Raw genomic sequence first — 144,179 nt, 5'->3', positions numbered from 1 at the left:
TCCAAGGAAATAGGCCTTTCATGAAAGGCAAATGCATCTTTCAATCCCTCTGAAAGACCATGGCAAAATTGACTTCGGAGTGCAGCATCATTCCAACCAGTATCAGCTGCCCATCTCCGAAATTCTGAGCAGTATATCTCTGCGGATTGTTTACCCTGGCATAATAGACGTAGTCTAGACTCAGCCAGAGCAATACGATCCGGATCATCATATATCTGACCCAGGGCTAAAAAGAATTCATCCACTGAACGGAGGGGCCGTGCCCCCTCCGGCAGCGAAAAGGCCCAGGACTGAGCGTTACCCCTGAGCAGCGATATAATGATCCCCACCCTCCGTTCCTCATCACCAGAGGAATGGGGAAGAAGGCGAAAATGGAGTTTGCAAGCCTCTCTAAAATGCACAAAATTCTCACTACCCCTGGAAAACGTATCCGGGAGTGAGATCTTAGGCTCAGAACAAACTCCATGAACGCCAGCTGAACCGGTCACTTGAAGCTGAGAAAAAGTCCTGCGGAGATCAGCTACCTCCAATGAAAGACCCTGAAGGCGTTCAGCCAAAAGTGAAACCGGATCCATGCTTGAGACGGTTTTGGCGGCTTATAATGTCACGGACGGTGTACAGGAAACAAGACAAAGCAACATGCATATATGACTCACTGGATCCAAAGCTAAGGAACCAAGGGGAGACCCCTGCACAAGACCTAGCACTTTCCCTGGCTGCTCAGCCTATGCTAAGATCCCAGAGGTGGATAGTTGCATAGCCACGTACCTCGACTATATAACCCCTGAACACCCTACAATAGTGAGGGGACACGGCCACCGGCTCCCTACACCAGACACGGAGGGAGTCAGGGTCACCTGGGATCCAGCAAACAGAAAATAACAGATAAATGTACAGCACTTAACTTTGTAGCAGACAGGAAACCAGGATGAGCATGCACACACACTCCAGGAAGAAGTATAAGCCGCCCAGTAATGCATTATGGGGCGGAATTTAAAGGGATGCAATTAATCCAACTACATGACAGCTGAGAGAGGCTAACGAGATGAGGAACTGAATACCACAACAAAGAGAACTCAAGGAGGAGGTTCTGAAAGGCTTCTGTCAGAGCTTCTCAGCTGTCTGGTTGTGACAGTAACAATAGAAAAGGGGCTGGCCAGTCAACCGACCACTTACTTCATGTAACAAGTATACAGGAAGTGATGATACAGGAAGATGAGATAGTTCAGGTACATGTCAAAGGACAGGGGATTGCATCAACATGGCCGAACAGTGCAATGCACATACCCCATCCTTGTATAAGGAAGGATGAGTCATGTCCATTGTCTGATCAGTCAGGTGGCCGCCCATCCCCCATCACTGTCAGCATGGACCCCATTCAATACTGCTCAAAGTGACCAGTATCTAGTGAAGATCATTCTACTGGTTCTTATAGGTTTGAGATTATCTGCGAGACATTGCTACGGCTATTGTCAGTATACGGTACGAGTATACCGACAAGGCAGATATGCATGTCTTAAAGGGAGTCTGTCACCACATTTGACCATATTAGACAGATCCTATAGCGTTATATGTGCCACCCAGCAGTTAAAAACGGTACCTTTGTTGCATATAACCGAGTCTTCTTTCTGCCAAAAATGAACTTTGAAGATTGTGTAAACGAGCCCTCTCAAGTGCCCAGGGCGGTGTCTCAATCTTCCGAGCCCAAGACCGGACCTCCCTAACGGCTCATAACCCTGCCCTCCTTGTGCCTGTGCCCGCCCGTTTACTCCCCTCCCCTCGCCTTTTCCATTGCGGCTGCGCGGACAAATTCGTAGCCGGCGCATGCGCAGTAGGTATTGCGATGCCCTGCCAGGACCGGGCATCGCATTGCGCATGCGCCAGCTACGAGACTCGTAGCTGGCGCATGCGCAATGCGATGCCCGGTCCTGGCAGGGCATCGCAATACCTACTGCGCATGCGCCGGCTACGAATTTGTCCGCGCAGCCGCAATGGAAAAGGCGAGGGGAGGGGAGTAAACGGGCGGGCACAGGCACAAGGAGGGCAGGGTTATGAGCCGTTAGGGAGGTCCGGTCTTGGGCTCGGAAGATTGAGACACCGCCCTGGGCACTTGAGAGGGCTCGTTTACACAATCTTCAAAGTTCATTTTTGGCAGAAAGAAGACTCGGTTATATGCAACAAAGGTACCGTTTTTAACTGCTGGGTGGCACATATAACGCTATAGGATCTGTCTAATATGGTCAAATGTGGTGACAGACTCCCTTTAAAAGCAGATATGTATCCAGAAAGGGATAGCGAAGCCGCAGCAGAGGTATAATATGTATCTCTCGTTATGCAGACTTCACTTCTCTAATGTGTATAGACATTTGAAGGGAAGAAGCCCAGTGCATTGCACTTAGTGCTCACAAACCGGCAAACGCCCCCCTATACACTGAGAACACGTCTCCAAGCCCATGAGAAGGTTTTCATACTGACGGTTTTACCACTGGTCCCGATTCAACCCAAGTACCCTCTGCTAGAGCGTTCTTCGGTTAAATCCGACACAGGGAGATAGATGACAATCTATAAAAACACACACACATCCTAAGATAAAATGTCCGCATAATAAAATTTCCACAACAGTTGTCTCTCGGACAGACACCATTTTGTAAGTGACAAGCAAGTCTCCATTATATTCCATAACACATGTTTACTTTACATGGAAGAAGGGAATAAGCTGCTCCCAGACATGCCAAACATTTGTTTGCCCAAACACCTGTCACTAAGGGCTCATGCACACGACTGCTTGCCGGCCATGCCTGTGCTGCAGACGGCACCATGTGTCCGCCATCTGCGGATGGGGACCTATTCACTTTTTTGCAGTGTAGAGGCACGGACAGAAAACCTACGGAAGCACTCCACAGTGTTTCCGTGGGCTTCTGATCCGTGCCTCCATCCTGCATCGCACCGTATCTTCACTTGGCTGGTGCCCATATATTGTGGACCCACTATTTGCGGGCCACAATATGGGCAGGTTTGTGTGCATGAGCCCAAGGATGTGTTTATGCAGAGGTGCCCATAGACTAACAGCCAAACGTATGCCAAAACTGTACTGTTGGCATACACTTGGTAGGTATGCATTTGTATACCTTTTTATACTTCCGTTTAAATCCTTCAAAAAATTAAAAACTATGCCCGCTATCTCTATATTCACAGTCATACATGGAAAGCTGTCAATCACTGAGTAGGACTGCCAATCAGACTCCTAAGCAGATCAGACACCAGGTTCAATGTGACATGTCACCTTTAAAGGGAATCTGTCACCAGTTTTATGCTGCCCTACGTCCTAACAGCTCCAGCGCATGCTAATGAGTCCTAATATTCATCAGCGGCAGAAGAGAACCAGGAGCTCAAGAATACGAGGACTCAACGGCATACACTGGGGCTGTCCAATACAAGGTTTTAGCAAAACAGCTGGGCGTTTTGCTAAGAAAATCTGTCACTAGTTTAGGCTGCCCCTGGTTAGGACACCATAAAACTGCTGACAGATTCCCTTTAAGGCTACTTTCACACTGGCGTTTCTGGGTCCGCTTGTGAGATCCGTTTCAAGGCTCTCACAAGCGGCCCAAAATGGATCAGTTTAGCCCCAATGCATTCTGAATAGATAAGGATCCGTTCAGAATGCATCAGTTTGCCTCTGTTCAGCCTGCATTCCACTCTGGAGGCGGACACCAAAACGCTGCAAGCAGTGTTTCGGTGTCCGCCTGACGATGCGGAGCCAAACGGATCCGTCCTGACTTACAATGTAAGTCAATGGGGACAGATCCGTTTTCACTGAGACAATATGGTGCAATTGAAAACGGATCCGCCTCCCAATAACTTTCAGTGTAAGTCAAAACGTATCCGTTTGCATTATCATGAAACAAATAAATATATATATTCTTTTTTTTTGTTAATGGTAATGCAAATGGATCAGTTTTGAACGGATACAAGCGTTTGCATTATACAGTAGGTGCAGATCCGTCTGTGCAGATACCAGACGGATCCGCACCTAACACAGGTGTGAAAGTAGCCTAAGACATCCTTTGGAACGTTCATAAAGAATCTGACAGAAAATCCTGTGAATGAAATGGGATGGTAGAGCCCCACAGAAGTCTATGGGTACTGTACTGCAACTCTATACAATATAATGCACATGTCTATAAATTATTGTTTTTATATGTTGGAATTACAAGAATTGTTATTGCTCACATCAATTTGAACTAAGACTAATGAAACCTCTATTACAAATATATTACGGGGTAGCCATCCACAGCTAGTATTATAAACAGGTCACCTCCATATGGAGGAGAGCGAATTACCATAAATCTAATAGTATAGAGCCTGATTTTACTGCCTGATACAATGAGATATAGGGAGATGACAAGCTCTTTCAATAAAGAATGTGCCTATTTTCCTGGGTATTTGGAAGACAACGGATTATGATTGCATTCCTCGAATATCAGGGTTAGGCTAAGTTCACATACAGTGCATTTGGAAATTTTTCACATTTTTTCACATTTTCCCCCATCAGTCTGCACTGAATCAGTCCATCTGAATGAGAAAGTGAAAACAGAATTTTAGAAATGTTAGCAAATTTATTAAAAAGGAAAAAACAAAATTTTGCCTGTACATAAGTGTTCAGACCCTTGAAATTTAGCTCTGGGGGCATCCCATTTCTCTTGATCATCTTTGAGATGTTTCTACACTTTCATTGCAGTCCACCAGGTGGTAAATTCAGTTGATTGGACATGATTTGGAAAGACATAAGGTTTTCGCAGCTGACCGCATATCAGAGCCCAAACCAAGCCATAAGGCGGAAAGAAATGCCTGTAGAGCCCAGAGACAGGATTGTGTGGAGGCACAGATCTGGAGAAGGGTACAAAAAAGAATTCTGCTGCACTAAAAGTTCCCAAGAGCACAGTAACCTCCATAATGCTTTAACGGAAGAAGTTTGGAACAACCAGGACTCTTCCTAGAGCTGGCCGCCCCACCAAACTAAGTAATCAGGGGAAAAGGGCCTTAGTACCAGGCAGGGGCGTTGCTAGGTTAAAACATTCGGGGCCTGGGCCCGTGATGTTTTGTCCCAGGCCCAGAATGTCCTGCCTGCCAGCTAGATGCAACTATATTGCCCTCCTCAGGACGGCAATACAGTTGAGTCTAATGCACTGGAAAAGCTGAAGGACCTGTGTTGACATCACAGGTCATGTGACCAGTAAAACAGGCAGTGGTTGAGAAGGACTTGCGATGATGTCACCATCATGTGACCAGTGCAGGAAAGGACGGCAGTGAAGAGGAGAAGTCCTGGGAGAATAAGCTGTGGTGATGTCTGCTACATGAGGAGAGGTAAGTGAAGGGAGAGGCAGAGCAATGCTGGGAGTTGTGGTTATTTAACTGGGACTGTATGTTAGGGCTGAAGGGAGGGATGTTATTTACATGGAACTGTGTGTTGGAGGTGGCTGGGGAGGGTGTCGGGTGTAATAATTCAATAAAAAATTATTAATTATGGGCATAAAAATAATTAACCATAAAAAAATTTTTTTTATTAAATTTGTCATAAATTCTTAAAATCATGTCCTGGTGAATTGTAGACAACCTAATTGATACAATTCACATCTGAGTCCGACTATTTCCTCAGATAAATAAGTTCTTTTGACGTGAGATGACATTAATAATAAACATGTAGTTCTGTATTATACAATAATACACAGGTATTATAAAAATATGCAGATGTATTGGTTACAACATTATAAACATATATAAGTAAATAAACACAATAATACATGCAAATGAATATATATAGCATTGATATAAAGCATTACAAGCTTAACAATACATGTGAGTGGAAATAACTTGTCACATTATAACCAAGCTATTATTAGGTTAGGATATCAAAGTAGGAACATAAGTTATATATATTACTTCTGTTCAGAGAAAACCTCATGATATCAGGACGGGCATGTCTAATCCTAGACATCAATATGGAATGCTAAATACATTCTGCCCCCTTCTAATCAACTACACATCACATGACTTCAAGATAGGAAAATCCATTCAAGGATATAACTTAGAAGAGATAACTGTATCCTTTCGCCCCATCCTGGACTATTTTCACACATATAACTTTGGTAAGACCATTAAGACAAATAACAGGGATCTAGGATCTTTGCTAGATCATATCTTAAATGGGAAGGATTTGAAAAAAGTCTTTCCTGTGGGAATCCATCACTTAGCTTGGCGAAGAATGTTCTATCAATATATATATATAAAAGCAATAATTTAATGCTTTGTTAAATTATGAGTCTAGATTCTTCTGCAGGTAGAATGAAGCCTCACAATATCCTAAGACTACGTCTCAATATGGAGATGATTAATTAATTTAATTATTTATTTATTCGCCAATCTAGATGGTATAATTTCACCCACACTATCAAATTAGTCTTAATAAAATGAAATATCATTTTCTGTGTCTCTTACCAAGTCCTAGTAGAAATCTCACTTCTGCTCCTAGGAAAGCTGGGTGGTCCATTATAGCACATCTCACCATGGCTTTCATCTTGATAGACCCCTCTAGAGAGCTTTACTTGTCTCCTTCTCCTCCTTATCTGTTTGTGGTTTATGATCACAAACTTATCAGTTAGACACACCTTCCTAGTTTGGAAGTTTCCAATCATTGTCGGATGGACGTGACCATTGATAAAAATGTGACATCATAACCTTACCCAGAATGCACTTTTGCTACTGTTGTAATGTCACCTACTCATACAGCTATTTGCATCATAGTATAAAGGGTTAACTTATGTAAGTCTGAATAAAACATATTCTATACATTTTGACCTTAAAAGCTTTAATCCAAAGCTATAGGGATTAATTCTGACACTTGTAGCAATTAGAGACAGACCTCTAGGCGTCTCTCTGAATGTTTCTCACACTGATTTATGCATTCTAAATAACTTCAATGGCCTTGTTTTCTCACAGAGATATCAGTACCTCCTGTCATACCAAAAAGGGGAATAATTGTTACAAAACACACATCTTCACAGACACTCTTTTAGAGACAGAGATTCTCCTAATGATAAATATATATAATATACTGGATACATGTTGTCTTCATAACATATAACAGTATAATATAATATATATTATATGTTCTACTGATTGTCTTATGCTAAGGACAAAGGCTCATTAAATGAATACATACATATTATATATTTTGCTTCATTAATAAATACCTAATTGTATAGGTAATTATCACCAGCTGCATAGAGCTTATCTCTATCTCCTGTCATAAATTTAAAAGTAGACAGGGAGGATTCTTCTCAGACTGGTACATTCATGAGAAGAATAACACTAAAGATTAGAAACCTTTGTATGACCTTACTTTGGCCTACTCAAGACATACAAAATTGTAACTATAGTCGAGCATGGCTCTTAAAGGAAATGAACATCCATCTTGACTAAAATAATTGGATATCAATGCATTTACCTATGAAAAGGCACAACAAGGGGGTCATGTTATTTACGCTTACAAGGTAGCAGGCCTTTACCCAGGCCCAAACTCCCAGGTCCCAACACATAGACTGACAGAGCTTCACTGTCAGAGAGGAGTAAATTCCTACCACCTGACATTGCTGACTGTGTTTTATATCCCAAACCAAGACCCGGCCGGAACATGGGGAGACGCCACCCACCCTGCATTTTGGCTGCTCCCAGTAAGAGCCGGCCCGGATTGGCTTTACAGCCATACTAAATAGCAAAACCATGTCAGCCAGCACTAGCTGCCGCTGACTCATGAAATGACTGGCTCTTACTTCACCGAGGCAAGGAATCTCGGTGACACATACCTTCCGTCAATAACGGACCCTTGTGCCTTTCTACAGACCCTAGCTACGCCCCTGGTAACAGGTGACCAAGAACCCAATGGTCACTCTGCCTAAGCTCCAAAGATCCTGTGTGCAGTAGGGAGAAACTTCCAAAAGGTTCACCTTTCAACAAGACAATGACCCTAAGGACATAGCCAAGAGAACACATGAGTGGCTTAGGGACAACTCTGTGAATGTCCTTGAGTGGCCCAGCCAGAGCCCTGACTTAGGGCTTGTTCACACGACCGTGCTGTTTTTTGCGGTACGCAAAAAACCAGGGCTGTGGAGTGGGTAGATAAATGCTCCGACTCCTCAGTTTTTTGTACTTCCGACTCCGACTCCCCGACTCCGACTCCTCTGTATTTAATATGCGAATGTATTTAATACATTCCTTGAAGGAAAGAAAGAAGTTCTTCTAAGCTCTTCTAGCACAGAGAGGTAGTTGGGCAGAAGCTGCTGCCTTCTCCTTTGTGTGCTGATCTTCTGCTGAAGACAGGGCAGTGGGAGGATCCAAGAAGGGACATTTATTTTAAAACATGATTTCCCTAGAAGAATCCCATAGTCATGTTTAAAGTTTAAGATAACATTCTGAGTTTACACGTTTTATAGCCTTAGCTGAATGACAGCAGTTTTTCCAATGGTTTACAGCAGGGATGTCAAACTCGTGGCCCTCCAGCTGTTGCAAAACTACAACTCCCATCATGCCTGGGCATACTACAGCTATCAGGGAATGATAGGAGTTGTAGTTTTGCAACATCTGGAGGGCCATGAGTTTGACATCCATGGTTTACAGCTTCAGTCTTGAACTATTGACCCTCCATTCCCTTCACTTATACAAGTGTCTCTAGTCCTGCAAAACACATATTTACTTAATCCCTTATCAGTGAGAGGCTAGGTAAACCATGGGCATTGTGTTCCCTGTAACATCAGAACACAACACAAAGCAAAGTATATGTATTGCCACTCCTAATTGTGCATTGCGTGCCATATAGTGAAGCATATGAAAAGCATGCTTCTTCACATCAATGAACGCGTTTGTTTTGCGGTTACGTGAGGCACTGCATGCATTGGCCTTTATTCTTACAGTAGAGAAGTCATTAATTATAACTGTTTATGAATTCGGACATTTAAACTTGCTTTTTTATTTTTTTATTCCAATTTAAATTTAGTAGGAGTCGGAGTCGGAGTCGGTTCATTTTTTGCCGACTCCGACTCCAGGTACCCAAAATTGACTCCGACTCCTCGACTCCGACTCCACAGCCCTGCAAAAAACGGATGCCGTCCGTGTGCCTTCCGCAATTTGCGGAACGGAACAGGAGGCCCATTATAGAAATGCCTATCCTTGTCCGCAAAACGGACAAGAATAGGACAGGACCTATAATTTTTGTGGGGCCACGGGACAGAGCAACAGATGCGGACAGCACACAGAGTGCTGTCCGCATCTTTTGGGGACCCATTGAAATGAATGGTTAGTGTATATGGAATCAAAATACGGTTCGTATACAGAACGCAAAAAACGCTCGTGTGCATGAGCACTCAAACAAAATCGAACATGTCTGGAGACACCTGAAAATGGCTGTCCACTGATGGTCCCCTTCTAAACCAGGATCTGCAGAGTAGAATTGCAGAAGATCCCCAATTCCAGGTGTAATCGTTGTGGCACCATACCCAAGAAGACTGGAGGCTGTAATCGCTGCCAAAGGTGTTTCAACTAACTCCTGAGTAAAGGGTCTGAATACTTATGTCAATGCAAGATTTTAGTTTTTCTATTTCAATAAATTAGCAACAATTTTAAACATTCTGTCATTATGGGGTAATGGGTTCAGAATGACGGGGAAACATAATTTTTTTAGCACAAGGCCGCAACATAACAAAATGTAAAAAAAGTGAAAGGATCTGAAGACTTTCTGAATGCACTGTGTATTAATTAATTTTCTGCTGCAAATGTGATCCAAGCCTTTAACATTTGCAATAAATTATATTATTTTGCAAAGATGTGATGCACTTGGCCAGGTTCAGAAATGCAGTAACTACAGATTTAGAGAACTGGGCCATATTCTATGCACCATTTAATAATACATTGCTGTGGTAGACAACGATTCTGGAGATGAGGCTAGACAATTTAAAGGGTTTTTGTCACCAGATTTAACCCTATTAAGCTAGCTGATATTAGCGATGTGCTAATGTCAGCTAAACCTAACTAGCCTATTCCTACTTTTATCTATGCCCCTGTTACGCCAGAAATCTAACTTTTGTAATATGATAATTAGCCTTTAGGAGCAGGGGGGACGTTGTTCCTGCTCCTAGAGGCTCCGTTCTCCCACCTTTCAAGTTTTGATTGACAGGGCCAGGCAGCGCTCGCATCTGTCTGCCAGCCCTGTGCTCTGGTGAAATCTCGCGCAGTTCAGCTTTTGGCGAAGGCGCGGTGAGGAAAAATGCTCGCAGGCTGCCAACTTCCTCACCGCGCCTTCGCCGAATGCTGAATAGTGACACCGGGGCTCGCAACAGGGTTCAGTTGTGCTCAGTCTCGATAAGATCAAACGAATATGAGGTATGAAGATGAAAGACGGCACTCACCAGTAAAAGTCCAATTCTTACTTTATTGTTCCACATAGACACAAAGATACGGGCAGACGATAGGGGTGCAGGACGACACACAGGCACCATGAGGCGGCGGCCATTTCGCGTAGATCACGCTTTCTCGGCCTCCTAATGTAGTGACGTCAATAAGTCACTTTTATACATTAACGCTGCCGAGACAGACTTGCACACAAGCAGCGCTACCGGCAATACATAAGATACATAAAAACACAAACCTAACAATAAGGTGCCACAACAATGCCTATAAAAAGACACTTAAGTCATTACGGTCATTCAGACCTAATGGGGCCGATAGCATTAGCTTTTATAATCCAACTAGCTTCTTTACATAATAATTGAATATGTCTATCGCCCCCTGTTTGTAAAAAGGGGACTGTTTCCAGACCTGAGAATGTTAAGACCCTGGGGTCGCCTCCATGTGTCTCTCTGACATGTTTAATTAGCCGTGGACATCCTTTACCAGATGTCACTGAATTAAAAAGATCTCTTATTCTTTCAAATAATGGTCTAATAGTTTTACAAATATAGAAGTGACCACAGGGACACATTATCAGGTACACCAGAAACCTGCTTCGACATGTAATAAGATGATTGACCCTATGTTGCAAACTTCCTAAACATACTATCCTATACTGAGGATTGTATCTACAGAATGAGCAATTTCCACATTTGCGGTTGCCCCTAGGTACATATTCCTTCAACCATGTGTCTGGCCTTTTTTCTGAATATCTGCTTCTAACCAACCTATCCTTCAAGGTATGGCTATGCCTAAATGCAACTATAGGTTTGCTCTGTGTCAAGCATTTCAAGGATTCATCATCACTCAATATGTCCCAATTGTGATATATAGTTCTACGGATGGCATCCGCCATAGTGCTATATGTAAATGAAAACATAAATCTGTGAGCTGTCCCATTTCCTTTATCCCTTTTAGGATTCTTTTTACCAAGCAACAAGTCATCCTGAGTGAATTGTGAAGCTCATAACATTGCTTTATGAAGATTCCTCAAGGGGTAACCTTTTTTTAACAAATGTTTTGTCAGGTCAATGGCCTGGGATTTGAAATCCTCCTCCCGGCCATTGATTCTCCTGAGTCTTATATATTGACCATACGGTACAGCTATTTTGATATTTTGGGGGTGAAAACTGTCATAATGTAGTAACAAATTGGTCTCCATGGGTTTTCTGTACCCCTTGGTGACCAATTGATTACCTTCCACTGTTACCAGAACATCAAGGAACTCCAACTTCAGCCCCCCGAATTTATAAGTAAACCTTATTCTCATTTCATTGTAAACATTAAGATAGCCAACAAACTCACTGAACTGGGGCTCTGTGCCTGACCAAATGATGAATATGTAATCTATATAACGTAAAAATAGTAGTATGTTGCGCAGATATGGGGTTCCCAGGGAATAAATATATTTATCTTTAAATTTTGCCAAGAAAATATTAGCAAAGGTACATGCTATCAGGGTCCCCATTGCCATACCATGCTTTTGCTTATACCACTGCTCCCCAAATCTAAACACATTGTTTCCAAACACAAATTGGGTGTTGGCCAGTTGGCCCTTTGGGTGTTGGCCAACTGGGAAATTTCCCTGTATGTTCTATGGCCAGTCCATTCCTGGGTGGAAAGGTCTCTATTCCCTGAATGTGGATCAGGAGTAGGTGAAGGATGCAGCTGGTAATGTTGGATGGTGGTAGCTCCCAGGCTTGGTGATGTACAGTACAGAGCAAAAGTTTGGACACCTTCTCATTCAAAGAGTTTTCTTTATTTTCATGACTATGAAAATTGTAGATTCACACTCAAGGCATCAAAACTATGAATTAACACATGTGGAATTATATACATAACAAAAAAGTGTGAAACAACTGAAAATATGTCATATTCTAGGTTCTTCAAAGTAGCCACCTTTTGCTTTGATTACTGCTTTGCACACTCTTGGCATTCTCTTGATGAGCTTCAAGAGGTAGTCACCTGAAATGGTTTTCACTTCATAGGTGTGCCCTGTCAGGTTTAATAAGTGGGATTTCTTGCCTTATAAATGGGGTTGGGACCATCAGTTGCGTTGTGGAGAAGTCAGGTGGATACACAGCTGATAGTCCTACTGAATAGACTGTTAGAATTTGTATTATGGCAAGAAAAAAGCAGCTAAGTAAAGAAAAACGAGTGGCCATCATTACTTTAAGAAATGAAGGTCAGTCAGTCCTGAAAAATTGGGAAAACTTTGAAAGTGTCCCCAAGTGCAGTCACAAAAACCATCAAGCGCTACAAAGAAACTGGCTCACATGCGGACCGCCCCAGGAAAGGAAGACCAAGAGTCACCTCTGCTGCGGAGGATAAGTTCATCCGAGTCACCAGCCTCAGAAATCGCAGGTTAACAGCAGCTCAGATTAGAGACCAGGTCAATGCCACACAGAGTTCTAGCAGCAGACACATCTCTAGAACAACTGTTAAGAGGAGACTGTGTGAATCAGGCCTTCATGGTAGAATATCTGCTAGGAAACCACTGCTAAGGACAGGCAACAAGCAGAAGAGACTTGTTTGGGCTAAAGAACACAAGGAATGGACATTAGACCAGTGGAAATCTGTGCTTTGGTCTGATGAGTCCAAATTTGAGATCTTTGGTTCCAACCACCGTGTCTTTGTGCGATGCAGAAAAGGTGAACGGGTGGACTCTACATGCCTGGTTCCCACCGTGAAGCATGGAGGAGGAGGTGTGATGGTGTGGGGGTGCTTTGCTGGTGACACTGTTGGGAATTTATTCAAAATTGAAGGCATACTGAACCAGCATGGCTACCACAGCATCTTACAGCAGTATGCTATTCCATCCGGTTTGCGTTTAGTTGGACCATCATTTATTTTTCAACAGGACAATGACCCCAAACACACCTCCAGGCTGTGTAAGGGCTATTTGACCATGAACGAGAGTGATGGGGTGCTGCGCCAGATGACCTGCCCTCCACAGTCACCGGACCTGAACCCAATTGAGATGGTTTAGGGTGAGCTGGACCGCAGAGTGAAGGCAAAAGGGCCAACAAGTGCTAAGCATCTCTGGGAACTCCTTCAAGACTGTTGGAAGACCATTTCAGGTGACTACCTCTTGAAGCTCATCAAGAGAATGCCAAGAGTGTGCAAAGCAGTAATCAAAGCAAAAGGTGGCTACTTTGAAAAACCTAGAATATAAAGAACCTAGAATATGACATATTTTCAGTTGTTTCACACTTTTTTGTTATGTATATAATTCCACATGTGTTAAGTCATAGTTTTGATGCCTTCAGTGTGAATCTACAATTTTCATATTCATGAAAATCAACTCTTTGAATGAGAAGGTGTGTCCAAACTTTTGGTCTGTAAATGCGGTCAGTATAGCCATGCCGGATACTCCTTGTCCCACTACTTATCTGTCTTATGCCCTGTGGTTTTGCGTTACCTCAGGGCCATAGTTGTTGGTGAGTGGAGTGTGTGAGGTGTCAGGCCCTACCCCTGCCTGCTGCGGAGAAAAGGCCCGGTTTTCAGGAGTAGCGTTCCTGCGCTGCCCATGTGATTGTAAGGAGCATTACACCAGGCCAGGCCAGTACACCAGGAGACGTGGAGGGGGCCGTAGGAGGGCAACAACCCAGCAGCAGTACCGCTACCACCTCCTTTGTGCAAAGAGGTACAGGAAGGCCAGTGCCAAAGCCCTGCAAAATGACCTCCAGCAGGCCACTAATATCCATGTGTTTGTTCAAACAGTCAGAAACAGATTCCATGAGGGTGGTCTGAGGGCCCGATGTCCACAAATCGATGTTGTGCTTACTGCCCAACGACGTGCAGGGCGATTGGCATTTGCCGGAGAAGACCAAGATTGGCAAATTTGACATTGGCGCTGTCAAAACGGCTTTTAATTAAAGCCTTTAAGATACACTCTGGTGCTCCGAATCAAAGTACCCCCCAGGGGCAGGGCTCCAGATGGCGACCAAAATGGTCGCCAATGCGACTAAGAATTTACAAATGGCGACAAGACTTTTTAGTCTTGTCGCCATTTGCGACTAGACCCTCCGCGGCAGCTCTGCAGTAGAACAGCGGCGGGCACAGGAGCTGATAGTTCTCTGCCCCGCCGCCGCCGATGTTCTCCTCAGTCTCAGTCAGTGAGTCACAGCACACAGACAACAGCAGAGACGCTGGCAGCAGGGAGGGGAGGGGCTGGGAGGAGCGTAATCTGATCCTAGAGTGGAAGCTGCTTCTGCCAGCCCCTCCCCTCCCTGGCCACCAACCAATCAGAGCTGAGGCAACTGGCAAGCACTTGCAGCTCTGAGTCACTGACAAGTACAGGGAGAAAGAATCGAATGAGTCACAGGTGAAAAGAACTAAAGATCCGACTTGTGACTCATTCGATTCTTTCTTAGACTCCCTGTACAGTGTGCCCCCCCCCCAACACCCCAGTAAAAAGAAACATTGGTGGCATAGTGTGCCCCCCCCAACACCCCAGTATAAGAAACATTGGTGGCACAGTGTGCCCCCCCAACACCCCAGTATAAGAAACATTGGTGGCACAGTGTGCCCCCCCAACACCCCAGTATAAGAAACATTGGTGGCAGTGTGCCCCCCCCAACACCCCAGTATAAGAAACATTGGTGGCACAGTGTGCCCCCCAACACCCCAGTATAAGAAACATTGGTGGCACAGTGTGCCCGCCCAACACCCCAGTATAAGAAACATTGGTGGCACAGTGTGCCCCCCAACACCCCAGTATAAGAAACATTGGTGGCTCAGTGGGAAGTGCCAATGAGGGTTAAAAAATAACTTTAAAAAATTAACTCACCTCCTCCAGTTGATCGCGTAGCTGTCGGTCTCCTGTTCTGTCTTCAGGACCTGTGGTGACGTCACTGAGCTCATCACATGGTCCATTACCATGGTGATGAATCATGTGATGTATCATGCGATGAGCACAGTGATGTCACCACAGGTCCTTTGACAGGTCCTGAAGAAAGAACAGGAGATGATCAATTGGAGGAGGTGAGTTAATTTTTATTTTTTAACCCTCATTGGCACTCCCCACTGCGCCACCAATGTTCATTATATTGAGGGGGGGGCACACTGCGCCACCAATGTTTATTATACTGGGGTGTTGGGGGGGGGGGGTGCACACTGCGCCACCAATGTTTATTATACTGGGGTGTTGGGGGGGGGTGCACACTGCGCCACCAATGTTTATTATATTGAGGGGGGGCACACTGCGCAACCAATGTTCATTATACTGGGGTGTTGGGGGGATAATGTTTATTATATTGAGGGGGGCACACTGCGCAACCAATGTTTATTATACTGGGGTGTTGGGGGGATAATGTTTATTATATTGAGGGGGGCACACTGCGCCACCAATGTTTACTATACTAGGGTGTTGGGGGGGTGCGCACTGCGCCACCAATGTTTATTATATTGAGGGGGGCACACTGCGCCACCAATGTTTACTATACTAGGGTGTTGGGGGGGGTGCGCACTGCGCCACCAATGTTTATTATATTGAGGGGGGCACACTGCGCCACCAATGTTTACTATACTAGGGTGTTGGGGGGGTGCACACTGCGCCACCAATGTTTATTATACTGGGGTGTTGGGGGGGGGGGGTGCACACTGCGCCACCAATGTTTATTATATTGAGGGGGGGCACACTGCGCAACCAATGTTTATTATACTGGGGTGTTGGGGGGATAATGTTTATTATATTGAGGGAGGCACACTGCGCAACCAATGTTTATTATACTGGGGTGTTGGGGGGATAATGTTTATTATATTGAGGGGGGCACACTGCGCCACCAATGTTTACTATACTAGGGTGTTGGGGGGGTGCGCACTGCGCCACCAATGTTTATTATATTGAGGGGGGCACACTGCGCCACCAATGTTTATTATATTGACCTTCTACTCTGCATTCTGTATTAAAGAATGCTATTATTTTCCCTTAGAACCATGTTATAAGGGAAAATAATACAGTGAATAGACTTTCATCCTAGCAACCATGAGTGAAAATCGCACCGCATCCGTACTTGCTTGCGTATGCTTGCGATTTTCACGCAGCCCCATTCACTTCTATGGGGCCTGCGTTGCGTGAAAAACGCACAACATAGAGCATGCTGCGATTTTCACGCAACGCACAAGTGATGTGTGACAATCTCCCCTCATGTGCACAGCCCCATAGAAGTGAATGGGTCCGGATTTAGTGCGGGTGCATTCCGGTATTTTGAATGCCAGATCCGGCACTAATACATTCCTATGGGAAAAAATGCTGGATCCGGCATTCAGGCAAATCTTCAGTTTTTTTTCGTCTGAGATAAAACCGTAGCATGCTGCGGTTTTATCTTTTGCCTGATCAGTCAAAATGACTGAACTGAAGGCATCCTGATGCATCCTGAACGGATTGCTCTCTATTCAGAATGCATGGGGATATGACTGATCAGTTCTTTTCCGGTATAGAGCCCCTGTGACGGAACTCTATGCCGGAAAAGAAAAACACTAGTGTGAAAGTACCCTAAAATATTAAGTTTAAATCCCCCCTTTCCCAATTTTACATATAAAATATATAAACAATAAATAAATAAACATATTACATAGCGCTGTCCAAACTATTAAATTATTAAAAAAATGTCTCCTATGCGGTGAGCATTCGCCATTTTTTTGTCACCTTGTCACCCCAAAAAATAGGATAGGACTGTTCTATTATGAGCCGAATGTTTCATAAAATGCGAAATGCACGCGGCTTTTTTTGCGCAGTATTGAGTATCGCAATACTTTTTTATGGTGACGAAAGCGAATCAAAATTTGGCATCAAAACAACCCTATGCCGATCTGATCGGCGTAGCGTTGTCACGATACCAAAATTTTGATTCGGTTTCGATTTGGCGACTAAAAATTTGATTTGGCTCCTAAATTTTTCAGTTCAGGAGCCAATGGCTACTAGGTATTTTTTTTAGTCTGGAGCACTGCCCCAGGGGTTAATATCCACGCGTGGCTGAGAGACTAGACGCTGACACATAGATGGTCAATGCAATCTCTAATTTATTACAGAAAGTAAGCGGTATATACATCTTCAGAAAAGGGCAGTACTTTCTGAGGCCCAGACATTATTTCATTGGCTTAAAAGGAAGAAGAGATAAGAGAGAGGAGATAACACTCTAGCATCTGCGCACTGTGTACTACTTTGGAATGTGAACTAATGTAAACATCTGGTTATCATCGCCATGTTGTAATGGCGTCTATCCTAACAATAATACTGCACACGTCATATATGACACTTCAAAGAGGTGTTCTTCTGTAGGCAGTGAGTAATATGTGTGTATCATATTCATCCACCCAAGGGATTGGATTTGGCATCCTTTCACACTGCCCACAGCACAGTTCTCTGCCCCCACTCTTCTCCTCACAGCATTGCATAGACAGAGCTCGACTAACAGCAGAAAGGGGAGGGGGGAGGCTCCTGAAATACAAACTTCTTCTTAACAACTTAAGATTAACCAGTTACAGTCCTAGAGATACCAAAAATATAGAATAAAATTCACACATCTCTAACAGACCCCCCTTGAATTCTCTCCCTAAACCTAAACATCTGTCCCAATGCTCCGCCTCCTCTTCACCAGCTTCCACGACAAGCCATTCCTAGTGAACAGCCTCCCATGACACTGGATTTGAGCACGGGGAAGTCAGATGATCTTTCCCTAATTTGCGTTGACATCATATGGGGGAGACTGGAGGTCATCAGTGCTTCTGATTTGTCTGGATCGAAGTTTTCATACAATTTTTCCATATTCTTTTGATTCATGATCAACAGTCACACAAGGGAAAACCAGTCTCAACACTTCCTTGAAATCAATCCAATTATGCTTTTCTTTGAGCTTCACTGTGCTTGTGGTGAACAACACTCGGAATGGACCATCAAACCAGGGTTTTAGGACTTTTCTAACGTGTCTTTTACTACCACCCAATCTCCAGACACAAGTGGGTGGGTTCCTGGTACTTTATCAAAACCTGGAAGTGAAGCAAAAACTCGAAAATGTACAGTCATGTGAAAAAATTAGGACACCCTTTGAAAGCATGTGGTTTTTTGTAACATTTTTAATAAAAGGTTATTTCATCTCCGTTTCAACAATACAGAGAGATTAAAGTAATCCGACTAACCAAAGAAAACTGAAGAAAAGTCTTTTCAAGATCTTCTGTAAATGTCATTCTACAAAAATGCCTATTCTAACTGAGGAAAAAGATAGGACACCCTTGCCCCTAATAGCGAGTGTTACCTCCTTTGGCTGAAATAACTGCAGTGAGACGGTTCTTGTAGCCATCTACCAGTCTTCGACATCGGTCTGAGGAAATTTTACCCCACTCCTCAATGCAGAACTTTTTCAGCTGTGAGATGTTTGAGGGGTTTTTTGCACGTACAGCCCTTTTCAAGTCACCCCACAGCATCTCAATGGGATTCAAATCTGGACTTTGACTTGGCCATTCCAGGACTCTCCATTTCTTCTTTTTCAGCCAATCTTTGGTTGATTTACTAGTATGTTTTGGGTCATTGTCATGTTGCATGGTCCAGTTCCGCTTCAGCTTTAATTTTCTAACTGATGGTCTCACATGTTCTTCAAGCACCTTCTGATACACAGTAGAATTCATCGTGGATTCTATGATGGTGAGCTGACCAGGTCCTGCTGCAGCAAAGCAGCCCCAAACCATGACACTTCCACCTCCATGCTTCACAGTTGGTATGAGGTTCTTTTCTTGGAATGCTGTGTTTGGTTTACGCCAAACATGTCCTCTGCTGTTGTGTCCAAATAATTCAATTTTGGACTCATCTGTCCAAAGAACATTATTCCAGAAGTCCTGGTCTTTGTCAACTTTATCTCTGGCAAATGTCAGTCTGGCCTCGATGTTTCTCTTGGAAAGCAAAGGTTTCCTCCTTGCACACCTCCCATGCAAGTTAAACTTGTACAGTCTCTTTCTGATTGTAGAGGCATGTACTTCTACATCAACAGTAGCCAGAGCCTGCTGTAGTTCTCGAGATGACACTTTAGGGTTTTTGGAGACCTCTTTTAGCATCTTGCGGTCTGCTCTTGGGGTGAACTTGCTGGGGCGACCAGTCCTGGGCATGTTGGCAGTTGTTTTGAAAGCCCTCCACTTGTAGACTATCTTCCGGACAGTGGAATGGCTGATTTCAAAATCTTTTGAGATCTTTTTAAATCCCTTCCCAGACTCATAGGCTGCTACAATCTTTTTTCTGAAGTCCTCTGACAGCTCTTTTGCTCTCACCATGGTGCTCACTCTCACTTCAACAGTCAGGAGCACACCAAACTAAATGTCTGAGGTTTAAATAGGGCAAGCCTCATTCAACATGCAGAGTAACGATCTACTAATTATGTGCACCTGGTGTGATATACCTGTGTGAGATCTGAGCCAATTTAAGAGGGAATACATGTGAGGGTGTCCTATCTTTTTCCTCAGTTAGAATAGGCATTTTTGTAGAATGACATTTACAGAAGATCTTGAAAAGACTTTTCTTCAGTTTTCTTTGTTTAGTTGGATTACTTTAATCTCTCTGTATTGTTGAAACGGAGATGAAATAACCTTTTTATTAAAAATGTTACAAAAAACCACATGCTTTCAAAGGGTGTCCTAATTTTTTAACATGACTGTACTTTAGTCAAATGCTTGTACAAAACTGATCACATAAACTGTCAGACAACCATGTTGCATCTGGAGCTGCTGTGGGAAATAAAATCCTATCCTAGGGGCTGACCCAAAAAAGGACCTTATAGGGACAAAGGCCTGTCTCACGGTTTGGCGTATACCTTACTAAAAGAGGGCTACCAGCATGCACTATATTAAGGCTTTTTGAATCTTTAACTTTAGTGTCCCGTTCAGTTCCTTTTCCCTACTCTACTGCTACTTTGTGGATGGTACGAAGCCTGTAAGGCCTGTCCTACATCCAAAACCTTCATCATCTCCTGCATCACTTCACCTGTGAAGTGAACACCTGTGTCACTTTCAATGATCTAAGGTACCCCATACCTGCACACAACTTTGGCCATAATCTTCTTTACTTCTTTGGGTACAGTTTTGGCCATCCTGAAAACAAGTCATCACATATCAATACATACTCATAGATGCCCACCTTGGGTAGTTGAAGGTAGTCTGCAAACGTTGAAACAGATACAAAAAGCAAGACGCGTTTCTTGGGTACCTTAACCACCGTGCCCACGTTGTTCTGGGCACAAATCATTTATCCTTGAGTATATATGACTGTTACAGTGCTGAACCCTGGGGCGTACCATATGCTACGTACTAAATCACACATAGCAGTTTTTGTCTGGTGCATCACTCCATGGGTTGCCTGTGCCATCGTGGAGTAGAGGGACCTGGGAAGGCAAAGTTTCCCTTGGAACTGTTTTAGGCCCTTCTTATTTGTAGTCCCCCCTTTTCCATCCACCAGTCCCTTTCCTCCTTCCCCATCTGGTTCTGTAAGGTCTTAAGAACTTTTGGGAGAAAAGAGGAGTTATTTCAGGGACCTGAACTGTGGCCACTTAAGGCAGGGGTCTGCTTAGGTAATTTGGCAGGACTCACAGAATGAACAAAACCCTGTTCACGGGACTATAGTAGAATTAGGTCAATTAGTAAACGGGTATCACAGAATTACCATTAATTCTAAAACTTCACTTTTAATATTCATGATTAAAATTTTAGACCCTTTTTATGCAACAATAAATGATAAATAAAAAATAAAGCAAACAAAACTATATGTCACTTGTCTCCTAAGTGGCAGGATGCCAAGTGAATGATCTATAGGGGCAATAACCCTAGTGTTTCCCCTATTGCTTTGGCCCTACCTAGAAACGGAATAGCCGCCCCGATAGGGGCGATCCCGTATCTCGTACCTCCTATAATACCCTGGACGGCCCTGATACGGGTGGCAGATGGTGCTATTCCTATTTGAAGACCGTTACTAATCTACAGGTAAGCCAAAAATAAAAAATTGTTATTTAATACACAGAACACCCCATCCCCCGTGTAGTGGAGGTAAGAATTTAGGAAAAAAGACAGTGTACAATTATGACATGATTATGTATAACGTCCCTACACGTTTCGCCCTGTTAATATTGGGCTCCTCAGGGGACAAAAACCAAAAAACATACGGAGTGTCCAACACCATAGATCAAAGTAAGCAGATTGACAGAGTAGAAAAGCTTAAAGCATTGGTCACTAATTCTAGACAGATGTTAAGATATAACGTGTGGAACTCCAGCTATAAGAAGAGGCATTAAATATGCCAGAAGACACAGCTGAAATGGTGGCGATATTCATCCAGTCACATTGTTAGTGCCATTCAATCACTGTAATATAACATGCCCTCCCAGTCTTTGAATATGTTAATGCATTATTCAAAGTACGGATACTGATAAATTGCAATAATATTTTGGCAACAATAACAGCCTCTGTAAGTATAAATAGGGCTGAATATTTGCAATAGCTAGTGTACGATAATACAGAAGAACTTGCGTGTCCAGATAAAGGTAAGTGCCAGTGCTATTGAGTGGACCGCTCTGGTGGGTGGTGATATCGCTTCATAGAGGGCTGGAGATGCTGATGTGCAGGGGTCCCGGCGTGACCGCTGTCCGGATGAAGACACGGCCGTAATTTGGCAGCCATTTTTGCCGCCTGATCTGCCGTGGCTTTCCCCTTTGCCTCCTCTGCATCTGTTTACAGTGGCCTTTCGTTGCTATCATCACCCCTCATGTTAGTGACAAGAGGGCTTCCATCAGAGACCTCACTGCTTCGCCATTTTCGATGGGTTTACCTAAAGTGATCAAGGAGTCTCTGGCTTTCCATATGGCCCATAGTCATGGGCTATCCCAAAAGCCCACCTGAAATCAGTGTAAATGTTGGCTGTTTTCCCATCTGCATATCTGCAAGCCAGCTTCAGAGTCTTTTAGCTCCACTTCTTGAGCAGACATGTGTGGTAGTTCACGTTTAATCACCACTGCCCAACCTGTGTAGTACCTGCCATCCTGGCCATACCTCGATCCATCCACAAAGAGCACATGATCTAGATTACCTAATGGCTAATTTACCAAATCCCACTACCTCTTGTGACATCATCTGCAAACAGTCAGGAGCCTCTTCCTTCGAATCTGGAAAAAAAGTTTAAAGTGCGGTGCCCTAACTCTTCCCGTCCCCCTTGGTCCAGAGGCAACAGGGTGGCTGGGTCCAAAGTATTACCCCTTTGGAGAGCAACATTGTCAGGCAACAAAATGGAACACTGCATTCTCAAATAACGAGCAACAAAACAATCATTTGGATTGTACGTTCATGAGGATAGATGTAATATCACCATCACTTTGTGGTTCAGAACTATCTTAGAGCTTTCATCAAGCATAGCTAGTACAACTACTACTCTGATGCAGAAAGGGGCACCTGTGGCCACGGGATCAAGTCTGGCTGAATAATATGCTACGGGGCGTTATTGCTGGCCATGCAGTTGGGTGAGGACAGCTGAGTCATGCCACTCACTTTATAACAATACAATTTAAATGTAATAATCTGATTGGCCCAGTGTGGGGGAATACAAAATTGCCAGCTCTAGGCATAAAAAGCATCTACCACATCTGTGAGGCGGTAGGGACTAAAGGACAAATCAATCACAGTGGAGTGAGTAGAGGTAATGGGAACCTAAGCCAACAAGGTGTGTTTATGTGTATTGGGCACGATGTGGGTGTTAAAAACTGTGGCTCCATTAACGGCATGTAGGTCATGTACCATCCAATGGTGAGTGGGTTTGCTTTTCTCAGCTTCTGGGAGTACTGATACAAACATGGACCAGGGAATTTTATCACTAATGGCCAACAAACAAAGTTCCTGGTCATTAGGGGAACCTGTAAGCTTCACAGTGCGGACGGTGTGAGATACCAGCATGTACTTTTGCAAGCAAATCTGTACCCAGGAGGCAACAAGAGGCGTTACCACCAGTGGCGTAGCTAGAAATGACTGGGCCCCACAGCAAATTTTTGAATGGGGTCCCCCTCCCCCAGTAATTTTTTTGCAAACCCCTTCCTTTCATGCTGCCCCCATTCCTGTGGCTAGTAAAGACCAGGCCCGGCAGCTGTTCCGTTTCCTACACTGTCTATACTGTCACTGTATATAATTTCATTGTGTAATACTGTTGAGGGGCCCCTGACAAAATCTTTTAGTCCTCCTCCTCCTGGATGGGCCCCCTTCTGGGTCAGGGCCCCAAAGCAGCCGCTTCCCCTATAGTTACGCCCCTGGTTACCACTGACCAGCAAACGGGCAAGCGCATCTTGGTTAGGGGCAAATCTAATATGGATGGTTTCTGTTGAAAGGGGAGTGTACTACTTTCCCATCCACTTCTACCCAAAGACTGGTGTCCTTGGAGAGAAAATCAGGGGAGGCCATGTTTGCTGTGCACAACTGTCTTGGCTGCTCCAGTATCAATAAAAAACGGGACTACTTCTTTATCACCCAGAGTGAGGGATATCATTGGGCCAGACTGAATCTGCTAAAAATGTTGAAAAGTAAAGCCGATACTGGATTTCCTGTTTCCTAATCTTGATCTAACTCATTTCCCCCCCTCACCTGTCTTTGTGTTCTCCTTATGACAAAAAACATGGGTGTCTGTGGGGACGGACAGTGATCCGGGCATGGTCAACATAGAATACAATCCTCTCGTGTGGTGTGGACGAGGAGTACCACACACAGTACAACACTCTCTCTTCTGGGATCTGGGTCCCACCTCCTAGGACTATTATAGGGTGAAAGACTTACTTTTTCCTCACTTCAATTAGGCGTTTGACATCAGGGCTGAAGCAATGCCAAAGGAACACTACATATGGTTGGCACCACTGAACCAGCAATGCTGCTTGATGTTACTCTGCATTTTGGCTTACAGAAGTATCCACCTTTTCCTATCGCGGAATTATTAGACTGGAAAACAGGACTTCTTATCTTCTATGGGAGTGTCTTATAACTAGGGGATGGGCACAAGGGCTGTCGTTGTCTGTAACGTCCACCCCTATCCTCCTCCCTCCGCTCTGAGTCATCTAAGTCCACCCCTTTCAGTCGGACGCTGTGGTCCTCCTTCTGTCCGTTAGTAGTGTCCCAGCTGTCCGTGAGAACAGGGCTCTGATGTGAAGCACAACACTTAACATGTAACACGTAACTTCAAACATTTAAACAAACAGATCTGACAATACAGACATGAACACACAAAGGGCCCATAAGAAACTTTTCATTGACTTCAATTTAAAAAAATGTACAGCTCAATCAACACTGTTAAAACACAATAAAAAACAAAAATCTTCCAAGGAAAATAAAATAAAATTCTCAAAGCGCATATTATTTAAAAACAAATATCGTACTCCACACACTTTCACATTTTCATGTACTCCTTTTCACAATCAGCTCATAACCACGGCCTTATACATAAAATATGAATTGCATACACAGCTCTGCTAAAAAAAAACATCCATCAGTTTTCACACATATTCGCCTCAACTACAACTCAAAGCCACACCCATTCACATTCCACTGAATCATTTGTCTTCCAACCCAGCCACATAGTTTTCTTTGTTTCATCCCAAAACTTGCAGCACAGACAAACACAGCTTTCCTGGAAACAGATAGCCACACCACACCCAGAATTGCTGATGGTCTATGTTGCTGTTGTGCTGTGTTTTCCAATGTCTTCTGGTCTTCACTCTGTGATTAATCAAATCTTAGAACAAGACAAGATACATGGTAAAATCATACAGTAATTTTGTTAAAAGCTGGATTCCCACATTACACTGCTTGGGAAAGAAGAAAGAAAATTATTAAACAATTCTTCGTCTTGTATGTTATTACACATATAACATCACTTACTCTGCATGATTCCCTCACCCCTTTTCTCTTCGCCTGCTTCACTTATCTTAGGAATGTTTCTCTGTTAAGGCAGGGAAAGTAAATCAGTCCATCACAGGACGTTCAACCGTCTTAAATATTCCTCAAACTTTTACAGATACTGCACCAGACAATACCGTGTTTTCTCACACTCTGGAAAGTAGAACTACCGTACTTCAGAGATATCTTTCTAACACCTTCATGTTCTGTGGCTCACACTAGGTACAATACTTATCCATTAACTGACCATCTTTTACTGCTCTAATCTCTAATGTTAGGGCTATGGATCTTCCCTATTCAAACACACACATATATTATTAGGGTAACAAAACTTAACCAGTACATTTCTGAACATTTAACACAAGCGCCTTTCTGATTGCAGACACTGGGGCACTTTCTTTCTTGCTAGTGCCATCAATTAACTTCCTGACACTGCTCTGTTTTCTCACTCATTAGAACCCCCCCCCCCCCTCCAACATCACAGGAGTTCTGATGTCCACAGTCTGTAAGCCCTAACTTCACAGATTCTTACAGATTTTTTTCCCTGTTGCCAGCCAGGCGACCTGCTGTCCGGGGCCACACTTTCTCTGTAACATTCTTTTTCACATTTTAACTTTCAATTCTCCATTAATATCACATCCTATAATCTCCCTCTTCCCTCGCTACTAGCTAGGGGCTGTATTTTCTCCTTCTTCATAATACTGGGACTGGCCCCTTTCAAAAACATTATTTCAAACTGACACACACAAAACAGAGGAGTAAAGAGGCACCTTTAACCCTTTCCTCCACAGACAAAGGATTCACCATCCCCACTGGTTGGCTCAATCTCCCCGCACGTCTTCCCCCTGGGGGGGGGGGGGGGGGGGAGTGTCAGGCGTCTCCGCACGCGTCTCCCTGGGGTCAGGTGGAGAATATCTCCGCAGTCTTCCCTTTTTGAGGGTCAGGCGCCTCCTTGCGTCTTCCTGTCCAGGTCAGCTGGAGTTTACTTAGTCCCACACCTCGGCGCTACAGCGCCCCCCTTCCAAACCAGGAGGTTACTGTCCCCTCCCTTTGTCTGTGGTCTTACTGTCCATCTTCAATTCACTCCTCGGACCATACTGACACACATAAACACCAGAGTGATCTATCAATTCAGATTATGGTTCTATGGACCCCATGCTTTCAGCATATTAGCCGACTACTATACTTACATGGGTACCACCTCACAGCAGACTAAGCCAACATGAAGTGACGAACTAAATGGCAGAAAGGCGGGTAAGCGGCTTTTAATTAAAGCCTTTAAGATACACTCTGGTGCTCCGAATCAAAGTACCCCCCAGGGGTTAATATCCACGCGTGGCTGAGAGACTAGACGCTGACACATAGATGGTCAATGCAATCTCTAATTTATTACAGAAAGTAAGCGATATATACATCTTCAGTACTTTCTGAGGCCTAGGCATTATTTCATTGGCTCCAAAGGAAGAAGAGATAAGAGAGAGGAGATAACACTCTAGCATCTGCGCACTGTGTACTACTTTGGAATGTGAACTAATGTAAACATCTGGTTATCGTCGCCATGTTGTAATGGCGTCTATTCTAACAATAATACTGCACATGTCATATATGACACTTCAAAGAGGTGTTCTTCTATAGGCAGTGAGTAATATGTGTGTATCATATTCATCCACCCAAGGGATTGGATTTGGCATCCTTTCACACTGCCCACAGCACAGTTCTCTGCCCCCCTCGCTCTTCTCACAGCATTGCATAGGCAGAGCTCGACTAACAGCAGAAAGGGGAGGGGGGGAGGCTCCTGAAATACAAACTTCTTCTTAACAACTTAAGATTAACCAGTTACAGTCCTAGAGATACAAAAAGTATAGAATAAAATTCACACATCTCTAACAGCGCCCTGTGCTCTTCATGGATGAGAGCAGGTTCACACTGAGCACATGTGACACACGAGTCTGGAGACGCCATGGAGAACCTTCTGCTGCATGCAACATCCTCCAGCATGACCGGTTTGGCAGTGGGTCAGTAATGGTGTGGGGAGGCATTTTTTTGGAGGGCCGCACAGCCCTCCATATGCTAGCCAGAGGTACCCTGACTGCCATTAGAAACTGGGATGAGATCCTCAGACCTAGTGTGAGACTATATGCAGGTGCAGTGTGTCCTGGGTTCCTTCTGATGCTTGACAATGCTAGGCCTCATGTGGCTGAAGTGTGTCAGCAGTTCCTGCATGATGAAGGCATTGATGCTATGGACTTGCCTGCCTGTTGCCCAGACCTGAATCCAATCGAGCACATCTGGGGCATCATGTCTCGTTCCATCCACCAACGCCACATTGCATGACAGACTGTCCAGGAGTTAACTGATGCTTTAATCCAGGTCTGGGAGGAGAACATCTGCTGCCTCATCAGGAGCATGCCCAGGCGTTGTAGGGAGGTCATACAGGCACGTGGAGGCCACACACAATACTGAGCCTCATTTCCTTGTCTTGAGGCATTTCCACTAAAGTTGGATCAGCCTTAAATTTGATTTTCTTCTTTGATTTTGAGTATCATTCCAAATCCAGACCTCCATAAGATATACATTTTTTATGTTTTATTGTTCTCAACGCATTCCACTATGTAATGAATAAAGATTTGCAACTGGAATATTTTACTCATTGAGATCTAGGATGTGGTATTTTTGTGTTCCCTTTATTTTTAGCAGTATATATCCATCTCCACCTACAGTCATGTGAAAAAATTAGGACACCCTTTGAAAGCATGTGGTTGTTTGTAACATTTTTAATAAAAGGTTATTTCATCTCCGTTTCAACAATACAGAGAGATTAAAGTAATCCAACTAAACAAAGAAAACTGAAGAAAAGTCTTTTCAAGATCTTCTGTAAATGTCATTCTACAAAAATGCCTATTCTAACTGAGGAAAAAGATAGGACACCCTCACATGTATTCCCTCTTAAATTGGCTCAGATCTCACACAGGTATATCACACCAGGTGCACATAATTAGTAGATCGTTACTCTGCATGTTGAATGAGGCTTGCCCTATTTAAACCTCAGACATTTAGTTTGGTGTGCTCCTGACTGTTGAAGTGAGAGTGAGCACCATGGTGAGAGCAAAAGAGCTGTCAGAGGACTTCAGAAAAAAGATTGTAGCAGCCTATGAGTCTGGGAAGGGATTTAAAAAGATCTCAAAAGATTTTGAAATCAGCCATTCCACTGTCCGGAAGATAGTCTACAAGTGGAGGGCTTTCAAAACAACTGCCAACATGCCCAGGACTGGTCGCCCCAGCAAGTTCACCCCAAGAGCAGACCGCAAGATGCTAAAAGAGGTCTCCAAAAACCCTAAAGTGTCATCTCGAGAACTACAGCAGGCTCTGGCTACTGTTGATGTAGAAGTACATGCCTCTACAATCAGAAAGAGACTGTACAAGTTTAACTTGCATGGGAGGTGTGCAAGGAGGAAACCTTTGCTTTCCAAGAGAAACATCGAGGCCAGACTGACATTTGCCAGAGATAAAGTTGACAAAGACCAGGACTTCTGGAATAATGTTCTTTGGACAGATGAGTCCAAAATTGAATTATTTGGACACAACAGCAGAGGACATGTTTGGCGTAAACCAAACACAGCATTCCAAGAAAAGAACCTCATACCAACTGTGAAGCATGGAGGTGGAAGTGTCATGGTTTGGGGCTGCTTTGCTGCAGCAGGACCTGGTCAGCTCACCATCATAGAATCCACGATGAATTCTACTGTGTATCAGAAGGTGCTTGAAGAACATGTGAGACCATCAGTTAGAAAATTAAAGCTGAAGCGGAACTGGACCATGCAACATGACAATGACCCAAAACATACTAGTAAATCAACCAAAGATTGGCTGAAAAAGAAGAAATGGAGAGTCCTGGAATGGCCAAGTCAAAGTCCAGATTTGAATCCCATTGAGATGCTGTGGGGTGACTTGAAAAGGGCTGTACGTGCAAGAAACCCCTCAAACATCTCACAGCTGAAAAAGTTCTGCATTGAGGAGTGGGGTAAAATTTCCTCAGACCGATGTCGAAGACTGGTAGATGGCTACAAGAACCGTCTCACTGCAGTTATTTCAGCCAAAGGAGGTAACACTCGCTATTAGGGGCAAGGGTGTCCTATCTTTTTCCTCAGTTAGAATAGGCATTTTTGTAGAATGACATTTACAGAAGATCTTGAAAAGACTTTTCTTCAGTTTTCTTTGTTTAGTCGGATTACTTTAATCTCTCTGTATTGTTGAAACGGAGATGAAATAACCTTTTATTAAAAATGTTACAAAAAACCACATGCTTTCAAAGGGTGTCCTAATTTTTTCACATGACTGTATATATATATGTGTATTCTCTAACCCATCCTATACCAGTGAATGTGTAATATCAGGGATGCCCAACCTGCAGCCCTCCAGCTGTTGCAATTGCAAAACTACAACTCCCAGCATGCCTGGAAAGCCTACAGCTATCGGTCTACAGCAGGGCATTGTGGGAGTTGTAGTTTTACAACAGCCTGAGGGCCGCAGGTTGGGCATCCCTGTGTAATATTATATCCCATATATCTCCACCTCCTATATATATGTATTCTCTAACCCGCCAACTGTCCACATCTGCCCTAGTTCTAATGTACAGATCTATAGTGGTGTATGTGTAATATTATATCCCCTATATATATATGTATTCTCTACTCCCCCATACCAGTGTATGTGCAATATTATATCCAGTATATATCCACCTCCTATATATAATATATATGTATTCTCTAACCCCCCAACCGTCCACGTCTGCCCTAGTTCTAATGTACAGATATATAGCGGTGTATGTGTAATATTATATCCCATATACCGTACATACACAGTTGGATACATTGACAAATAAAAAATTATAATTAAGAAAATACAAGATTTTTGTATAACTTACCAGTAAAATCTCTTTCTCGCTCTTCCTTGGTGGACACAAGAGACCTTAGTATAGCTCAGCTACTTAGGAGGCATGACACTAAGTGAAAACTGTTAAGCCCCTCCTCCAGCAGCTATACCCTCAGCCTGGAGAGGGAGACTGCCAGTTGGGTGTCCAAGTAGTGAGAAAAGGCAATGACCAGCAAAGTGGAACCAACAAGTCAACTACCCAACAGGAGCAACCAAACCGTAACCTGTAAAACAAACAACGATGGGTGGGTGCTGTGTCCCCCAAGGAAGAGTGAGAAAGAGATTTCACTGGTAAGTTATACAAAAATCTTGTTTTCTTGCCCATTTCCTTGGGGGACACAGGAGACCTTGGGACGTCCGAGAGCAGTCCAAGAGGGGAGGGATCACAGCCCAAGGTGAAGCCACCGTAGGCATCAAGAAACCGCCGCCTGCAAGATCAGCGTGTGCACCCTGTAGAACTTGGTAAAGGTATGCAAGGAAGACCAAGTGGCTGCCTTGCACAATTGTTCAGCCAAAGCCCGATGTCTCTGGGCCCAAGAGGCACCGACAGCTCTGGTGAAATGAGTGGTGACACTGAAAGGCGGGACCCTGCCCTTGGCGCGGTAAGCCTCAGCAATAGCCAATTTGATGAAGCGGGCGATAGCCACCTTGGAGGCTGCCAAACCCTTGCGCAGACCCTCCGGAACCACTAAAAGAGAGAGTCCATGCACCGAAAGGAGCCGGTGATCTCCAAGTAAATCTTCAAGGCCCTAACAACGTCCAAGCGGTGTAGTTCCCGTTCCCGGGGGTGGGAAGGGGAGGGGCACAGAGAGGGAAGGACGATGTCCTCATTGAGATGAAAGGCGGAGACCACCTTCGGAAGGAAGGAAGGGACGGAGAACAGCCTTATCTTGGTGAAAGACCTTAACGGCTCGAAGGGGGAAGCTTGGAGCGCCGAGAGCACAATATTCAGGTCCCAGGGTGGAATCGTGGAATGGTACGGAGGAACCGAGTGAGGCACTCCTTGGATGAAGGTCTTGACAGGCCCAAGAGGGGCCAGGGGACGCTGGAAGAGGATGGACAGCGCCAACACCTGACCCTTCAAAGAACTTAGGTCTAGGCCGGACTGGAGGAAGGACAGAACCGTGGGGAGAGAGAAGCGGAGAGGGGGAATGCCCAGATTCTCACAGAATCCCAGATAAGACCTCCAAGTCCGATAATAGATCCAGGACGAGGCAAGCTTCTGGGCGCGGATCATGGTGCGAACCACATCCGCGGAAAATCCCTGAGCCTCCGCCCAGAGGAGAATGCGGGAAACCTCTCGCATTGCCGCAGCGATGCGAGTGCCCCCCTAGTGGTTTATGTATGCCACAGGCGTGGCATTGTCCGATCGTACACGGACAGGATGGCCTTTTAGCAGGGGAGTCCAGTGTCGGAGCAACAGGAGAATAGCCCTCAATTCCAGGATGTTGATCGGAAGTTTGGACTCCGATCGAGACCAAGTACCCTAGACGGACCGGGGAGGAAACACCCCCCCAACCCTGCAGACTGGCGTCGGTGGTAACCACCAGCCAGTTCATTGGAAGGAAGGATTTCCCCTGGAGAGGGGTCCGCAACTCTGAGAGTTAGTTGGAAGGGTCGATCCAGACTCTCCAGTGACTTGTCCCAGGCAGAGAGGATCGCCCTTTAAAGGATGCGGGAATGGAACTGTGCAAATGGAATAGCCTCGAAGAAGGCAACCATTTGCCCCAATACCCGCATGCTGGATGGAAGGAGGGATAGCGGTGAAGAAGAAGACTGCGAACCGACCGGTGGAGGGCCAGACGCTTGTCCATTGGAAGACGGACCTCCGCCGCCTCCGTATCCAGGAGCATCCCCAGGAAGATCAACCGTCTGGAGGGGGTCAGGGAAGACTTGGGAAGGTTGACAAGCCAACCGAACCGCGCCAGGACGTCGTCCAAGTAAGGCAGCAGAAAGACACCCCTGGAGCAGAGAAAGGCCAGGACAGGGGCTAGGACCTTGGTGAACACCCGAGGAGCCGTCACGAGATCGAAGGGAAGGGCGACAAACTGATAGTGATCGTTTTCCACTGCGAAGCGAAGGAAATGATGGGGACACCGAGCGACCGGAATGTGGAAGTAGGCATCCTGAATGTCGATTGACGACATAAAATCCCCCTTCTCCAGGGAAGCCAGCGCGGATCGAAGGGACTCCATCCGGAATCGCCGAAGGAGGAGGAAACGGTTTAGCCGTTTGAGGGCTAAGATCGGCCGCACCCAGCCCTCTTTTTTGGGGACCATGAAGAGGTTCGAGTAGAACCCTTTGAATCTGTCCGCCTGAGGCATGGGAGCAATGACTCCCTTGTCCAGAAGGGTGTGAATGGCTACGGAGTAGGCGGCCGCACACTCAGGGTCCCGCGGAAGATGGGACCGAAAGAAACGATCCGGAGGGAGGGAGGCAATCTCGATTTTGTATCCGGAGGATACAATTTCAAGCACCCAGGCATCGGAGACATGAGCCCGCCAGATGTCCCTGAAAAGGAGGAGGCGGCCCCCCACCCAGGTGGGTGGGGGCACACCTTCAGGCGGAGGACTGCTTGGCCATGGAGGGGCGGGCAGCCTGTGACCTGCGCCAGGTGGGCTGTGCCCGAAAAAAGGGCTTCTTGCACCTATCTTGGGAGGGGCCAGAGGAGGGACCGGCTGCGGATCGAGGCCCGGAGGACATGCGGGAGGACCAAAAACGAGATGAACCAGAGCGGCCTCATGAGGCGCCCTTGGTTCTGGACTGGGGAAGATGGGTGCTCTTTCCACCCGTGGCTTCTGAAATAATCTCGTCTAAACGGGTCCCAAATAAACGGGAGCCTGTGAATGGCAGCCCAGTAAGAGAACGCTTGGAGGCGGCGTCCGCCGCCCAAACCTTCAGCCAAAGCTCCCTCCTGACGGAAATGGCTATGGCAGACGAGCGGGCTATGAGGGCACCCGCATCGAGAGAAGCCTCGCAGATGAATTTTCCTGCCTGAACCATCAGTTGAGCTAAGGATCGGAGGTCCTGAATGGGGACGTCCGACCCCAATTCCTGTTCAAGCTGCGAGCCCCATTCGGAGACCACTTTCCCCGCCCAGGCGGAGGCAAAGACTAGTCTGAGGGCTGACCCCGAGGCAGCAAAGATGGCTTTGGAGAGGGACTCCATTCGATGGTCCTCGGTGGACTGAAGTGAGGAGCCGTCTGCTACAGGAATGGCCGTGCTCTTAGACAGGCGGGCCACGGGAGGGTCAACCTTAGGCGGGGATGCCCACGTGGCAACACAATCAGCTGGAAATAGGTAACATATATCCAGCTTTTTGAGAGAGGTAAAGCGGGCGTCAGGGTGAGCCCAAGCCTTAGAGACCACCGAAGAGAAGTCGGCGTGGAGAGGAAAAACTTTGAACGCCTGTTTGAAGCGGAGAAACGACACGCCGGGCCTGGTTAGTGCTGGGAGGGTAATCGTGTATCTTAAAGGTATCACGAATGTTAGCGATGAGGTGACCCACTGAGGAGGCTAGTTTGGACGGCAGTGCCGAGTCCATGTCCCAATCCGAACCAGCCAGTTCTCCCTCAGAGGGCCCGACTAAGTCTGCACGCGTGGCGGAGAGAGAGATGCATCTGAGGAGGATGCGCACTCTGCCCTAGAGCGCTTCTGAGAGTGCCGGGCCCGGGGGAACCAGTGGGGGCGGCAGAAGCGGTAGACCCGGAGGGTGCGACAGGGGGTGGTGGCAGCCTGAGGGGTAGGCAGTTTGTCTACAAGGCGGCCTACTATGTGGGTGAGACTTTCCACGGCCTGGGACAGGGAGCTAGCCCAGTCAGGCGGACCAGAGGGAACGGGGGGCGGCACGGCGGTTGGCGGACCCTGCATTGGGGCCTGGCATGCAGAGCAATGCGGATCAGATTGCCCACGTGGAAAGGGTTCTCTACAGGCGGTACAGGCATGGTACCAGGGCTTAGGGGCCCCTGTGGGATCTGACATGTTGGTGATGACGGGGTAAATATATACCAGGAAAAGAGGGCCTATACCCAGGCTAGGGCCACTGGCGCTAGAAGGGGGTTAACAGTCCTACCAGGAGAGCCTCAGGAAGCGAGGAGCAGCAGCAGGTGTGCAGCTCTGGACGACTGGAGGCCCCCAGAAGTGAAGGAGGCAGCAGTGGTGGCCAGCAGGTTCCTTGTGCTCAGAGTTAGAGCTGCGGTGGGTAGCAGAGCGGCAGGAAGAGTGCGAAGCGCGGGAAGATAGGCCCCGTCCCCCCGCTGACGCTGCTGGAAAGTGCAGCGCGCGCCCCAGCCAAGTTAACACCTGAGGTGCCGCGCTGGCGACCCCCGCCTATGGAAGCACCGGACCTGGTGCTCGCGCCGATGATAGGGGAAGCCAGTCCCGGCGGAGGGAAGGGGCGCTCGACCACCGCCCATTTCGAGCGCCCAGGCGTGACAGAAGTGACTGCGGGGAGCCTGTAAGGACCGCAGACGCGGTCCTGGATGCCAGCCGGGAGGAGTAAAAGCGCTGTGGCCACCCACAGCGCCGGTGTCAAATCCCAGAGTTAAGTGCCCGGAGCACAAGAAGTGGGGGTACACATTAGCTGGGAGGACTGAGGAATAAAAAGGAGAGGGAACCCCGCAGGCCCCTAGAATTAAACACTCAGTGTTCGCAGACCCCAAATAGCAGTGAGGGGGGGGGGGGGTAGACATGGAGCAGCCACCTCTCACCGTCTTGCTGTCTTCACCCTCGGTCCATTCCAGTAGGGTAACCCCTTCAGATACTGGCACTATAGTGGCAGGACGCTGGAAGAGGGACTTGGAGTGCGGGCAACCCTTACGCTGGCGGGATGCAGGGGAGCTAGGCTGCCCTGGTCCACCTTGCCTTTTGTGGGGGAGGCAGCAGTGCGGGTGACCGGCTCTGGCGCAACTCGACCCCGGGAGAAACAGAGAGGTCCAGGCGTCTCTGTTGTCCCTGAAGAAAGGGAAATCAAAATTAAATCAAAATAAAAAATAAAAGTAAAAAAAAACACTAAGCAAAAAACTGGCAGTCTCTCTCTCCAGGCTGAGGGTATAGCTGCTGGAGGAGGGGCTTAACAGTTTTCACTTAGTGTCAAGCCTCCTAGGGAGCTGAGCTATACCAAGGTCTCCTGTGTCCCCCAAGGAAATGGGCTTTAAATTAAAAATAATTTTGATTATTATTTTTGCGAAGTTACCCAACCCTGTAAATAACCCATTCCCCGAAGTTAACCACCCCCCGTGGGTGGACTGGTAGGACCGGCGGAATTTTAATGAGCCCAAGTAATAAACTTAATGAAACACTTAAACCTCCCCTATAAAGGAGGGAATCACCTCCAGCCCATTGTGTTTTTTTCTGTCCTCCGGACAGGTGGACTAAGCGGTGATTCCCCCCTTTTTTGCTTTAGGGGGGATCTTTTTTTCAGTTTGTCAGACGGCTGTTCCTCCGTTTTATTATGTATCTGGGTCGGCAGCTTACCTGCTGCCGGCACAGCGCTGCATTGGTCGGCGTCCTCGCGGCCGCTGGGCTCCGCCATTTTTCGGAAGTGACGTTGGAGCCTCTGACGTCACTTCCGGAGTTTTCCTCAGGCGCGATTTCACGTTCTGTTGGGATTGTTTTCAATATATTGAGCGATTTCTTCCTCCTGTAGGAGGATTTATGGTGTTTCTTCTAGGGGGGGTGAAATTTTTATTTCTAATCTGAGTTTCTCCTCTGGGGGTGGGGTCTCGATTCTGGGCCCACCCCCTCCCCTATTTAAGGAAGCATTGTGCGCCAGGTCGTTCTCTGGCTGCACATGCTTTTTAAGCTAGCTCCCAGAGTCCTATAAGCTGGTGTTCCTCCACTTATAGGTGCCTTATTTCTGGTCCTCATTTTCACCTGCCTTTATTTTATCTTTCTCCTGACACATTTGTTGGTTGTTTACAAATGTTTTACTTGTCCTTTTTTTCCGCAGGGATGTCTTCTCCACGGGATTCGGATGGCAGAAAGGCGGGTTCCAAGCAGAAACATTTATCGTGCTATGATTGTAGCACGCTTTTGGAGGATAGCTGTCCCTATTCTAGGTGTGACGGCTGCTGTCCGAGGGTCCAGCCTTCCACTGAACAGGATGCAGGATATGTATCAGTGGGTGAAGACCTATGTTGATGGATCCATCAAAGGGGTTATAGCCCTGCTGGATGAGAGGTTTCCTACTCAGACTCTGATGGAGTCTTCGGCTCCAGTAGAGAGACCTTCGGTGGTCTCCTTGGGTTCCTCCTCTGATGAGGAGGAGCTTACTTCATGCTTCTTTCCTCCTGATAAGACGCAAAAGTTACTTAAGTCCATCTGGTCAGGGGACCATGATGTTGACCCAGGGGAGCCCTCTGATCCCGCTAGTCGGGCACTTCGTGTCTTTAAAGCGGATGAGACCCTCCTCTCTGTCATGCGCACAGAGTGGAAGAAACCCGAAAAAGGTCTGGTTCTAACCAAAAGATTCAGAACCATGTTTCCGATGGCTAAACCCTTGGTGGAATCGTGGGTTTCCATTCCCAAGGTGGACATGACTATTGCCAAACTGTCCAAGCGCACTCTGGTTTCTGCGAACGATGGGTCGAGTCTGCAGGATCCACTTGACAGGAGAGCAGAGTGCACTCTAAGGAGAGGTTATACAGCAGCTGCAGCTTCCGCGTCTACGGCCATCGCTGCTACAGTAGTCTCTACCTTCCTCCGGTCTCGGTTAAACCAAATCCAGATGGATGTGGATCAGGTGTCCCAGGACGATATTCTGGCGGCTTTCAAGACTGTCAACTTGGTGATGGATTTCTTGTCTGATACAGCGCAACAACAGCTGAAGTTGGCGGCCAAAACCATGGCCCTGGCGTCAGCGACCCGCAGGCCTTTGTGACTTAAGCCTTGGGTCGCTGACAATTCCTTTAAATATAATTTATGTAGCCTTCCCTTTGAGCCCAACCGTTTGTTCGGCTCGGAGTTGGATAAGATTATGGAAGGCCTGTCAGATAAAAAGGGGAAGAGTCTTCCCCAACAGTCCTTTCGGGGGCGGGACAGACAAAACCGCGGTGGTAGGTCTGACCAGCAGTCAAGATCGCAGAGGGACTGGGGAGCGCAGCGAAGAGGTTCGAGGCGCTCTGGTGAAGGAGCCAAGGATAAAAAATCCACCTCCTGACTATGGGCCTCCTTGAGGCTCCTGGATGACTCCCGTTACTCCTGCCGTCCTGCCAGACGACTTCCCCACTCCTCTGCCTCATCTTCCCATCGGAGGTCGTGTCTCCCACTTCAAGGACATTTGGATCCGAGAGGTTTCGGATCCCTGGGTCCTGAATGTCATCTCAGAGGGGTACTTAATCAATCTTCTTTCTCTTCCTCCGGACAGGTTCATCAGAACCAAATTTTTACAGGCCGCAAGGCAGTCGGTTCTGGAGGCTTACATTCAGGATTACATCCACAAGGGGGCTCTGGAGGAAGTTCCGGCAGGGGAACCAGTGTTTCTGGTTCCCAAGGCGTCAGGGGATCTTCGGATGATTATCGATTTGAGATTCTTCAATCGATACGTAAGGAAAATTTGATTTTTTGTTCTCACCATAAAATCCTTTTCTCGTAGTAGGCATTGGGGGACACAGCACCATGGGTATATGTCCAACTACCACTAGAAGGCGACACTAGACATAAAAAAGTGTTGGCTCCTCCCCGTTGGGCTATACCCTCTCCACAGGCACTAGACAGATCAGTTTGTACCAAAAGCAGTAGGAGAGAGAAGAAAGGCAAGGAATCAACAACTCCCGTACCGGGAAAGATCAAGAGACCAGCCCGGAGAAGCGGAAGTAAAAAACATAGGGTGGGATCTGTGTCCCCCAATGCCTACTACGAGAAAAGGATTTTACAGTGAGTACAAAAAATCCAATTTTCTCGTGCATGGCATTGGGGGACACAGCACCATGGGACGTCCCAAAGCAGTCCCCGAGGGTGGGAAAAGAACAGACAGGAGAAAAGCACAGAATAGGTAGGAAGCCTCATACAAGGGAGAAACCCAAGGAAACCACAGTGAAGACCACCAGCACCCCAGGACAAAGGCCTGGGAAAACGACACAAATGCAAGAAGAAGGCAAAGGGGAACCCCCCGCTCAGCTGAAGGCTGGAGAGAAAGTAGGACAGCACCGTGTATTGAAGCTACCTAACATTCTAATTGTCTCAGGCGAAAGCACAAACACCCTGAGGCCAACTGCTGACAGGCCAGGAGAGCAAGAGAACATGGAATCATTGAAGGCCAAACGAGTGAGGGAAGCCATAGCAAGGCTCACTGTGAAGGGAGCAGGTCTCCCCTCACCGCCAAGCAGGAGAAGACATTAAGCGCCCTATTGAAAGGAAAAAATCCCAAAGGCGCTAAGGGAAACCGCCAACCCTTGGAAGGGGAGGGGGTTGTAAGTAAAAACCAGGAAAAGAGAAAAGATAAGACCTGCATCCCCAACCAGGAGACGAGGAACGAGCCTCTGAAAACAAAATATCGCTGAGAAGCGCAAGACCGGAGAACCTCTGGCCAAACGAAGCATCAGGGAAAAAAGGGGACCAGATGCAGGCCCAGGAAACCTCAGCAATGGCACACTGGAGTAAGGGAAGCCATAGCAAGGCTCACATGAAGGGAGCAGGTCTCCCCCACCGCGAAGCAGGTGATGAAGTTAAGCGTCCCATTGAAAGGAGAAAACGCCAAAGGCGCTAAGGGAAATCCGCCAACCTTGGAAAGGGAGGGGGTTGTACGTAAAGGCCAGGAAACAAGAAAAGCTAAGATAAGACCTGCATCCCAAAACCAGGAGACGAAGAACGAGCCTCTGAAAACAAAATATCGCTGAGAAGCGCAAGACCGGAGAAACTCCGGCCAAATGAAGTATCAGGGAGATGCAGGCCCAGGGAAATCTCAGCAGGGACATGGGAGGAGAAGGAGAGTACTCCCAACAGTCTAAGGAGGAAGGTTCCAAAAACAGGAGGAAGCACCTCCCGAAGGAGACCATAAGGTGGAAATGCAACCCGTAGCACTAAACCACTCAACACCAGGTACTTGACGTGGGAGGATGGGAAGATAGACACGAATCCCAAGAGGTCCACAGGGCTATTGGAACCCACAAGGGAAACAATCAACCCAGGCCCCTCCCAAACAACGATTATCATACAGAATCTGTGTGGTCAAATAAACAGGGACAAGGAATCCAGAAAGGAGTACCCGCTATGGGCTCACAAGGAACCAGGAACTGATCCACCAGAGGACAACAAAAAACAGAATATCCATAGGGGAAGGAATTGGCCATGGACAACTAGCCATTCTAAGAAAAGTGGCTAGCAATCTGCATACATTGTCCCGGGGAGGGCAAGTACAGCGGCTTGGGTTGTACCACTAAAACAACAGACACCCTGCATAAGGAATGGAGAAGTCGCTATAAAAGAAACGGGTGTGACTACACGAAATGTAGAAACCAGCTGCGACTGACATATAGAAGACTCCCAGGGGGAGAAAGTACCAGACAGGCGCAGACAATAGCAAGGTCCAAGGGAACTGCCCTCTGTTAGATAGTACAACTAAGCCAAGAACATTAGAACGCCCGGACCCAGAAGGAACTACCTGTCCGATGCCAGAGCAATCAGCAGAAAATTCCCCTACCAGACAGGTGTGTGGCGCTCAGTGGTTCTGTCCCTGACTCATCAGGGAGGACATCCAGCGAGGATAATATCACTGACCCCAGAAGGATTCCATGTGGCGGAGGACATCCAGTGATGGCCGAAAACTGCTGCAGCGTCCGGAGCTCACCAAGCAACGTACCCCAACAAGGAGAAGATCCAGTGAAGATCTCTGTACTCCACCAGGAATGGTCCCGCCCTGTAATAAAAAACAATGCGGGTACTCCCTTATAATATGGGGAACGCGGAGTGCAGCAGACACCAGTATTTTATAGGGATGGCAATAGCAACCCTAGCAAAAAAAGCCAACAGAACCACCTGGCCATGGTGTATGGAGCGCGATTGTATGTGGACCACCCACCAGAACAGCCATATACTGGGTAAACCAGAAGTAGCACTAGACCAACAAGGTGGAGGTGAGGGTTGGGCTGGCCCTCCCCTGCCAGATATGGTTACCATGTACATGCTGAACCAGGACGGCCGTTGTGGACAGTGCCTTGAGAAAGTACAAGGAGCACGACAGTAACGGAGTGGGAGATGTATGGAAGAACCAAAAAGGGAAGAAACCAACATTCACAGCACAGATTAGAGCCCGGGGAAGGAAACACCAGGTAATACAGAAACTGTATGGGCCACAGATTGCACCATAGGGCCCAGTACATAGGTACTAATAATACACGCCTAAAACCGAGGTAAAGTGGCTGCATGTTGCACTCTAAGGAGAGTGGAAACAAAACCACAGCATCCGAGAATGCGACCGCATTTGGAGGAAGCAGGTCCTCAACCTGTAAAGCAGAAATACGGCTGTGTAGTGCAGAGATATGACCAGACAGGTGCAATGGGTACAGCATCTGGAGATGGTAGAGGTACTAGATTTAAGATTAAAGCAATGTGGCCGCATGGAGCACCCTAGGACCAGAGAAGTGCAACGGCTGGCACGTTAGCAATGGTACCTATATTCCGCTCAGGAAGGGAAAAATAGGGCCGCACGGTACCACAAAAAACGACAGGTGCACACCACAATTAAGTGCAATGGCAACTGAAGGAGGCCCTCTATTTCACCAGAAAAGAGGGAAACCGGGCCGCATAGTACACCATAGAGCCAGACAGGTGTAATGACTGCAGCATCAGAACTCTACCTAAGAAGGGAGTAAGATGGCTGTTTGGTGATGAGGTGGGTGCAGTGGCCACGGCAACACAAGGTGGCCTCAATATCTTGTCCGGTAAGGGAGAAATAGTGCCGCAAGGTACACCATAAGGCCAGACAGCAACGGAAACAGCCTCTGGAGATAGTGAAGGTACTTTACCTATTAAGGGAGCAAGGTGGCAGCCTGGTGCCCACTAGAACCAAACAGAGGCAATTTCGACAGCAATTGAGAGTGGCCTCTATATCTTGCCAGAAAGGGAGAAATAATACCGCACGGAACACAAAAGAGCCCGCCAGGGATATTGGAGACAGCATCAGGAGATGGTGTAGGTACTCTACCCATGAAGGGAGCAAGGTGGCTGGAAACAGACAGGTGCAATTGCTATGGCAATTGAAGGCGGCCTGTATATCTCGCCCAGTAGGGGGAGATAGTGCCGTATGGAACGCCATAGAGTCAGTAATGGCTACAGCATCTGGAGTAGATGTAGGAGTTCTACCTATGAAAGTAACAAGGCAGCTGGAAACAGACAGATGTAATCGCCACGGCGATAGAAGCCGGCCTGTATTCTCTGGTACAGGCACTACAAAAGAACCTTTAGGAGGCCGAGAAGGGTTACCAACCCTACAAGAGGCGTTTGCCTGAATTATCAGCTTGCCTAGAACATAGCCCCTGGATAGGGGAACCAGGAAGGTCTGTCGTGTACAGCCTACAGGGGCGTACGTACCAGAGATACCGCGTAGGTGTTCCAGTTGCTAAGCACGGTGACGGCTGCCTTACCTGTGCGGTAATTACCTGTGCAGGCAGGAGAGCGCCATCTGAGAGTCCACTAGAGGGGCACCAAACCTGTGTAGGGTAGGTACCACCATGCACGTTTGACTTGACCACACAGAGGGATTCTGCATTGTGGAAGATCGCCTGATGCTCTGTTCCGAGGGAATCGGTGCAGAGGTGTCCCCAGAGGCAACTGACAGAGAAGGCTTCGTCACCAGCCTCAGGCCTGTCCTGGGGCGACCCGAGGATGCCGAGGAGGGGTGGAAGCTAGCTGAGACCACCCGAGGTTGGTCCGTGGGCTACTCCTTGCGTGACCCTATATCAGAGCGTGAGCGTGGCCAATCTGCAGGGAGGACCCTGGGGGGGGGGGGGGGAGAGGAGACCGCAATTTGTAGGTAGCGCTCCAGCGACTCCGCCAGGGATTGGGCGAGTCAGGCAAGATTCCCATTCAGGGGGGACCTACACAAAAGGGTGGGAGGGGGGGGGGGACAAGGCGACCACATGGAAACCTCCGTAGACAATGGACGCACGAGGAATACGTGGCGATCCGATAGGGAAGCTGGGAGAGGAGGCCCTCATAGGGCAGCAGGGCTGTCCTATCTGTCCCCGGATGCCACGTTCCCAAGAGGTGCTGCAGCAGCTATAGATCAGGCGGCAGGGCTGCAGGAGAATGCAGAAATTGAGAGGGGAGGGGGGGAAAGGAGCCTGCAGAGCAATTCAGCCAGAGGCTGCCTACCAGACCCCAGGAGCAGTGCAGCGCGCCCGAGCAGGAGATGGCGACCCGGAGAGAGCAGAAGCCGACAGCCGGAGGAAGAACCGCCCCTCTAAAACAGAGCAGGGAACCTGGAGCTGGATTGGCAGGCAGGAGAGGCCCCTTCCAGGCTCCCCCCACGGAGGGGAGGAGACGAAGCAAGCCCGGGAAGGTCCGAAGGTGGGTGTGGAGTTGCAGCCTAGTAGGCCCGAAAAGCCGGGGCCTAAATTAGTGGTGCGCGGCGGAGGACGAACGCCCGCGATCGCAGAAGTGCTCCAGAGCTGCCTCGACGAACGGGGCCAGGTGGGGGAGAGAGGTGTCCCCAGAACTGAAGAAGTGACCCCCGGAGAGGGAAAAACAAAAGGCCAGGGGGCTTCTGGGTCCAGGATACAGCTGAGAGATGTAGGTATCCGGGAAGGAAGAAGAGGGGGGAATGCGCCCAGGCCCGGGGAGGAGGGTGGGAGACCCTAATCTAACATACTCACCCTCAGACGTCTTCAGGCGCAGCAGTGACCACCCCCTCGGCGGACTCAACACGGGAACTGTGGGACTGCCAGAATTCCACTGCGGAAGCAGATTTGGGGACTGGGTGGCTGCCAGGTACCTGAGTACGCGCCCACAGGGGGGCAACTAAAGTGGAACACGATGGAGCCACCCCTGCCGCAGTCCGGAACCTGCAGAGAAGAAAAAATGATTGAAGAAAAAATAAAATAAAAAGGTAGCAGGATGACCTGCACAAAAAGCAGGTCAGGTCTGCCTCCTACGGACACTAGAACAAGACTGATCTGTCTAGTGCCTGTGGAGAGGGTATAGCCCAACGGGGAGGAGTCAACACTTTTTTATGTCTAGTGTCGCCTTCTAGTGGTAGTTGGACATATACCCATGGTGCTGTGTCCCCCAATGCCATGCACGAGAAAGTAAGGTTCCGTATGGAGACCATCAGGTTAGTGGTTCACGTTCTCAATCCTGGAGATGTGATGGCAACCCTGGACCTCAAGGATGTGTATTTGCACATCCCGATTCATCCTGCTTCCAGGAAATATCTCAGGATCGCGGTCCACCATCAGTTCGTTGCCCGTCCCTTCAGCATTTCTTCTGCCCCTCACACTTTTACCAAGGTGGTAGTTTTTGTGGTGGCGGCTCTCAGACTCCAAAGACTGACCATCAATCCTTTTCTGGACGATTGGCTTTTAAAAGCGTCTTCCCTTGTGGTCCTGACCCACCATCTTCATGTAGCAATTTCCTTTCTGTTCCGCCTAGGGTGGATCATCAACTGGCAGAAGTCGAACGTGAGCCCGTCGACTTCAGTAAGATATTTATGCTTCATAATCGACTCCATTGGGATGTCTCTCCGGTTGACTCCAGAAAGAAGATCCCGAATACAGAACACGGCAGAATTCCTATCTGTGCCTTGGCGAGTCCCAATTCGGACTCTCATGAAGATGTTGGGGCTCATGTCAGCGTTTGCGCAAGCAGTCCTTTGGGCTTTATGGCACCTCTGGCCGTTGCAATCGGAGGTCCTCTCCAAATGGAATGGCAGCCCCACCAGGCTGAACTCCCTGTCTTGGTGAACTCTGCATTCCCTCAGATGGTGGAGCCATCTTTTAGAAGGGAAGTCTATGACCCAGCCAACCTGGGTCATATTGACAACAGATGCGTCCCAAGTAGGTTGGAGCGCTCATCTAGACGATTCTCCGTTCACGGATCCTGGTTTCCTCGGGAGCGTCCCCTCTCATTCAATCTCCGCGAGATTCAAGCTATCCGGCTAGCCCTCCTTCACTTCGCCCATCAGATCCGGGGCAAAGCAGTGAAAGTCCAGTCAGACAATATGACTGTGGTACTGTACATCAACAAGCAGGGAGGCGCAAGATCACTTCCCCTCTTATCAGAGATCGGGGTGATTCTGGATTGGGCAGAGTTGAACCTTTCCCACTTATCTGCGATCCACAGTCGAGACTCCCTCAATATGATAGCGGATCGGTTGAGCCGCGATCTTTCAACAGTGGAGTGGTCTTTACATCCGGAGATATTTAAGCAGATAGTCCTCAAGTGGGGGATGCCAGAGGTGGATCTTATGGCAACAAGGTTCAACGCCAAGGTGGAGAGGTATTGCTCCCTTTACAGGGAGGATAACCCCCTGGCGATAGATGCTCTGTCAATATCCTGGAGGTTCAGGCTGGCTTACATCTTCCCTCCGTTTTCCATGATTCCGAGGGTTGTGATGAAAATCCGTCAGGATCAGGCCTCAGTGATAGCCATCATACAGTTTTGGCCGAAGAGATACTGGTTTACCCAGCTCACGCAAATGAGTCGAGAGCAATTTTGGAAGCTCCCCCCTCAGCAGACCCTGGTGTCATGGGACACTCACCTCTGCTCAGATCTGCACAGGCTCAACCTGACAGCCTGGAGGTTGATCAGTCCCTTCCCAGAATAGAAGGGCTTTCAGAGTTGGTCCTGAGAACGCTGTCTCATTAAAAAGCAGACTCTACTAAGAGAGCCTACTCACGGATTTTGAGGATATTCTCTTCTTGGTGTTCCTTAAAGGATGTGGCATCTGCAGATCCGCCCCTCCCCATCATTCTTCAGTTTCTGCAAGATGGCCTTGACAAAGGCCTTGCTCCATCTACCTTGAGGGTTCAAGTTTCAGCCATTTCAGCTTGCCTCAACAAGTCTTTTTCTCAGGACCCGCTCATCAAACGGTTCCTTAAAGGAGCTGAAAGATTAAAACCTACAATACTGAAGCCCATTCCTCAGTGGGATTTATCAGCAGAAGCCCATTCCTCAGTGGGATTTATCAGCAGTTCTCAAGGGGTTAGCTTCTCCCCTTTCGAGCCTTTGGAGGAGGTAGATTTCAAGTTTGTCACATGGAAACTTGTGTTTCTTCTTGCAGTGACTTCGGCCAAGAGGGTCTCTGAGCTTCAAGCTCTCTCAGCACACGAGCACTATACCATTTTTTTGCAAGACCGGGTCCTTTTAAGATTTCTCCCGTACTTTAGGCCTAAGGTTACTTCAGTCCAGAATATCAACCAGGTGATATCCCTCCCGGTTCTTTCTAGACCTTCTACCTCCTCTGAGAAACCTGCTATACATCCTTTGGAAATCTCGAGATGCCTCCGGATCTATGTGGATAGATCAAAGGAGTTCAGGAAAGATGAAAATCTTCTAATCCTGTTTGCCGGTAAGTTTAAAGGCCGTTAAGGCATTTAAACCATCCATCAGTCGATGGATTGAGGCTATTAGGGAATCCTTTGTTCCCCAATCTCTAGATCCTCCGGGGGTTTGTAAAAGCCCATTCTACGAGGGCTGTAGTTACTTCTTTTGCCGAGAGGAGTCTTCTTCCGCTCGACATGATTAGCAAATCTGTCTCCTGGAGCTCTGAATCAACATTCATCTCCCATTGTAGACTAGATGCCAGATTAGCTGAGTACTAGGCCTTTGGGCAGACTATACTTTGTTCTGCCAGGCATGATGGCCCTCCCTGGGGGTTCTTCTTGCTATCTTCCCATCTGTGCTGCTGGTAGGACGTAAGGGAATCGTTCATTTCTAACGATAATTTGTTTTCCCTTAGTCCTAACAGCAGCACACAAATTGCCCACCCTAGTAAGGCTAGTTTTTTTCTTGCTATAACACAATGGGCTGGAGGTGATTCCCTCCTTTATAGGGGAGGTTTAAGTTTTTGATTATTACTTGGGCTCATTAAAATTCCGCCGTTCCTACCAGTCCACGGGGGGTGGTTAACCCCATCTGTGCTGCTGTTAGGACTAAGGGAAAACAAATTATCGTTAGAAATTAACGATTCCTCACCTCATAAGTCCCCGACCTCACCTCATAAATCCCTGTCCCCACCAGCCTTTATTGACTGCAGCAATGGCATCTACACCTGAGACCGCCGCAGTCAATCACTGGCCATAGGGTATTTATAAGGGCAAATCAAAATAATTTGCCCAAGATGAGCGCTGACAGCATATTGATCCCCCCAGCTACACGGAGCAACCATAACTGGCATCATCCCTGTTTACACGGAGCGATGTACTGCCGACAATCGCTGTTACAGGGTCAGACTGGCCCCCAGAGGATCCCCGGTGGCCCAGGCTCTAATACCATAATGTGCCCCAAAAATCAAGGAGAAAAACACCTATTTGGCTGTCTTTGGAGCCTGGCACTTGCCTCTTGGGTCTATTTCTTTGATTCAAAACCTATTAAACTTCATTGATGGTAAACGGGTTGGTTCTTGACAATAATTTTCTCTGGTGCGTCCCATAAACCCCAATCTGACACTAGCTGTTCATGGATGTTTAAGGGACAGGGCCGATTTGTCACGATCTGGTAGGAACGACAATCGGCCGATGTAATAAAAAAAATTAACATAGAAGCCTAATTTGTTGTTTACATGGAGAAAAGCCGCCTCTCCGTGTGTCGGCGCAGGCGCCTCAGCCCTCTCCTCCTCACATGATGGCGCCGCGCTCTGCCCCCTCTCACTTCCTGTTCCTGGGATAGTAGCGGCCGCTCCCCCCACCCCCCAGAGGAGGAGGGATCTCCATGCTCTCCCGGATCGGTGTGACAGCGTCAGGCGCCGGTCGGCCGGTGTCGGTGGCCCGGGTTCCCGGGTAGGCACCATGCCCATCTTCTCCGCGGTGCTCCTGGCGTTCCTGCTGCTGGTGGTCTGCGCCCTGCTGCTAGGACGGTGGGTACCCCGGGGGCAGACTGGGGACAGACGCACTCTGGGGCTGCCGGGCGGAGCTGTCAGACGTGGCGCTGAGGTGTCACCGGGGCTGTCAGACCGCACACTGCCGACTACTGCCTGCAGCCTCCTGGGTGGTACTGACATGCCCGGTGTGTACCCTGCTCCCCACACCTGTGCCCCCGCACGTATCATCAGTACCCCCCATACCTGTGCCCCCATACATATCATCAGTGCCCCCGTACGTATCAGTACCCCCCATACCTGTGATCAGTACCCCCCCCATACCTGTGCCCCCATACATATCAGTACCCCCCCATACCTGTGCCCCCATACGTATCAGTAACCCCCATACCTGTGATCAGTACCCCCCCATACCTGTGCCCCCGTACGTATCATCAGTACCCCCCATACCTGTGCCCCCATACATATGATCAGTACCCCCCATACCTGTGCCCCCGTACGTATCATCAGTACCCCCCATACCTGTGCCCCCATACGTATCAGTAACCCCCATACCTGTGCCCTTATACCTGTGATCAGTACCCCCCCATACCTGTGCCCCCGTATGTATCATCAGTACCCCCCATACCTGTTCCCCCATATGTATCATCAGTACCCCCATACCTGTTCCCCCATATGTATCATCAGTACCCCCATACCTGTTCCCCCATATCTATCATCAGTACCCCCCATACCTGTTCCCCCATATGTATCATCAGTACCCCCATACCTGTGTCCTTATACCTGTGATCAGTACCCCCATACCTGTGCCCCCATATGTATCATCAGTACCCCCATACCTGTGTCCTTATACCTGTGATCAGTACCCCCCATACCTGTGCCCCCATACGTATCATCAGTACCCCCCATACCTGTGTCCTTATAACTGTCATCAGTACCCCCATACCGGTCATCAGTACCCCACATACCTGTCATCAGTACCCCCATACGTATCATCAGTACTCCCCATACCTGTGCCCCCATATGTATCATCAGTACCCCCCATACCTGTGCCCCATATGTATCATCAGTACCCCCATACCTGTGCCCCTATACGTATCATCAGTACCCCCATACCTGTGCCCCATATGTATCATCAGTACCCCCCATACCTGTGCCCCCATATGTATCATCAGTACCCCCCATACCTGTGCCCCTATACGTATCATCAGTACCCCCCATACCTGTGCCCCTATACGTATCATCAGTACCCCCATACCTGTGCCCCCATATGTATCATCAGTACCCCCATACCTGTGCCCCCATATGTATCATCAGTACCCCCATACCTGTGCCCCATATGTATCATCAGTACCCCCCATACCTGTGCCCCATATGTATCATCAGTACCCCCCATACCTGTGCCCCATATGTATCATCAGTACCCCCCATACCTGTGCCCCATATGTATCATCAGTACCCCCTATACCTGTGCCCCTATACGTATCATCAGTACCCCCATACCTGTGCCCCCATATGTATCATCAGTACCCCCATACCTGTGCCCCCATATGTATCATCAGTACCCCCCATACCTGTGCCCCATATGTATCATCAGTACCCCCCATACCTGTGCCCCAATACGTATCATCAGTACCCCCATACTTGTGCCCCAATACGTATCAGTACCCCCATACTTGTGCCCCAATACGTATCATCAGTACCCCCATACCTGTGCCCCAATACGTATCATCAGTACCCCCCATACCTGTGCCCCAATACGTATCATCAGTACCCCCCATACCTGTGCCCCAATACGTATCAGTACCCCCCATACCTGTGCCCCCCATACGTATCATCAGTACCCCCCATACCTGTGTCCTTATACCTATCGCCTACCCCCTTATACCTATCATCTCCTCATACCTATTACTTGTCCTCCCCATACCTGTCACCTATACTCTCCGTATGCCTATCACTTACCCCCCCTTATACCTATCACCTACCTACTGCCCCATAACTATCCTCCATATACCTATCCCCCTAATACCTATCACCTACCCCTCCCCTTATATCTGTCATCTGCCCTCTACCTACCCCAATCATACCCCCATAAAAGATACCTCAACTCTATACATGTCACATCACCCCCCCCCCCCCCCCACACACACACTTGTCACCTCTTCACCTATTAATGTAATCTCTCCACCCGCACAGGTCACCTTTCTCTTACATACCAGTCACCCTGCCCTGCCCCCGTTACTTATCGGATATAAAATATTGCATCTTTTATTGTAGTGCAGATGTCTCCTGTGGGTTCAGCTATAAAGTGCACCTTTTATGTTAATTAAGCAGCCCTGGCATTTTAGCTGGTAGGTGCCATGGAGTGGATGCAGTCCTGTATGAAGCTCAGAAAATTCAGAATTCCAATTTACTCACTGCCAAAAAATAACCAATAAGTTGGAATCTAATGAGGTTTTCTCTGTGTGAATGTAATGGTGATATATGTAAGTGATCACAATACTAGAGGAAAGGAGAAGGTTATTGGGGAAACTGTACAATTGAAAGGAGGATCTAGTGCCTGTTGTGCCCCCTGCAGTCTGAATACAAGGTGAGATATGGCCCCTAGGCTAGATACAAGGTGAGAGATGGCCCCTAGGCTAGATACAAGGTGAGAGATGGCCCCTAGGCTAGATACAAGGTGAGAGATGGCCCCTAGGCTAGATACAAGGTGAGATATGGCCCCTAGGCTAGATACAAGGTGAGATATGGCCCCTAGGCTAGATACAAGGTGAGATATGGCCCCTAGGCTAGATACAAGGTGAGATATGGCCCCTAGGCTAGATACAAGGTGAGATATGGCCTCTAGGATAGATACAAGGTGAGATACGGCCTCTAGGATAGATACAAGGTGAGATACGGCCTCTAGGATAGATACAAGGTGAGATACGGCCTCTAGGCTGGATACAAGGTGAGATACGGCCGCTAGGCTGGATACAAGGTGAGATACGGCCTCTAGGCTGGATACAAGGTGAGATACGGCCTCTAGGCTGGATACAAGGTGAGATACGGCCTCTAGGCTGGATACAAGGTGAGATACGGCCTCTAGGCTGGATACAAGGTGAGATACGGCCTCTAGGCTGGATACAAGGTGAGATACGGTTGGACACTCGGGCATAAAGGTTCTATGTGGTATCATGCAGGACATTTACCCACAGATGGACCTGTAGATCCTGCACACTCGTAGGTTGCTGAAGCTGATGTCCCAGCTGGTCCCATAAATGCTCAATTGGTGATAAATCTGGAGACCAGGCAAGGAAGTGTGACAATCTGGTGGTGACGTTGCTAGTGAAGCCTTACTGTGTGTGGGTGAGCATTAATGCCCGTTGGAAGCTCTGTCATGAGAGGAACATTAGTGTCCCTCTTATCACTACTAGAAGTGACCGACTGTCGTATGCCTGGTCATCACACCAGCAGTGGGGGGGCAGTGTGCCACAGGCAGGATTAAGGCGCCCACCACGAGGCCTCCATACTTGAATCTGACCGCTGTTGGATCCTAACAGAACCTGGAACTAAAGATGATATGGTTCCAGTCCAAACAGTGGCGTCAGTGGCTGGTCGTTAATGGCAGGACACATAATGGGCACCATTACACCAAATTTCTTTATGCTAAGTGCCTGGAAATAGTCCGGGCAGAGATAGGGGTGTGTCATGAAGGTGCCACCTGTGTCTGGATGGTGGACAAAGAAACTGTGCTTTTGGGGGGGAATCGTACAATCCTCTCTGCTGGGGGTTTGTCTGGGCCATCTGGAGCCTGTTCGTCGTATTTGTATGCCCTCACATAACGAGTGCTCCTAACAGCAGGTCAGAGGTCTAGATGGCGGGTAGTTTGTCAAAACCACCATCCTGCTTCTCTGTCCAATGATGCGCCCCCTCTCTAAGTCTGTCAACTGGAACAATGTATTTGAGTGGATTGTAGAGGCAAGTCTAGCAGTCAACGATCTCACACCAAGAGTTAGGCCTCATGCACACGACCGTTGTTGTGTTCCGTTCCGCAAAATGGGGTTCCGTTGTTCTGTGATCTGTTTTTGTTTCCGTGTGTCTTCCTTTATTTTTAGAGGACCACCAGACATAAATGAATGTAAAAAAAAAGTCTAAGACAGGTTTGCCATGCAAATGATGGGAAAAAAAACGGACGCGGGTGACAATCTTGTGTGCCGCCGCGTTTTTTAGCGGTCCCATTGACTTGAATGGGTCTGAGAACTAGGGGTGCACCGAAATTCCGGCGGCCGAAAATGGGCCTAATCCATTTCGGCCGATATTGGTACATATCGGCAGAAAATAGCGGGGAGGGACTGGGAGGAGGAGCTGGGGGGCGGTGCGTTCACTGTGCTCCGGCCCCCAGCTCCAGTAGTTATAAAATGTTGTACAATTAATAAGCATTCTATTCATGAGGCCCCCCCTGCAGTATTACATTCAATACAGCCACATCATACTCACAGGGCTGTTATCTTAATGCTGGCCGGCCGGGCAGACGAGCGGCAGCGTCACGACTGACGTCACATGCCTGCGCCGCCTCCTTCATTCAGAAAGTAGACCGGGCACATGACGTCAGTTGTGACGCTGCCGCTCGTCTGCCCGGCCAGCCAGCATTAAGATAACAGCCCTGTGAGTAGGATGTGGCTATATTGAATGTTCTACTGCAGAGGGGGCCTCATGAATAGAATCCTTATTAATTGTACACATTTTATAACTAGTCTGTACTGGAGCGGCAATGGGGGGGGTGGTCTGTGGATGGCACTGTTATGGGGTGGGTGGGGGTCTGTGGATGGCACTGTTATGGGGTGGGTGGGGGTCTGTGGATGGCACTGTTATGGGGTGGGTGGGGGTCTGTGGATGGCACTGTTATGAGGTGGGGGGGGGGGTCTGTGGATGGCACTGTTATGAGGTGGGGGGGGGTCTGTGGATGGCACTGTTATGAGGTGGGGGGGGGTCTGTGGATGGCACTGTTATGAGGTGGGGGGGGGTCTGTGGATGGCACTGTTATGAGGTGGGGGGGGGTCTGTGGATGGCACTGTTATGAGGTGGGGGGGGTCTGTGGATGGCACTGTTATGAGGTGGGGGGGGTCTGTGGATGGCACTGTTATGGGGTGGGTGGGGGTCTGTGGATGGCACTGTTATGGGGTGGGGGGGGGGGTCTGTGGATGGCACTGTTATGAGGTGGGGGGGGGGTCTGTGGATGGTACTGTTATGAGGTGGTGGGGGTCTGTGGATGGCACTGTTATGGGGTGGGTGGGGGTCTGTGGATGGCACTGTTATGAGGTGGGGGGGGTCTGTGGATGGCACTGTTATGGGGTGGGGGGGGTCTGTGGATGGCACTGTTATGAGGTGGGGGGGTCTGTGGATGGCACTGTTATGGGGTGGGTGGGCGTCTGTGGATGGCACTGTTATGAGGTGGGGGGGTCTGTGGATGGCACTGTTATAAATATCATTAAAAAAAAGTATTTTAAAAGTATTTGGGCAAAAAGGCAGTTTCGGTTTCGGTTTTCGGTCAAGGGCATCCTGAATTTTCGGTTTCGGTTTCGGACCAGAATTTTCATTTCGGTGCACCCCTACTGAGAACCATTTTCCGCGAAAATAATAGGACAGGTTATATTTTTTGGACGGACTGGAACCACGGATCACAGACGCGGATGGCAAACGGTGCATTAGCCGAGTTTTCAACGGACCCATTGAAAATCAATGGGTCCACAGAAAATCACGAAAAATGGCGCAACGGATACGGAATAAAACAACGGTCGTGTGCATGAGGCCTAACACTACCCAAAAGTAGCCTCCGAGAGACTTTTTATAAGACAGCACTTTTGCGCCCTCTTGTGGAAAGACCCAGCGTCTATTCAGACCACACCTGGGATCATTGACATATCTACCTGGGACATAACTGCGTGCAGAGGTTTGCAGCAATCAGACATTTTTCTCTGGGTGCGCCAATAAGTGTATATTTGGGAGGACCTCGCCCTCTTTTCTGTGTCTGTGTTTCTTGCATTGTAGAAAGACTACTGGTATTTTGGGGATAATGATGTGAGGTGTCATTCTGTGTACTCTGGAGCCACCCTGGACCTCACACAATGCTGGGCTGTGTGCAGCTTATTGACACAGGGCTTTCCTCCGGTATGTTTGTGCTGTTTACTCAAGGAAGATCACTTTATAGAATTTAGGATGTTTCTATAGTTCGCATAAAACTCCTTACCATTAGGCGCTGACTGTTTTCTCTGTACTTCTAAAGGCCCTAAGGCCTCTTTCACACTTGCGTTGTCCGGATCCGGCGTGTACTCCACTTGTCGGAATTACACGCCGGATCCGGAAAAACGCAAGTGTACTGAAAGCATTTGAAGACGGATCCGTCTTCAAAATGCTTTCAGTGTTACTATGGCACCCAGGACGCTATTAAAGTCCTAGTTGCCATAGTAGGACCGGGGGAGCGGTATACTTACCATCCGTGCGGCTCCCGGGGCGCTCCAGAGTGACGTCAGAGCGCCCCAGGCGCATGGATGACGTGCCATGCGATTACGTCATCCTTGTGCGTGGGGCGCCCTGACGTCACTCTGGAGCGCCCCGGGAGCCGCACGGATGGTAAGTATGCTGCTCCCCCGCTCCCCGCTACACTTTACCATGGCTGCCAGGACTTTAGCGTCCCGGCAGCCATGGTAACCACTCTAAAAAAGCTAAACGTCGGATCCGGCAATGCGCCGAAACGACGTTTAGCTTAAGGCCGGATCCGGATCAATGCCTTTCAATGGGCATTCATTCCGGATCCGGTCTTGCGGCAAGTCTTCAGTTTTTTTGGCCGGAGCAAAAAGCGCAGCCAAAAAACGTTCCGTTCCGGAACTGAAGATATCCTGATGCATCCTGAACGGATTTCTCTCTATTCAGAATGCATTAGGATAATCCTGATCAGGATTCTTCCGGCATAGAGCCCCGACGATGGAACTCTATGCCGGAAGACAATAACGCAGATGTGAAAGAGCCCTTAGGGTACTTTCACACTAGCGTTTTTCTTTTCCGGCATAGAGTTCCGTCACAGGGGCTCTGTACTAGAAAAGAACTGATCAGTTTTATCCCCATGCATTCTGAATGGAGAGAAATCCGTTCAGTTTGCATCAGGAGGTCTTCAGTTCAGTCGTTTTGACTGATCAGGCAAAAGAGAAAACCGTAGCATGCTATGGTTTTCTCTCCGGTGAAAAAAACTGAAGACATGCCTGAACGCCGGATCCGGCATTTTTTCCCATAGGAATGTATTAGCGCCGGATCCGGCATTCAGAATACCGGATCCGTCGTTCCGGCATGCGCATGCGGAGATCGGTAAAAATGAGAAAAATGTACAAGACGGATCCGTCGGTCCGCATGACAAGCGGAGAGACGGATCCGTCCTTGCAATGCATTTGTGAGACGGATCCGCATCCGGATCCGTCTCACAAATGCTTTCAGTCAGCAGCAGATCGGCGGATCCGGCGACGGAACTGCCCGCCGGATCACACTGCCGCAAGTGTGAAAGTAGCCTAATACAAACTAGTCTATTGTCGGCCAAACTGGCCAACAACAGGTTCGGCCGACACTGTAATGTATATGGGGATCTCTCGACAGATGATGTCGGGGGATAGAAGGATTGGGTGAAATTAATATTTTCGCTGGATACTTTTGTTCTCCGAGGAGATAAGCCTCTGGCAGCGCCTTTCCCCATTGAAAACCCGTGAATACACACTGAGCCAAACTGAACTTGTCGCTGTTTGGGAGAGTCTGGAAGAGAGCGATCGGCTGAACGGTCATTTGGCCAACAGCTTTTGACTGTGTATTCCCACCTTAAAGGGGTTTGTCTCCCTGCAGCAATTAGCATTTATCATGTAGAGAAAGTTAATACAAGGCACTTACTAATAGATTAGTAACACGGCTCTCGCCTGCTCCTTCTCTGCTATGAGCACGGAAGATAAACCGCACTTGGATGCGGGAAACTTGAAGTCCAAAACAGAAAACGAACATCCAGCTCAATTTCGCAAAGGTTCAACGGTACTTTATTAGCGTGATTAAAAACTAAATATCCAGTCCAAAAAGTCTAAGTCTACGCGTTTCGGGCTATCGGGTATATAAGCCCTTACTCATGACATGAGTAAGGGCTTATATATCTGATAGCCCGAAACGCATAGACTAAGACTGGTTGGACTGGATGTTTAATTTTTAACCACGCTAATAAAGTACCGTTGAACCTTTGCGAAATTGAGCTGGATGTTCGTTTTCTGTTTTGGTAGGCACTTAGTAATGTATTGTGATTGTCCATATTGTCTCCTGTGCTGGCTTCATTCATTTTTCCATGGGATTGTGCATAGTCCAACGTTTTTCTCTATAGTGTGCAAGCACGACCACCAGTGCTGGATAGCAGGGTGGTCGTAACCATGGAAACGAGCCGTGTATAATGTGATGAAAAAATGAATCCAGCCAGCAAAGGAACCAATATGGATAATAATTCATTAGTAAGTGGCTTGTATTAACTCTGTCTACATGATGAATGCAATTTGCTGAGGTGAGACAATCCCGTGCACACAACTGTATTTTAGTTCTGCATCTGATCTGCACCTTTTCAGCAGGGCGGCAAAAATGAGAACCGCACACTTTCCCAGCAGTCACAGCTGTCTCCTCCACTTTCCCAGCAGTCACAGCTGTCTCCTCCACTTTCCCAGCAGTCACAGCTGTCTCCTCCACTTTCCCAGCAGTCACAGCTGTCTCCTCCACTTTCCCAGCAGTCACAGCTGTCTCCTCCACTTTCCCAGCAGTCACAGCTGTCTCCTCCACTTTCCCAGCAGTCACAGCTGTCTCCTCCACTTTCCCAGCAGTCACAGCTGTCTCCTCCACTTTCCCAGCAGTCACAGCTGTCTCCTCCACTTTCCCAGCAGTCACAGCTGTCTCCTCCACTTTCCCAGCAGTCACAGCTGTCTCCTCCACTTTCCCAAATAATGACAGAAGCCCCCCGAGTTCCGCAGGAGTCACAGCTTCACCCCCTACTTTGCCAGTAGTCACAACAGGGACCCCCCCTCCCCTTATTTTCCTGGTAGACACAGCAGGGCTCCCAACTTCCCCCTCCCCAGTAGTCAGTAAGGCTTTGATGCAGTCAATGACACGGAAGACACAGAATCCAGTTGCCCGGGTGTATTTCCCGGCCATGGTGATTGGATTTTCTCCAGCCCTGATGTACATTATAAAATAGTCTCTGCCAGCACAGACTGGTGAACGTTTTCTGAGACTGGAGTGGCAGTGCTGCTGCTGCTGGAGGTAGCATGCAGCCCCTCTCGCTGTAGCAGTGGTGGTGAGGTTTGCTGGGTCTTGTCTGCTCTGGACATTGCTCCTCTGTGCGTATAAGTGCACTGGGAAACAAGTGGTTACAGACGTACCTGACGTGTAGACTGCGCTGGGTATTTGAGCTTTCTTCACACGTCGTCCTCTATTGTAACACCTCGTGTATCCGCCTGGCACCCTGCATACTTGGCATATACTTGTTAACTCATTAGTTGCTCATTTTCACAGGAGATGAATGTGTGCATCATATAACTGCTAGATGATTGCAACTGACTATCCTGTTTTTTCTTTTATACAATGTAACGTTTCCTGTGATATAAATCATTTTACTATTTTACATGGCCAGTTTTAAAGAGGATCTGCCATCCCCCGGGGTATAACTGCATTGCCCATAATATACCAGTCCTGGTTCATCATCTATTCTCATAAAGCTTCATGCACACCACCGTGGTTTTGGTCTGATCCGCATCTGTTACTTATTAGATACGGACCTATACATTTCGATGGGGCCGCAAAAGATGTGGACAGCGCACTGTGTGCCGTCCGTTCCGCGGCACCTGCAAAAAAAAAAAAGAACATGCTCTTTTCTTGTACGTTTTGGGGACAAGAATAGACAGTTGTAACCAAGGGCAGGGCATGGCGATGTCCAGGATCTACAATTTGTGGGCCGCATGAGGCCTAAGACTGAGTTCACACTTCAGTTATTTGGTCAGTTATTTTCATCAGTTATTGTGAGCCCAAACCAGGTATGGGTCAAATACACAGAAGAGAAGGAAATCTTTCCATTATACCTTTATATCTGTGTAGGCTTCACTACTGGTTTTGGACACTTTCACAGTCAGTGTTTGATCAGTAATTGTGAGCCAGAGGCCTCCTTCACGTGACCATGTGAAAGATGGATACTGGCTGTGTGCATGCCATGATTTTGTTACTCCCTTCACTAGAACTGCCTATTTTCATCCACAACATGGTCAAGAAAAGGACTTATTCTTGACCTGGTTTGAGCTCACAATGCCTAATTGAAGTCTCTGATCAAACACCAAGGTCTTGTTCACATTGCCGTGTCCATTTGACGTCTGTGAAAAAATCAGTCAGTGTTTCATCTGTGAAGAACAAACACGTTAAAATCAATGGGTACGTGTGCTGGATGGAAAATGCGGACAGCACTGGTCAGTGGAAAACGGAAATGAGAACGAGGCCTTACATGGTAGTACTCATGATGCTGTGTGAACAACAAGCACTAAATACTCGTCTTCCATTTATAGATGGCTGCTTTATCGCCTGGCCAGTAGCTGGTGTCAGAGGAAACTTGGAGCAGAGTTGAAGATTGGAAGCCTTGGATTCTTATGGTTCCAGAACATCAGTCTGAAGTTTGGGAAGCATCAGCAGCAAACTTTGGTGAGAACATGTTACGTATTTGGTCATATTGGGGGGGGTGGTGGATTATACACCCTAAGTAAATTTTGTATCATGTTTGCGCAATACAGAACAAGGAAATTCACTCTTGGACTTGGCTTAAAGTTTCCTTACTTTCTGCGCTTGCTGTTCCTGTGGTGTTTATGTTCTTGTTTCCTATCTATGCCTTGGTTTGCACATATCATTGTAAGCTGGGTGTTTGACTTGTGTTCTGAAATTCTGCAGATATGAACACCAATTCTAGGCTTTAAGGGAGTCTGTCAGCAGTTTTGACAATTCTAAACTGCTGACAGCACTAGGTAGGGGCTGGGGAGAGCAAACATAACTGTTGTGGAGCTTTTATTCTCAGGAGTAGTGTCAATATGAAGTTGTATTCTGCCAGGTTCTGCTTAACCTCTTGCAGACACATGACGTACCGGTATGGCATGATGTCCTGGTACTTAAGGACACATGACGTACCGGTACGTCATGTTTATTTCCGATCGGGTGGGCGGTGATCGGAACAAGGTGCCTGCTCAAATAATTTAGCAGGCACCTTGGGTCAATGCGCAGGGGGGGTCAATTTAATTCAGACCTGCGGCTTTTACTATAGGTTGCGGCGGTGCCATCGGGTCCCATGTGGCTGTAGGGGGGACCCGATGGCATGGAAGGCAGCTCGCTGCGTTCTGGTGACGAGCCTGTGAGATCCAGCCCCTGGATCTCACCGGCCGGAAGATGTATGAGTAATACACACTGTATTACTCATACAGCCAATGCATTCCAATACATAAGTATTGGAATGCATTGTAAAGGAGATTAGACCCCCAAAAGTTGAAGTCCCAAAGTGGGACAAAAAGGAAAGTGAAAAAAAAAGTTTAAAAAATAAAGTTTTCCCCCCAAAAATTAAAAGTTTCAAGTAAAAATAAGCAAAAATTTAATTTTCCGCAAATAAAGTTAAAAATTGCTAAAAATAAAAATATGGGGGGGGGGGGCATATTAGGTATCGACCGGCTCTATAAAAATATCACATGACCCAAGTCCTCAGGTGAATACCGTAAAAAATTTAAACTGTGGTAAATAAACCATTTTTTTGTCACCTTACATCACAAAAAGTGTAATAGCAAGCGATCAAAAAGTCATACGCACCCCAAAATAGTGCCAATCAAACTGACATCTCATCCCGCAAAAATCATCCCTTACCCAAGGTAATCGCCCAAAAACTGAAAAAACTATGGCTCTCAGACTATGGAAACACTAAAACATGATATATACCGGTATATATTTTTTTTTGTTTCAAAAATGAAATCATTGTGTAAAACTTACATAAATAAAAAGTATACATATTAGGTATCGCCGTGTCTGTGAAAACCTGTTCTATAAAAATACCACATGATCTAACCTGTCAGATGAATGTTGTAAATAACAAAAAAAAAAAACTGTGCCAAAACAGCTATTTCTTGTTACCTTGCCTCACAAAAAGTGTAATATAGAGCAACCAAAAATCACATGTACCCTAAACTAGTACCAACAAAACTGCCACCCTATCCTGCAGGTTCTAAAATGGGGTTGCTTTTTTTGGAGTTTCTACTCTAGGGGTGCATCAGGGGGGCTTCAAATGGGACATGGTGTCAAAAAACCAGTCCAGCAAAATCTGCCTTCCAAAAACCGTATGGCATTCCTTTCCTTCTGCGCCCTGCCGTGTGCCCGTACAGCAGTTTACGACCTCATATGGGGTGTTTCTGTAAACTACAGGATCAGGGCCATAAATAATGAGTTTTGTTTGGCTGTTAACCCTTGCTTTGCAACTGGAAAAAAATTATTAAAATGGAAAATCTGACCAAAAAGTGAAATTTTTAAATTGTATCTCTATTTTCCATTAATTCTTGTGGAACACCTAAAGGGTTAACAAAGTTTGTAAAAATCAGTTTTGAATACCTTGAGGGGTGTAGTTTCTAGAATGGAGTAATTTTTGGGTGGTTTCTATTATGTAAGCCTCACAAAGTGACTTCAGACCTGAACTGGTCCTTTAAAAACGGAGTTTTTTGCTTCTAAACTTCTAAGCGGACAAGATTAGGCATTTTCTATTATAGTGCCGGCGATGTGCGGTATTCAAATTGCGGAATGCACGTTGCCGTTGTCCGTGTTTTGCGGATTCGCAATTTGTGGATCTGCAAAACACTTACGGATGTGTGAATGGACCCTAAAACTGCATATTGCCACTGTTCAACAGGTATGCTTATACTGCCATTCCCAGCCTTTACCTAGTGCTATCAGCAGTTTAGCATGGTCAAAACTGCTGACAGATTCTCTTTAAAAAAAACAAAAAACTGAGTGTAACATGCAGTACGAGCTATACTTTTTATAATGCTACATAGAAACAATAGTTACAGTGAATATTGACAATGGGTGATAGAATTCAAGGATAAATAGTAAGTAGGTAGCTGTGGATGCATGTGCATTGTATATGTATTATTTTTTACTTATTTTATTGCCTAACGTGAAGAGCTTTTGAAAAAATATAGAGACTAGTCAGTTGCAGCACCATCTAATTTCTAAAACTAACTCTGAAAAACTCTCATGTTGTAAGCAAATGACTTCTCAAGGGTCCACTTAGCACATCCGCTCAACTTAAAGGGGTTTATCATGTAGAGAAAGTTACAAGGCACTTACTAATGTATTGTGATTGCCCACATTGCCTCCTTTTCTGGCTTCATTCATTTTTCCATCACATTATACACTGCTTGTATTCCGATGGTTACGACCACCCTGAAATTCATCAGTAGTGGTCGTGCCTTGCACACTATATGAAAACGCATCGCTTTTGTAAGCACGACCACCGCTGCTGGATTGCAGGGTGGTCGTAACCCATGAATACGAACAGTGTATAATGTGAAAAAGGAAGCAATGTGGCCATCACAATACAGTTATCCCTCAAGTTACAATATTAGTTGGTTCCGGAACGACCATTGTATGTTGAAACCATTGTAATTTGAGTCCATAACTCTATGGAAAACTGGTAATTGGTTCCAAAGACCAAAACTGCCAACCCAGAAGAAGTAAAGTTTAAAGAAAAATAAGTAGATAACCGAGACAGATAAAGCAAGTCCTTAGGTAAAACAGACAGGAATAGATGCTGAAAGCTGTAAATGATTTTCTATGATAATGGCGGGAGCTTCTTCAGGGTTTTGCATAGTACATACATGTACCAGAAAAATAGAGTGGATTGTGCAAAGAGTAAAGTAAAAGAAAAATAAAGAAATGTTTTATATAAAAAAATAAAAATATATATATATATATACATACACACGCACATATTTTTATATTATTTTTTTTAGGAAATTGACAGTGTCTGGTTATCTAGCAAGCTGCTGAACCATGAGTTACCGTAAGTACTGCATTAGAAGCTTTTGATTTAAGCTGCATTCACATGTAGGTTTTTGCTGGTGTTTTTCTTAAGGGCTTATGCACACGACCGTGTGCTGGCCGTTCCATGCATTGAGGACGGCAATTTACAGTCCTCAATACAAGGCAACATCCGTGCGACGGCCGTAGACAGATCCAGACCCATTCAACTTGAATGAGTCCGTGATCTGTCCGCACCGCAAAAAAGTAGAAAACCCATGAAAGCACTCTGTAGTGCTTCCGTTCCGTGCCTCCGTTCCGCATCTCCCGGATCGCGGACCTATTGAACTGAAAAGGTCCGCGATCCGTGATGCAGGATGCACACGGCCAGTGCCCGTGTATTGCGGACCCGCCGTATGCGGGCCACAATACGTCCACGGGCAGCACATGGTCGTGTGCATGAGCCCTAACTCTGTGTTTTTAGTGGTGTTTCTTGCAGTAAAAACATCAGCCCCAGATGTTAGCAGAAGGTCTATATGGAAAAAAGAAAGGCAGGACTCACAAGCGCATTTTTGCTACTGGCGTTTTTGTTTCTTAGGTGGAGTTTTGTCTTTCTGTCCTCTTTTAAAAAAAACACAGCATGGTGGCGCACCTGGCGATTTTCACATTGCACACTGTTGCCCAAAAAAATACCCCAAAAAATGCCTGCGGTTATTAGTAAACTAAAGGAAATGTTCTACAATATGAATGATTAGTCACTTTGTATAAAGGGTGATATCACACAGGCTGTCTAATAACATTCCCCAAATTAGCTCATTCAAATGTTAGCGCGGTTCCCGGAAACTGATGAGTTTTTCTGTCCCAACATGCATTTCAGTCCATTTTCCACCAGTATAGTTCTGGCAGGATGTTTGTCTGACGACAGGATCATTTTTATTCTGTTCTTCTAGCCATTACTTTGCACTGTGTTTTGGAGAAGTGCGCATTCGAACAGACCTACAAGGGTTATCACCAGCGCAACCACAGGTTCCTGATGTCACATCAGAACATGTTAAGAAAAGAGCCTTTAACCCGTCAGTGCTGAAAATCTTATCGCAGGTACGTAGCTCCTGTTCAACAATTAGTTCAGCCGTTCTAACAATTTTTACTTTCTTCTGTTTTTTGTTGTTGTTATATAAGGGGTAGAATGGGGTTAAATATTCTACAGGTTTAAAACCAGGATCTGAATCGGAAAACTTTTGTAATTGCATGTAATTAAAAATGTATTATAGCCACTGAGTTAGGGTAATTTCACATGACTGTAGGCTGTCCGTGCCCGTATCACAGACCGCAAATGGTGCTTCCGCAATATACAGGCACCGGCCGTCTGATTCCCATATCAAGGATGCGGACCCGTTGACTTAAACGGGTCTGCAATCCTCAAGATATGGTGTGGAGGCACGGAACAGAAGACCACGGAAGCGCATGCCTATCTTTTGCCTTACATTGTGGATCGTGGACCCATTCAAGTGAATGGGTTCGCACTGCAATATGAGATTTACGCAGGCGGTGCCCTGTGCATTGCGGTCCACAATTTGCGGTTCGCAGCACGGACTGCTTATGTTTGTGCGAATGGACCTTTATACAATGAAATCTTTCTGTACAGCGCCACATGTCGTTTGCTCTTATTTTTTTTATTACTCTGTTCACCTCACCGTGGTGGACGCACATGCTCAGTTCAATCCTTTAGCAGACAGGACACACATCTCTGAGAGGACACACCCACTGAGCTGCCAGCTTGAAATAAATCTAGCACAACAATGAATGGGGAGATGTGAGGTACAGGGCAGGTTGTAGCTTTGTTAGGAAGAGATTGTCGTGTCCTATATGATGTCTGATTTTCATTCTTTTTATTAATCATAGGATAACTGCTTTAATATCTGTTGTATTATTCTTCTATCCATTTTTTTTTCCCTCCAGTTTTTCTTTTTCTAAACACATTTAAAAGATCTGTGTGTCCATATACGCCAATTTTCTGGCATATATCTGTCAGAGATTGCGGTAGCAAAGGCCCTTTGTGCCGCAATCTGCAACTTTTCCCCGCTCATGCCAGGTCTAACAGAAGGGGCGTGGCGTGGGCAGAGTGGGGGACAGGCCGGCAGGCCCATCTCATTCATCATTTTCTACACCTGTTTTAGGAGTAGAAAATGTTCTAAATGTAGGCCAGCAAGGAAGCGGTCTTACATTTAGGCCAGGGGTGGATCCGCCCAAGTTTTGTAGAGACCGGCGTCTCTTCATAACTTCAGTAGACCCACCTCCAGCACAGGGACTTATTAAAGGGGTTATCCGAGAGTATAAAAAGCCCACCCATATGCCGGGACCCCCACACTGAATATACTTACCTGGCTCCCTGCACCGCTGCTGCAGCTTCTCCCCATGCGCAAATGAAAACATCCAGTGTCGGGGGGGTGGGGGCAGCCAATGGCAGGGAGGGACAAGGACGAGCCTCCCTAGCGTCACCTGCAATGCTAGGGAGCCTGCTCCCCATCCCTGCCTGCCGTTGGCTGCTTCCCTCCGACACTGGATGTTTTCATTTGCGCATGGGGAGAAGCTGCAGCGCCGGTGCGGAGACCAGGAGCAGCGCGGGGAGCCAGTTATATTCAGTGTGGGGGGCTTTTTATAATCTTAGATAACCCCTTTAAGACCGGCGTTTATAAATAACCCCCATCATTTTTAAGGTTTGCTTTTGACTTACATGTAGTGCCTTAAACTGAGTCTGTCAGCAGTTTTGACAATGCTAATTGGTTGACAGCATTAGGTTGGGGCTGGAGAGAGCCGGAGAAACATATCTGTCGTGGAGCTTTCTAACCAGTGTGGACATGTTTTATTATACCAGATTCTGCTCTCTGCATTGGGCTGCTTCACAGCCTCTCCCCTCTGCTCTGAGTAACATCTATAGCAGTGATGGCGAACCTTTTAGAGACTGAGTGCCCAAACTGCAACCCAAAACCACTATCAAAAAGTGCCAACATGGCAATTTAACCTGAATACTACAGTCCAATAGTATATCTTCCATGTACCATATTTTTTGCCCTATAAGACGCACCGGCCCATAAGACTCACCTAGGTTTTAGAGGAAGTTAATAAGAAAATAATAATTTCATTAGACCTCAGGTCAGACCAGCAAACAGACCCCCAATGTTCATCAGACCTCAGCTGACAGCCCCAATCAGATCCCCAATGTTAATAAGACCTCAGATCAGACCCCCAATCCGACCTCAGCTCGGACCTCAATATAAATGACCCCCAATCAGACCTGACATAAGAGCCCCATGCCTCATATCAGCCCCCAGATGACATAAAATAAAATAAAAACACTTACCACAGCCGAGGACCAGGAAGTGGTGAGTACAGAGCCTTCACCGCTTCCCGGTCCTAATGAGTGCTGCCATAATGGAAACGCTCATTCACTCCATAAGATGCAGGGCCATTTAGCTATAACTGCTCCGAGTGCCACCTTTGGCACCTGTGCCATAGGGTTGCCACTACTGATCTGTAGTTTCTAACCAGGAGGCCAGTACACCTGATGTAAAGTTGGCTCTTCTCAGAATACAATTTCTGCTACTGCTTTTCGTGGAACAATGGGGCAGATTTACTTAGTGTCGTACTTTGCACTAAGAATACAAATCACACTCTTAATGTTAGACAAAGTTACTATTCTGGCGCATAGACCTTTTGTAAATTAGGAGTATTCTAAATCCTGCACTTGATTTATGCTAGAATTCCGTTTGTGCGCCAGAGGTTTGTCTGTGCACTAAAAATTTATGCGCCAACAATTTTGTCTGTGCACCAAATAAACCGTCTAATCTAAATTTACGCCACCTATAAGTTGGCATAGTTTCACTCCAAAAATGAGCCAATCTTTTGGTGCATTTTTGGAGCATGGAGGTTCATTCAGGCTATGCCCCCTTTCCCACTACGCCGTACCCCTTTCTCATGAAGCCAGTCCTCTTGTCGGACCAGGCATAAAAGGCTTAGAAAAAGAGTGTAAAACAGTAAACGTGATGGAAAACATGCACACCAATTTTTTTTTGCGTAAAAAACTGACACATTTTCCTTAGTAAGGCTCCATTCACACATCCGCAATTCCATTCCGCATTTTGCGGAATGGAATTGCGGACCCATGTGCTGCCCGGACACGGAATTGCGGATCCGCACTTCCGGGTCCGCACTTACGTTCCGAAAAAAAATAGAACATGTCCTATTCTTGTCCGCAATTGTGGACAAGAACAGGCATATTCTATTAGTGGCGGCAATATGCGGTCCACAAAATGCACAATGCACATTGCCGTTTTGCGGATCCGCGGCTCCGCAAAACACGTTGCAGATGTGTGACTGGAGCCTAAATCTGCCCCAATGTGTTTACACTATTTTTATTTTTTTTCCAGATTTTCTATATCTGGCCTATTGTTAGGGTACGCCATGAATATATGAATGTCAGGGTTTCCAACCCTTAGGACCTTAGACAGTACAATTGGTAAAGCCGCACTATGCCTGGATAAAGAATAAAGGAGTTGGACCTTCACCGCTCTTAGGCTCCATTGACACGTCCGCAATTTCATTATGCATTTTGCGGAACGGAATTGAAGACCCATTCATTCCTATGGGGCAGCATGATGTGCTGCCCGGACACGGAATTGCAGATCCGCACTTCCGGGTCCGCAAAAAAATAGAACGTGTCCTATTCTTGTCCGCAATTGCGGACGAGAACAGGCATATTCTATTAGTGCCGGCAATGTGCGGTCCGCAAAATGCGGAACGCACGTTGCCGCTGTCCGTGTTTTGCGGATCCACAGCTCTGTGTATCCGCAAAACACATTGCGGACCTGTGAATGGAGCCTTAGATTGATGACCTGTTCTAACGATGGACCATTATTGTTATCACTGGCTCATTTTTAAGCAATCAGAACAGTAATTGGCCATTTGAAATGAAGAAAAAGATCAGCAAGAAACTATTAGATCTCTGAAAAAAAATGATTGCTGCCTAGTGTACATCCCTCAAGAGCTGTCACTAGGAGGGAATGACCCTTCTCTCCTGGCAGGGAGCATCGTCCTGATGCAAATGTCCAGCACATTCTCTTTTTAAACAGTCAGTCACTCAGCGGGGATTTAAACATGTGTTCTGTGTAAAGCGGCCATAATTGGCGGTGTTCACACATGACAGTCGGGAAATCGCAGCAAAGCTGCATGTGCTGAACACTGGAGCCTTGTGTGAGCACTCTATTCAGGACTGCCTTCATATCGTGTGAAGTAAAAGGACACTTTTTGTTTTGCAGCTCCTGTCTGTACACTTGGACTCTGTGAATATCATGGTTCTCAATGTGGCCGTCTCAGAGTCTCTGTGGCACATGACCTTAACAAAGACCGCCATCGTCCTGGACAGTGATGGGAAAAGGTAAACGTTCACTTTTCAGTTCTGTAACTAAACATGAGTCCACAGAAAAGGAATTATAAAGATGAGAGATTATCACTTTTATAAGCTCTTTTTTTTAGATGTTGAGAAAATTTGAGGAATTCCTTCTTCTTAGGCCTCATGCACACGACCGTGGTGTGTTTTGCGATCCACAAATCTCGGATCCGCAAAACACGGAAGCCGCCCGTGTGCGTTCCACAATGAACGGAACGGGCGTCCAATTGTAGAAATGCCTGCAAAACGGATAAGAATAGGACAGGTTATATTATTATTTTTTTGCGGGGCTACGTAACGGAGCAACGGATGCATAAAGCACACTGAGTGCTGTCTGCATCTTTTGCGGCCCCATTGAAGTGAATGGGTCCGCATCCGACCTGCAAAAACTGCGGCTCGGATGCAGACAAAAACAACGGTCGTGTGCATGAGGCCTTAAAGGGGTTCTTTGAGGATAATTATAAATGGCCTCAAACAGCAAGTTCAAGAGTGTGAGCAGAGCTGCTTAAGGCTCCATTCACACGTCCGTGGGATGGGTCCGCACCCGTTCCGCAATATCCGGAACAGGTGCGGACAGGCATGGGGCAGGCATCCGCATTTCCGGTCCGCAGCTCCGATCTTCCGGTCCGCAGCTCTGGAAAAAAATAGAACATGTCCTATGGGGGTGCCGGCCTGCAATTTGCTGACAAGAATAGGCAGTTCTATGGGGGTGCCGGCTGGCAATTTGCGGATCCGCAATACACCACGGACGTGTGACTGGACCGTAAGGGTGTGAGGGGTCAGGGCCTCACTACACTGATACAATACATGATAATGATATGATCCTGCCTCCGATATGCCATTATGGCTAAGCAGCCCGACAGGAACTCTCACCAATGTGTAGTATACCGTATTTTTCGCCCTATAAGACGCACCGGCCCATAAGACGCACCTGGGTTTTTGGGGAGGAAAATAAGAAAAAAAATATTTTTAACCAAAAAGGTGTGCTGTGTGTTTGGAACTAATGGTGGTCTGTGGATGGCACTATTACTGGGGATCTGTGGATGACTGACATTGTTATGGGGGGGATCTGTGGATGACGGACACTGTTATGGGGGGGATCTGTGGATGACGGACACTGTTATGGGGGGGATCTGTGGATGACGGACACTGTTATGGGGGGGATCTGTGGATGACGGACACTGTTACGGGGGGATCTGTGGATGACGGACACTGTTACGGGGGGATCTGTGGATGACGGACACTGTTACGGGGGGATCTGTGGATGACGGACACTGTTACGGGGGGATCTGTGGATGACGGACACTGTTACGGGGGGATCTGTGGATGACGGACACTGTTACAGGGGGATCTGTGGATGACGGACACTGTTACAGGGGGATCTGTGGATGACGGACACTGTTACAGGGGGATCTGTGGATGACGGACACTGTTACAGGGGGATCTGTGGATGACGGACACTGTTACAGGGGGATCTGTGGATGACGGACACTGTTACAGGGGGATCTGTGGATGACGGACACTGTTACAGGGGGATCTGTGGATGACGGACACTGTTATATATGTGCCATCCACAGACCCCCCCAGCCCATAACTGTGCCATCCACAGATCGCAGCCCCCGCCAACCCCGGCGCCGCCGCCGCCAGCAGTATACAAATATAACATGTTATATTCATTTATTGGTTATTAAACATGCCCCCTCAGTCCTATTACTACCTTATATCCTAATCGCATCTGTAGAATTCATGCAGGCCAGGCGGGCGGCCGGCGCGTCCCTCAGTGACGTCACTTCCCTGCGCCGCCTGCTTCATTCATAAAGTAGGCGGCGCAGGCACATGACAAGACTTGCTGCTGCCCGCCCGGCCTGCATGAATTCTACAGATGCGATTAGGATATAAGGTAGTAATACGACTGAGGGGGCATGTTTAATAACCAATAAATGATTATGACATCTTATATTACTATACCGGAGCGGCGGGGCGGGGATACTACACTGACTGCACCGCCCCGCCGCTATTGCCGGCCCCAGCTCCTCCTCCCAGTCCCTCCCCGAGTCCCCGCTCGCATCTACATCGCAGCTTGCGATGTAAAACGGCAAGCATTCGCCCCATAAGACGCAGGGGCATTTCTCCCCCGTTTTGGGGGAAGAAAAAGTGCGTCTTATGGGGCGAAAAATACGGTATACAAGTACCACATCATAGTGTGTAGTGCGGCCTCACCCCCCTAGGCAGCTCTGCAGGTAGTAGCAACCAGTTCTGCTCACATTCTAGGATAGATTGCCGTTCCTAGAGAACACCTTTAAAGGGCTGTCTGTGGGGTTTTTTTTTTTTTTTGCAGCACTGTGCATCATATAAAAAAGGCATATGGCATATCACAGTGAATATTATTTAAAAATATGTCCCATTCCTCTAGTGTGCTTCTGCATGCCTGTGGCTGTTTGTAAGCCATTGTATGCATCAATCATGTGACTATAGCGGTTGTAAGAAAAACAATAAAAAATAGTCCACACTCCGTTCCAACTTAGCCACGTCTCAGAATATAGGGGATGGATACCATGCTGATGTCATAAGAGCTGGTACATCTGAGAGCAGGGCCTCCCCTTAACTTTGGCGCATCCACCGCCCGTCTAAATGTAAGCCAGCTTCCTTGCTGGCTTAAATTTAGACCCCTTTCTACGCCTAAAACAGGTGTAGAGAATGTTAAATGCAATCTGCAACAGATATACGCCAGGAAACTGGCATATATCTGATAGTAAATGACCCCCTGTGGCCATTTTACATTCATGCATTGGGAACTTGTTTAAAAATGTCAGGAAACCTAACCGATTAATAATAAAATGTTACTTACTTAAAATGTCTCATGCTGTAGACCACTGAGGCCAGTGCTTGGCTTCAGCAGTCACATGTATCATTGTTGCAGCCAGAACATTACATTGCGGCTGTAGCAGTGCTAGAACGGAGGGGGTTCATGACTGTGTCACATTTTTCTATCTATCGGGTTCCCATTTTTAAATAAAAAAAATGTATCTCGGTCAACCTCTTTAATGCTTGAAACCCAAAAGAAAGGGAAGTGGAAAGTGCATTTCTAAGTTTCATGTTTTACTTGCAGAATGGACTGCACGCTGAGCCTTAACCAGCTGACCAGCAAGTTACTAAAGAGCAGTAAGCAAGTGAGTATTCTGCTCAGCCGTAGCCAGTAAGTGCCCTTACACCATTGCCCACCATTGCCCTCCTGCAACCTGAACACCTGCAGTTTACACATTTCAGCATGCACACGTGTTTTGGCTCCTAAGCCCTCATTATGAATTATAAGATAACTTCAGGTGCAATCCTTCTGTATTGGTACCCCCAAACAGCTGCATGCGCCTATGTGGTATACATGGGCTTAAAGGGAACCTGTCACCGGGATTTTGCGCATAGAGCTGAGGACATGGGTTGCTAGATGGCCGCTAGCACATCCGCAGTACCCAGTCCCCAGAGCTCTGTGTGCTTTTATTGTGTAAAAAAACGGATTTGATACATATGCAAATTAACCTGAAATGAGTCCTGTACGTGAGATGAGTCTGGGACAGGACTCATCACAGGTTAATTTGCATATGTATCAAATCGGTTTTTTTACACAATAAAAGCACACAGAGCTATGGGGACTGGGGACTGCGGATGTGCTAGCGGCCATCTAGCAACCCATGTCCTCAGCTCTATACACAAAATCCCGGTGACAGGTTCCCTTTAAACACATTTTATCAAGTTTGGTTTAAAGTGGTTTTACAGAGCTTTAATGTTGATGGCCTAGTCCAGGGGTGCCCAATCTGCGGCCCCCCAGCTGTTGCAAAACCACAACTCCTAGCATGTCCGGACAGCCTACAGCAGGGCATAATGGGAGTTGTAGTTTCACAACAGCTGGAGGGCTGCAGATTGGCCATCCCTGGCCTAGACCATCAATATCAGAATGGTGGGGGGGGGGGTGATTCTCTCTCCACCTCCGCTGACTGAAGGGATTGAAGGGATGTCTTCATCGTTTACCAGGCACAGCGCCATGCATTTTGTAGTGGCTGTGCCTGGTACTACATGTGGCTCAGTCTTTTTCATTTGAATGGGACTAAGATTCAGTACCAGGCACAACATGTACATCGCTGTGCCAGGTAAACGATGAAGCACCGTAGCCCCTTCAATCAGCTGATTGGTGGAGAAATCAGAGCCTTACTGATCTGATATTGATGGTCTACACCATGGATGTCAAACTCATGGCCCTCCAAATGTTGCAAAACTACAACTCCCATCATTCACTGATAGCTGTAGTATGCCCAGGCATGATGGGAGTTGTAGTTTTGCAACAGCTGGAGGGCCACGAGTTTGACATTCCTGGTCTACACTATGGAAAGGCCATCAATATTAAAGTCCTTCATAATTATTGCTTTAATACAATATTGGTATGCATTTTGCAGGAATGTGAATTGTACCGACCGTAATAGAATACATTTTGCTACCTGATAAAAACTGAATACCCAGCATACATAAGATTCTAACCCTGGTTTCCATTGCCTGTGACCATTGATTAGCAGGATGAAGCCTGTCTGGCAGAGCTCTCCCTTGCTCTTACTGTTGAATGCAGCATCAATGAGAAGAGCTTGCAGGCCGTCGGTCTGAGGGTGCGGAGTCTACATGCAGAGGTCCATGAGAGTTTCTTCCACAGTGACCTGCTGCAGAAACGACTGGTTTCAGCAGTGCGGGATAACGCTCAAGACGGCAGCGGTACAGAGGAACAGGCAAACACAGGTTGGCACCCAGGGATTCACATTGACAGCTATAACATGTTGGCTCCATTTCAAACACTGTATTGATATTTTATATTGTAAAAAAAAAAAAAAGCTATATCGCTGCGGCATGTCAACATATCCCTAGGAGCTCTGGGGTTTCATGCTGATTGAGGCTTCTTTTTTCCAAATTGCACTTAAATGATAGTGAAATCTGAAACATCTTGTTCTAGTATCATTATTAACAATGGTCTTTTCTGGTTATAGTGTATCATTTGGACATGACCTTAATTGGTAGGATGCTTGAGTACTTTTTTTCTTTTCTTCATATGTAGGAGCATTTTATCACACAGCTTGTGTATGTCTAATATTGCTTCAGTTCCAGGCAGTAGTCATATATAGTCGTCATACTTCATGCGTGTGCCCTAGTTATCTAACTGGAAAACAGAGACTATTGTATTTTATGGCCACAAACTCCACCTTTTACACAGAGGAAATCAACAGCTGAATGCAGAATTGCAAACCATCTTCGCCCCTACTTCTAGGGCTAGAATAAAGCTCCTTTTACATGGACCGATATATCTGACAATTCCCGATAATTGCCTGATCAATAGCGGAGATGAGGGCTGTATTTACATGCTGCAATCACCCCTGCTGTATGGGGTCAAGCGATCTCTACAGCGATTGCTTTTCCCCATTGAAAGATCACTGTTCCTGGGCAGCAGATTGCTGTTTGGACAGTGCGATCTGCTGCAGAGGAACAGTAATTTTTGGTAGCAGCAGAACTACAGGATCACCTGATGACCAAGGGTTTGTTCTTTTATTGAGTGATCACTGACACCTTTTGCAAAGGCCAATTATTGGGAATGAGCGTCTCTACGACTACTCGTACTCGATGATTGGCTTATCATTCCATGTAAAAGAGCCTTTCGACTAAGTTCACATCTGCTTCAGAGGGATCCGTTAGGAGACTCTATTGCAGATTTCATTTAAAAAAAAATACGTTCTGCTCCTATGACAAAGCAGAACCATGGAAATCAATAGGGTTGATGTGAAAGCAGACTATGTTCATATGGTGTAATTGTACACCAACAAAAATGCAGGTAAGGGAACTTCTATGTTTTATTTTGTTTTTTCTTGGGGATGAATGATTTGGTATTAACCAGTCTGGGGACTCATTTATTACCTACCTGAATCTTTTTCTTTACTTTTCCTCAACAGGAGACATCACAGCTCCTAGGTGGCTGCAGCTGGTAGAGCGATTACCTTGCAAGCTGGATGTTGCCTTCGAAAGCAGCACTGTTGTCCTGTCCATGAACAGTCAGCAAAGGTACTGTAATTCCTGTGTGTGATGATGAAAGGAGACAGACCTAAATTCAAGTTGATACTTGAGCTTCTTGTTCATTCCCCAGGCACTTAAACTGGACTCTGAAACTCCTAAAGTTTTCTTATACAAGGGAGGAGGATCAGCTGCCCATGCGAAAGTTCATAGGCACTTCAGAACTGTCACAAATGAGCGCTGATCTTCTAATAGAAGGTATGTTTTCACAATTTCAAGTGGAAGTTGTCATTGAAGAACTGAATGTAATTGCAGACTGGCACAATCTATGATGTAGAGGTTAGTCGCATCTCTATATTAAATGGACAATTTGGCATTCTCTCTTATAATTATTTAAATAGCTGTTAAAGGGGTATTCTAGTCTCATGAAGTGATAGTACAGCACTAGGCTATGTCATCTCTTTATGATTGATGTCCTACCTCTGGGATCCCCACCACTTATCCTGAATGGGCTGCAGCGCTTATTCAGCACTGCGTCCTCTTCACTGCAGCATCTTAGCCTCTAACTGTGCAGGGAACTCCAGCCCAGCTCCATTTTAGTGGATGGTGCAGTTGTATGCACATCCAGGTGGTCCGGAGCACCGCTTTGGAGGGCAAAACAGTGAAGTATTGATCCAGAGGACTGACCTCCACCGTTCATAAAGTGATAGCATATTTTATATAGGTACATAAATGTGATTGTAAATGTGTGTACACTATATATATATATATATATATATATATATATACATTCACTTGACAAGATTAGAATTATTCTTTAAAGGGGTTCTGCACTTTCATTTAACTGATGATCTATCCTCTGGATAGATCATCAGCTTCTGATCGGCGGGGGTCTGACACCCGGGACCCCCGCCGATCAGCTGTTTGAGAAGGCAGCGGCGCTCCAGGAGCGCCGCTGCCTTCTCACTGTTTACCGCCGCCCGCCCTCTGACGTCACGACTTGTATCAACTAGAGTGGGCGCGGCTAAGCTCTGTTCATTGAATGGAGCTTAGCCGCACCCACTCTAGTTGATACAAGTCGTGACGTCAGTGGGCGGGCGGCCCGGCGGTAAACAGTGAGAAGGCAGCGGCGCTCCTGGAGTGCCGCTGCCTTCTCAAACAGCTGATCGGCGGGGGTCTCGGGTGTCGGACCCCCGCCGATCAGAAAGTGCAGAACCCCTTTAAAGGGAGCCTGTCACATCATTTTCACTAATATAACTAACTTTGCCCCACAGAAGGTTGCTGGCGCATTCCAAACATACCTGTGTGCGCTTTGTGTCTTTATTCCACCTCCAGGAAAAGCACTTTTATTCTGTGCTGAAAAACATCTCCCAGGTGGACACTTGGAAAAGCAAAGCCCACCCAGCTGGGCACTTGGGAGCCATTTTTCAGAAGAAGAAAAGTGCTTTTCCTGGACATGGAATAAAGACATAAAGTACACACAGTAATGTTTGGAATGCGTTAACGACCTTTTGTGGGGCAGCACTGTTAGGCCGTATTCACACGACCATATGTGTTTTGCATCCCTTTTTTTTGCGTAACCATTGAAACGATGCCTATTCTTGTCCACAACATTTTACGGAACTGCTGAACGGATAAAAAAAATGGGGATTGGATGCGGACCAAAAATACGGTCATGTGCATTGGTAAAAATGATTTGACCGCTATCCTTTAATGACCCCCTCCTGCTTATTAAGCATAGCAGTGGACACAGCCCACTGGTGACAAAAGTGGATATTTAACTACAGCTTCCAGAGGGTATCTGAGGCCCAGGGTTCATATTCTGGATGGTTACATTTGGAATTAAAGTCTATAGCTGCTCTTAATAATGCAATGTTAAGAGAATATATCATATTGTTTCTGACTTCTGTCTTCAGATGGTTTATTATTGTCACAGAGCCGACAAAGGATCCTTTGCCTAAATCATTTGAAGGCTGGTGTTCAGGTGAGGAACTGTATGGCTGCATACCATAAAATCATCTTAGATTGGCCATGGACTATAGATGAGACCTCTTCTAGGTCTGAGACACATGTTGTGATGTCGATCTTCCTTTTTATGCGATGTAAGTTGCTTGAAGTTACCTAGATGCCTTTTGACAAGCTCTCCTTCTGTCTAATCAGGTCACCTCTATAGATATCCAGAGTAACGTGGCTCTTAATACTTGCATCATTCATTACCGCCACCAGGAGTTCTCTCATTGGTTCAGCTTGCTGGCGCTGGATCGCCAAATACAGAGGGTCTCTAAAGCCTCAACCAAAAATGAACGGTGAGTAAATTAGGAAATTCACAGCTTTTATTATTATGTTTGAAATTGTGGTCATATACATTTTATTTGTGGTTCAATTGTTTTAAAGTTCTTTGTTTCATTTCCTTTTTCCTGGAGAATGTGAATATTTACATTTTAACCTCCTATAGTAAAAAAAAAGAATGTCTTTTAGGGTCTGTTCACACCTGCCATGAGTTTGGATATTTAGTGCAAAATGAGGCCCTACGTCCTTGCCTGTAGAATAGCAATCCATTCGCCTCTTTCCCAGTTCTTTATAGATTGTTGAAATCTGCTCTTTTGCCTTCAGTTGTCCTGTTGTGTCGTAGGAGCAGAGCAATGAAAATGATGAAAGCATGTGATCCAACACATGATGGACACAAACGGTCCCTGACAGACCTCACTGACTGTAGTGAGGTCTGTCAAGTTTCCAACACAGATGTGAACACAGCTACTCCAGTAATATGATATTCTTAGTGAGGTTAAAGGACCTATTTTGGAGTTTATCTTTTGATTTATCTGGAAAAGGGGTTTTATCGTCATTTTATCATTCATTGGTGGTATATCGCTAGGATATGCCACCAATGGTGCGGCACCTATCTCCGAAAGTTTGTGAAAGTGCACTAGGCATATTCTGAAAATAGCCCAGTGAACACGCTCACTACGCTATGGAAGTCACATATAAATGAATGGAGAGCACACCGTGCAAGCATGGGCACAGCTCCATTCACTTCTATAAGACCACTGGAAATGGGCAAGCCAGTGCTCAGCTATTTCTGGAACTGCCATAGAAATTAATGGAGGGCAGCCGCACATGTGTGACTGCCCTCTGTTGACTTTGGGGGTCCGGTTCTGGAGATGAGAAGTGGGTCCCAGAGGTCCCCGTACCTATCTGACATTGGGGGTAAATCCTAGTGATATACCATCAGTGTCTTAAGGTGAGACAACCCCTTTAATGAGAATGTTTCTGTACCGACTTGTGTATCTTCTAGGTCAGAGCTCAGAGGGTGTTACCTGTTAAGCATTCTCATTGTTCCCCCCCTGCCTCACATTTCCTATCTCTTCCTGGCATGATACTGCAAGCTGGGGTTTCTGTTAGGAAATGTAGATTAAAAACTCTCCACACGAATATATAAAATGTTGCATGTGAAAACCAACCATTTTTGTCCATAGATGGCTTACCATCCAGGCGTAAGAAGCAGGGGCGTAATATAGAACTGCATGATTAGACTACACATAGTTTGTCTGTAGTCTGTAACCATGGAGACAGTATATATGCATAGGGCTGTATATATGAAATAAGATATTATTTTTGTTATATATATATATATATATATATATATATATATATATATATATATATATATATATATTTTTTTTTTTTTTTTTTTTTTTTATAGCAGCATGCAAAGATAAAAAACAATTGGATGTAAACTTGCTAATATCGGTGGTGATCATGGGCATATAAGTGGGTTTTTATGCTCAGTGTCAGCCATCACTTTTAAGAACGTATTGGTCATCATTGTGTATTGAAGTGGCCAGTCATGCTCTCCATCTCATTTCTGTGGCTGATTAATGTCTTATTTTGTTTTAGACCACTTCCTGTGATATTAGCCCCGATAGTTTTCAACTCCAGCATCTCGAATGTGAACGTGTCTGTCCAGTTTGGTGAAGCACAGCCCTTCACTGTCGGATTTTCGTCCGTTTCACTGGGTACGTTCTGTTTTGTGGAGCTCCACTTAGTAGACACTTGTATGGGTCACTTCCACATGTTTACAGTAGGAATGGGAAATACCAGGCATTGTATTCAGTATATTGGGCAGACTAGATGGGCCAAATGGTTCTTATCTGCCGACACATTCTATGTTTCTATGTCGTGTTAAGTGGTGAAAAGGAAGTTATTAGCCTCCCCAACGGCAATGACAGGAGGGTGTCCCCGCCCCCTGGACAGGAAACAACACGGAAGCTGAGTTTTAAAGGCCTCCTCTCTTTACCTAAATCAGTGTTGTTTCCTGTCCCCGGGTCACGCGGAAGCTCCTCCTGTGTGCTCCAGGATTCTATATGCACAGTTTCTGGGAGGGCCGTGCCGAGGATAGGGGGCCTGGGGGGACACGCTGCCTCCCTTCCCTGTCCTTTGGCCTAAGTCCTTCACCGGAAGGCAGCCCCGGGCTCCAGTCGCTTGCTCCTGGTTCCGGAGCAAGGAAGAAATATCTTTACCTTGCGTACTGTGCGTGGAGACTCCCAGGACTATCGGGAAGGGAGTCTCCTTACTGGCTGCGGGCGGCGCAATGGCGGTGACGTAATGACGTTCGACATCACGTGACTGCGTGTGTTTCATGACGTCAGCGTCACGCCGATGCCGGCGTTTAAAAGAGCCGGGAATGCCGGTTTCTGCGTTCTGCATCCTATGATATTGGCTCCTATGGATTTGGAAGCTGCCCGCAAGCCTACGGATTCTGCCTCAGTAGCCCTCAGCCTGGTAAGCCTCCTCTCCAAAATGTCAGTGGATTATATTGGTGGGGTTGTGGTTCCCTTCATTCACCCTGGGTGCCTGGTGCTGGTGGAAATTGTATGTATGGACTTGGATCCTACTAAATTCGGAAATTTGGAAATTACTTATAGGATAGACACCTCCACCACCAAGGCACCTGGGGCTGATTCGAGTCGCAACAGATGCGCTATTTGCCGAAAATCCTTTTCCTTTAAGGCAAAGAAAGCCATATGCCCGAAGTGTACAGAATAGATTGTGTCCGAAGAGTCTCCCTCTCTTTTGGACTCCATGCAGAGCATTATTAAGGAAGAAGTCAATGCAGCAGTGGAATCCACCGCAAGCCTCTACATCCCATAGATCCCATAATTCTATTATACGGGCTGGATTTAGATGAGGGGGAGACTGCCTCTAGTGACAATTCACACTCCTCAGAAGATGGGTCTTGCACACCGTTATTTCTTCCAGAAGACACCCAGGGTCTCTTAAAAACTATAACAGCCACCATGAACCTGGTTCATGCCAAAGAGAGTGTATCCATTCAGGATCAGATGTTCCAGGGTCTGGGGGAAAGAAAAAAACGTGTTTTCCCGATTCACAATAATTTAAAATCACTTTTATCTAAAGAATGGAAAGATCCTGAAAAGCGTGCTCCTTTTTTAAATTCCTTTTAAAAGGAAATATCCGTTTTCAGATGCTGATACTAGCCTCTGGGATAAGGCTACTTTCACACTAGCGTTCGGGCGGATCCGTTCTGAACGGATCCGCTCATAATAATGCAGACGGAGGCTCCGTTCAGAACGGATCCGTCTGCATTATATTAGCAAAAAAAAGCTAAGTGTGAAAATAGCCTGGGACGGATCCGTCCAGACTTTCAATGTAAAGTCAATGGGGGACGGATCCGCTTGAAGATTGAGCCACATTGTGGCATCTTCAAACGGATCCGTCCCCATTGACTTACATTGAAAGTCTGGACGGATCCGCACGGGTCCGTGCGGAGGCGAGCGGAGCGGAGGCTGAACGCCGCCAGACTGATGCAGTCTGAGCGGATCCGCCTCCATTCAGACTGCATCAGGGCTGGACGGCTGCGTTCGGGTCCGCTCGTGAGCTCCTTCAAACGGAGCTCACGAACGGAAACCCGAACGCTAGTGTGAAAGTAGCCTAAATCGCCAAAAATTGATCACCTCTGGCTCGGATTTCAAAGAAGTCGTCACTCCCGTTTGGGGACATGGGGTTATTACGTGACCCGATGGACAAAAAATGTGAGACCCTGCTCAAAAGAGCTTGGGAGATGAAAACGTTGAGATGAAACTATGTTTAGGCCTGGTATTTCTGCTACCTGTGCCGCCAGATCATTGTCCGTATGGTTGTCCCAGCTGGAAGATCGTTTGGCAGCAGGTACTCCCAGAGAAGAGATCCTAGCATCTCTGCCAATGCTCAAACAAGCATCGAACTTCTTAGCGGACGCCTCAGCGGACTTGGCGAAGCTTCCTGCAAGGTCAGCTGCTATATCTAACGCCACCCGCAGAGCCATATGGCTCCGTCCTGGTCGGGGGATACAGGATCCAAAAACCTTTGTTCTATCCCTTGCGAAGGCAATAGACTTTTTGGGTCAGTCTTGGACGACATATTAGAGAAGGCATCCAACAGGAAAAAAGGATTTCCTACGGAACCCAGATATATCCACCAAAGACGTTCCTTTCGCTCCCAAAACAAACCTAGAGTGGACCAGAAATAAAGGGAGTTCTCAGGAAGATGGCAGCCTTCAAGAGGAAGAGGTAAAGGATTCCTCTTCAATCCAAATAAAGCATCAAAGTCCTCCCAATGGCGCCAGAGGTCAGGTGGGAGCAAGATTAAAAAACTTTGCTCCAAGCTAGGAAAGGATGGGAACCTCCCCTTGGATTCTTGCCACCTTTCAAGGGGGGTTCAAACTGGAATTTGACTCTTACCCACCAAATCACTTTGTCGCAAACAAACCACTGGCCAAAATAGAAGAACTGTCTCTGGAATCCGAGCTAACCGGCCTGATTTAGAAAGAAGTTCTGCTTCCCGTTCCAAAAGACCAGCATTAGCAAGGATTCTATTCCCCAGTGTTTTTCATTCAAAAGCCAGGAGTCTCCTTCAGGCTGATCATAAACCTGAAAAGTCTAAACAAGTGCCTAACCTACAAGAAGTTCAAAATGGAAACCATCTTGTCGACTGTTAACCTACTGCCTCAGTTTTATTATATGGTGACATTGGACTTACAAGATGCATACTATCATGTGCCCATATTGAAGGATCACCAGAAATTTCAGAGAATTGCAGTCTTCATTCAAGGCTGCCTCCCGTTTCAGGCTCTCCCCTTTGGCCTATCACCGGCTCATCTTCATATGCAAGGTATCCTCATAGTCCCGTACTTGGACGATTTCTTAATTGCAGCCGACACTGAAGACCGTCTCCTGCCCCATCTAAGCATCGTTCAAGCTACCCTTTCAGAACTAGGATGAATAGTAAGTTTCAAAAAATCCGACCTCGCTCCTTCCCAGCAAAATATATTTTTAGGAGTACTCCTCAACTCCCGCTTACTAATGTCTTTTCTCTCCGAAGAGAAGCAGATAAACCTGTATCAGAACGTAAATCAATTATGCGTACTAAGATCCACGACTATCAAAAATGTGATGACTATGTTGGGATTTCTAACGGCTACAATCCCTGCAGTCAGGTGGATGCAAAGCCACACCAGAATTCTGCAGGATTTTCTATTGGATTCCTGGGACGGCAACAAAAATTCCACTACGGGTAAAGCACTCCCTAGCCTGGTGGAAGGTAAGAAAAAATCTCAAGACAGGAGTCTTCTGGCGCCAGGAAAATCAACTACTGGTTACTAGGGATGCCAGCAGTCGTGGTTGGGGAGGTAATGCCGGAGACTTAGTGGTTCAAGGCATCTGGGGCCATTCCATGTCAAACGCCTCTTCAAATCTAAGAGCGCTTAAGGCAGTCCACAAAGTCCTTCTGGCGCTTCATGCAAACAGTCCTCTCGGTCACGTATAAGTTCTCTCTGACAATACCACCACTGTGGCCTATTTGAACAGACAAGGAGGTACCCAAAGCAAATCTCTAGCAGCAGTAAAAGAGAGATATATTTATTTAGGCAGAAAAACACCTACTATCTCTAATAGCGGTTCACCTGAAGGGGAGCAACAATCTAGTAGCAGATTTTCTGAGCAGGCAGGTCCTGAAAGAGGGTGAGTGGGCGCTAGACACCAATATATTTCGACAGATTACGGAGAAATGGGGCATTCCAGTCATGGATTTGTTCGCAAATCGAACCAACAGGAAGGTGAAAACATTTTGCTCCCCATCTCCTCAAGATCATCTGGACATCTTGGATGCTCTGTCCTGTCCTTGGGGCTCCTATATGTGTTTCCCTTCTTCAGCCTGATAACGAGGACCCTGATGAAGGTGGCAGAGGAGAAAGCGCAAATAATTATGATGGCTCCTTACTGGCCCAGAAGGGCCTGTTTTCCTCTTCTTCTCAGCCTGTCAGCCGTAATATCTTGGACTCTTCCTGTGTTTCCAGGTCTCCTGCAACAAGGTCCGATCCCTCATCCAGGGGAAATTGAGCGGCTAAGTCTTAAGGGGAAGGGCCTCTCGGACCCTGTGATCTCCACATTATTGAAGAGTAGAAAGACGATAACCCCAAAAATCTACCTCAGAACTTGGAAGGCTTTCCTCCTGTTTGCTGGATGCGAAATACATCAGGAAGCCCTGGAAAATATCCCTAAGATCTTAGATTTTCTACAAGCAGGTCTGGAAAGTCTAGCCTGGTCTCAAGCCTTCCACCCTTAAAGTCCAGATCTCAGCTTTAGGGGTCTTCATGGATACCAAACTGTCAAATCCAATGACTTTCTTTAAGCATTATAAATTGGATGTGGTCCATAACCAGTCCCTCCCTAGTTTATTTCTCTGTTAATCCTCTTGTCAGTGACGTTGGGGAGGCGCCGGGAAAAGGGTTAATTACTCTTACCGGTAATTAGATTTTCCAATAGCCTCCCCAATGGCACTGGGGTATTTTCCACCCTTATGTAGATTTTTTTTCTGAGATTCAGTCGATTATGTTCAATTTTCAGTTTGAATTATTATATATATTTTTTCGCATCTCTACGGTGTACTCTGTTATTTACTGATTTAGGTAAGGAGAGGAGCCCTTTTAAACCTCAGCTTCCGTGTTGTTTCCTGTCCAGGGGGCGGGGACACCCTCCTGTCAGTGCCGTTGGGGAGGCTATTGGAAAATCCAATTACCGGTAAAAGTAATTAACCCTTTCCTGTTTCTCTTGCAGAGTTCAAGCACCTCCGTACACAGAATCTCCACCAGAGGGCGCTACTGTCTGTTAGCAATCTGTGCTGGAGAGTGGGCAAAGATTCTCACATCCAGCAAGCCCTGCATCCACTAAACACACACATATGGGGTGAGGCCTTTGTGCTTGATTCCTTTAGCTTACAGGTAAGAACAAGAGAATGGCTTATGACAGGGATACTCAACCTGCGTCCCTCCAGCTGTTGTAAAACGACAACTCCCATCATGCCCTGCTGTAGGCTGTCCGGGCATGCTGAGAGCTGTAGTTTTGCAACAGCTGGAGGGTTGCAGGTTGGGCATCCCTGGCTTATGAGATTTCAATACTGGAAATGTCTATTCCAATTATGTTGTTATTGCAGAAAAGAAGCAGCAATCATAACTTGCAAATATGAACATTGTCCACGATTTACTAATCCTATAGATGGCGTAAGGTTAGAGAGGCTGTCTAGACCTGCCCCAGATTTATAACAGGGGCCCAGGCTGGAGGATAGGTGTGGTGCAGGGAGAGACACTTTTCTCTGACTCTACCAACTATTGATTGGCTTTTTTACTTTGAGACAGATTTTTACCCCAGAATTGTGGCACAGTTTTCAAAATGGTGCATCTTATGCCCTATCCCCTTTCCAGTGAAGCCCCTTACTCCACCCCCTTACTGAGCTTGTTGGAAAAAAGCGTACAATGCCTAGACAAGCCAATTTGCACTACTCTTTTAGACTCGTCTTTAGGGCAGACATATATTAGTAATTCAGGGCCATTGGATGGAGTATAAATAGAGCAGGCAGTTTATGATGTGCTATTTTTCTTTAGTCCTTTAAAGGGGTATTCCTAGCTCTCACTTTTATGGCATTTCCACAGTATATGCCATAATAATCCGATAGATGCCGGTCCCACCTCTAGCACCTATATCTATTTCGAGGAAAGGGCACCTTTTGCCAGCTCCAGTGCATTCAGAGGTGACTATGCATGTGTGTCTCCATTCACTTCTTTGGGAGTTTTGAGAACAGCTGAGCGCATCTGTCAGACTTTAAGGCTTATTCTGCAGATATGCCATTAAATACCAGGATGACAATATCCCTTCAATTTATGGGATTAGACAAACATTGCTTTCAAAACCATATGGCCATTGACCAACACAGGTGGCCAGAGTTTTGGTCGCATGCTGCAGCGAGTGCATGTAAACCCAGTCTTCCATTTGTCTTCTTTTTGGCTTGAGATATTCTGAGATATGGCGAGAGGACCAGGTTTTGAAAGAAAAACAAGAAAAAAAAAAATTCTGCATTATTCTGGCTGGGATGAGTAATGCAAGAGTTGTTTTTTTTTCAAAGTCAGTCATCAAATTCAACTATTCTCTGGATTTTTTAACCATGAGAAAAGGTAAGCAAGGACCTTTCCAGTATAAACATGGTTACATAGAATCTGTCACCAGACACCTTGTTATAAATCTTTTGGCCAATGTAAGATGCATGCATTCTAACATTATTGGCCCTATTTCGATATGCACCTCATTGTGGAGGAAATTAGCCTTTTTATTTCATGCAGATTAGCAACAAGTGTGTTGCTGTTGCACCTGACGCCCATGTGCAATGCTTGGCTGGAGTTTGCCAGGCAGAGATTTCATCTCCAGCCACATACTGCACATGCGCCAAACATGTTGCCCTCTCCGTGGGTATGTCTGGTCCTGTCAATCAAAGCAGTGGGGGCGCAGCCTGGAATAAAAAGAAGCAGAGCCTTGGATGGAACAAAGTGCTACGGCAACACCCTTGTTGCACCCAGGGGTTATTTGCTTAAAATAGGCTAATTTCTCCACACGTATCAAAATAGGACCAAGAGAGTAACATTTATCTGTTTGCATATTTGAAGAACGTCTACATGTAGGTGTTCCCTACCGTATACGGTATGTGTAATGCGTAAAATTGTGTAGAAGGATGAGCCTGTACGTTGGTAATATATGTTGTTGCTTTTTTTTCCTTTTAATAAAACCTTGGCTATTCTTTATTTTTAGGGCAGCTACAACCAGTCGCTGGGTGTAGGCATCATGCAAGCTGATACCCTCTTCATAGAATCCACTGTGCAAGGACTACAGGTAGAGTTTTCAGATACATGTGCAGAATGTCTCTCACGTGTACTGAGTCTGATGCCTGTAGCTGATCATCCTGTGCCAGCCTTACAAGACCCAGTCTCTCCTGTTTCCCCGAGTGGTGAAGCCCTTCTCTGGAAAGTGGATGCCCGGGTGGAAGACGTGAACTTGTTTACATTGTCCACTTTAGTGGGTACGTTTTTTTAAGCACCTAAACTTTTCACCCCTGAAAACTCTTATTTTGTTAAAATGACTTTATAATCAGACATTTTTTTTCTTCACCATCTTGACTGTAATGACTCACTAAATGGTGCCAGGCATCACAAAGATAGGTGTTCCCAGATTCTATTTAGCCTTAGTTATGACATATAAATTTGTAAACCCCGGAGAGGCACAGGAGAGGACATGACTGTGCCATGTGCAGCAGCATGCATGTCACAGGCAGTATGCAGTCTTTACCTGTTTGTAGTGCAGAGTCGAGTGATTGGATAGCAGCTTTAAGGAAATTTGCTGACTACTGCAGAATACACAAGGTCATGTAGATCTGCATTTGTCATGCAGTGCATGCTTGGATTGTTGCTTTGCAATGGCCCAGGTACATTTAATGATATTTATTGATACAGAAACCTGCAAGGGACGGGAACTGGGTTTTCACCTCTAGTTTCCCTTGAGCTGTACTTATAAAATAAACTTTTTTATTGCTTCTTGTGACAACCACCCGCCAATCCCGTCGTACTATGCCACAGTTGCCATACAGGTCTCGTCCACTAGAGACTTCTGGAGGCGAATCCACAGTGAGCACAGTAGACGCTTAAGATTGGTTGGTGTGCCCATACATGATACAATCGCGATTGTATGTACAATCGGTAAAATAAAATTATTGATTTTGTGTTTGAAATCAAATTGACTTGCTGCCACCACTCTTCGTATTGAATCGGGGCGAAGGGAGCCCGACTAGCTAATCCTAAAGGGACGAAACTGTTATTTGCAACACGGCTAACCAATTAACAATGTATAAAAATAAGACCATGCGGTAGTATGTCTCCTCTGAGGACAGAGTTCTTAGCATAGACCAGATAATCAAGTAACAAGGGCAAAACTGGAACGATTAAATGGTTAGTTTTATTTTAAAAACTATACACAAATATATACATTAAAACTGACAGATAAATTTACCTGCCAGTCGAATAGATTGGTTGGATGGGAATAGGTAAGAGATGGAAAGGAGTAGAATGTCTGTAAGTTCAGTATTACCCTGGTAGTGTCCAGTAAAAGATAGTCTTTGCAAGGAATAATCCAAGATGGCGGTGTGCCCGTGTCCAGCGGGTGGTCGTGATGTTAATAGTCTTCAGATGGTAGGTGAAGGACCAGGACCTGAGTGGGTCACTGTGTTTTACCCACTCTGTAGCTGGGAGTGGCTATGTACAAGCCCAGCCTTGTGTAACTGGAAGAGGGGCAGTTCTTGCCCTGAGAGGGAGAAAATCTGGCAGAATCTTGGCTTTGCCAGTTTTTTCTGTACCTGTAGGTCAAATGAAGAAATAAAGTCCATATTTATAATCGGGACAATTTTACGCATCATCTGATACCAAATATGACTGGAAGATAATACAGCGTGTCTGAGAACCGTTATATCTCAGAGTGGGAATTTCCAATTGACTTGCGGATTTCCTGGAAGGTGTGTTAGAATAACTGAAACAGTTTCTAAAGAGAGTGTTCATTTCGTATTTTCCTAACCCTGGAAATATGGAAAAAATATGAAGTCTATGGATCGGAGGTGACCTTAAGATCATCTTCCTTCTTGTACCAACCAGCTGGATCTGTCCTTCTCTTTTGAAGGTCTGACCAGGCTTAAGGAGTGTGAAAACTCATGCTGTGTTGGGGCCGCTCAGACTAGAGAGAAGGCCCGTTTGAGGTTTTGTCATGAGGATATCAGATTGATGGATGTATAACCTGACAGGGGGTCAGTAGGAATCTTTGGCCAGGGTTTGCTAATTAACCTATGCTCTGTGAGCTGTAACGAAAAGTTTTAACTCCTTCTTTTCTTCATATTTCACAAATGTATGCAATTAAATTTATGTTTTTTTTCTTATGTTAAGGTGCTGTTCAGGTGAGGATCGACCTACTTACCCTAGTAGGAAGCGCAGAGAGCTGCAGTCTGAGCCTGCAAGGTGTGGCCGGGTCTCTGTTGAAGTCTCTCACTGAGAAAATGGAACCGTGTTGTAAAGCCCTGGAACAAAATGACCCTCTGCTCTACTTCTCCGTTTTGTCCATATCTTACTACACCACTATACAGGCTTTAGAGGTAGCTGTTTTTATTGTAGTTAATCTTTTACATTTGTACTTTCTTCTATCTAACACTGAGACCTCTATATATAGAACAAATGCTGAAAGCATAAGGTGTGTCATAATTGTACTCATAAGCTTCAACTAGCCTCTTCCTAGCCCTCTGATGTCACATCCATTGGCCCATGGCCTATGTGCAACTCAGTCCCGTATAGATGACTAGGATTGAGCTGCAATACTGTTATACAGCCATTATACAGTGTATGGCCCTGTAGTTCGTATACTATGATAAGACCGCAGGGCTCACCTGTGCGTTGCGGCCCCTTCAAACAGTTGATCGGCGGTGTACCAGGAGTTGAACCGGGACGATCAGATATTGATGATCAATTGTGAGGACAGGACATCAGTATTTATTTCCCAGAAACCCATTGACAGTGGATCTATCATGAAAGGAATTCACTTCAAATACGCACATTTGTATGGTATTTTCTTAGAACTCTGTATTGTGCTGTTCCTCTGTTATTCCTCCTGGCAGTGTACGAACAAATTGACAACAGGATGTTGCCGTTCCCCTTCAAACACTTTTATACTCTGTCATTGTAGACAAGGGGTGCACAACCTGCATCCTGCGATGCCATTCTCTGTGGCCCCCAACCATTTCCACATAGAAATGTATGTTTGCTACTCGCATGTAGTTTCCATGTCAAAGAGAAGATGATTACCACACGGCTCAGGAACAGACACATTCTACTGGTGCACTGTGTTTCAATGCCTGGGACCCTCATATAGCTGCAGAATGTAATCCAGTAACCCTTGTTTGGCATTCCATGGTGTATTTCTATGCATGCTACTACTTCTCCTCCATAATTTGTGGTTGTAAAATGCTAGGCTGTCTCCACAACACCCTAAACTCTGACTGAGAGAGCCACATGCATGCCTGTTGTCCTACGCTCAGTAGGGCTTATTGGGGGAGAAGGAGACCCCCATCATCCCAACAGGTGGGTGTCCTAGAAGTGAAGCCTCTACCATCAGACATTTATGATATATACTTTTGGCTTAGATGGTAAGATCCCTTTACGTTTTTGTCTGGGGCTACATGGTGACGTGTCACATGATATCACGTTTGTGATGTTGCATTGCACAATGTCGCAAGCAAGTTTGCCATCATAAACAAACCCAGACCACAATGTAAGTTATGTGAGACTGCGATTTTGTATTTTTTATTTTTTTAAAGCCAAAATATTCATATGACACCAAGTGGTTTTGCAACTTTTTTGACACTTGCGGTCACGCAATATATGTCGCTGTGTAGTTCCAGCCTTATTCCGGCTCTTCGGGATGGTTCATTAAGATAGTTTGGCCCTTGGAACAGAAAAGGTTGTGCACCCTTGCTATAGACGGTGGAAGACTGTGCAGGGAGGTAACACCCAGTTGTCAATTTTTTCATACATTTCCAGAAGGAATAATGGAGGAATGGCACAATACTGACTTCTAAGATACAATTCTCCAGAACTGGTATTATATGGGTAATCAGTACTCCATTAGATGTATCTGGGGGACTGACAGCTCCTCTGTAAAGGGTATACAACTCCCTACGGTTGCGCAGTATAAGGAATTACGGTATATGTAAATTGTGACATGATGGTTAGATTTGTGCTTGCAAATTAAGTCTACAGGTGCCAATAAATGTTTTTTTTTTTTCTGTTGTGTTCAGGTGCAATGTGGGGAAGAGCTGGACTTGCACTGGAGTCCCTGGGACCACATGTACTTGTATCAGCACATCTTGTCTGCCCTGCAGAGCCGGGATCTGCTGATCACAACTTTAGACAGAAGATCTCAGCTGTCAGAGTCGGGCAGACATGTGTCAGGGGAGCCTTCACCACCTTCACCTCAGCAGTCACACAGCCCAGTTGCAGAAAGTCCAGGCCTTCATCGAAAGGGAATGCAGATCACCATGGAGTTGAGTTCTGTGAAGCTACATGCTGCTGTTTGCAAGGAGAACTATTTTCTGTTCAGAGCTCACAGAGTCTGGCTCAGTCAGCATGGAGGCTCGCTTCAGCTACGAACTCCCGAAGTCACAGTCAATGCTGATGGTCACAGTATCTTTCTGTTCAAAGATTTAGAGGCGCAGAGAATGCCTGAACTGGAAGAAATGTTGTTACATCGGAGCCACTTTAATTCTCTCCTCACAGAGAGGAACCGTGCATGGGTGCTGGATGTTAACAGCGTCTCCATTGAGTTTCCTCACCGCTATGACTTCTCCTACATACTTGATGAGGCCATAGGAGTGCAGAAGTGGCTGAAAGGTCTTCATCGCTCTCCACGGACTCAGCCAGAGCCTCTCCCTCCAGACCTTGTCCTAAGAGTTAAGCAGTTCTCATTTGCATTCTTGGATGATGTCTTTGAAGTGAAACTGAGAGATAATTATGAGCTAATGAAAGATGAGAGTAAGGAGAGCGCCAAAAGGTTAAGGCTGCTCGATGACAAGGTGGCTGCCCTACGCAAACAACATGGGGAGCTATTGCCAGCCCGAAAAATTGAAGAGCTTTACACATCCTTGGAAAAGAAAAACATTGAAATATACATCCAGCGCTCCCGTCGTCTTTATAGCAATACCCCCATGCGGAAGTCGCTGCTAACCTGGACTATGTCAGATCTTGAAATAGTGGCCTTAGCCGATGAGTCTCTGCATGGGCTGGACAAAGTGTTGGACAATATGAGGGACATTGACAGTGTCAGCCCTTTCCCCTCTGAGGGGCTACCACTTGTTATCCAGTGGTGCCGCATGATGAAGTGCTCTCTGAAAACATTTTATGGTGAGTGGCCCTTTATGGGGTGAGAATCTGGTTCTTCTGAACCTGCGACCAAAACATCCTAGTAAGTAGATCAGTTCTGTATGTGCATTGTATATGATGTAACAGAGCTTTTCAAAATTAGCAAATCATGCGGTGGCCATACACCTTAGATACCTCGATAGATGCCGATTTGGCAAACAGCTATTCGTCCCAACCTCCCCATACATACAGTTGCAAGAAAAAGTATGTGAACCCTTTGGAATGATATGGATTTCTGCACAAATTGGTCATAAAATGTGATCTGATCTTCATCTAAGTCACAACAATAGACAATCACAGTCTGCTTAAACTAATAACACACAAATAATTAAATGTTACCATGTTTTTATTGAACACACCATGTAAACATTCTTAGTGCAGGTGGAAAAAGTATTTGAACCCTTGGATTTAATAAATGGTTGAACCTCCTTTGGCAGCAATAACTTCAACGAAACGTTTCCTGTAGTTGCAGATCAGACGTGCACAACGGTCAGGAGTAATTCTTGATCATTCCTCTTTACAGAACTGTTTCAGTTCAGCAATATTCTTGGGATGTCTGGTGAGAATCGCTTTCTTGAGGTAATGCCACAGCATCTCAATCGGGTTGAGGTCAGGACTCTGACTGGGCCACTCCAGAAGGCGTATTTTCTTCTGTTTAAGCCATTCTGTTGTTGATTTACTTCTATGTTTTGGATCGTTGTCCTGTTGCAACATCCATCTTCTGTTGAGCTACAGGTGGTGGATAGATGGCCTTAAGTTCTCCTGCAAAATGTCTTGATAAACTTGGGAATTACATTTTCCTTCGATGATAGCAATCCATCCAGGCCCTCGTGCAGCAAAGCAGCCCCAAACCATGAAGCCCCCACCACCATACTTCACAGTTGGGATGAGGTTTTGATGTTGGTGTGCTGTGCCTCTTTTTCTCCACACATAGTGTTGTGTGTTTCTTCCAAACAACTCAATTTTGGTTTCATCTGTCCACAGAATATTTTGCCAGTACTGATGTGGAACACCCAGGGGCTCTTGTGCAAACTGTAAACGTGCAGCAATGGGTTTTTTTTGGACAGCAGTGGCTTCCTCTGTGGTATCCTCCCATGAAATCCATTCTTGTTTAGTGTTTTACGTATCGTAGATTCGCTAACAGGGATGTTAGCATATGCCAGAGACTTTTATAAGTCTTTAGCTGACACTCTAGGATTCTTCTTCACCTGATTGAGCAGTCTGCGCTGTGCTCTTGCAGTCATCTTTACAGGACGGCCACTCCTAGGGAGAGTAGCAGCAGTGCTGTACTTTCTCCATTTATAGAAAATTTGTCTTACCGTGGACTGATGAACAGCAAGGCTTTTGGATATACTTTTATAACCCTTTCCAGCTTTATGCAAGTCAACAATTCTTAATCGTAGGTCTTCTGAGAGATCTTTTGTGTGAGGCATCATTCACATCAATCCATGCTTCTTGTGAAAAGCAAACCCAGAACTGGTGTGTGTTTTTCATAGGGCAGGGCAGCTGTAACCAACACCTCCAATCTCATCTCATTGATTGGACTCCAGTTGGCTGACACCTCACTCCAATTAGCTCTTGGAGATGTCATTAGTCTAGGGGTTCACATACTTTTTCCAACTGTACTGTGAATGTTTACATGGTGTGTTCAATAAAAACATGGTAACATTTAATTATTTGTGTGTTATTAGTTTAATCAGACTGTGATTGTCTATTGTTGTGACTTAGATGAAGATCAGATCACATTTTATGACCAATTTGTGCAGAAATCCATATCATTCCAAAGGGTTCACATACTTTTTCTTACTACTGTATGCATGCCCATCTAGTTCGAGTGTGCATGGGTTCTCACAATGGAAAATGGAGTAAGCCTCTGCTAGTCTGCTCTAGTGGTGTCGTTTTCCCAGTGAGAAGAAAAGTCTCCTCCTTTCCCTCTGACATTGGTTGGAGAGTCAGGACACGTCCGGACACATTAGGTGTTTTGCTGGTTGTCCTGAAATCAACGGTTTCTGATGAATTTGTAGTGCGTGAGTCACTTTTGACATACATGCAGAAATAGTTTTCTATATGAAAAGTTAAGTAACTTTGTAAATTCAGGTTCCCTGCCATGTTTTCCCTGCCCATTGCAGCTTGATGACCGGTCTCTTCCTATACACAAATTCTGGCTGGTGTAGATTTCAGTTCTTATGCACGGGTGGCATCCACCTCTTAATAATTGTGGCACATCTGTACTAAGCGCTGGTCTTAATAAATCTCCCTGTGTTTTTTCTCTGTAACGTCACAGCCTTTCAGAGTAAAACATAGCAGTTTTCTACCAGGGAACCTGACTGCTTTTTATGCTCTCTGTGCTTCAAGCATGAAGCTGCTGACCAGTTCCCTTTAATACAGTGTATTTATAGGTAGCCTCAGTTCACACTGCTGTTTTTTTGTTCCCACATTTTAGAAAGATGTAGAGAAACATTCCTATTAAAGGCTATGTACACCTTTTGTGGATATTTTTATATTTCTCGCTCATATCATTGGGGGACACAGGACTGTGGGTAATGCTTGCTCCTGCCAATAGCACACTAGGAACGACACTAGGCTGAAAACTGTTAGCTCCTCCCCTGCCAGCTATACCCCCTTCAGTCTGGCAAGAGCATATCAGTTTTTAGCTTAGTGTCGTAGGAGGCACACCTCCCTGCTTAGCAGGTTGGCTCTGTGATTTATTTTGTTATTTTAATCTCTTTTCTCACAGGTTCGGGGACACAGAGCAACAAAGCTGCCCGGTCTCCCCGGGAGGCTGGCCGGTGTCGGTTGTCCCACCGCCTTGCCTCCCCCAAGAAGACAAGTGGACCAGAGCAGCCTAGCTCCCCTGCTTCTGCCAGCAAGAGGGCCATCTGCTCCAAACCCTTTACTGCCTGGTCCCCTGCCACTTTGGTGCCAGCGGCCGTAGAGGTGGCACTGCTGGTTTGACAAGGAAGGGTGAATATCACAGATGAAGACAGGTGAGTATGTACCACCGGCAGTCCTTCCACCTTCCTCCCCCTCACAAGTCCCAATACAGCCCTGGAGAGGGGGTAGTGTTCCTGGCCATGTCTCACTAGTCATGCGGGGGTTAACTGCCACCACGGCGCTCTGGCATGCCGTGGGGCTTAATGTCACCGCTCGTTGCGGGGGTACTCTGCGGGGTCATCTTCCTTCCTCCTGCAGTCACGGCGGTACTCATTTTTGGTTTTCCCTAATCGGACAATACAGAGCGGACATTCAGGGGGCGTAGCTTGAGGTAATTCTCTCTGGTCAGGCTCCTCAGCGTCCAGGGGGAGGAGCCATATTTCCCGCTGCGACAGCGTCCCTCCCCTCCTCTGTCGGCTCTTCTCAGCGTTGGTGAGATACAGGACCTGGGTTATCGCTATTTCTGGTAGGAACATCGCTACCCCCTCTAGCGTAGTGTAGCTGTGGCATACATGTCTGACCCGGCCAATACCTCCCCTCAGGCACCCTGCAGGGCCACCTACTATGTCTGTACTTTGTGCAGGGTAAAATTCCCTCGTGGACAGGCAACATCTTTGTTCTGCATGCAATGCGCCTGCGCAGAGGCATCCCTCCCCTCTACAGCCCACAGAAGTACAGGACCATTCTGGCTGTGTGGAACCTGAATGGGCAAGGGCCCTGTCCTGGGCAGTGGAAGACCTTTCTAAAATCTCCCACTCCACCCTTTCTCTATTGGGTCGTTTGGTTGAGAAATTGCCACCGGTGCAGTCTACACCGTCGCAGGGCGTACAATCCAGGAGCAGGCTTCCTAGAAAGCGTCCCAGAGCAGGACACCATTCCTTCTCTGACGCCTCAACATCCCCCCCCACTCCCGGTTCCCATTTACTGGTGTCCTCCCTAGGTGACGTGCTGTCGGATGGGGAGATTGTGAATTCGGATGTGGAGATGGATTCGGAGCAATCTTCCCAGATTGCATCCATGGTGGATAGTCTAGTAACAGCTATCCGGGACACCTTCCAGGTACAGGAGGACCTTCCCTCCGCCAGCCACCAGGGGGTGTCATTTTTGCGAGCGAAGCAGTCCCCTAAATCTTTTCCCTTGCATGGCGACTTTTCTGTGGTGGTAGCAAAAGCTTGGGAACAGCCAGGTCTGTGCTTCCTGGTTCCGAAGCAGCTAGACCTGCTAAATCCTTTTCCAGCTGAATGCGTGGAAAAATGGTCCTCTCCTCCGAAGGTGGATCCACCGGTCGCTCGCCTAGCGAAGAACACCGCTATTCCAGTGGCTGATGGCTCCTCTCTTAAAGACCTGGTGGACCGCCGCATTGAATCGCTATCCAAGTCTGTGTTTACGGCCAGTGGATCGGCCCTGCGACCCATTTTCGCCTTTGCGCGGGTAACCAACGTGGTCTCGGAGTGGGCCCTCCGCTTAAACCAAGACATGGCGGCGGATCTCCCAAATGCGGCGCTCCAATCCTTGGCAGTCCAGATATCGCAGGCAGGGAAGTAAATCTGCGAGGCGGCTTTGGACGCTGGTACTATGGTCGCGCGCTCTTCTGCTCTCGCAGTCTCTATTCCCCGGGAGCTCTGGCTTAAAGTTTGGGCGGCAGACTCCTCCTCTTAGCTCTCGCTTTCGAGCCTCCCTTTTACCGGGTCTTGACTCTTTGATTCCCGGCTTGACGAGATTATATCGGAAGCGACTGGTGGGAAGAGCACTCATCTTCCACAACCCAAGGCGAAACGTTCTTTTCATCCTAGAGCTTTGTCCTCCCGTTATCAGTCCTTTCGGAGGTTCTCTTGCACCCGCTACTTTGGTAGCCAGACCGCCCACACAGGACCAGCGCAAAAAAACATCCTTTAGGTCCCAGCCGGTCTGGCATCCGCGGGCTCAGCCACCACGTTCCTCTTCCGGAAAACAGTCTTCTGCATGAAGGTGCGCCCACCTCCTCCTTTCAGGAGATCAGGCGAGCTCATATCTCGGACGCATGGACACTCGACCTCGGGTTACAAAATAGAATTCGAGTCCATCCCTCCCAACCAGTTTTTCCTCTCGCAACCCCCCAGAAATCCAGTTCGGGCTGCGGCATTCTTTCAGGCAGTCCAATCCCTTGTCACACGTGGGGTGATAACTCCGGTGCCCTAGAGGAAAGATTTACGTGTTTTTATTCAAACCTGTTTGTAGTTCCCAAAAAAGGTGAGGTCCGTCCGGTGCTGGACCTCAAGGTGGTAAACCGCTTCCTCCGGATTCAACGGTTAAGGATGGAGTCCCTTCGCTCCGTGGTTGCTTCGTTGGTCCAAGGGGAATTCAGGATGGAGAACATTCAGGCGATCCTGATTGCCCCAGACTGGCCTCACCGAGCCTGGTATTCAGAGCTCATTCTTCTTCTAGGGGACACACCGTGGCCCCTTACACTCAGGGCTGACCTTCTTTCCCAAGGTCCAGTCTTCCACCAGAATTTGGATACGCTACATTTAACGGCGTGGCTATTAAAACCTTCATTTTGAGACAGAAGGGTTTCTCTGATGCGGTCATTAGGACTATGATTAGAGCCAGGAAACTCTTACCATCCAAGATTTATTACAGGACTTGGAAGTCTTTCCTGCGCTTCTGTGAGGAGCACTATCTTCTTCCCAGACGGTTTTTCTTTCCTAATATACTGTCATTTCTGTAGTCCGGATTGGAGCTGGGTCTGGCGCTTAGTTCGTTGAAAGGACAGGTCTCCGCCCTGTCCATTTTTTTCCAGAGGCCCCTGGCTGGGTTAGGCCCGATCAAGACTTTATGCAGGGCGTGGCTCACACAGTGCCCCCTTATCGTCCTCCCTTACATTCTTGGGACCTGAACTTAGTTCTGGGTTCTCTCCAGGCCGCTCCGTTTGAACCTCTGAGAGAGGTCTCTCTTCGCTTGCTCTCCTGGAAAGTAGCCTTTTTAGTGGCCATCACATCCATCCGGAGGGTTTCAGAACTGGCGGCTCTTTCTTGCAAGGAGCCCTACTTGGTGTTCCATCGGGATAAAGTGGTGCTTCGCCTCGTGCCATCTTTTCTACCAAAAGTAGTATCCGCTTTTCACGTTAACGAGGACATTTTTCTGCCCTTGTTTTGTCTGCAGCCTTCTCATCCGAGGAAGGTCTTGCTCCATCGTCTGGATGTGGTGTGGGCTTTGAAGACTTACTTATCAGTAGTGGGCCCCTTTCGGTGCACGGACGCTTTGTTTGTCGTCCCAGAGGGTCCTCATAAGGGTTTGGCGGCCTCCAAGGTGATGATTGCCAGGTGGATTCGGTCTGCAATTGCCGAGGCTTATCGTTCCAGAGACAAGGTGCCTCCCCCTGGGATCATGGCTCACTCTACCAGAGTGGTTGGGGCTTCTTGGGCTCACCTACACCACGCACCTGCGTCTTAATTGTGTAAGGCGGCGACCTGGTCCGCCTTACACACTTTCACAAAATTTTACCGGGTGCACTCTGGCCTCGGCGGATGCTGCTCTTGGCAGCAGAGTATTGCAGGCCGCAGTGTAGTGACTTCCATGAGAGAGTTGTTTTCTTGGGGGTGTTTTCTTCCCTCCCCAGGGACTGCTTTAGGGGCTCTTTCTTGCTTTATTCATTGGGGGACACAGGACCGTGGGTATAGCTTGCTGCTGCCACTAGGAGGCAACATTAGGCTGAAAACTGTTAGCTCCTCCCCTGCCAGCTATACCCCCCCTCCAGTCTGGAGAGAGCATATCAGTTTGTGCTCCAACAGTAAGAGAAGCAGAATTAAACTGAAAACCAAACAAGAACTGCACACTGCCATAAGACCAAACCAAAAACAAGGTCCAAACTGGAAACCCATGGACCCCACATGCTGCACTAAGAACATTGGGTGGGTGCTGTGTCCCCCAATGAATAAAGCGAGAAAGAGATTTTACAGGTGAGTTTACAAAAATCTGGTAGGTGGAAAACTTCCGAAAGTGTAGATAGCCTTTAATTGTGATGGATTTTTTTTCATGTTGGCCACCATGCTATCTGGTTTTGGTGGACTTGATGAAAGTACTATAGCCTCAGCAACCTGCCCATCTAATTCTTTGTTTCTCTACATTCTCATTTCTATTTCCAATCGGGGTGCAGTTGTCTGACAGCTGACATTGGTAGCCACATTTGCTGTTATGAGACAAATTTCTTGGTCACCAAGAGGGTGCTCTGTCCTCCGTTTGTCATAGTTTTTTTTGGCAGCCAGTGACTGACAGGAAACCATCTCATTCCAGCCTTTGTGGAGGCATGTTTGATTGGAACTTTATCTGTAGAGTGGGAAATCTTATTAGTCAGAGTTCAAATATTTCATTTTCCATCGGGGGAAGATTAGATTAGCCTCCCTACTTTGATATAATTTAATATTCATACTGATGCTGGTCTGAAGTGTGTGTGTGTGTGTGTGTATATGTATGTATATATGTATGTGTATATATATATATATATATGTGTATATATATATATATTATTATTATTATTATTATTATTATTTTTTTATTTTTTTTTGCTTTTATTATATATATATATATATATATATATATATATATATATATATATACACATTTTTTTCTTTTATTAGATAGATAGATATATATATCTATCTATCTATCTATCTATCTCTGGATAGTAACAATTTCTCGTATACTTCAATTGCAGTGCGGATCCGTGACTACCCTAGATATCTCTTTGAGATCCGGGACTGGCATCTTTCTGGGAGACTGCTGGGTGCTGAGCAACTTGGACAGGCCAGTGCACGCAGAAAGCAAGTTGTACAATTAGGAGCTCCATGGGGCGATTCCACAGTGGAGAGGAACATGCCACCATTAAAGTTCTTCCATGACTTTCACTGTAAGTGCCGCAATTATTTTTACTACTTTTTCAGCTTTAAAGGGAATCTCTCTGCAACGACCTTTCTATCAAACTGTATAGACACGTAACTGTGATTAAAACAGTTTTTCTTTTTTTGATTTGAGACTCTTTTCCCGAGTTATCATACGCTTATACTTCTTGATATTCAATTCAGGCCTTTGGTGCAATGAGGGCAATCGCCATTGCTCTTGTTGCACCCAAGCTCCACTTATTTTTTGTGGCCACTGCCTGTCCCTGTTAAGCAAAGCTGCCAGGGAGAGGCTGATCATAGGAAGGAGTGGACCATGGGTGCAACAAGAGCAATGGTGACATCTTCATGGGACAAGTGACTGATTGGCGGAGGTCCAACCACTGGGGCCTCCCCTGATCACAAGACATGCATGCTTGCCCGCCTCTCCATTTACCTCCATGGGACTACCAGACATAGCCAAGTACAAGTGCTCAGCTATCTCCAGTAGCCCCATAGAGCTGATTGGAGTGATGGCACGCATGAGTGACCGCTACTTTTTTCTAATTGGGGAGCACAGACCCTCGTTCATCGGTCAGACTCTTACGATAGGGGTAAGATGTCTTAATTGGACAACACCTTTAAGGAAAAGTAGAAAAGTGCACAAGAAAATTAAAGGGAGTTAAAGTTCTGTTCAAATCACATTTATGGCCTCCATTTAAGAAATATATTAAACAGATGCCATATATGCTTTGTGTACATTAACATCTGACCAAGTTTTGCAGAGAGTGCTTCTTTAAAGGGGTTCTCTGGGAATTAAGAAAATGAAAATACTGAAATATTACTTTATTATAAATATACCGTATTTTTCGCCCCATAAGACGCACTCCCCCCCCCCCCCAAAAAAAAAGTGGGGGAAAATGCCCCTGCGTCTTATGGGGCGAATGCTGCCATTTTACATCGCACTCTGCGATGCTGCAGCATCACAGACTGCGATGTATTAGCTGGAGGGGGGAGGGAGGAGGGGCCGGTGTCATGCAAATGCGGCTAGTCGGTGCGGTTATTAATATAAAAGGTTTAGTCAATAAAGCAGTGAGTGAGCAGCGGGGCCGGAGTACAGTGACCGCACCGGCCCCGCCGCATTTGCATGACACCGGCCACTCCCACAGGTTTAGCTCCTGTATATTAGGGCATCTGTGGATGGCATTGTTATGGGGTGGGGGGGATATGTGGATGGCACTGTTATGGGGTGGGGGATCTGTGGGTGACACATATATAGCAGTGCCACCCACAGATCCACCCCCCATAACAGTGCCATCCACAAATCCCCCTCCATAACAGTGCCATCCACAGATTCCCCCCATAACAGTGCCATCCACAGACCCCCCCCCCCATAACAGTGCCATCCACAGATCCCCCCCATAACAGTGCCATCCACAGATCCCCCCCATAACAGTGCCATCCACAGATCCCCCCCATAACAGTGCCATCCACAGATCCCCCCCATAACAGTGCCATCCACAGATCCCCCCCATAACAGTGCCATCCACAGATCCCCCCCATAACAGTGCCATCCACAGATCCCCCCATAACAGTGCCATCCACAGATCCCCCCCATAACCGTGCCATCCACAGATCCCCCCCCATAACAGTGCCATCCACAGATCCCCCCCATAAGTGTCCTCCACAGATTCCCCCCCATAACAGTGCCCCCCTCAGATCCCCCCCCCATAACAGTGCCAACCACAGATTCCCCCCCCCCCCCCATAACAGTGCCATCCACAGATCCCCCATAGTAGTGTCATGCACAGACCACCATTAGTTCAAAACCCACCAAAAGCGCACCTTTTGGTTAAAAATATATTTTTTCTTATTTTCCTCTTCAAAAACCTATGTTCGTCTTATGGGCAGGTGCGTCTTATAGGGCGAAAAATACGGTATTCTCAAATACCTTTCGTTATTTATAATGGCTCGTTTTGTCTGGGGAGCAATCATCAGGGGAAACAAAATGTCCGCTGTCCCATTAGTTCACACAAAACCTGCCCTGATTACACATGAGGACAAGTTACTTTACAACACTGAGTTAAAGAGCTGCCTCATCCTCCTCTCTACTTGTCAGGGATTAAGATACTGAATACAGCCCATAAGAACTTTAGCTGAATCTCTGGGGAATTTAGTTTACGAGGAGACATGAAGTACAGAGAGGACGGACAGGACAGGCTGTGGTAATGTGTTGCTGTTGTAATGGAGACTGCATACAAGAGCTGCTGCTCATTAGCCGCATCCTCACCCCCCTCTCATCATCTCCATTCCCACAGAGATCCACCTGTATTCAGGATCATGATTCCTGAAAGCAGAGCAGAGAGGAGGATGAGGCAGCTCTATGGCTCATTGTGGTGAAGTAACTTTTCTTGCTGTGTGATTAGGACAGGTTTTGTGTGTACTGATAGGACGGTGGCCATTTTATTTCTCCTAATGATTGCTCCCCAGACAAAACAAGCCATTCTAAGTAATGAAAGGTATTTGTGAATATATTTATTATAAAATAATATTTAAGTATTTATAAATTTTTCATTCCTGGAGAACCCCTGTAAGCTTTTCTTCTATGTACAATGCAGCAATTCCTCTACTCTAAATAGGTGAATGGTGTTTGCAAGGACCCCTATTCACCCAAAAAGTGAGGGTCCTAGAGTTAGAACCTGCACCTATTAGACACTTATAAATATCCAAGGGGGAACCCCCTTTAGGAGTTAATAATTAATGGATATGTTTTTGAATTGGCCAGAAATCTGACTTCTGAGGTTGTTATGAAGTTGTGGGTTTATTTTGCAGCTGAAATTCAGCTATACACCATCGTTTGGGGACCTTGTTGGGACCCAGCCTGGACCTTAGTAGGGCAGTATGTTGACCTTCTTACCAAACCTTCTGTGGACCCCAGTGCTCCATTACCATGGTGGGACAAGAGCAGGCTGCTGCTTCATGGACATTTCAGCATGGACATTGAACAAGCTAATCTTCATCAACTGGCAACTGAGGTAAAGGTGTCAGCAATGTTTGCAACGTTTTGCATTTAAAATTCTATGAATGTAAGATTTCTTTTCTTCTTCTTTAGGACCCATATAATACCACGGAGAACATGCACTGGGAGTGGAACCGGCTTAAGTTCACCTGGAATCCAGGGCAGTTCGTCTTTAAAGGGGACTTAGATGTCAATGTCCGCACAGCTTCCAAGTGAGTCTGCATAGCTGAATTCTCCATTATATACCGCATATCCTCCGTTTTTAGACCGTCACTTCTACAGCTTCTTCATAGGCACAGTGTTTGTGCATTTCAAAGTATCATAACTGTATGTACCCTAAGGCAATGTTCACACCAAGTTCACAGTGCATGCTTGGCAGATATGCCAAACCCATAGCTTAGCTTGGATGTATGCTACTGTATGCCATTGACTTTTTTGTGGGATGTCTTTGTATTAGAAAGTTTAGTCGACTATACTTTCCAGTACACTTAAAATGTATACCGATGCGTACTGCCAAGACATATGCTGAAAATAAACTGGCATAGATTTGATTTATGAAAGCTTATGGATACATTTGACCCATATGCCTATACGTCAATGCGTGTTTGTGAACATGGCCTAACTTCTTACATAAAATGTGATTTATAATCTGTAGGTATGATGATTGCTGCTTCCTTCACTTGCCGGACCTCTGTATGACTTTCGATATGCAGTGGCTGTGCCACGGAAACCCACATGATCACCATAGTGTAGCACTTCGCTCCCCTGACGTCATTGCAGAATTCTCCGCCATTCAGCCTCATGACTCTTATCGTGCCTTCCGTTCCGAGAACCTCATACTCTCAATCAAAATGGATTTAACCCAGTCGCATGCTGGTAGGTAACCTACTGGGTCTCTGCGTTCTGAATAGCACTTATGAAATGAAAGTGTGTGGTTTCGCTCTACTTCTGACATGTTCCTGAGTCTTTGATCTGTCCTCGCCTCTCTTGATCGAAGGCAGTGGAAGCTGATTAAGTATGATGCAGCCCCTTCAAGTCAACAATGAAGGGCTTGGTTCACAGACTCCATCACATGTCAGAAGTGGTGGGAAACAATAGTTACACCTTCTGTCCCACTTCCGTGTTCGTTCTGACACAGGTGGTGAACTGCGCCCTTGTGACAATGACATGCATTAAGGGGTCTAACTCAGTTCATTAGCTAAGCTGTCCCCTCCTCCGTCATGGCTGATACAGGGACAGAGAAGAGTTTGGTTTAGCTAATGAACTGAACCAGACAGCCAGCCCTTCATCATTTCACCATCTCAGAGATGGGTAGGAAGCTCCCTGTCTGTGGTAAAATAAACCTCGTAAATGGGGCTCCCTGGGTCTGGACATAGGGTAGCTAGGATTAATCTAATTAGAACTGCACTGTTTAAGTGGTCTGCATTGTTAATGGTTGCATGGTATTGCCGCACAGCCATTAACAATTCAGACCGTCTAAATAGTGCAGTACTAATTGGTTTTATTAGAGCCCGCTGAGACTCGCATCGCCACGTGGTACTCGACTGCAGTGTGTCCACATCACAACCACAACATGACTATGCCTTGTGGTTGTTTCCTTATACAAATTGGATCTTCTCTAGAGGAAGACTGTGTCTCTAGTGCCACCTATAGGCAGCTACTCTATAAGTCAATGTCCGACCCATGAGAAAGGCTTGACTCATGACTGTTTCTGAGTTATTGCTCCTTATCCGTACAGTAGGTGTCTGGTTGAGATCCCTGTGAAGCAAGTTCCCTAGGATAATCAGCACTTTTCAAGTGCTTTTCTAATTCATAACCTTATTTTATGTTCAGAAGTCTGCCAGCCTCGAATCTTGGTTTACAGCACTACCTTACGCTGGATGCAGAATTTCTGGGCCACGTGGAGCAGTGTGGGTCGCCCAATCTGCCGGGGAAAACTTTTTAATAACTTGAAGCCAGGAAAAAAGAAGCTGGGACAGCACTATAAGCAGCTTTCTTACACTGCCTTATTTCCACAACTGCAGGTAAGTAGTCCAGACCAGCTGACTCCTTATTCAAAAACATAAAAAAAAAAAAAAAATGACACCGGCTGTATCTATGTCCTGTTTCAAGATCCACTATTGGGCATCATTTGCACAACAGCGTGGAATCCAGGTTGAATGCAGCCAGGGCGAAATCTTTACACGCGGAGTGCAGAGGCTTATCCCACAAGGTAAATCACAGCAGAAACCTTAACCTTGCAGATCACTCAAAATTATTGCAAATTACTTCATAAAAATCTTAGGTTACTAAAACATCACCAGGATGGCTTAATTGACTTTAAACTTAAAGAGTTCTTCTGTTATTCCACCTAGAAATTTCTGAATAAATTGATAACTGGGTATTTCCAGTTGGGGTTCCTCCCTGCACACTCTGACACTATCTAATCAATACTGCCAGTCTCAGGCAGTGTAGGGACACACCCCTTTGGCAAGTTGAATGGTCACACCCAGTTGTCAATTGACGCAGTTTTCTAGAAGGAACGGCAGCACTCAGTTATGGAAAACGGTACTCCGGAATTGTTATTTCGCAGAGAAGGCATGCATGTCCTAAAACAGACATGTCAGAAGTAGTGAAAGGTTGTCTTTAAATACGCTAGCCCCCCAGGGTGAGACTTCACCTTTTTATGAGATGCATCGTACATTCCTATGTAGTATTTGCATGCTGATCACTGTTTACAATAGTTAGATAGTAACCTCCATAAGAAGCTGTTGACTGATATACTGAGTATTATTCCTCTTAGTTAACAAAGCCTATGTTGAATAGTTTATGCGTTATGCTCTAATGTAGCGTTTCCCTTACAGCTGGCACGGTAATGCGTCGCCTAATCTCAGAATGGAGTGTGCCCCAGATGACCAGCAAATTGAACCTGGTGACCGTGCATCTGATGGCTTCTGCTTGTGATGAAACCGCAGACCACCAGATTGACAATCTTGTGCAGAAAACCCATCTGCTCAGCCTATCGTCACTGAGTTATGAAAGACAGGTAAGAAAATAAGAGAAGCACAGCGCACATATTCTATGACTGACAGCCTGCCCTCTATGACTGTGTATACAGAGAAATCTGTCAATCACTGATAGGACCGCCTCCTGGACTTCAAAGCCCCAAATCAGCATAAATGAAAAAGGTATACAATACAAGCTATAATGAATCTTTTCCCATACGGCTATATATCAATCTGCTCAGCTCCTTACTGTATAACATGCTGCCTGCAGATTACGCTGCGTTTTCATGGTGACAGGTTTCCTTTAACTAAACATTCCCAAATAGTGTGTTTTCTAAAATAAGCTATCCCTTTAATATTGCACATGTGTTTTCTTTATGGAAATCCACAGGACATGGCTTGTTGCGGTTCCTTGGTTGGAAAACTAGACACAAGACGGTGCTGTTTTAGTTATTCACCATATATATATTCTGCTTTATAACGGTCATACCTGGAATTGGAGTATAAAATTATTTGTCTAAGATTTCTTTTACTGCCTGACAGGAATTGTCTGCGACTGGTGAGGAGAACCCTACATACACCCATCGCTTGCACCTGGTCGATCTTCGTGCATCATGGACAACATTAAACAGAGATATAGCATTTGGGCTGTACGACGGCTACAAAAAAGCAGCCATACTGAAGCGCAATCTTTCCACAGAGGCCTTAAAAGGACTAAAAATTGATGCACAACTTCAAACTAAGAAGATAAAACGGGGCTCCATGCGCGGCTTTCCTCCACCCAAAAAAGTTGCACCACCTGTTGTTACTGGACGGATTGAGAGATCTCCATCAGGAGGTGTGAAACGTTGCCTTTATCACGTGGTTACTTCAGATGTATTGGCACATTTGCTGGCATCTCGCTCTCTGTGTCATCTACTGATCACTTTTGTCCACATGGGTTACTCTAGGAGCAGACATGCTGCAGAAGCTCATTGAAGAGACTGATAAGTTTGTGGTGTTCACAGAAGAAGAATCTGGAGTGAGTGAGCAGTTGTGTGGTAAAGCTGCCTGTCAAGACAACGATATCTACAACCACAACTGGCTCATTGAGCTGGTAAACTGCCAGGTAGGTATTGTTGGCACAGTAATGCAATCTATAGTTAAAGGATATGTACATCTTCAGGGGCATTTTTACAATCGCTTTTTTCTCATTTTGGGCTAAAAAATAAATAAATAAAAATTAAATTGGTCTTTATTAAAAATGTTCAGCTGTTTCTGAGATACAAGAGTTAAAAAATCAGTCTGCTACACTTATAGATTGATTTTTCTCAAACTAATAAGAATACGGTTTAAAGAGCATCTGTCAGCACATTTGTACCTATGTAATTGACTGAACTGTTGCATGTGCGCTTTGCAGCTGAAGGCATCTGTGTTGGTCCCATGTTCATATGTGCCCGCATTGCTGAGTTTTAGTATATGCAAAAGAGCCTCTAGGAGCAATGGGCTCGGCTCTGTCTGCAATGGCAATGCCACCATTGCTCCTAGAGCCTCATTTGCATATATAGAAAAAAAAAATCTGAGTAATACAAGCATATATGAACATGGGACCAACACAGATGCCTTCAGCTGCCAGGCACAAATCTGTTGACAGAAGTCCTTTAAATAAGAGCTGCACATGAGCCTTCAGATGACTGCATTCATCAAAAAGTCACAACTGGCAAACAGACTGATTTTTATTTTATTTTTTAACCCATGTATCTCAGAAACAGCTGCAGATTTTTAATAAAGACCAATTGAAAAAATGATTTTAAGCCCAAAATGAGTAAAATAAAATCTTTAAAAAATAAATAAAATACTCCCGAAGGTGTACATAGCCTTTAAGCAGAGGGCAAGTGAAGAGTGTTTAGTGCATCGGATGAGTGATTTGTAGATAGTTCAAGGGGGTTTTATAGGATTAGAAACAAAATAGCTTTCTTCACATCACCACAATGTCCATGGTGGGTGTATCTAGAATTGTAATACAGCTCCGTGAAGTCAAAGGGACTGTGCTGCAATACATACAATCCTGGATGCTGAAGCTTGATGGTTAATCCTCAAAGAAAGTATGTAAAAATACCTGCTATTAAAACATTTCAAACTTTAATGGTAATCTATATTGAAAAATGATACAGGTCTGGTCTGGATTCCATTAAAGTTTGAAGATTTTAATAGAGGAGCTCTGCATTTTTAGGCTTAACAATGTCAAGCCATGCGCTCCTGTATTGGTATTTACTAGATTTTAGTTTTTTGTTATTTTATCTTTTCTATGGGTTTTCTTTTAGCTAGTGAAGTTAAAGCTGATCATGCACATGGAATAGTCTTAGCTCCCTGACAAACTGGCTGCATTTATCTCCTAGGAAAGAAAATGTATGCCTAATGCACAAAGTAGCAGGCACCTCCTGAGGAGGTCCCAAAGCTCAGGAATATAAATGGCAAATGGTAGGTGTGGGGCCCTGGCATACATTTTGTATTGGAACCCAGAAGCTTACACCTTTGCCTCATGGTGACCCCTGTTTCCTATATGATGTGCCAGGCAGGCTACTCTGATTAGATTGTCTGCTGGATTTTCTTTTCTTCTTTATCTATTTTTGTACAGTCTGAATTTTAGGGATATAATAGTGCTACAGTAAAAAAAAAAATCCTGCATGCTATGTAATCCAAGCCATTTGGTCCAAGTATATCCATAAACATAGATTAACCTATAGTACAGCCTTAAAGCAATGTACCATTATTTTTTCTGTTTTATGCATAGTTTTATAGTTTACCTTGGTTCTCTGATCCCATGTGCATATATCTTGACTCTACAGATGGTGCTACGAGGAGCGGAAACTGAAGGTTGCGTGATTGTGTCTGCAGCAAAAGCTCAGCTCTTGCAGTGCCAACATTATCCTTCCTGGTATGGAGACACTCTTAAGCAGAAGACTTCGTGGACATGCCAGCTGGACAGCATGCAGTACTTTGCCACCACTGAGAGCAATCCAAGCGATGGAGAAGATAGCCAACGTTGGCTGGAGGTCAGTCTTTCTATGCTCTTTAAAGAGGTTTGGATAGGTCATCAGTATCTGATTAGTGGGGGTCTGACACCCGGGAGACCCCCGCTGGTCAGCTGTTTGAGAAGGCTGTGGCGCTCCTGTGAATACCACGGCCTTCTCCATGCTTACTAAGCACAACGCCGTACATTGTATAGCGGCTTTGCTTGGTACCTCACTCATTTACTTGAATGGGGCTGAGCTGCGCCTAGGCCACGTGATCGATGAACGTGTCATCACTGGCCTAGGGGAAGCTGAGAGAAGGCCATGGTGCTACTGTGGGCACCTTTTGCTTTCTTAAACAGTTGATCAGCGGAGGTCCCGGGTGTCTGACCCCCACTGATCAGATGTTGACAATCTATACAGAGGTTATAAGTTCTAAAGTCTCGGAAACCCCCTTTAAGGGCTATTGATACCTTCAGAACTATTTTTCTTATTATTGAAAAGAAACATTTTTGTAATAGGTTTTTATTAAAAATGTTGCACTGTTTGGCTTCTGTAGCTTCTACTTTTACACTACATAGCAGTTGCAGAAAGCTGTTCTGTGATAATTCAGTCAAACTGACTTTTATTGAACAATCATCTTAGCGGATTTATGCCCAGAACAAAAATGTATTTTGATTTAGGCATAAACTAGCTTAGAAGGTCACCCGAGACCACTGCAGTGGTTAAGTACCTGTACAGCACATGAATGTGGGCAGCTTGTAAACAAAAAAGGGTTGAGGAGACTACTGTTTTTTTTTGTTTTTATTTTAGAACACTTGCTGTCCCTTCTTTTTCTTCTTTATAAACTTTTGGACAACTCTAATGACTAGTGTTCTGATATATTCAGGTTAAGAACATTGAGGAGCATCGTCACAGGAATCTGGACTCTGTGCAGGAGCTCATGGAGAGTGGCCAAGCAGTTGGAGGCATGGTCAGCACCACCACAGGTTAGAGTCTGCTTCCTTGTGTCGGGCTATGAAGTCTAAGGAACAGACTCCATCATATTTCTTAATTTCTGCTCTTTTGTTTCTTACAGATTGGAGTCATCCTGCAGAGGCTCAACAACACCAGCAGGTGCAGAGAATAATCTCCCGCTGCAATTGCCACATGTACTACATCAGCTACAGTCACGACATAGACCCTGAGTTGGCTTTACAAATCAAACCTCCCCCAACGCCATTACATCCAGAAAAAGAAGACTTGCTGAAAGGACAAGAAGGTATATACACTGCTGCATTGAGAAAACGGGTATCTATGCATGCTTTAGATGAAAGCATGCAACATGTTTGGGCTGAAAATAAGCTCAGAAGGCACTTATGTGCATGGGATCTAGCCTGTTTTAAATACTATCTTTTGGGTGCTGTCCCACATAGTCACCAAATTGCTTCCATGATGAGACCATGAAGCTCAGGTTCACACTGCTTGCTGATGAAAGAGGTTTCTGTTTATTAATGGCCACATGGTTTGACTAAAAAACATGTGGCCATTAACAAACAACAAAGAGTTAACGCTTCTTTCATTAGCAATCCACACGGACCCGCGGCTGCTATGACTGACAATAGCCTTACAAAGTGCCCGAACTGAGGGTCACCTATAAATTAGAAATTAAAAGCCTGTTATGAACAAACATATTTGCTGCTGTGTATAGCACATGTAGCTGCAGAAAGCAACCATAATCTATTAGGTTTGCCACCATTAGATGCTCTTGATCTGAAAGGCAAATAGAAGCCAAAACCTGGAAAACATGCACAGAATTCTCAACTTGTACTTTCTTGGGCAGCATCTACCAACAATAGTTCTCTCCTGAATCCTATTGATTCCTTAAAAAAATATGAAAACATGGCTTGGCTTCTTTCTTGCAAATGCCAAAGCTGCCCAAGGGTCGTGTGTGGTGTTGGCACTTAGGTCTATTTACGTCAAGGAAGCTGAGTTGCAATATCATTGATTCCCCATGGTGTCAGGATATAAAGCAAAATGCTTTATATATATATATATATATATATATATATATATATATATATATATTTAAAAAAAAAAAAAAGATCAAAAGAAAATTTATTCAAATTATATTGATCCGCGAGGTGGACATGTAAACACCTTAAAAAGAGTTCGATCGAGAACCAAATTATTTTGTGCAATTAGTAAGAACAGGGTGCAAGCGTCTATTCAAAAATATAAAGCATTTATTATACAATAATTTAAAATACAATCAAAGATTAATCAATGTAAAGTTCAATGATGCACAGTGATATGCAGTACCCAGAATTCGCCACTAGATGGTGCCAACAGAACACAACTTTATCAGCTCTCTTTACTATTTAATCAACACATGAATTTATGCAATACTGCTCACAATTTTGAGAGATATACAATCTGATTATGCACAGAAAACAAGATTTTTGTGAACTCGCCTGTAAAATCTATTTCTCGCTTAGCTCATTGGGGGACACAGAACCGTGGGTATAGCTGCTTGCTGCCACTAGGAGGCGACACTAGACTGAAAAGTGATAACTCCTCCCCTGCCGGCTATACCCCCTCCAGCGTGGAGAGAGCATATCAGTTTGTGCCCAAGCATTGGGAGTAGGAGAAAAAAAAACATGCGGTAAACAACCAATAACTGACCAATGCCAGTCGGATCGGACCAGAACCGAGGACCATACTGGCTCCTCAACCGCCATCATTTGCGGTAAAAATAAGTTACTGGATGGGAGCTGTGTCCCCCAATGAACTAAGCGAGAAAGAGATTTTACAGGCTTACAAAAAGATTGTTAGAGTTCACAAAAATCTTAAAGCAGTCCATGGGGAGGGAAACAAATCACCTGCCCATGGAGAAAATGCCCTTGAGGATGCGTTATCCACTGCCGCCTGCAAGACCTTGCTACCCGGAGCAGCATCCGCTGATACCTAGGAAGGCACCTGGTAACACTTGGTGAACGTGTGCACCGAAGACCAAGACACTGCCTTCTACAACTGGAAAGCTGCTGCATGGAGGAGATTAACCCAAGAAGCGCTGACCACTGGTCGGGTGGACCATAACTCCTCTGGGCGGTGTATTGCCCCGGGAGGGGAATGCTCGAGCAACTGAGAAACAGATATACCTGGAAAACGTCCCTTTTGGAGGCTGTCAAGGTTTGACAAAGACCTCCAGGAAAAAAACAGGTACAAGTCCGTACGGCGGAAAGCGCTAGTCATGGACAAGCAAACCTCAGAGGCCAAATCACATGGCTGATGGAGAGCTCGCTCTCGATAATGCGAGGGAGAAAGAAGATACCCATGTCTGGTGACGTGGAAGGTGGCGACTACCTTCTGCAAAGAAAGAAGATACTGGGCGGAGCACTGCCTTATGTTTATGACAAATAACAAATGCACATACAAGAAGACTCTATTAACTCCGAAAAACGCCGGGTGGATGATCCCGCCACTCAGAATGCCGCCTTCCCAGAAATATAAAAAGAAGACTACATCCCAGAGGAATGAGCTGTTCCTCACAGAAACGCCACCAAACGACCCACAGGTGTTTTGGACAAAGCCGACTCCTGGCTGTGACTGTGGAAGCAGAACCAAAAATCCAGGTCTGCAGGATCCTCCTCTGGTGAAGAGAACGCACCCTAGGGAGCGGTAAATTGGTAGACCAATGCCCCTAGAGCCGTAGAGGCTTGTGGTGAGACTTCTAGCGAGAGACGCTGCTTGAGAAACCACAGAGAAAAAAAAAACGCCTGAGCCAGGCATGCCCAACTACAGGCCAAAAAACAATACCTTGGAGAAAGGTAGAAGCAAATGTAATGTGAGCATCACCGGTAATGGTAAGCCCGCCAGCGACCATATATTGACAATGTGGCAACCCAGCCTGGCTGGGCAGATAAGTAGGACCAAGGTGAGAGAAATACTCTTGCTGGGTGGAGTGCAAATCAGACGTCCAACGCCCCAACCGTACACGAAGAACCCTGGTCACGTGGAAAGATGGGATTCCAGAGCCGTACAACCCAAGGCTGCTGGACAGCTAGACAGAAGGGGAAGGTGGTCAACTAACCAGCTAGAGGAGGGACCGGAAAAGAAAAGTGGTGTTCCGTTCCGGGACTGAAACCCTTACCAGCGGTGGCAAGTTGTGACAGACACCCGCTCTGCTCGACGTCGGGAGACACTTAGTCCACCCCCGGATTGAGCAGTGAAAGGAATGACCACCATATGCTTGAGGTGGGGTAGACATTACTCATATCTGAAGAAAGGTAGCACCAATGGCATCACGGCACCCAGGTCCCGCTTATAATGGCAATCTAGTGGTATACGAGTGCCGCAGGGACTGAGCTACCCAGTAGAACGCACCCGAAGGTAGGTGCTCATCAGCTATAGCATTATGCAATCACAAAACCCGAGTTGAGGACAGAAGGACAACAGATGACAGAGCAACGGAGAAAAAAAAACGGTAGGCCCGAAATGAAGCCGGGGCCTAGATTTTGCAACCCCGGCCGACTGGGATGTCCGTTCTGGGGAACGGAGGAACCCAGAACGGCGCGAGCAGGTGCCCGGCTGTGTATGCCGGCCGCGGGTAGAATAAGTGTGGCGCTTGGCCAACCGGGGAGCACGCCCAGTCGGACTGAGAACGGGGGGCCCAGAATGAGGTAGAAGGCGCCTGCTTGTAGTTACCGCCCGTGGGAGCCCACCTCGCGGGCCGGGAAGAGTCTGCGCAGGCCTAAGGTGCCAAGGACCTGTGTTTGCTCCCCCCCAGATGATCTCCAGGGGCCCAGAACCGTAGTGGAGGGGGGGTGTGAGAGGGTGGGGAGGGGACCGAGAATACTCGCCTAATCCGGATTACTCACCCCATCTTCATCCTCTTCTCTTCACCCCTCCTCAGCTTACCAGCAGGGTCACCTCTTCAGCTGCTGGCACCCAAAGTGGCAGGAGACTGGAATGGCGGGGGTCTCGTCGGATTCAGGTGACCCCTTGGCTGGCGGGAAGCAGGGGAGCTGGTCCACCTTTTCTTCTTGGGGAGGTCGGGTGGTGAGGGATTCCGGTCACCGGACTTGCTCCCGGGGTAGACAAAGTGACTAGGCAACTCTGTTTCCCAAAACCTTCAAGGGAAAAAGAAAAAATAATAAAGTAATTCTCCCTGCATAAGCAGGGAGGTCTTCCTCCTACGACACTAAGCTAAAAACTGATATGCTCTCTCCAGGCTGGAGGGGGTATAGCCGGCAGGGGAGGAGTTATCACTTTTCAGCCTAGTGTCGCCTCCTAATGGCAGCAAGCAGCTATGCAAATAAAATATATATAAAATATATAAAAAGCCTTAGGTACGTTGCCTTTCTTTTGGTGCGTCGCGAGTCCAGTTGTTTACATCTATAGACACGTTTTCTTTGAATGGACCGCGCTGCACACGGACAGAGCTGAAAAATCCTCCCTTCCAGATCTCACAGGAATTTTCTGGATATGGGTAAGCGGTCAGTTCACTTGAGTTCACCTTTCCTCCAGGTAACCTTATGAGAAATCAAGGTGCCACCAATAGTGAAGTACAATCACACGAGGATCCAACTGCAAGGTTTTTATTATACTCACAAGATGGATAAAGTAACATACGGTGTATACAAATCAATTCACCCGATCTGGGTTTCGCTTTGTGAAGCTTCACACCGCATGACAAAGCTTCACACCGCATGTTACTTTATCCATCTTGTGAGTATAATAAAAACCTTGCAGTTGGATCCTCGTGTGATTGTACTTCACTATTGGTGGCACCTTGATTTCTCATAAGGTTACCTGGAGGAAAGGTGAGCTCAAGGTTACTGACCGCTTACCCATATCCAGGAAATTCCTGTGAGATCTGGAAGGGAGGATTTTTTTCAGCTCTGTCCGTGTGCAGCGCTGTCCATTCAAAGAAAGCAAGCAGCTATACCCACGGTCCTGTGTCCCCCATTGATATGAGCGAGAAATTGAATCAAGAAAATGACAGTTAAGAGCCCTTGCTCTGCTAAAACTATGACCAATCCCTGATTGTATTGGTAGTATTGCAAATAAAGCTTATAAATTTATTGGCTTGATATGAAACTAGGGAATATAAAGATTCCCAATAGAGAAGTTCTCTTGTGGTATCATTATTAGATCTATTATTCAGTTATATGCATCGTAACTGAACAGCGCCCATACTGATGTAGGACCTTAACACTATATCTACACAAAATGGGGATTTTGGCTAGATATCAAGCAAGTTAATTTATCAATACTACACATGCAAAAAAAAAAATCATACATTACCTGAAAAGGTAGGTGATGGGCAGAGTCATGGGGAAGTCAGCTCTCAAAAGTTTTTCTGATAATCAAGATCCTTCTCCCAGCTCTTTCTCCTATGTTCCTCTCCTTCTTTCTTTATCCTTCCTCTCTCTTTGGTATGCTGTTTCTTAACCAAAAACTTATCAGATGAACACACCTTCTTAGTTTGGAAATTTCCAATCATTGTCAGATAGACGTGTACATTGATAAGGAATGTGACCTCATAACATTACCCAGAATGCACTTTTGCTACTGGTGTAGCGTTACCCGCTCATACCTAGGTGGCACTGTTGTATAAGCTATAAGCATCATACCATTAAGGGTTAACTCATACATGCCTGACATCTTTAACGCTACACATACCTAATATCTGGAAGCTTTATCTCAGAGCTGAACGACAAACTTTGATACATAAACCAACTATAATATAGACTCGGAGGAACATCTTGACACTTCTCACATTGTGGAATTTATGTTCAGATAAGAAATACAATAAAGCCTCTGCTACCACAGGTGCCATGTATCTTCTAACTGTCTAAATGACGATTGACTATTGGTTACAAAAACACAACTTTCTCTGAATGAAGTCTCGAAGTCCATACAAAATAGTGACTATACACTATTCATCATAACTAGAATAAGTAGATATAACTGCACTTGTGAAAAGGCACAACAATGGACATGTGTGGAGCTGTTTCTGGAAGAAAGCTGCCATGTTTTCAAATTCAGCCAGTGGTCAGCATTGAGAGTCTGGGTATAAAAGTTTAGCATCCTCAGCCCCTATACAAAATAGTGCTTTATGTGCCATCCTTAATAAGATGTGCACTGGAGTAATATTTGCCAGGTTTATTAAAAGGCGCAGGCCTCTTAATAAATTTGGCGTATCTCCTGTAAGTCCATGCAGCAAGAAATAGAATATAGGCCAGCTTTAGGCTAGCATAGATTTGCTCTATAATTCTCACCAGATCCTGACATAAATTATTGTAAATCTGTTGCGCCATGAGAGGAAAACCCTTCTCTGCTAAGCCCCACTATTTTTTTTACAAGTGGCAAGAGTAGTATCAGACTTTTAAAAAGTGGCGCATTTTTGCACGAAATACCACTGGCTCAAACAATTGTGATTTTTGTATGCCCTAAAACTGGCATGCATCCTTTAAAAAATTCCCCCTATAGTTTTTATTTTAGGGTAGGGAGCTGAAACATAACATCTCATCCCTGTAGTAGTTCTGAAGACACACACTGTAGTGTGAATTGGGTTGTTCACAGTATCTAAAAGTTGGGCAGGAAAAATTCCCACTAAGAATGTAATTTTCCTGTAAGCTGTCACAATGGCAACTTTCAAACCCCTTGGTCAGCAGCTAATTTATTTTTTGCTTAGCTTATGATATTTTTAGTATCTCTAGTTTTCATTGGGAAATTTATGAAGAACCATTGTAGGGCAAACGCAGCATGACTGACATATTGTTCTTCACTACAGCTGCTGCTGATACCTTTACTTTAAAACACCAGCACCTGGAAATTTCCACCAACCCTGCACAATATGAAATGATTTTGGATATTGTCAACAATTTGCTATTGCACGTGGAGCCAAAGCGAAAGGTGTGTGATCCTTATTTGTCTTTATTTAAAGCATATCTGTGTCATTTTTCTAACCTATACAAGCTGTTCACATATTGTGTCTATAAATTGATTGCTAATGTTTTACAAAAAAGCATAAATGAAACCTATTTGTTGGGTACGACCAGTGTATCTGGCCGAAATCTGCAGCGACAAAATATGCACCAAGTAGTGCAGATTTTCCTCTGGATTTAAGTATAGAAACGCTGCCGAATTGCTGTAGCGTTCACCATTTGCAAGTATGGAGGAAATTTGTTAATTAGAGATTCTGGTTGTGTTTTATAGCATTCAGAATAGGGTTCAGGTTGGGTTATCTCAACAAGAGGTGCAGATGGATGAGGATGCATAGAGGAAGACTGTTCTTAGTGCATCATGAGCACAATAGTTTAACGACTGTCAGAAATTATATAGGGAAAACAGACAAAGCGAATATAAACATTGAAGAAACTACACTTATAGCATTCAATCATTTTGTTTTATATAATGTCACTAGGAGCACAGTGAGAAAAAGCAGCGTGTACGTTTCCAGTTGGAGATCTCCAGTAACCCTGAGGAGCAGCGAAGCAGCATCTTACATCTCCAGGAAGCCGTTCGCCAACACGTGTTACAAATACGACTGCTGGAGAAGCAAATGTATTCTGTTGTAAAGGTCTGATCACCTTCTCTTGTATTTTTTATTTATTTGTTCCCTATGGGTAGGATCTACGCACAATTAGATAATCATAATTTTCTTCTTGGCACTGTAGTTGCTGGTAGGTTATAATATTTTTGGCCTCCTATAATGGAAATATATTCTGTATACATTAGGAATTTTGTGGTGTCTTTCTAGTAAAATTGTGGTGTTATCTTATAACCAGCCTTAGGCTCGATTCACATACACTCCGACATTCTGTTCTGGCGGAGGAACAGACTTCTGGAGTTCACAGTATTCGACATAGCAGGATGTCACCACGCACCACCGGATCCCCTTTGAATAAAATGGAATCAGCTGATTTCCGCCATATGTGCCAGCTTTGGGCCAGACAAAAAGTACTGCATGTGGCATTTTTGTGTGGCCTAAATGGCATATTTGCTGGAAATTGGTTGGATACCATTGTAGTATGGGGATCCAGTGGTGTGTGGCGGTATCCGGCTATGCCAGATACAGTTGACTCCCTCCGCCGGAACAGACTGCTGGTGTTCACAGCGTGTATGTGAACCCGGCCTTAGCTGCAGTGTAAAGCATGAGGGAATGATGTAGTGACAGTCTGAGCCACTGATAAGACAGGAAGAAGAATTCAGACACAACCGACTCCCATTATTCCAAGCAGCTATGCTGTAGTCACTCATCATAAATGTGGCTAAAAAGCAACAATTTTGCCAACAGTAAAACAATTGCTTATCCATGCCAGGAATATCAGCTTAGCGTGCAGTGCTATTCTTTCTGTAAAAACACACACCCCTAGTTCCTAGTATAATTCAGGACAGTCCATTTTATCTGTTTGAAAATGAAAGAAGTCAAAGCTGTAATGGTTCTATTAACCATGGTGCTATTGCGTCCAGGGCCGGTGCAACCATATAGGCGAACTAGGCGTTCGCCTAGGGCGCCGGCCTGCTGGGGGCGCCCTGGTGGGCTCCCCCTGACTGTGGCTGCAGCCCTGGGTGAGCGGCTCTTGAGCTGCCCCCAGCGACGTTACAGGGGGGCCAGGAGGTGGAGGTCCTTCTTAAATATGGCAGAGTAGGCATCTGCTTACCCTGATGGCAGGTGCCTGCTCTGCCAGTAAATTACCGGAGGTGGGCGGCAAGGGAGGCTGTTCTAGCAGCTCCCCACTCCTCCCTCGTGCGCCCTCTGTGATGCCGGAATATGACGTCATTCCGGCCCCAGCATACTAAACGGCGCGCTGGAGGACTGAGGAGCTGCACCACACTGGACCCCAGGGGAGGTGAGTGTTTAAGTGTTTGACTGAGTGAGTGTCTGCCTGTGTATTTATGTCAGTGAGTGAGTGTATGTATGTCTGTCTTTCTGTCAGTAAATGTATGTGTGTCTGTCATTAAGTGTATGTGAGTGAGTGTATGTCAGTGAGTATGTCTGTCAGTGAGTTTCTGTGTACGTCATTCAGTGAGTGTCTGAGTGCGTGTTTGTCTGTCAGTGTGTGTGTCTGTCAGTGAGTGAGTGACATGAGAGGGCGGCAAAATTAATTTTTGCCTAGGGCGGCAAAAATCCTTGCACCAGCCCTGATTGCGTCTCTTCTAGTGGAAATATCTTTGTTCCAAAGTGTGACATTAACTTTGTTTTCCAGTTGCTTCATGATGAAAGCAAGAATGAGTCTTTGAATGAGCAACACCTTAAACTACAGGGACAGCTCTTCCAGGAGAAGACGGACTTGCAGCAGAAGAGTGAAGAACTGAATATCCTCATTAGGTAACATCTCATACATGTCAGTATAAGACTGTTTTATGATCACGAAATCCACATAGTTTAATATTAAAGAGGACCTTTCCTCGGTCCATACATTATCTAATAAGTAAAGGGGTTGTGCAGGGATATAAGATGACTTCTAGTTTATCTGTGCGGCGCTCCGTTCCCCCACTGTGCCCCCCTTTTACTTTTACCGCCTGGTATGTAATGAATATCATCGGTACAGGGAGGACGAGACGGCCCTGTTTCTCAACGGGAGAAGGTGAGCTTTTTTTTTCTCACTGGCTGTGACGCTCACCGCTGCATTTGGACAGCGCTACAGCCCCGGAGAAGGAGACTCCCATTGAGAAACAGGACCGTCTCCTCCTCCCTGTACCGATGATATTCATTTCTCGCCCGTATCATTGGTGGACACAGAAGACCATGGGTATAGCTTGCTGCCACTAGGAGGCAACACTAAGCAAAAAAAAAGTGTTAGCTCCTCCCCTCAGCTATACCCCTCCTGCAGACACTGAGCTGATCAGTTTGTACAAAAGCAGTAGGGGTAGCCAGGAGAAGCAAACGGAAAACAATAAAAAGTAAGAAAGGCGAAGATGGGTCAGAATCCAGAACCGCAGGGGACCCATCAAGGAGCGCCAGCAATGTACTTACAGGGTAGAAGCTGTGTCCCCCAATGAACTCAGCGAGGTAAGCACAAAAAATCCTATTTTACATACCAGGCGGGAAAAGTAAAAGGGGGGCACAGCGGGGGGGAAAGAGCGCCGCACAGATAAACTAGTAAGTGATCTTACATCCCTGCACTATGCCCTACACTTCCCTTACTTATTTGATAATGTCTAGACCAGGAATCCTCAAACTGCGGCCCTCCAGCTGTTGTAAAACTACAACTCCCACAATGCACTGCTGTAGGCTGATACCAGTAGGCTGTTCGGGCGTGCTGGGAGTTGTAGTTTTGCAACAGCTGGAGGGCCGCAGTTTGAGGATGACTGGTCTAGACCTATGAATGGTCCTTTTTAAAGGGAAAGTAGGGTAGGGTTTAACAGAAAGAAAACAAATGCACTCACTCATCTGTTCAACAGTGATCCGATCCACCACCAAGGCTCCACCCCTGCTCCTTTTAGTTCCAGGTGTAGCAGAAGTGACATCCTATTCATGTGCACCACTACATCCATTCACCGCTTGTGACCGCTGCGCTTCTGTGATCCCATGCCGCTTGGGGAGATGTCACTGTTGGGGCCAATAAGTGGGCTGTAGCTGTGCAAGAAAAGTCACACTTCAGGTTCTCTGGTGACAGCAGCCTTGGCAATGGATCGGAGTAGCATTAAATAAGTGACTGCATTTTCCTTTCTGTTAAACACTTTCTCAGCCCTCACTAAAGTTTGTTTTGAGGTCAGACAACTCATTTAAGTTCCTAACTATATAGGACATAAAGCCAAAAGAATTAGTCATGCTCAAGCCACATCGTCTCTCGTCAGACAAGTGGTTCTAGTGACCATCTTTATTGGCCACTGTTGAACTAAAACCCATTGAATTTATTTCAGATGCTTTAAAGACTTCCAGCTACAGAGGGCAAATAAGATGGAATTGCGCAAGCAGCAAGAAGATGTGAGCGTGGTTCGCCGTACTGAATTCTACTTTGCCCAGGCACGATGGAGACTCACGGAGCAGGACGGGCAGTTGGGCATTGCAGAGCTAGAACTGCAGAGGTTCCTGTATAGCAAGGTAGGAACAACTCTAGAAAGAGAAGTGAATTGAGATCTCTGGAAAAAAGCGAAGACATAAAAAAATTAAGTTTACCTGGGAGGATAAATGGAATTAAACAGGTAGTTTAATCAAAACATTTCCTGTCAATATACCATATTGGGTATAGAAATTATAGGTTAGGGGAGAACCAGCCTACTTGTCATGGACCTGGTAATGTGTATTACATGGTCAACTATATTACATTACCCATGCAATGGCTACTTCCCCTAGCAGGGATCGTGGACCATGGCTATGCTTAGAGAAGTGGTTGTATTGCAGAGACTACCCCATTAGGCTACTTTCACACTTGCGTTCTGAGCGGATCCATCTGGTGTCTGCACAGACGGATCCGCTCCTATAATGCCAACGATGGGATCCGTTCAGAACGGATCAGTCTGCATTATCTTTCAGAAAAAATTCTAAGTCTGAAAGTTAGTCAGACGGATCTGAAAGTCAATAGGGGACGGATCCGTTTGAAATTGCGCCAAATTGTGTCAACTTCAAACTGATCCGCCCCCATTGACTCACATTGTAAGTCTGGACGGATCCGTTTGGCTCCGCACGGCCAGGCGGACAACCGAACGCTGCAAGCTGCGTTCGGGTGTCCGCCTGCTGAGCGGAACGGAGGTCAAACGCTGCCAGACTGAGGCATTCTGAGCTTGTGAGAGCCTTCAAACGGAACCCCGAACGCAAGTGTGAAAGTAGCCTTACATGGAGAAATAAAATAAAAAAAGATTCTTCTGCAAACTGAAATACTGTGAATGTAATATGTTTTAATACTATTATCTTATACAACAAAGGTCAATAAGTCTGATGATACTGCTGAGCATCTGCTAGAACTGGGCTGGTTTACAATGAACAATCTGCTCCCTAATGCCGTTTACAAGGTAAGAAAATCAAAGTTGAATTACAAGCATTCGGCTCCACACATAATTTTTATGGTTTGCTATCTAAATCCCATTAAATCATTACCTGGGTGTTCTTTTCTTCCACAGGTGGCCCTTAGACCACAGAGTCCTGCTCAGTCAGGCAGACAACTTGCACTGAGACTGTATAGCAAAGTCCGTCCACCTGTAGGAGGCATCTCCATAAAAGAGCACTTTGAGGTAACAGCCTTCTAATATTGTATTTTATGATAGAAATGAAGTATCTCAAGTCCTTCACGTCTGCCATTTCCTTGGATTCTTTATTCAGATTATTTTGTGGTCAGTATCTCTTGCAATAAGTATACTTTCTGCTATGCCAGGCTGTACCCAGCCATTTATTACAGTACATGATTGCCTAGAATTTGAATGGGTGCCATGTAATAAATTTGCAGAAGGGGAAATATTGTAGCCGATCACAACTTTACCAAGCGATATTAATCGTTTATAAAAGTTTCATAGTTTGGGACATGGGCAAAAAGAGTTTGTTATGGTGATCAACACTTGGGGGCAGATTGCTGTGGACCTCCCAAGAAAGCTAAATATAAGCTTATATAGAGGTTATTCTGAACAGTTCATGATAATAAAACTCAAGGTAGTAACCATGGAATGATTTATGTTCCCGAAAGCCTCCAGTCTATTGAGATGTTCCTTGTATACAACCTTTTCAGATACAGGTTATATACAAATAGCTGAAGACTAACATTTTTCTGTGTTTATACGTATTTTATACATGCATACATTATTTGTTTCTGTTTGCAGGTCAATGTGGTTCCTCTAACCATTCAGCTCACACATCAGTTCTTCCATAGGATGATGGGATTCTTCTTCCCAGGACGCAGTGTAGAAGAAGAGGAGGTTGGAGATGAGGAGGATAAATCAAAACTTGTTACAACAGGTAAAGAGAGAATATCCTGTGTACACGCTATATCCAGGGTGAATGTCCTATGTACAGACTGTATCCAGGGTAAACAATAAGGACCTTATATATAAAAATGAATGCGGTGAAGAATATCCAATGCTGCCCATAGAAGTCAATGGAAAACATAATCATTTGTTATTAAAAACTTTCTGCACTTCTCTTTGCATTGTAAGCACTAATTCAATTCATTAGTTTGGTCAGATTTGGGGCCTCCAAAAAGAATATGACCATCTGAGGACTTGTGCACTTTAATTGAATTGCCTTTGGTAACTAAATGAAGAAGGATTTGCATAAATCTCACTGTTCACACACTTTGTTTTAGGCATGCCGGTGGTAAAGCCAAGGCAGCTCATTGTGGCAGAGGATGCTGTGTCTCTAGGCCCAGGCAAGGGTAGTGGACAGGGTTTAAATCGGACAACGGGAGTCAGACGTTCATTTCGGAAAGCACCTGAGGTAATTTGGAGGTGTGAAAAAATCCTAATGATAATCCTGCTGAACACATTATAAGACCAGACGTATGTACTTCTCTCATAATAGCATCCTGTTGACGATTTGGACAAAATGAAGGAGCGAGCTGCCATGAACAATTCATTCATCTACATTAAAATTCCTCAGGTGCCTCTCTGTGTCAGCTACAAGGTATGCAAGTTAAGTCACAAAAACTTCTGAATTCTTACCTGAAATCAAGATATCAGAAGCCAGGGGTGGTTCATCAGGCTCTCTGTATGATGAGGTATCTGCTGGAAATTCAAAGGGTCTTCCTAGATTTAAATACTGATAATCTATCTTTTGGATAAGTCATCAGTGGGAGTCCGACACCCCCCACCAGTCAGCTGTTTGAGAAGGGACCAGCACTACCGTGAGCTCCACGGCCTTCTCCATGCTTACCAAGCACAGGGCCGTACATTGTGGGGCTCATCTGCTCCTAGGTCATGTGACTGATGAACGTGTCGTCCTTCAGCCTAGGGAAAGCTGAGAGAAGGCCGTGGCGCTACTGTCAGCGTTGCTTCCTTCTCAAACAGCTGATCGGCAGGGGTTCTAGGTGATCAGATACTGGTGATATTTAAGTCTCGGAAAACACCTTTAACTGGTCAGTTGTATAGCATCAGTCCATTTGTTGATGGTGGCAGATCTCTAGAAAAATGTGCAGCCCTTCAGTGCTGGTTCCCTTAAGGTACCTGCTTATTCCCGATAAGTGACTTGAAGAACAAGTAAATGCTTGTTCATCAGGTGTATACATTGCAGATATGGACCACATCTAAATAATTGTTTCTGGGCAGCAGATTATGATGTGTAAACAGCGATCTACTGCCCAGAAACAATGAATAGTGGAACGATTATATAGCAGTGGTCATTATATTATCTTCTCTCCATTCCACAGAGGAGCTAAACAGCAGGTGGCGCTCTACAGATACATTTTATTGACTAACTCAGTGGCTATGCTATATTTTTAATTACATGCAGTTACAAAAGTATTCAGATCTAGGTGCTGGTTTGAAAACTGTTGAATATTTTTCGTGGGCCAACCCCTTTAAGACAAAGGAAGGTGAAGCAGATAGGGGGTAAATAATTTTATTGAATTTCACTAAGGCAGGGTTCCTAGATAACCGGATCTCCAGTGTATTTCCCCTCTGGGGTGGGTCAGAACTGATCCCATGTTTTTTTTGATGGGATCATTTCAGCCATATGTCACACCAGTTTGAATACCAGATGTCTCCCATCACTGGACAGAAAAAACATTGGGGAATTTATCATGAGGGTAATATTTGAAGTCAGTTTTGCTTGAGTCTGCATTGGTGTAATTTGCACCAAATATATCAAAAGTTGCACATTGTTTGTTAAATTTGGTGCATCTTTAAATCGATGTCTACAAATCCTGCTCCAGTTTTTTTTTTTTACATCAGCCCCCTATTATTTGAGTTGCGACACAGTTTTCAAAACTGGAGTGAGTATTGCAAAAATGCAAAAAGTCACAATTTTGCACAGGTGAACTCAAAAGTCACAGCTGTATTATTATTTTTTGCAACTTTTTGAAACTGGAATTCTGCAGTGGAGGCATGATAAATTCTGCCATATCATGTAGTGGTCTTGACACTTTCATAATTATGATTTATTTTTATTTTTTTATCATTTATGTCATACAGGCTCTGGAGATCTTTTAACATTTTCAAGACTGTTATGACTGTGATGTTTTTATTTTAGAAAAACACATTGTTTAATTTAAATTACTTGCTTTCAGGGTGAGAAGAACAGCGTGGACTGGGGAGACTTGAACCTAGTGTTACCTTGTCTGGAGTATCACAACAATACCTGGACATGGCTGGACTTTGCCATGGCAGTGAAGAGAGATAGTCGAAAGGCCCTAGTGGCCCAGGTGAGAACTGCAAACTCTACACCAGTCTACTCATTTCGCAATTCTCTGTTCTCATAAATAGAGAAAAAGCCATGACTGCACTCAACTATTTTCAGAACTCTCACAATGGTGAATGGAGCATGTCTGGGCATGTGCGGCTGCTGTTCGGGGGCCCTTTTCTGGAGCTGAGAGCGGGTCCCAGAGGTGTGATCCACACCTATTGGCCATAAATGAAATGGAACACCACCTTTAACCCTATGTGTGTTCTTCTTTACACAGGTCATTAAAGAGAAACTACGTCTTAAACCGGCTGCTGGGGCAGAAACAAAAAGCAAAAGTGAGGTAAAGACAGACATGAATCAGCAGGAGGAGGATGAGAAAGCTCGGCTGCTAATTGGACTCAGTGTCAGTGATAAGAACACTGGAAAGAAGTCCATATTCAGCAGGAGGAAAATGTGAAAAGTGCACTTGTACAGGCTGGTGTGGAGGATCGTAGAAAACTGTAGTTTCAGATTGTTTTGTGATGGAAGCTATGTTATTGGTATCCTATCCCGGGTTGGATTCTGGAATGGCTTTCCATGAGAAGACATTGAGCTTTTTGTTCTTTAATAGAACAAAATAGGATTTTATATGTGGAGCATTAAGTCTCTATCTATGCTGCAGTACTGACCGTGAGGATGGTGACGCATGACAGAGCGCCTTAATACAGATCCCCTCTTTTCTTGTACTCTCTCCATCCTTTGAGACAATGCAACTAAAACTCGCATATCTGCCGGGTTTTGTAATCAGAAAGTACATTCAGTGAATGTTATATGGATGGATAGTTATCCCGAGATGTTAGATGTGGGTCATACATGTACAACCCCTTTCATGTGTCTGTGGCAACTCTCCTACCAAAAGCAGAGGCCTACACAAAGTATATGACTTATAGGATGGGGGGGAGCCAGTCCAGCACTGCAGTGATGTTTCCATTATTTCCATTGTCTATTGACACTGTTCACTGGTAATTCCATTACCACTGTCCTCGAAGGCAAGAAAGGGTCGTTAAACTAGATCACACTGGGGAAACCCTGCTTACTAATGCTGTGCACTTTGTAACATATACACTTGCTCGAGATCTGCTGTCTGAAATGAGTCACTCACTGCTCAACAATAAGGGTCTAGGTAACACGGCAATTATTGTATTGTATTGAATATTTTGGGCCCAAAACGTCTTAAGCTCTCTCTTACCTCGCAATTAAATCTGTTGCTGCAAGAAGGATCTTCATAGATAATTGTTTCCTATAAATGAATATAGCTTCCTGATCACAAAGCAGATATTTATTTTTCAAGAGATTAATTTGTAACCAATAATCCAGATGTCATTGTTCAGTTGCCTATTCTTTTTTTTTCCCCCCTCCTTTATGCACCCCACCGCCAACACCCTGTTAGGGTTATGTAATCCTCCGCCGCATAGGTGGGGATGAATTTAATTTTGTGGCAATACATCTAATGATTAATGTGTGAGAGCATTTCTAGAGGTGGTGTTTAACTTTTTATAAATGTGTACATATATATATTTATATGCATTGAGGCGGGGCTGGGTGCAGTCATTGCTGCTACATAGGTGTATAAAATCCTGCTCTCATCTCCAGACATTTGCACTTTTTGGTATGGATTGCTCTCCACCAACAACAATTAAAATTCAGATTGTTACTTTTAAAACGTGTGCTGTTTTTCTTTTTTTGCCAAGTAATTCTGTAATGCAGAAAATTACACGTGAAGAAAATACTAATCCTTTGGAGCGTACAGTGGTTTGTTAATTCCATTATATAACATTTTAATAAACCCAGTAAGGGGGGGGAGGAGAATGTTAAATCCGGAAGCCATATGTGACCAAAACAGAAGGGGTGGGCTGTGACTCACACACCAATTTTTATGTTACAGATCAGCTCTTGTAAGATGTAAGGGATCTATCTGAGCTATAAAATACACAGTCGAGTCACATTATTATAGTAAACCAGCCAGAGTAAACGCTGTGTGCAGCACAGACAGCAGCTAGATAAGCTGGGAGTGACTCAGTAAGGACCTGGTAGGTTGTCACAGGTATCTGACATCCGACAGCTGCTGGAGGATCCATAAAGCGACGATTGAGGTGGACCCACAGATGCCCAATCGGGTTTAAGTCTGGGGAATTAGGAGACCAGGGTAATACTTGGAAGACTTGGTAATGCTCTTCCAACCAATGTCTGGCATTTCTAGCCATGTCGCATTGTCTTGCTGGAAGATACATCCGCCTCAGGGGAGACTATCAGCATGTATAGGTGTACGTGATCTGCAAGGATGGATTCATATCCAAATCAGTTGAGAGTGCCTTCCACACGGATGAGTGGGCCTAGAGAATGCCAGGAAAATATTCCTAAGACCATAACCCTGCTACCACCAGTGTGTTCTTCCAGCAATGGCTGCAGGGTGTTCGTCCATCTGTTTGAAGAAGCAGAAAATGTGACTCATCGTCAAAGAGAGGTCCAATTTTAATACTGCTGCGAAAATTGAAGCCTTTTCTGCTGATGCAACTTCATTAGCAGAGGTGCAGTGACCATCCATCTGCTTCAGAGCCACGTATGCAGTAGGGTTCTCTGAACTGTTTTAGACACACATCTGGTAGCCCCCTGGTTCATTTTGGCGGTGAGCTGCTTTACTGTAGTGGTGGTCCGTCCTCTTGCATCTTCATAGCCAACGATCATCTATTATATCAGTGGTGTTTCACGTTGCATATTTGCAATGGTGCCATTTGTCCACTCAAAGCACACTTTGACCACAGCAGGACAAGAACAGTTCACACTGAGTTTAGAGACAAGGTGTCGAATATCTTCTATATAAAAAGAATCTTCATATAAAAGAGAGGATAAAAAAAATATATAAAAATTATATGATCCTTCAGGCGGACATAATCGCCTCTAAATTCTTTTATCGAGTATCTTAATTTTTTTGCAAGCAGTGAAACAAAGGGAAAATTGTCTATGCAAAAATATATATGTAATTTATTATACACAATACAACCCAAGAATATAAAATAAATATAATTGCAAAGACAAACAATGAAGCTGTAAAATAATACCCAAAATATGCCATACGGTGGTGCTAACACACCACTATCTCACCAGCACAGTACAACTTGGTTACCGATGACAAAATGCCAATGCTATACTTTTAACAAACAGACCAATGATTTATATACCAGGAGAAACTTAGGATCTTCTGTTTACCAAACAGGCTATAACATGATAAAACACGGATTATACAGTAAGAATAAATGTTATCCCTTGACTGTTTCCCTATGACTAATCAAAAATATATGATATGAATATGACAAAATATCCAGCTCGGCAATCAAACTACGGAATATAATGTCCCAAGGGTTTAGTCCTCTTTTCAAATAATGTCAGATCTTCCATTAGCAATATGCATCTTTGCTAAGAGAATAATCAGCATTATGGAGGCGCCTAACACTATATATTCCCACAGTATGGGAACTTTTGGCTATATACCGAGAGAAATATCTTATTAATATCGCGAACAATAAGCACAGTATATGTTACCGGGTCAAAGATAGACAGAGTTTCAGATGGGACCAGTTCTCAAGAACTTTCCTAGTAGTCAAAATATAATCCAAGTTTCTTTTGGTACATCTTTTTTGTGGTCAGTTTCCTTCATGAGTTTTTCTTTTTGGTGAGAGAATCCCTGATGCTCTGCACACGAGTAATTACTCCCCACCTTATCTAAGAATCATCCCCTTCTGGATTAGGCATTTCCAATCAGGTAAGGTGGGTGTATTCGTATGCTAATAACACAATGATGTCATATTAACCCTTGACATGGTATTAAAAAAATTGTAAATTATATAATATTGTCCATCTGCCTCCAGATGGCACTGTTGTAACATCAGACTTGTAAGTGAAAACTTACATAACGTGGCTTTATTTTATGAGTACCTTTTAACCTTTCTCAACGTATATCAAAGAGGAGGGATACTTCTCTGACACTCTGAAGTAATTTTTCCAGACTTAGTGGTACTATCATGATTTTCATATACTCTTGAATTTATGGATTTCATAAGAAATACAATGGGCCTTACACTTGCACCGTGGGTTTGTATATCTAACTGTCCAAGCTATTTAGTAACGATGTCTGGAATAACATTAGCTTTTCTGAGAAACTTCCATTAGCAGAAAACCTGTTTTTTTATACCTTCTAAGACTATACACACGGCATAAAGTATGCATAAATATTTGGTTATACTATATATCAATATTGCATATTATACATGAATCATTAATATGTTTATATTAAAAAGCTAAATTAATCCACACGTGTGTGTGTATGTGTGTGTATATATATATATATATATAATGTATATGTACAGTACAGACCAAAAGTTTCGACACACCTTCTCATTCAAAGAGTTTTCTTTATTTTCATGACTATGAAAATTGTAGATTCACACTGAAGGCATCAAAACTATGAATTAACACGTGGAATTATATACATAACAAAAAAGTGTGAAACAACTGAAAATATGTCATATTCTAGGTTCTTCAAAGTAGCCACCTTGCTTTGATTACTGCTTTGCACACTCTTGGCATTCTCTTGATGAGCTTCAAGAGGTAGTCACCTGAAATGGTTTTCACTTCACAGGTGTGTCCTGTCAGGTTTAATAAGTGGGATTTCTTGCCTTATAAATGGGGTTGGGACCATCAGTTGCGTTGTGGAGAAGTCAGGTGGATACACAGCTGATAGTCCTACTGAATAGACTGTTAGAATTTGTATTATAGTCAGTCAGAAAAATTGGAAAGACTTTGAAAGTGTGCCCAAGTGCAGTCACAACAACCATCAAGCGCTACAAAGAAACTGTCTCGCATGCGGGCCGCCCCAGGAAAGGAAGACCAAGAGTCACCTCTGCTGCGGAGGATAAGTTCATCCGAGTCACCAGCCTCAGAAATCGCAGGTTAACAGCAGCTCAGGTTAGAGACCAGGTCAATGCCACACAGAGTTCTAGCAGCAGACACATCTCTAGAACAACTGTTAAGAGGAGACTGTGTGAATCAGGCCTTCATGGTAGAATATCTGCTAGGAAACCACTGCTAAGGACAGGCAACAAGCAGAAGAGACTTGTTTGGGCTAAAGAACACAAGGAATGGACATTAGACCAGTGGAAATCTGTGCTTTGGTATGATGAGTCCAAATTTGAGATCTTTGGTTCCAACCACCGTGTCTTTGTGCGACGCAGAAAAGGTGAACGGATGGACTCTACATGCCTGGTTCCCACCGTGAAGCATGGAGGAGGAGGTTTGATGGTGTGGGGGTGCTTTGCTGGTGACACTGTTGGGGATTTATTCAAAATTGAAGGCATACTGAACCAGCATGGCTACCACAGCATCTTGCAGCGGCATGCTATTCCATCCGGTTTGCGTTTAGTTGGACCATCATTTATTTTTCAACAGGACAATGACCCCAAACACACCTCCAGGCTGTGTAAGGGCTATTTGACCATGAAGGAAAGCGATAGGGTGCTGCGCCAGATGAGCTGGCCTCCACAGTCACCGGACCTGAACCCAATCGAGATGGTTTGGGGTGAGCTGGACTGCAGAGTGAAGGCAAAAGGGCCAACAAGTGCTAAGCATCTCTGGGAACTCCTTCAAGACTGTTGGAAGACCATTTCAGGTAACTACCTCTTGAAGCTCATCAAGAGAATGCCAAGAGTGTGCAAAGTAGTAATCAAAGCAAAAGGTGGCTACTTTGAAGAACCTAGAATATGACATATTTTCAGTTGTTTCACACTTTTTTGTTATGTATATAATTCCACATGTGTTAATTCATAGTTTTGATGCCTTCAGTGTGAATCTACAATTTTCATAGTCATGAAAATAAAGAAAACTCTTTGAATGAGAAGGTGTGTCCAAACTTTTGATCTGTACTGTATATACTTGTGAATATATGAATAGACATCACACACCAGATGTGTCTTAAGGATATAAATTCTTATCTCGTCATGGCTTAGCCATGAAACAAACATTGTTCCCTTCAGACAGACATGCCTGGAGAAGCCAGTATACTCCCTATATATACCCATATCTTTTAGCAATAACTTTTAAAATACAATGTCCTTTATATTCACTATAACTCTTATACAAACTGAACTTGCCATGAACTCATCTTGGCCTCTTCAGCCACATAGTTCAACCAGCCACATGGTTCAAGCTGATTTCACTCTTAAAGGCAATGAGCATTCATTTTGGCTATAATATTAGATAATACTGTACACTTATGAAAATGCGCTACAAATCCCCCTTCATTACAATATATTCCATTGCTATAAATGTGAATGTATTGGAATGTCCAAAAGGCTTTTCATACGGAGTCTTCTAAGGATTGGGAGTGTTAACTTTGCTTGTACTGTTTCAACCATAACTTGGCCAAAGTCTTTTTGAAAATTCTTATCCAACGCACTACTTGGATGGTCAAGATACTCAACCATCCCATAGATCCTGCATAACAGAATAGAAGTCCGATAAATGTTTGTTTTGATTCTCCATCTCTGCATCAATATTTATTAGGTTCCTTTTTAATGAACCAATTTCGAGTTCCAATGTCTTTATAGAGATGGAATTGGCAACTGTTAGACCAGTAGCAATAGCAGCACCCACTACGCCAAAGATTATGGCGGCTACGATTGCAAAAATGCATTACTTTGGTTTGTAGAAAATTGTTCTCTGGTCAGGGTCTTTCTCGCCCGTTCCAGGATCTGCGTAATCCATTCTTGGGAAAATCTGATGTGCGTCTGATACCAGGATTGGATCTCCTGCGACAGGATCTCTGACACGTTGAATTGTCTCTCGACGAAGACGCGTGGATCCAGGCTGATGTAGATATTTTGGGATAAAATCCTCTTGTTCGTCAGTATGAACCCCGCGGTGTTCTGCAGCATTATTCCGGATGAAGGACCTGGCACAGCAATCGGCTCAGCGTGAAACTCCTTCCCCAAGATTAGGATGACGTAGACAATGGCAATAATCTTTGATGGCATCTTGCGCCTATAAAATATTGCATGACACATATGAGTACATATATCTTTCACTTTTTATCCTGCAAGAAAAGAGTTAATGCTATCATATACGTACCTTCAATTGGCATAGGTTCTTTTCTTGAACAGAGCAAGTTCTTTGTTTTAGAGGTAAGTTAGGAGATTTTTAGTTATGGAGGAAACACGTGAGGATGGGTTAGTACACATGTTTGTTCATACGATACCAATCCTGGTTTCAGTCTTTAGCTGGAACTTTGATATCTCTTCACCTCTCTTCATCCAACTCCTTCTATCTCACGACGTCATGAGCTAGGATGACAAACACGTAATTAGTTAATGTGCACCCATTTGTCTACAATTTCATCCCCCTTTGGGATTTCAATTTTGTAGACCACTGGTGACAACTTGTCTATGATGACACAAGGTCCTTTCCAGAAAGGTAAGAACTTTCTCTCCTTCACTTGATCCCGAGCAAAATTATAGAGATAAACCTGATCGGATATTTGATACTCCTTCTGTGTAGTCTTCAAATCCTAGTATGTCTTAGCACTTATTGCGACATTCTATATATTCTTCTGGGCAAACGCAAAAGCATGCTGAAGGTACTTGTGTAGATTTTCCATATATTGATGAGATGTTGTAGCATTTGTTAAATAGTGGTCTGTCATCCGGTAGAGCAAATGCTGGGGTAACGCCATCTTCCTGTGATCATTTCGAAGGGAGAAAGTTTGGTTGCTGTGCTTGGGGTGGCTCTAATGGCAATAAGAACCAAAGGCAACTTGACATCCCAGTCCTTACCGGATTCATTGACAAACTTTTTTTAAATGTTCACAATGGATTGGTTGTAGCATTCCACTCCACCACTAGAGGCTGGCCGATAAGCTATATGCAGCTTCCTTTTTACCCCCAGTATCTCCCACATCTTTGTCATCACCTCACTAGTGAAATGACTTCCACAATCGGACTCGATGCGTTAGGGAAGACCAAACCTGGAAAATATGTAGTTAATCAAAAGAGATGCACATACGCTTGAACTGCATGTTTTACAAGGCAAACATTCCACCAATTTTGTGAACAAGCAAGTCACGGTTAACCTGTATCTGTTGCCTTTAGATGAGGTTGTTACTGGTCCGATAAAGTCAATTTGGATGTCCAACCATGGCATGGACATCCCCCTTTTCATCAGTGGCGCCCGATGAGTGGGTGCCTGTGGCTGGAATTGAGGGCAGATTAGACATCCTTGACAATACGTGCGAATGTCTTGCAACATATGTGGCCAATAAGTGTAATCCCGTAGTCAACTTTTCACCTCGATGCCCAGCTGTTGTTGCATCATGGGCGTGTTGTAACATCAACCCTTGATATGCTGCGGGTACTACCCATTGCGTGATACCATTCTTCGAGGTCCTAATCAACAACCCATCCTGTAACGACAATTGGCACTTACCCTTCATCAAAATCCATAACTCCTCTTTGCCATCGCAGTCTTCCATATTTATGGGACAATTCTGTGGATCTTCAATGTGTTTATAAAAGGTACCAATAACTGGATCCCCCTTTTGGCTTGCGATGAGATCCTCACTAGGGGAATCTTGGCTCCATTGTAACACATTTGCTTCAGTTCCCTTTTGGGCCTGGCTTCTTGTCGTTGCATCCACTTGGACAGTTCCCATGAGGTCATCCACATCCAAGACTTCTTCATTGATGGTTGCTTGTTTAGCGAGGGAGTCTGCTAGATCATTTCCTCCTTATCCATACCTGGATATTTTTAATGACCCCCTTACCTTTTTCCAGTAAATGGTAAGACTGTGGGTAATAACCATCTCGTCGATCTTACAAAACATCCTACCATGCTTGACTGGCTTATAATTGCTTCTCCTCATGTTGGATATTTTCCATCCGGGGAAATACTCCACAAAGCTATTACTAGTATAATCAGAATCTGTAATTATGGCAAACTCTTTAATATCCTTTTCGATAGCCATTTGTACAGCTTTATACACAGCGGTAAGTTCTGCGACCTGGCTACTTTTGGGACCGATTTTGTATCTGACGGACATATTCAGGAATATATTATTCCATACAATTCCGATACCTGCAACCAGTGTACGCTCAGTTCCTATATCCGTACGGAAAGAACAGCCGTCTTCATATACATATGGTAATGATTTGCAGTATTCCTCTTCATAAGATTTACATGGAGATGAAGATTGCTCTTCCAGCAAATCATTTTCCTGTGATTTACCTTTATGTTCCGCATTGGAACAATCATGAAGTTCAGCTAATTCTTGAGCAACTGGGTTCTTATTATTTTGTTTATACCTGATCTCTAACGGCCATCCCATTAAGGACATCGTCCAGGCAGTTATCCTGCTATTTGACAGATTTCCATCCTTGATCCTATCACTTTGCAAATATTGTAGTGGTTGATGTGCAGTTTCGACAATGATCTTTTCACCTTGAATAAAGCTCCTCAAATATTGCAAGCCCACACTGTTGACAATAATGCTTTCTCACAATTATTTAATTTTACCTCAACCGGTGATAAGGATTTGCTGGCATAGGCAATGATCTTGTTCAGGTTTTCCTTTTTCTGGAAAAGGACTGTATTCACGCTTTTGTCGGTGAAACCTGTTTACACAAAGAAAAGGTTTTCCACCCTCTGGATAGGCAAGGCATGGGGCCTGGATAAGCTTGGCCTTTAGCTCATTCACAGCTTGCTCATGATGCTTGTGACAAACTCCCCTCATTTGAGGTTGCCACGAGTGCTTGGAGAGGACTACTTGCCAGCCTCTTACCATGTGATTACGGTCCCATGTTCAATGCACCGGTTTTGTGCAATTGCTGCATAGTTATGTGGGTTCATGTATTTTGCTGTTGTTTGCTACCATGTGGCTAATGGAGTCTTGCCTCTGTCCTTGGGAGATAAGTGGATCACTTCTCGATTGTCTCCAGAACAAAAGACGGTGTAGAACCGGTTTTGGACAGAAAAGCCATGAGTACAGCCAGGCCCAAGAGACATTTACTAACTTTTAACCCCTGGTCTAATTCGTGCCATTTTTGGATGTTAAATGTCTGTGTATTGTAAAGGGTAAGACATTGTATAAGTTGAGTAGTGAGGTCTGTTTCATTGTCTCTCTGTGTGTATTGGTGATTGCCCTCTGTCCTGAGAGATAATTGAATTACAACTCTGTTGTCTCCAGGACAGAGGACATTGTGTATTTTCCTGCCTGTGATGATTATGTTAACCATGGTGTACCATGATTATGTCACGGGCAGAGGGGAGGATTCTATGTGGGTTGTAACCTTTGTGTTATTGGTTAATGTATATTTGTTGTGAGTGTCTCCCTTGCATGGGAGCAGGGCATAAAATAAAGTGTAGTTCTAAATACCTGTGATGCTTCCAGTAAAGTCTTGTTCCAGTATTAAGCTTGGGCTCATATGTGGAATTATTCAGCGATAATAGCGAATTATTGCTCCGTGGAATATTTGACTGTGCTATTTCATGGGAAGAAGGGAAGACTAGACGGTGACACGGATGATATCGTCACAACTGGTGGCAAGCATCGGGATTTTCCCTTCTTTTTCCCTGCACAGAGGATTCAAGGAAGGCACTAGTGTATGGTGCATGGAGGGCAACGCTGGCACTCGTGCAGCGACCCTGGCTTTGAAGGAGCTCAAGGGACAGAGCTAGCTACCGGGCAGCGTTTCTATCCACAGCAACATGGAAGAGGAGTTTCGCTGGAGGTTGCAGCAGTACTTGGCCCAACAGGATGGGCCTGTATCCGAGGAGGGCATAATGGACTTGAGAGATGCCACTCGAAAGGGGCTGTGGTATGACGCCTTAGAGGAGGTACAGCGGCGGCGGAGAGAGAGCCTTCTCGGTGAGGAACAGAGGTTCCAGGTACTCGTGGCCCTGCGGTCACCCTTCCTAGGAAAGCAACCCTTGGCTGAGTGGGTGACGGAACTGTGGACCCTGATTTGGAGGGAGTTGTGGCTGGACAAAGCGTACCGGGAACTAAAGTGGCATGCCACCCAGCGCAACCCATGGATGACTAACCACTATCTGCCGGAGGGAGAGGATTATAATGGTCCGGCCTTACTGTGGGAAGCCTTTGATGAGGGTGATGACTTTGGATGCCCCACAGAATGTCGGTTCTGGGACATCCACGACATCAGGGAAACAGAGCTGGACCTTCCCCGAGCGGACGACCTTGGGCCAGACCTGCTTCATCTAGTCACCATGGAGTGAGTCCAATTTTGGTGAGCTCGTGCAAATTGTAGCCTCTTTTTCCTATTTGTAGTGGAGATGAGTGGTACCCGGTGGGGTCTTCTGCTGTTGTAGCCCACTTTTCTTTCCCATTCTGACATTCAGTTTGGAGTTCAGGAGTTTGTCTTGACCAGGACCACAACCCTACATGCATTGAAACAACTGCCATGTGATTGGTTGACTAGATAATCGCATTAATGAGAAATAGAACAGGTGTTCCTAATAATTCTTTAGGTGAGTGTATATTGTTCACCTGTATGGTAATCAATAAATTGTCATTGACCTTTTCAATCCATACCATGCATTGAATATAGGACACACATGGCACAGGTGATTTAACCCTAACATGTCTCTCCAGGGGAATATGTGGAGAGACACTTCTAGAGGCTTCCATGTTGCTGGTGCCTAGTAGGGCGGTTACAGTTTGGAATGCCCAACTTAATTGGGTCAATGCCTCCTGTGTAATCATGCCATCACCTTCGGGTGGCTTAGGGTCGTGGATGGAGTCTGCTTTAAGAGCATGTGATGACATGTCTATATGCTGGGGAGTAAGATTTGGGGGTATGGAGATCCCACAGTATTAGACGGATCTCTATCAGCATTAACTATAGTACGGCTTGATTTGCCTGTCTGCTGAATTTTGGAATAACGGAGATGCAGCTCCTCCAAGTCACTTTTTGCCTTTTGATATGCATCATGGCTATGATCAATTTTGTACTCTAATTCCTTAATCGTTGCCTCTGCGGATTTTAGTTCTGTTTCTATCTTGTATACATGGGTTTGCGTTTTCATTATAGCCTCATATCTATTCTGTGAAAGAGTACTGACCGCTAACAATGCATACAAAACAGGTGGCAATGTGCATAAAAGGTGTTGGTCCTTCTTGTTATTATCTTGTAACACATAAATATATATGTCAGGTATCTATCAACCAGGCCACTTGGCATCCATATATCCCCACGTTCTTCCTTGGCTCTTTCCTGCAGCTCATTAATCCATTCATTTATATCTATCAATTTTACCCCGTGAATGTATATATTCAACAATGTTATGGACTAGCTGCTCTGGGTTAGATGGACTATCTGCTGTAGCATGGCCGCTACCTGGGTCACTGCCTGTTGCGCTCATCTTTCTGATCAATAATCAATAGTTTTTATATTTTTTATTTTTTATTATATAAATATTTTTATTTTCATTTTCAGTATAAAAAAAGATAAGCAGTAAAGAAACAAAAAAATATACACAAACAATAAGTATTACATGATTATCGTTAATAACATTGGATTTCTATCCTTATCGTTATTTCGTTTCACATAAAAAAATATATAAAGAAGATATATAACCCTCCCACCCCTTACCCCCTACCCCCTAGGTTGTCTTGGGTGTTTCCAGAAAAAATTGATTTCATGATCTCATATCGGGGATTTCAGTCGTCCTTCATTCGTTTATTTATTAGTTCGGCACTTTTTAACTCTTCCTTCCTCTCTCATTTTTCCTCCTTTTTCCTTCTGTCTATTTGCTTTCCCTTTTACTTTCATCTTATCTTGCAGGCATATTCATATCTCTGCACCCTCTCACATAGATTCTTCCACTCTTCAACATTTGGTGGTCTATCCACCCCCCACTCTCTGGCCACTACAACCCACGCCAACAGTAATCCTTTTTCCCAATTCATTTAACTTTTTCTTTCCAGGGCAATTTCTCTAATGCATCCAAGCACAGCTATCGAGATCTCCAGTGGCACAGTGCTACCAGTTGCTCTGGTAAGCTCTTGAAATACTTGGGTCCAGTAGACCTGTATAAGAGGGCAATACCAGATCAAATGGGTAAAATCCACGTTATCCGTTCTACATTTCCAGCATCTAGAGTCCTTTGTTTTATACATCCTGCTCAACACCCAAGGGGTTATATAGGTGCGATGGAGAATAAAAAACTATCAGCCGGAAATGGCTCGATATAGTACTCCTTTTTATACTTTTGTAAATACAGCTCCAGTCTAAAGTATTAGACTCCACTTCTAGTGCCCATTTGCTTTCACTTTTAAATTTAATCACCCCCCCAACCCCCTCTTTATATTTTTATATATCTGTGAAATTGATATTTTAGTAACGTTACTGTGATAGCAGAATTCTGCAAATTCTGTGTGTTTAGTGATTAAATATTCTTTATTCTCGGTTGAGTCAAATGCATGCTTTAATCGAAGATATCTAAACCGTGTGAGGGGGTCTAGCTCTATACTAAGCCCCATTTCCTCTAATGTCTTAAGCTTTCCTTTAACCTCAATCTGTGAAACAAACTTAATACAATTTTTTCCCAAAATACATAGTCATCCAACCTCTGAAACTCACCTAAATTTATATTTCTCCAAATAGGGGTAATCCTTAATGAGTGATTTATACCCAATAGTTTTTTTTTACATTAACCCATATTAAGTGCATCATATTACTAATTAGGCACTTCCTGTCCTTTATTTTTATGATCCCAGTTTCTAAGAAACTAAAGATGTTATATTGGAGACTTTCGAACTCTCCCACTAAATAACGACGCAATCTGTCGTCCTCCATCATTAACCACTGTAGCTGGGATGCATAATAGTAGCCTCAAAAGCAAGGGACGGATAAGCCACCATCTTCTTCATCTAACCACAAATATATTTTTTTCAACCTTACCCTTTTTCTCCCCCATATGAGATCATTGATCAATCCTTCCAATGCATTAAAAAAATGGTCCCTTATCCACACGGGGCAAGAAGATACAACGTACAGAGGTAGCAGGACCATCTTAATAATAGCAATTCGATCAGCCTGCCGCATCAATAGTTTTTGCCAGGTACTTATTTTATTTTTAACCCTTTTAAGCAGACGGGAGATGTTGAGTTCTGTATACTCCTGAATCCTCCTGCAAATTTTTATTCCAAGATATTCAAATGATTCTGTGGATTTCAGTATTTTAACATTTATATCCTTTCGCGTTATTTCATATTCGATTGGAAGCAGCACCGATTTTGTCCAATTCACCCTAAAACAAGAGATTTGTCCAAACTGGTCCACTATCTCCATCAGGTAGGGCACCATTGACACCCCCCCCCTTCTAGAAAGTACAGAACGTCATCCGCGTATAGACATATTTTGTCTGATGCACCCCTTCCCCCAAACCCCCTAATTTTATCATCTGCGCGGACCTTGCAGGCCAGGGGTTCGACAAATATAGCGAACAATAATGGGGAGAGTGGGCATCCCTGCCTGGTACCTCTTTGTAATATTACTGACTCGGTTGTCACACCATTGATTTTTATCCTCACTTTCGAATGGCAGTATAGCAATTGTACCCATCTGATGAATTTCTCCCCCAAGTTCAATTCATACATTATTTTCCAGAGGTATGCCCACTCCACCCTGTCAAATGCTTTTTCCGCATCCAAGGACAGGATAGAGCCCCCCCCCCCCCCCCCCACTCATCTGGATATTCAGCAGAGCCCGTTGAATATTTGTTTGGGCTTGACGTTTTGGTACAAACCCTGATTGGTCTGGGTGAATTATTTTTTTTCTATGACTCTTTTTAGGCGGTTTGCTAATAGTTTGGCGCATATTTTAAAATTGGTGTTGAGAAGAGAGATGGGGGCGATATGAATCCACCTTACTCTCATCCTTCCCCTTTTTCCTTATCAAAGTTATTACAGCCTCCAATAGAGAAGCGGGGAGTTCACCCCTATCCATTGATTCGTTAAGGACCTGCAGGAGGACTGGGAGAATAGCCTCTCCATATCTTCTGTATATCTCGAAGGGGAGACCATCCAACCCGGGTGTAGAGTTGCCCTGAATGGATTTCACAGTATCCCGTAATTCCTCCAGTTTAATAGGACAGTTCAACAATTCCCTATCCTCCTCGGAAAGTCTAGGGAGCGGTACACCCTCCAGAAAGAGTCCTATGTCTCCACCCCCCCACTCCCTCCGAGGAGTAGAGGTCCTTATAGTATTTAGCAAATTCTTGCTCAATTTCTCCCTGGTTGGATGTCATCCCCCCATCTCTCCTCTCAACACTCTTAATTCTACTGCCCTCCTTTTGACTCTGTATAAGTGTGGACAGCAGTCTCCCTGGTTTTCCAGACTCCCTAAAATAACGTGCCCCCTCAAAAAACACTTTTTGTTGTGTCTTATCCGCCAGATAATTTTTTTATGTGATTTTGGCCTCTTATAACTGACCCATCATTTCAGGGAGGTTATTTACCAGGAGTTCCTCCTCTATTTCCTTTGAATGCATCCCATACGTACCCTATTTGCGTAGATCCTAAGTTAATTCGCCAATACTCCTCGATATCTGCGCTAATACCTTCATCCTTATTAATTAAGTTCAACCAGTGCGGGTTTAACCGAAACTCTCGGCTTTTTGGCATAGAGTTTTTTTTAAATGTAAGGCTAATAGGGGAGTGGTCTGAGATACTATTAGCCTCATACCTAATACTAAATATCTGATCTATCAATTCCGGGCTAGCTAGTGCCATATCTATTATTGACATTATTTTGCTTCCGCGGCTAAAACATGAGTAGGCTCGCTTATTATCATAGAGGTACCTCCACACATCTATTAATAACAATTCCTGAGATATTCTTTTAAGAAGTGTTTGTTGACTTGTATATTTATCATTTGAAATCGCTGAGAATCTATCTAACTTACAGTTCATAACATTGTTGAAATCTCCCATTATTAGTATGGGGCATTTACCTCTGGAGTCTGCAAACTCAACCAGGCGATGGATAACATATAAGAAAAATGGCGGGGGTATATAAACAAAAGCCAAAATGCAAACTATACCATTCCACTGGCAATGAAGGAATACATATCTACCCCTATCATCTATCTTCTGATCAAGTGGGAGGTAGTCTACTTTATGATGGATATATACGCTGACTCCACATGAGTAGGTAGAAAAACATGAATGATACTGGTACTTAGCCCATTTCATCATAAGTAAATTTATCTTATCCTTTATATTATGTGTCTCCATTAATCCCACGATAGCCGGAAGATGTCTAGTAACAATATCAAAGACCATAACCCTCTTAACCCTATCTCCTAATCAACGTACATTCCATGTCATAATCCTACTCATGTGGGCCTCCCACCTGCTTTTTCATATGTTCCGTCCCTGCTAGACCCACCAAGACAACCAATAATCAATAGGTAATACACAGATGTCAGCAACAATCTGGCTAGCCAAGAAGAAATATGGGACACTTCACTACTTGCACAAACAATTAAAAAATTATCTCTATCTCGCTGGGACCTCCATTTATGTAGAATATCTTCTATATAAAAAGAATCTTCATATAAAAGAGAGAATAAAAAAAAAATATAAACATATAATATGATCCTTCTTTTATCGAGTATCTTAATTTGATTTGTGGAAGCAGTGAAACAAAGGGACAATTGTCTATGCAAAAATATATATATAATTTATTATACACAATACAAACCAAGAATATAAATCAATACAATTGCAAAGACAAAAAAATGAAGCTGTAAAATAATGCCCAAAATATGCCACACTGTGGTGCTAACACACCACTATCTCACCAGCACAGTACAACTTAAATTTACCTATGACACAATGCCAATGCTATACTTTTAACAAACAGACTAATAATTTATATACCAGGAGAAACTTAGGATCTTCTGTTCACCAAACAGGCTATAACAAAACACGGATTATTACAGGAAAAATAAATGTTATCCCTTGACTTTGTTCGCAAAAATAAATGATATTAATACGACAAAATATCCAGCTCGGCAATCAGACTATGGAATATAACTTCCCAAGAGTTTAGTCCTCTTTTCAAATAATGTCAGATCTTCCATTAGCAATATGCATCTTTGCTAAGAGAATAATCAGCATTATGGGGGCGCCTAACACTATATATTCCCACAGTATGGGGACTTTTTGCTATATACGAGAGAAATATCTTATTAATATCACGGACAATAAGCACAGTATACGTTACCGGGTCAAAGATAGACAGAGTTTCAGTTGGGACCAGTTCTCAAGAACTTTCCTAGTAGTCAAAATAATAATATATATAATCCAAGTTTCTTTTAGTATATATTTCTTGTGGTCAGTTTCCTTTGTGAGTTTTTCTTTTTGGTGTGAGAGCCCCTGATGCTCTGCACACAAGTAATCATCCCCTTCTGGATTAGGGATTTCCAATCAGGTAAGGTGGGTGTATTTTTATGCTAATAACACAATGATGTCATATTAACCCTTGAAATCGTATTAAAAAAATTGTAACATAATATAATATTGTCCATCTGCCTACAGATGGCACTGTTGTAACATCAGACTTTTAAGTGAAAAGTTAAATAATCTGGCTTTATTTTACGAGGACCTATTAACCTTTCTCAACATAAATCAAATAGGAGAGATACTTCTTTGACACTCATCTTTCCAGACTTAGTGGTATCATCATGATTCTCCCAGACTCTTGCATTTATGGGCTTGATAAGAAATACGATGAGCCTTACACTTGCACCGTGGGTTTGTATATCTAACTGTCCAAGCTATTGAGTAACGATGTCTGGAATAACATTTGCTTTTCTGAGAAACTTCTAACAGCAGAAAACCTTACTGCTTTCTATACTTCCTGAGACTATATTTACTCAGTGAGATACACACGACATAAAGTATACCTTAATATCTGGTTATACTATATATCAATATTGCATATTATACATGAATTATTGATATGTTCATTCTAGCTAAATAAATGCACACATGAATATATATAATAGTTATGAATATATGAATAGACATCACACACCAGATGTGTCTTAAGGAGATAAATTCTTAGCTTGTCATGGCTCAGTCATGAAACAAACATTGTTCCCTTCAGACAGACATGTCTGGAGAAGCCAGTATACTCCCTATAGATAAACCCATATCATTTACCAATAACTTTTAAAATACAATGTCCTTTATATTCACCATAACTCTTATATCCACTGAACTTGCCATGAACTCATTTTGGCCTCTTCAGCCACATAACAGAACTTTGGTTCAAGCTGATTTCATTCTTAAAGGCAATGAGCATTAATTTTGGCTATAATATCATTAGATAGTACTGTACACTCATGAAAATGCACAACAGTGGCCAAGAGAGTTAAAGCAGTGCTGGAAAATAATGGTGGCCACATAAAATATTGAAATTTTTGGCACAATTTCGCCTTTTTTCACTTAGAGGTGTACTCACTTGTGTTGCCAGCGGTTTAGACATTAATGGCTGGGTGTTGAGTTATTTTGAGGGCACATCAAATTTACACTGTTATACAAGCTGTACACTGACTACTTTACATTGTACTTTACATAGTATCACAGTGTCATATCTTCAGTGCTGTCCCAAAATAATAAAATATTTATAAATGTTAAAGGGTGTACTCACTTTTGTGAGATACTATATATATATATATATATATACAGTACAGACCAAAAGTTTGGACACACCTTCTCATTCAAAGAGTTTTCTTTATTTTCACGACTATGAAAATTGTAGATTCACACTGAAGGCATCAAAACTATGAATTAACACATGTGGAATTATATACATAACAAAAAAGTGTGAAACAACTGAAAATATGTCATATTCTAGGTTCTTCAAAGTAGCCACCTTTTGCTTTGATTACTACTTTGCACACTCTTGGCATTCTCTTGATGAGCTTCAAGAGGTAGTCACCTGAAATGGTCTTCCAACAGTCTTGAAGGAGTTCCCAGAGATGCTTAGCACTTGTTGGCCCTTTTGCCTTCACTCTGGTGGTTGGAACCAAAGATCTAAAATTTGGACTCATCAGACCAAAGCACAGATTTCCACTGGTCTAATGTCCATTCCTTGTGTTCTTTAGCCCAAACAAGTCTCTTCTTCTTGTTGCCTGTCCTTAGCAGTGGTTTTCTAGCAGATATTCTACCATGAAGGCCTGATTCACACAGTCTCTTCTTAACAGTTGTTCTAGAGATGTGTCTGCTGCTAGAACTCTGTGTGGCATTGACCTGGTCTCTAATCTGAGCTGCTGTTAACCTGCGATTTCTGAGGCTGGTGACTTGGATGAACTTATCCTCCGCAGCAGAGGTGACTCTTGGTTTTCCTTTCCTGGGGCGGTCCGCATGTGAGCCAGTTTCTTTGTAGCGCTTGATGGTTTTTGTGACTGCACTTGGGGACACTTTCAAAGTTTTCCCAATTTTTCGGACTGACTGACCTTCATTTCTTAAAGTAATGATGGCCACTCGTTTTTCTTTACTTAGCTGCTTTTTTCTTGCCATATTAGAAGTTCTAACAGTCTATTCAGTAGGACTATCAGCTGTGTATCCACCTGACTTCTCCACAACACAACTGATGTTCCCAACCCCATTTATAAGGCAAGAAATCCCACTTATTAAACCTGACAGGGCACACCTGTGAAGTGAAAACGATTTCAGGTGACTACCTCTTGAAGCTCATCAAGAGAATGCCAAGAGTGTGCAAAGCAGTAATCAAAGCAAAAGGTGGCTACTTTGAAGAACCTAGAATATGACATATTTTCAGTTGTTTCATACTTTTTTGTTATGTATATAATTCCACAAGTGTTAATTCATAGTTTTGATGCCTTCAGTGTGAATCTACAATTTCCATAGTCATGAAAATAAAGAAAACTCTTTGAATGAGATGGTGTGTCCAAACTTTTGGTCTGTACTGTATATATATATATATATATATATATATATATATATATATATATATATTATACATACACATTATTAGCCACATTTGCTTAGCATCCAGGGAGGGCAGGAAAGGAGGCAGCTGTGTGTGGTGGTGTATTCCATGTAATGTCTTGTATTTGTAGTGTCTGTATCTTTACGTAATGTCCATTGCTGTATCACCTCTATGTTATCAGTACAGTATTTTTATATATAAATATTTGCAAGGGTTGTATGTTACTCCTGGAGTTTATGAAGGTCTGGAGGGAGTGTATATGACACACAGAATAAGTGAATAAGTGGGAGACTAAGGCAACAGTCTAGGAACAGAATAAAAGGGACGGAATGCAGAGATAGAATAAATCTCCCATTTCCAAGTGACAAATTCCCTTTTCAAGTTCAACATCAGCCGGTCCATTACAAGTAATAGCCGTCCTTAACTGTTTGCATTTGAATTTTTCAGTAAAAACCATTCTGCCGCACCACTGTCTCCTCATCATTGCTTCCTGCACTACATTTGCAGCGCAAGGTGCTGGCACCATAGCAACCAGGACCCTGCCTTGCACAGTAAAACTGTCAACATCAAGGGCACCTCGAGGAAGATCCAAAGAACCAGTGTTACCTGAAAGGAAGAAGCAGTGCGTTCTTCCTCTCACTGCACGATGGCCCAGGGAGCCTCAAAACCATCAATATGAGTAGTGCACCAATCTGGCCACACACACTCACGAATGCCCCTGCAGCCCGGATGCTGCTTATACCGTATCCCAAAAATTCATAAAAGTAGAAAATGAGAGAAAGAAATTGGCTAGATGGAAAAACCAATACAGAAACATAGCTGGGACATGTAAAAAATATACATATATTAGATAAAAGGTCTGATGCTTAACTCATTATCCCACCTCCAAACTAGATTATATCAGTTATAAAAATTCTACTTTAGGTTAGTGTACTATTCACTGCACATGTCACAATAGAGAGACCCACAATCATAATTGGGCCTTCCTGAGTAATAATAATATATATATAAAGACCTCTAAAGTCCAAGTATAACAACAATCAAGAATTAGGAATGATCAGGAGTCGGATACATATCCTGCACCATGGCCATTACAGACATATACAGCCCGAAGCGCTGGCACCTCGATGCACATTTCACCTCAGAAGGCGTCGTCAGGAGGTGATAACATTAGAGAAAGGTGGGATTAGAGAAAGGCGGGTGCTCATACAGTTGTGTTCAAAATAATAGCAGTGTGTTTAAAAAAAGTGAATAAAGCTCAAAATCCTTCTAATAGCTTTTATTTCCATACACACAAATGCATTGGGAACACTACACATTCTATTCCAAATCAAAACATGAAGAAAAATATATCAAATTTCTGTTGTTCCTCAATTTTTTTTTAAAGAAAACTGAATATTAGACTGTTCAAAAAAATAGCAGTGTTTGTATTCTTCTTTACAAACTCAAACATTCACTATATAAACTGAAAAATGTTTGAAGATTTTGCTTTCCTTTGAATCACTTCACTAATATTTAGTTGTATAACCCCTGTTTCTGAGAACTGCTGTACATCTGTGTTTCATGGAGTCAACCAACTTTTGGCCCCTGTGAACAGGTATTCCAGCCCAGGATGATTGGACTACATACCACAGTTCTTCTCTATTTCGTGGTTTTGCCTCAGAAACTGCATTTTTTATGTCACCCCACAAGTTTTCTATTTGATTAAGATCCGGGGATTGGGCTGACCACTCCATAACTTCAATCTTGTTGGTCTGGAACCAGGATATTGCACGTTTACTGGTGTGTTTGGGTCGTTGTCTTGTTGGAACACCCATTTCATGGGCATTTCCTCTTCAGCATAAGGCAGCATGACCTCTTTAAGTATTCTGATGTATTCAAACTGATCCATGATCCCTGGTATGCG

The 144,179-nt window shown here is 45.1% G+C and overlaps 1 protein-coding gene across 2 annotated transcripts; it reads left to right on the top strand.

Moving 5' to 3' along the window:
- Positions 1 to 47,119: 47,119 nt before the first annotated feature.
- KIAA0100 (KIAA0100 ortholog) lies at positions 47,120 to 123,909 on the top strand. 2 transcript variants are annotated; one of them, XM_044283791.1, is made up of 39 exons: positions 47,120 to 47,338; positions 57,889 to 58,021; positions 61,354 to 61,403; positions 62,311 to 62,458; positions 66,676 to 66,794; positions 69,916 to 69,976; positions 71,369 to 71,582; positions 72,782 to 72,890; positions 72,973 to 73,097; positions 74,756 to 74,823; positions 75,000 to 75,145; positions 76,737 to 76,855; positions 81,953 to 82,116; positions 83,972 to 84,239; positions 86,143 to 86,348; positions 88,044 to 89,145; positions 96,791 to 96,982; positions 99,783 to 99,985; positions 100,063 to 100,181; positions 100,625 to 100,845; positions 101,803 to 101,993; positions 102,082 to 102,181; positions 102,813 to 102,994; positions 103,497 to 103,791; positions 103,904 to 104,061; positions 105,782 to 105,988; positions 106,836 to 106,935; positions 107,025 to 107,207; positions 113,727 to 113,848; positions 114,360 to 114,515; positions 116,146 to 116,267; positions 117,806 to 117,986; positions 118,808 to 118,894; positions 119,003 to 119,113; positions 119,693 to 119,828; positions 120,175 to 120,305; positions 120,390 to 120,491; positions 122,092 to 122,226; positions 122,485 to 123,909. In XM_044283791.1, exons 1-39 carry the CDS (start codon positions 47,271 to 47,273, stop codon positions 122,662 to 122,664), a joined length of 6,714 nt encoding a protein of 2,237 aa, XP_044139726.1. In that variant the 5' UTR covers positions 47,120 to 47,270; the 3' UTR covers positions 122,665 to 123,909. The 2 variants fall into 2 exon arrangements, with proteins under 2 accessions (XP_044139726.1, XP_044139725.1); XM_044283790.1 differs by having other exon boundaries at positions 71,366 to 71,582.
- The last annotated feature ends 20,270 nt before the right edge of the window (positions 123,910 to 144,179 follow it).

The sequence above is a fragment of the Bufo gargarizans genome, chromosome 3 (assembly GCF_014858855.1).
Source record: "Bufo gargarizans isolate SCDJY-AF-19 chromosome 3, ASM1485885v1, whole genome shotgun sequence".
NCBI classification, from domain to species: domain Eukaryota; kingdom Metazoa; phylum Chordata; class Amphibia; order Anura; family Bufonidae; genus Bufo; species Bufo gargarizans.
This window is presented reverse-complemented; position numbering and strand designations above follow the sequence as displayed.

What these genes read in the sequence shown, in the direction of transcription:
- KIAA0100 (XM_044283790.1), top strand. Translation starts at nt 47,271, where the DNA reads ATGCCCATCTTCTCCGCGGTGCTCCTGGCGTTCCTGCTGCTGGTGGTC. An exon ending in ATTTGAAGGCTGGTGTTCAG is followed by an intron (nt 74,824 to 74,999) that starts GTGAGGAACTGT and finishes CTGTCTAATCAG; the next exon opens with GTCACCTCTATAGATATCCA. An exon ending in CATTTCGGAAAGCACCTGAG is followed by an intron (nt 120,306 to 120,389) that starts GTAATTTGGAGG and finishes CTCTCATAATAG; the next exon opens with CATCCTGTTGACGATTTGGA.